We start from the raw sequence: 124802 nt of genomic DNA, 5'->3' as shown, positions 1-124802 counted from the left end.
AGCCATCAAGCACTAAGGTTATTTTCAATATTAGCTAACTTTCCAATTAATTTATCCAATTCTGTATTTATGTGTATAAAATGACAGTAATGAAGTACAAGTAGGGAAAATTCCAAGGATAAAAGGTGTTTTTCTCCACCAACACTCTAAAGGCCAAAGAACAGAACAAGAATTGTGTAATTATTCTTTAAAAATGACAAGATTATAAAAATAGTTGCCAATTAATCAATCAATGCATGCCAAATTAAAGCAACTACAGTCGATCAAAGTTTACAGAAAGTCTTTCCTGAAACTGGTGGGTTGGCTTTGAACCGGTCTGGTGGTCTGAATGCTTTTCTCTTACAGCATCCCCACATCTCAGCAATTAACTTGATGTGTCCAATCACATTACTGACAAAATGGCCTGAACAAAATTACTCTGAAAACATTTTAAGAAAAGAATCTTCAATGCTCGATTTTAACAACAGATCAAATGTATCCAGAATTTTTTTCTGGTTTTCCAAATCGACCTCTCTGGTTGCAGTCACACTGATCTAATAACAACCTAAGCTTACATACACCAGTAGATGTTACTCACCTCATGTTGAATCTGGAACTCAGCTGTGATGGAAGTCACTTCAGAGCTCACCCTCCTCTGCTGCTCCAGGCCCAGCTCCTTAACAGTGAAACACAGGTTGGTTATTATTTTTTTGCACAATTCAAGTCATTGCCAGCTTGACTGTCCCTACTCTTGTAGTTTCTGATTGGCCCTCTAGGATTGAAGTTTAACACCCTTAAGCCATTTCATGTATTCACTCCTCAATAAATTCATTATCAGAGGAATAGTTTTTAAATTGTTTTTTGGCATAAATCAGTAGGTTATTGATCTCAGATTCTACTCACATTTTTCTAGAGCCTGCCACAAAAATCCTGTGGTCTGCCTTGCTTAATTTCAAACATTTATATTTGGGCCAACTGAATAAATCTACACAAGATATGAAAATTAATAGAAGATTTATAAACAATGTCATGAAACTCATAAGTAATCAGGTTAGTAGCACTGCACTGGGTCACTTTTCCTTTAGTCAATCAACTACCTTCACTGGCCTCCAGACAACCAGGCTTACAACCAAACTGCAGTGTTTCCATGGTGACTGAGTCCCTGTACAGTATGACCCATGAGCCTCTATGTGATGTTAAAAGAACATTTACATAATAGAGAAACACAACAGCAGCCATTTATTGGCTGAAGGTGCACTGCAATCTGAATAAAACAAATCTCTTCCCACATGATGCAGATATTGTTCTAAAACAACCAAAACACAATCTGTTCCCTTACTAGACTCATTTCTCAGCCCTTTGAGCATATTTCCAAACGTCTGAGTCAGGCAGACTCAGTAGGGCCCAGACCCTGGGCCAGGTATTAAGCTTTCTGCACATCATCTGTGCATAAAGAAAGACATTTTATTTACTCAGCTCACTCTATGCTTGTGCATCAGACACTAACTCACAGGTGCAGCACAAGTTCAGAGGTACACAAGTCTATGAATGAAATATTAAAGAACTTTAAACTTCAAATGAAGGCTCACATATGAACATTTAATCAGTCATTAGCAAACATGAGCCAACTGAATAGAACTGTTTATGCAATAAAAACAAAGCTTAGCACTGAGGGGTTTCATTAAACAAACATGAACGAGCTGGCATGCTTTGGGAGCCAGAGCCCCTCTGGCTGTTCTCACCACATGGCACGCCTGGATTTGACTGACAACTTCCAGACAGAAAACAGACCTAACTCTGTTTGTTGTTACACTTTTAAAAAGGACCTACAGGCAAATGGCAAAGACAAGTGCAGCTCAGGTCAACAGAGGCTGCTAAAGTGCATTTACAGTACATCAAATCATTTAGGACACATTTAGTACTCATTTTACATACATTAGTTTAATATGAGCTAAAATGGGAATTTGTAGTCTTTGGATAAGGTTAATGGATTGCAAAATATATTTAGCCTTAGGCTAAGCCTTGTGGTGAAGCAGCGTTGCCAGATCTCGCGAGAGAAACAAGCAACCAGGCCTATGAAACAAGCCCACAATAAAGGTCATTTGTCAAAAAAATTAAAACTTCACACAGTGACCACAAGACGGAGTGCTAGACTTAACTCAACTGTTAATCAAATTATACTGTTGTCCGAAGTACATACACAGTAAACCACTGAAAAAAAATTATACTGAATCCACATATTTATTACTTTTAACTGATCTTTGAACAAATCATTTCCTTTTCATTTCCCCACGTATTTTAATTTAAATGTTTGTCTGCTTCGCTTTAGCCAAATAAGATTAAAACAGACCGACTTTCTCTGCGTCTGATTGGCTGGGGCGGGAGTGTGAGAGGACAAACTACTCTTCTGGGAGCTGGGAAAAAACATATGAAGCTAAAAGCCTGTCAGGCCCAAATTAGCAACTACACTTTAGAAACAAGCCCAAAAAACACAAACACGTAACTCGCGAGTACCGAAATTTGAAGCAACTTTCCAAAAAAAACGCCCAAAGTTGCTTATAATAAGCGGACTTGGCAACTCTGTTGCTATGGCCAGTTCAACAAACTCGCTGCTAATGGTTCAATGGTCGCCATGGGAACGTTCTCAAGACACTGCCGAAAATGGCGACTGAATTGGCTTCATTCAACCCGGTGCGTAGCGCTATGGGTGACGTCACACAGTCGACCCCCTCTACACCGTCAATAAAAGCCGCTAAAGCTACAACCGCTACAATCTGATCAAGACTAAATATCAATATCTGTTAGGCATAATTCATTCTACCTATAAAATGGCGGCGTCGGCGATTTCTGTTTGGGTAAAGCCACCTGTCAATCAAACGTGTCAACCATCTCCACGTGAAGGTGGAACAAGGTGACGTGGATTGAAGGCAGCACCTGATTGGTCAGTTATTTATCTTAATATGTTGTGTTACGGAGCAAATACTGACATAAAAAATTAGAAGTATTAAGAGCGTGTTCAAACAAAGACGACAAAGCCACAATGATTACTGTGGCAACAATCGTGACTTTGTTATTGGCACTGATTTTTCAATGGAAGTCAATGGGAGCCAAAGCTTATTAGAGCCAACAGCTACTCCCTATATGTGTTCAAACCCAGACATACTATGTCCAAACCTTCCACAGACTTGTACTATGTTGGGTATGTTAAGGTAAGCTACGCCTTACAGCACCCAAGGACTTAAGGGTAAAATACTGTTCAGGATTGTGGTCCCTGTGCCTTAGTCAAAAGGTAACTAAAGGTTTTATTTAATACTGTTTGATAAAAAATACTATCAAAGCCCAACTCTACATTAAGGTGCATGCTGGGTTAGAAATACAGTATCAATAAATACACTCTGCTCTATTTATACTGTCTAAAGACAGTTATTGCCCACAATAACCCAATTACTGCAAAATTTACACCACAGGTAGTTTCTTTTACACGTCGCCACACTACAGGACTAGTCAGCCCTATAAAAACTGAAAAACTGTGAAATACATGTGGATGTAAGGATCAGCACCAACAGCATGGTCGAGTGTACTGACATTTATAATGAGCCTTTAAAAAGCTGAACAGGCACTTGTCATGAGTGATAAACCACTGACTGAAAATGCTCCCAATCTGTTCACAGGTTGAATCTGCAGCTGATAAATGTGATCTCTGGGCTCTTTGCTGAGACTGAAGACTAAAGACTGGGGCTGCAGCTGAAGACTTGCTGCCAATCTGGAATTTGGTGCAATCTGCTGAAAACTGACAAAAACATTTCATTGCTTAAGAAAAATAAAGAAGACGTAGTCTCTGGGGCCTGTACTGTTACTCAGACTGTTTGAAGGTGTCACTTTGGGCTCAGGGCAATTTTAATGGATTTTAATTTTAATTTTCATTATTTAGGCCTGTTGGTATATTCTATATACAGTCAGCAAATCCCATGAAAAGATCAAAACCAATCACCAAAACCAGTCAATCCTACTGAATTTACCTCCACAGATGAATACAGTTTATCTCATCTTATTACTAACATGTATTGTCTGTGCATCCAAAGCCTCAATCAAATTCTAAAATAATTATTTGCAGTCATATCCCTCTCTGAGCACTGCCTCTGAACACAAGCCCACACTCAGACGTGCCTCACACCTCTCTCCCCTGAGAACATCCACATACATATGTGATTGTATAGTGTGCACGTGTGTCGGTGTGTGTTTGGTTGGCTACCCGAAAACCCGAACGCACGATTGCACAATGAGTAGCCACCAGCTTTAGAACTAGCAAACAATGAAAAATGAATGAGAGGAAAGAAGGAGAGTGAAGAAAAGGAGCAGAGAGGGACTGAAAACAAAATGGAAGTCTGAGACAGCAGACAGAAGGCCGGAGGCGAGCTTAGCTCTTTTGAAACTGAACCTTTTTACGTCTCCTGGGAGTCGATGTGCAACCAGGAAACTACAAGGGATAATTGTCAGCCTCACATTAGCATACACCCCTGAACAGATACTGATGCTACATCAGGCCTCTGAACTTTACATTATAAACTACTTTAGGCAGGAGTGAGCTGCAATATGAACATCCAAAATAAATTCTTATTTATCTCTTACCATGTTTTTTTGTGCTTACTTTTAAATCAAAACAATTAGAGACAAGATTATCAGCTCAAACATTTCTGAGCAACAATTAACCTGTGAGTGCAGCAGCAGAATCAGTTTTTTTACTCCTGAAACACTAGGCAGACAATATTCAGGGGCTCAAAGCACAAAGCCTCGGCTCCTTTTAACTCCAGGTCATGCCACAGTGTATTAGCTTATAGTATGACAGAGACTGCAGAAAGGAAACCCTGGCCCAGCTCCAACCAAGAGGGGAAGGTGGTGTCAGCGGTGTAGAGACACTCAGACAGCCAGATAGCTGTAATTACTTCAGCAGCAGACAGAGATTAATTAAGCAGGAGAGAGCAGAATTAATGAGGTTAGCTCACACCTCAACCACACTTTAAACTTCACACCATTCCCATGAAGACTGAAGAGTGCGTAAACGCACATGGTGATGAAAATCCACTCACAAAAAAAAAAAAAAAAGAGGAAACAAGTTGTGGAATATAATATATACTGTAGATATGTTCTTTAAAAAAAGCCACATGAACGATGCTGCAGAATTATGCAGGAGGAATAATAAGGGCATTTAATACACACACTAGATGAATCTGCTGTTTCAAACTAATCCCCCCCTTCAGGAGTTGAAACTATCAGATATGTTTAATTTACACTGGAAGCAAAAGGAATCACAGCTGATTATCTGAACTTGGCAGAGTCATCTACACAGGTGGAAAAGATTAGTTTAAAACACCCAGCCTTCCCTCATATAGGCTCAAGGCTAACTGCATGCTAAAATCAAACATAAGCTCTCTTTGCACATATGCAAATGTGTTTAATTGTAGCTGGAGCATGACTAAAAACTCCTCAATCATTTGTGTTTCATGCAGGAGACATTAATCTACCGCCTCTGAAAAACAACACCATAAATTTTACCCAGTCTTTTCTTTCCTGGGTTTCAACACCTGGAAATACAGAGTTCAGACCTCACTGAGAATATACAACCCAATAAAGCTGCTTTCACAGCAGAAAATCTGGACAACTTTACATCACCCGCTAGATGACAGTATATAAATAGAAAGAACTGAAGTTGACAGACAACTGGCAAAGCTGCATTAATAGGTCATTCGAACACCATGTCCAAATCTGACTGTAAGCCCTGACGCTCTGCAGGCCCAGAATATCTAATGAATTTAGCTAGAATAAGTCGGTAATGTCGCCCAGATAAGGTCTATAGGGCTCTATTCCCGTCTGCAGCAGCTCAGGTGTGTAGGGCTGTGAACAGTACCACTACTGATGTAACATCAATAAATCTGAGCTAAACTGATGGGGTTTTTTTTGACACAACACTGCATGATTCTTAATTTTCAGAAAACTACTATATTTTATTATCTGAAACTATTAATGCAGGATAAAAATATATGTAACTGTGATTGTGCCTGGAACAATCAAATCAGGTGATAGAAAGAGTCGCAACTCAAATGACACTAATACACATAATATTGGTCAGCAAAACTGCCCAACCTCCTACAGTAAACACTGCATTCTCACTGACACTGCTGCAACAGGCTACAACACTACATTAATTACACAACCACAATTTCTGCCTCCAGGATCATGAGGTAACTACAGATGGTCACGATCACACCTCTTGCCATCCCTCCACACCTGTCTGTCACACAGAAATCAAACTAGGCCCCGATGAATCACACTGCTGCCTCAGTAATCTCTACAGTAACACACAGCTCAGAACTGGATGGCAGCCTACACCGAGTGATGCAGGGCTACTCCAAGTGAACTGTCATCCAGACTGCAGTCTAGACTGTGGTCCAGCCTCAGTGGAGTGATGTCAGCATGTAGGATGTAGGATGAATATACAGGGTGTTCATAAAGTCTCTTTACAATTTAAAGAAATATATTACAAAGGCAATTGATGAGATCTCTTAATCAGATTTGTTCTATGTAGTCAGTGGTTATCAAAGGGGGTTTCTATGGGGTTATGTTAAACATATCGTGTATCGAACAAAGATTCGGGACATCACTGATCTAAAGCCACTGATGCCATTGCCACCATTGATGGAGCTATGCTACAGCAAACATGGCAAGAAATCGAGTACTGTGTTGATGTGCTTCGTGGAACTAATGGTGCCCACATAGAGGTGTATTAAATGAGGCAAAAAAAACTTCAGTATCTACTCCTCATTTTCTAATAATTTCCACATATTTGTCTGTTCATTTGCTTTTGTAATATATTTTTCTAAATTGTTGAGACTTTATGAACACCCTGTATATGTGGACTATGGGCTGCACATGATGGGTCCACCTTCAAGAGGGAGCTTAAACTTGGACAGTCATTCCAAGTGGCTAATACTTCAGGCCCAAAACTAAACACACTGCACCACAGCAACATCTCCCACTCATTCAGGCGCCAATATGCAAAAACAAACTGTATAAAGTCTAATACAAACTGCAGTTTTGAGTCTACGAGTAGCCAGATATATAAACTATTCACTAACTTCACTGCAGAAACGCAAACCTCTGAGAAATGACGTGGTTCCAAAAACCAGAAAAATGAAAATATAAACAAGCACAGAAACACATCTCTGCAATGCGTCTATCGTGGATATAAGACTTTTAACAACCTCAGTAACAACCAGCCCAACACAGCAGCACCAGCAGCCTTCAAGTGCAAACACACATCGGGCTAACATCACCAAGCTGCTTCAAACCTGAACACCAGCGTGTTTAAATACAAGATTTAACTAGTAAAATAAAAATTAGCTGCACACAAACTTCAAAGCTGAACAACAACTTGCTCTACACGTCCTTCATTGTCGACCTGTATGAGTTACCTGTTAGCTAGCAGCAAATATTTGGTGAAAGAAAAGCGAGCTGTCTTACCTGAAACCAGCAGTTGGTTGGTTTGTTGGTTGTTTGTTTGTTTGTTTGTCTGTCTGTACTTCGTAACATTAGAGTCCAGCCACAGCTCAGAATTGGTCGTTTTTACTGGAAAACCCAACTAACCGTGATGTTAGTTTGTTTCTCAGGCCACGTGTCCGGAAATGCGCACAGGTGAGCTGATTGCTCACTCACAGGAAGGACAGGTTTTCCTCTGAGACCCTACTGCCATAAAGTTCTGGAGGAAAACACATTTCATTTTACTATTGGCCTTAATAACCAAAATGTAATACGCAGACTGTAAAAAATACCGAAAGAATCATATAAAATATCCAGCAACATAAATACAAATCCCCAGAGTGAACTATTTAAAACTGTCCTGAATATATTTTTACAAAAAAAAAAAACTTAATAGACAAGTCTGTCATTGGTCCGAGCCACATGAATGACTTTCAGTGTGTTCCTTCTTTCATTTTCTCAGTGTGACATTTGGAGCAGAAGCTGAAGGTGATGGAGGACAAAAAGGGTGACACAGACTCAGGCAGACTGGGATTCCACAGTCGTTACAAAAAGGAAACTGAAGCAGACACCAACATCATGAAGTTTGTAATCTATTATAAATTACACTCACATTACAGTATCAATACATCCTGAGGAGACCTCAGTGTTTTAACAGGAAGGACATGTGCTGGTTGCATTAATGCTGAAGCCTGATAAAAGACTGTACCTCCTGCTTCAACATGCTCAGAACAGCAAAAAGCTCAGTAGTCAGACAATGTGCAGATTAAAAACGTGTGTAAAAAGTTGTATGTAGAGTTAAAAGAAGCACAACAAAATAAAAAAGGCAATTAAAGCTTAAAAAGTGACTTAACTTTAACAAGTGAAAATCAGATTATTATTATAAATTATACATCCTAATGCACATACTGCAGCTTTGATCTACGTTCAGAAGTACAAATAGTTTGGATATACAAATAGAATAATGTCTTTTAAAAAATGGATTCAATTCTAAATGTTTAATCATTACAACTTAATTATTTCATCAATGTTTTGTGCTTATGAAAGAGCACCAGAAGTTCTGTCTGTGCTGGTGGATTGGAACAGTCTCACAAAAACACACACATCCTCTAGTACCTACAGCGTTCTCACTCAGACTAAGGCTGCAGTGTCAATAAAAGGCTCAAAACTCTTTATACAAAGATAAATTTTAGATTTACCATCAGACACAAACATAAAAGATTAAAGTAAAAAAAAAAAGCACCATAGATGAGCTGAATGCACTTCATGACGTCTACAGATCCACAGACATGCACAGTAGCTTCTACCTATTACAGACAGAGTAGTGGAAAACCTCTCAGACCTTATGCAGTAAAGTTCAGATAGAATATGGATTAACATTTATTCACATTTGATGTGATCCAACTATCACACATATTCAGCCTGGTGATATTCACCTCTTTATTTATTGATGATTTGAAATATCTACTTAAGACTTCATCATCAGATCACTGGCTTGTGTCTGTGTTTGGTAAATGCATTAAATCTTTCATGCATCTAGACTCCCAACAGTTGCATGCTGGACCAATTTTCACTTAAAGCTGGTGTAAGTCAAGTTAGCAGAGTCCTGTACTAAAAGTATATGTAGGTGATGCTCTATTGTAATGCTGTGGCCCAATGTAAGCCTGAATGTAGGAAGATTGCACTGGAGATGTAAACTAAATCTTTGAAGTGTGTACGTGTGTGTGCGGAAGAGCTGTTGATTACAGCTTAGGCGTCCTAATGCAGTCATGTTAAATATAGTGTCTGTATCACTATTGTTTTTTTAAAGAAACATAAGTGTTTGGTCGGAGCGCTGTATTGTTTTTGTTTGTTTGTTTTAATCTTTTGGAGCAGTGATGGCAGGGCTTTCGTCACACCACCCTGTGGAGGATGTAGAGAATGCCAATGTTGTCAATGGTGACGAAGGTGGAGAAGTCGGATGACACGTGGATCCTTTTCAGTCCGCTTCCTTTTGGATAGAAGGTCTGCAGGGCCTCTCCTTTCTCCACATCCCACCACTGGATAGGACACACAGATAAGAGATGGTGTGAATGCTTTTAACTGGGAAGAAACCTCCCACCGTAGTAAATCAAACCAACTTGAGATATGTATAAAGTCAGTGATGTCAGCAGAAAGACAGACACACTGAACAATCATATGACATGTTCACAGATTTTAAAGTATTTTGACCTCTACAAACAGACTTATACTGTCTTTAGAACATAGTTAGACGAGAAGAACCTGCAGTCAGTTAGCCCCAACCGGTCAAGGCAGTGGATGCCCAAACTGAGCCTGGTTCTGCTGGAGGTTTCTTCCGTTAAAGGGAGTTTTTCCTCACACACTCACACACTCACACACTCACACACTCACACACTCACACACTCACACACTCACACACTCACACACTCACACACTCACACACTCAGCTTTCTTGAGCGATTTCTTTTAATCTCAGTTTCCAGTTGATGTTTTTCATTGATGCACCGCAGAACTGGAATGAATCATTAAAGGCACACTGAGTCAGTCATTTATAGCTTTGCATATGTGTGTTTGTTTGCACTTCCATTTTACAATAACTAACAATAACCAATAATAATAACTTCAAATTGAAATAAGAAACTGTTCCTATTACATCTGAATAAATACTGACATGAATCAGGTGAATAAAGTTCTGTGACTGTATGTGTGTGTGTGTGTGTGTGTGTGTGTGTGTGTGTGTGTGTGTTTGGGAAAGAAAGCAGGCAGACTGTCTCAGCAGACAGACAGAAAGGCAGACTGCAACTGAAAAGGTGGCGGGAACAGATGTCTAGCCTGTAGAACAAACACACACACGCACACACACACACACGCACAGACACACACGCACTTGCCACAAAATGCAGGTGGATAACTGGGAATGGAAAGGCTTTACAGTGACTTTGCATTTTATAACAAATAAGCACTCCTGAGGTTTTAAAAAAAAAGACCATTCTTCCTGAGAGTGTATTTGGCAGAAGGATCATAGAAACCAAAGGATCTCTACACACATTAAACAGTAATTCAGTAAAGGTCACCTTACATAGTAGCTTTTTATGTGTGTCTATACAGTGACATGACAAACCTACGTGATGTTTACAAAAATGTCAGATATTCACATACTATGTAATTTGTTGCAGCCCTCAGGCCTTTTGACATTTAGTCATACTTCTGAGTCCTAGGCCTAAACAGGTTAAATCAATTTGGTCAATAATAAAGAGGATTACTGAGGAATACTGCACTTTATGAGGCATTGGATGTACACATGACAGAAAACCAATGCCAACAGCTGCATAGTGAAATCCATGTTAACACCAGCTCAGGATCTCATATTCGCCTCTACAAGCTGCAGCAGCATACACTGTACAAAAGTACATTTACCATCAGGGTTTCTATGATCAGACCACCCTGATAGGAGAAATTATGCAGGAAGTAAGTAGAGACTAGTTTAGTAATGGAATTCAAAATACAGTTTCTAAAATGCTTTATTTGGGTTTGTCATGACTTTAAACTGTGATACATTATAGATCTGATGTGTAATTAGGAAATATTCACTGAACTGATGTTTTTGCTATGTGTTGGTTATTGTTTTCAGATGTATTAAAAAGTTAATTAAGCTTTGCATTTCAAACTGATTCCCAAAAAGTAACAGACACTCCATGCTTTGAAACTTCACTCAGCACTTGCAAACTAATTTCCACAAACCTGACATGTTATACAAATTGCTCAGTGCTTTTCCTGCCTACAGCAATGGAAACTCCAGTGAATACTGATGTCTGGCTATGAACGATTTTACAGTTTATCTAGTATATCATTTTTCTGTTTCTTCATACTGGTGCTTAGTAACTGTTTCTCCTATAATTAGCACCAGGTTTCTTAAGAATATTCTTGTATTTAACTGCTAAACACCAGCTATTATTTAGGAAATTATGAAACTAATTTCCTAAATAAAAATAATAATAATTTTAGCTGAAAAATTAATGGGCAGTTTTTAATTTGATGCCTGAGCAAAAACATTTTCAAGGTCAGACTATGAGACCTACAGCAGCCCATTTCAAACAGTAAATCAAGAGAGCACCAAGGGCTGCAACATATATTCTTTTTTTCACAGATCATTCATTATGAAGGGGATCTAGACAGTTTTATCCAGAGATGAAGGTAGAAAGTGAGAAGTATGGTTGGATGAAGAAAGACAGACCAGGTGGGATCAATACAGAAGTGAAGGGATAAAACACATAAACACAGAGCAGACCTCAAAGTAGGTAATGAGAGATTGGTTAAAGAGTACTTGCATCTAAATGGAAATAAAGATGGCTGTCAGGCACCAAAGCACTGCCAGCTCAAACAAAGAAATAATACTCAAATGCCTGCAAACCCACAGACACACATTTATGTTTAAATACAGAAATAAACAGCCAAACAGATGAAGGGGTGGAAGAACAGTGAGACTGAATCCCACGATAAACAAGGGCAACAGACGGATGATGAAACTTCGTGATGAAACAGAAAATAAAGGACACTACACAACTTCAACTAGTTATAAAAAATGATTAACACTGAGACGTGATGCATGGAGAAAGAGCTGGTGCAGAATAAATGTTTAAAAGAGTCCGCTGGCTCTGCAGTGCAGTGGAGGCAGACGTATGGACAGAAAGTGCTAAAATGGTGTATGTTTCAGAGTGAGACTAGATTTATTACAAAGGGGAAAAAAGGCCCGAAAATCACTATGTTGAATCATTCACACCAGAGGATGGTGATGAAACTAGACTGGATGGCATGCATATTTATGGATTTTGCATGAAATGGGGACAGCAATAAGAAGCAGAGAAATGGAGTAAAAATGTGATTTCTCAGAGTCAAGACAAAAAAAGAGAAAAAAAGATGAAAATGCAAATGCAAGGGATGTCAGACAACTCAGAGGTGCACTAAAAGAAACAAATGAAAATGCTTTATACAGAAAAACACAACAGCTACACAAGGTAAAGCTATTTCCATAAGGGTCTGTGGATTTTATGAGAACGCAGAGCCTTGTTTGTGTGTGTACACATCCTCAGAGCAGATGGCTGATGTGCTGAGATCAACACCATCACTGTCAGTCCATTGATTTATGGGAGAAACGGTGATGCATGTAGTAGCTAAGTGACTAAACAGTATATGCATACTTCTGCTGCTGATGGGAGAACAATAGCCCTGGGCATGTTTACTGAGTGACCGTTTTATTTTTTGTGGTTGAAAATATTTCTGAACATCCAACACTGCAACTGTTCTTGCTTCTGTGCTGAGGTTGCTGAAATAATCCCAAAGAATGGCTGGAACATGGGCTTGTTACAAGGTTGGCTGACAAATCAAAGTCCTTAATTGCATTGATGGCAACACTGTTGACGTAAATCCTATATTGCAGTAACACTGTGCTGCCTTATTTCCTACAAGCCAGAGAACGTAAAGAAATAAGAACTAAAAAATTATAACATTGGCACATTTATATTGGTTTAAAATTTTCAGGGTAATTTTGCTTATATTTGTCATGATTATCAGATGAATAAATATTGATTTCAATAGTATCGCCCACCCTGTGAGGGGAAGTAACCATTCATTGAATTATAAGAATGGTGATGATGTGACTAGTAAAAATAGACTGGAAATAGGAGGTGAAGAGGACACGCACAAGACATCGGAAACTTGATGATAAAAAACAAGGGCCACTGAACCCTTATCTATAAAGCCACACCATTCTGCATGTTCAGATAAGCTCCCTCAGTGTCACGCTCACGTACACATGGTTCAAAATCACATCTGGGGAAGCTGGAGTTACCACCATGTGAGTGAGCAACCCTCATTCATTGCAGCTAACAGCAGAGAAAAAACACAAATCTGCTCTGAAGGGCCCATATTGTCAGCCCTGGTGAGGCTAAATAGGTCTCCTTATTCAGGCTACCTGAGGGAAAGTCAGCAGCGCTTACATAACAGAAATACCTGTCCATGTGCACAGAGGTGCGTCTTTCAGAAGGGGTGGAGGGAAGTCATTCATGTTCCTCTAACATAAATAGCTCCAATACTGAGTCCAGGGGGAATAGGTACAGTTTCTACGCTTTATAAGAAATCATAAAGACTACAGAGCCCACAGGATGCACGCAATAAATGTAGGCAGGGCAGGTGGCAGATTAAAGAAAGAGGGGACACCAGCTGGAGTAGATTCAGGAGATTTTGCAAGGCTGCCTCCATTTTTCAGAAAGAAAAAGCCAGGGATTTAGAGTGTGTGTGTGTGTGCGTGCGTGTGTGTGCGTGCGTGCGTGCGTGTGTGCGTGTGTGTGCGCGTGCGTGCGTGCGTGTGTGTGCGTGTGTGTGTGGCCAAAAGGCCTGCAGAGAGGGAAACAGTGTGACACTGAGTTTGAATAATTTATCCAAGGTTCCATCGACTGAAATATTAATGCTCAGACAATCCTCCACACATCTCTCCCTCACACACTTTCCTTCTTTCCTTTCTCTCACCCACATTCCTTTATGACCACAGGCGACTCTTTGTTCATCACAGACGTGACCAGGAAAATAGCAGGGACAGTGAAATGAAAATGGATTTTGTGGAGCAAAAAGAGTGAGCCGAGGATTAGCCTAGCATAATAAAAAGAATCAGGTGTGTTTGTGTTCAAACATAAAAGATTTTGCCTACCAACTCATTTACTAACTCAGATCACAACATTTAATATGTACAAAAACGAAGCAAAGAGTTTATTACAAAAGTGTATGAAAAGACAGAAGGAAAGAGGAGACAAAAAAGTGCTAGAGAAAGTCCAACATGTATCTGTGCACTTTACAAAGCATACACCATCACCATCTCCCTCCACCTCATCGCTGATCTCCCATCTCCACTGTGCCTCACTTCGTCTCATTGTGATTCACACACACAAAGGCCCTTCTTCTCCAGACAGAGACAATTAACCCTGGCTTAATGAGCAACACAGGGGAAACAACTGCCTCCCAGAGACAAATAAATATTTCACCAGCTTGTGTTTATACCCTGAGCCTGACAACAAGATCACCAAAACCAGGCCACGTGCGCTCCGAGCTCAAGTCTTTCAAAGTTCTTCACTCTTGCTTTGTCACATGTGGGAAGGAGGATGGTAATACCAAGGAGTAACTCAAGGACTTAAGGAAAATATATGTAGTCTGAATGTATTTTGACCACATGAGTAATGAGTGCAAGCTAAAATGAGAATTTTTTATAGTCTCTGGAGGAATAAGAAAAGAGAAAATAATGAAAAAAGCAGAACAATAGATTCTAAGAAAAAGGATAGATGCAGGGGATGTTTTGCATCTTCGGAGTGTTTGCAGATATTTTTAGACGCAGGTCTGCTGCTACCGTGGAGCAGCACTGCAGGGTGCTCACTTCTGAAACAGCATGAAGACTAAAGCACTCGATGAAATTAAAACTGTGAACGATGCTTGAACCAGCACGATGGCCTGTTACACTGGCTCATTTACATACATGTCCTCTCTGAAAACAGCAGTTATCAAATGTTATTTCGACTTCGACACCAGTTCTGAAGGAGATGGGGGTGTGAGAATCAAAGTAAAGCCGACAGCTCATAAAAACATATAATAACATGCTACACAAATCTTCAGTCTACTGGAAAAAAAACTACAAGTGTAAATAATGCATGGCTTCATCAAAGCAGCTCTGCAACAATAAAATGTCAGAAAAAGAAAACCAAAATGCTAATTGGTTGCCACAGAAGCTCCAGCTATTAATAAGCTGTGGTTCAGTATATTAATGGACTGTTAATAAAGCGTCCTGAGTTCATGTCTCACAAAGAAAAACAAAAAGAGAGCTGGAGACTGCAGAACAGCACCAGACGTGTGTCACAGCACTGCCACAGGCCTGCCCTTTACAGCACATGAACATTAAGACCCGAGGGTATCAAACAATATATGATAAATGGCAGGCCCTCAAAGTCAGCTATACTGGAAGACAGCAAAGAATGAACTCTGGCACAGTCCGAAAATGTGACAGTTTATAGTAGAGCTGTCGTGTTTCTCAAGTCTGCATGTGAGCATGTGTCGGTATGAACCTTCTACGACCCAGCAGAGCCTCAAAGGTTCACATGGATGAGTGTTTGAGTTGTTCCAAAGTGAAGGACAAAACCTTCTGGGGAGGCGGATTGCAGTTTTTATAGTGAGCCAATGGATCAGACTGCCTGAGGACCTGAGAGCAGCTGAAAGTGTCGGCATTTTCAAAACACAAATTTAAAACCTACCTCCTTAATGTGGCTTTTGAATAAAATATTTATTGTGTTTATTCATTAATATTATTGTATTCATGTTTTTAAATGGTTTATTCCCTATTTGTTGTTCTCTTTTCTCTTCAGTTTCACTTAAGGGTTTTTATTGTTTGAGACTTATTCCTTTTATCTGTTCACATTTTCTGTCTTATTATCAAATAATCTGTAAAGCATTTAGAAATGGATTAACCTGCACAGTTTGATTGACTGAATAAAGTCATGTCTGTGTTTATATATACTTTGAATAGTAAAGACCAAGTGTATGAATCTGGGCTTTAAATTCTGCAACCCATAGGAAGAATGGATGGACAGTATTGTAGAAATATTTTAATTTATTTTGCGACATTGTCTCGCCCATTATTGCTTTGTTTCTAATTTTAGCCTTTTTCTCATATATTCTGCTTGATTATTAACAACAAAAAGTTAAACAAGTTACAAGTTAAATCTGACTTCTGAAGCCAAACACAGACCTCAGACAGACGGCACCTAGAGACAACACAACTCTCGTCTCAAAAAGAAGCATGGATTGACTGATGTTTGGCCTTAAGAGAAAACAGTAGGACCTGCTTTGCCAGTTGAGACACATTTACTTATGGTTTAGTTAATCTCATTATATAAGAATCTTGACTGATAAGCTCACTACCGCTCAGAAAAGTGACTATATTTACTCGCTCCTCAGTCCGATTCCTTAGGCTCCTGACTGCTGATTGCTAAAAAACAGTTTCCTGATCTTTGGCAGATTCTCCGTCCCTTGAGGGAAAGTCACCGCAACCTTCACGCCTTTATTTTATCTCATTGCCCTCCTTCCCCACTCGCTTAAAGTGATGATTGGCTGTAAGAGTTCACTTGCTGCCAAGGCCTCATTACAATACACTTAACATTGATGGCTCAGGATGAGAAAGCAAGAGAGGGGCGAAGACCTGATGGATGAAGGTAATCTCTGACACACAAAGTGGACAAGAAAATGGCAGAAAAAGACAAAACAAATGGTGTGAAACAGAGCGATAGCACTGGAGGAGGACACAGGAAGACTAGGTCTTATGGGAACTCAGAGAAAAAATAAAATGAAAGTGAGAGAGTGTAAAAATGTGAGATACGGTGAAATTGTGTTTGTCTCCTTCTCCTCCATCATAGGCGCCGCTGATAAGTGATGTCTGACAACAGAGGTGGCAGGGGAGAACTGTCATCTAAAACACTCCCATCCATCTGGGATGTATTGTTTGGAAGTGTGTGTGAATTACAAATGTTAGTAGAAAAAAAGCAGCTAGAGGACATGCTGCCACTGTCCTGTTATATTTAAGAAATGACATATCATCAGGAAGAATGTGATATTATTATTAACCTGTACAACAAACTACAATTAATTTGGCAACCAATTTGCCTGTTTAAAAATATAAACACCTAAGAAGTGGAGGGTCAGTGTCTTGGTCAAGGTTAACAAACCTAATCAGCAGAATCAGTGTAATCTGATTTTTAATTTAATTTGCCACATGGTAAAATGATTAATCACTTCAATTATGGTAACTTACTGATAATTAACTATTTTTTCAGTAGTACCCACCAAAACAGAGCTACCACCACTGCTGATGAAATGATCAAACCGAGAGATTCGGATTAGGGCCAAATAAGAACAAGCATTTCATGTCACTGTTCAGTCAATAAAGACACTTTTGAATCTGGGCAACTGTTCATTGCGTAAAAATAGGTACAGTTAGAAAGATCTGTGTCAATATTTATAGAGATTTTTTTCTAGTGCTTTTGTTTTCCTTCTGACAGCTTTGTGTGAATTATTTTGGGCCGCTGGGTGTGTGTGTGTACATTTGTGCAGCTAGGATGAGCCTTTTCACACCTGCCGCCTCCCTCTTGGATCATGGCACTGTGACAGATTGTCTCTTCGGCATTTGGAGAGTGTGTGTGCGTGTTCCTATGTGTATGTCGAGGCCAGGTGTGAGACAGGTACAGCATTCGATGATAGGAGCCAGGGTAGGATGTAACAAAGGGCTGGTTCGCGCCACTTCATCACACCCTGACATACACACACACACACACACACACAACACACACACGTGGCATCAGGAATGTATACTTAAGATTTTACAACCAAATGCGCCAATACAAGCAGTTATTCTTTTCATTATGTAAAGTGAAACCTTGGTGATAAGAACAAATGTTTAACAGTCAACAGGGGATTGGACGAGCAGATAGACACACCACACAAATGCCTGCTGCTTTTAATTACACCCATGCTATTCACCTGAGCACACAAACAAGGAGGGACTGATAAAACAGAAAGAAAGAACACGAGAGGCAGAGACAAAAGAAAAAGGAGCGTCTAGAGAGATGATTAAGGCAGAAGCACTGACAGAGATGAGTAAAATATATAAAAAAATATTTAAAAAAAAACACTGGGATAAACAAGAAAACGTCATTTCACACAGGGAGCCAAGGAGACAAATAGAAAGAGGCAAACAATAAGGACTCCTCATGCTACAAGCCTCACATTGCATCATATCAACCCATCAACTGAGAGAGAACCACGGGAGACATCACCCGCTGTCACATCTCCTGCTCTTATCCATCCAATAACAACATCATCCCGTTTAGCAGCAACACACTGAGTCAGTGTGTGGAAAGGCTTCTGATGTTCAGAGCTGTGATCAGAGAGGATCTGACAGCTGAAAACTCGCCACTGAATCACATCGGGATAAGAAAAACATGCCGTCTGCTGCTCTGCTTATTTTTGTTTATCTCTCCTGCAATTCTCTTCCAGGAATGCTGTCAAAGTAATGATGGGTAAAGTATACTAAACATGCACTATAGTTTTTGTTGTATTTGTGTAGAAAGCTGTAAAATGTGTCCTGAATAGTGTGTAAATCATATAGGGCCAAAATTTCAATGAATCGAGACCATAAACAGTGAAACAACCATTGCATCAAGCTGACACCTTATGAAGCTGATGTGAATAACAAAGTTGATTAAACATTAAAAGCAACATTTTTCACATTAGTGCCACTGTAAGCATTTTGGTGGCTCTCCACTGAAGAAATGACAAGTAGTTTTTCATAGCAATGTTACTCAATATTACTCAACCATGAGATGCTGTAAAGTGGGAGAGCTATAAATCTAATCTCATGTAATATACATCTCAGAAGCTGAAACCCATCATTTTGAGGATATTTGGTCCTTTCATGCTTTTGTTCAGTGATTATCTTGTATAGAACAATATGAAAATGAAAATCCTAAGTTGACAAAGATGCTATGTGAAAATGGATTTATAGCCTTTATTTTTTACTATCTAACTACAAAAAAAGGCTGCACTACTCAGCTAAGCCACTGTTTAATGATAATCAAACGTAAGTATCAATCGGTCTCTGACCTACCAAATACACATCTTCATAATCTCACTGACCCTTCATCATGAAACCTGTCCCTTTCACCAGCTGAGAATACAAACCAGATACCCTTACAGTACGACATGCAGATAACTGCCAAACCTTTTTCCAGGACTTAAAATAATTACAACGATCCATCAACTGTTAGTAGGTCTCACTGGTATCCTTATCATTGTCATAACTACAACTCAAACATGGAAGAGACAAGGTGTGCAGCATCAACTTATTACTATCAAGTCTGTTTAAAGTACTGTGCATCTGATAAATTTTATGTTCAGGACCTTTGGTGATTGTAAAACAAGGGAACAGGGAGACACACACTGGCAATAATCATTAAAACAGAAAGACAGATCGATTATTATCACAGTTCCTCACTCTGCAGGCTGTATTATCTGTCATAAGAGGTACACACTCTGTCATGTTAATTACCATGACAGACAGGATGGCCTCTCATAGTCCTCTGGTCGAAACAGCTTAAGATTAATCAATCAAAGCTCCCAGAGGAATTCAACCTTTGAGACAGGCTTAATAATCCATCACTGCTCTTCACGTCCGTGTAATGATCAATCAACTCAAGAGGAAAAAAAAACCCCCCCCAAAAAAAAAAAACGTGTGGAGTGGAGTAATGGAGTGAGCTGCAAGAGAATTCCTACAATAATTATGACTGCCATGATGATGTAGCAGAAGACAAAGCTGATGAGAACTATAATAATGCTTAATAGCAGAGCAGGCCTGTCAGTAAAAATCACTAATAAACACACAGAAGCTATAAGTGGACTTCAGTGGCTGTAACACACTGGTTTCTAGTTTGGTCACAGTTTAAAATAATACATGAATTACATTATTGATTACAAATCCAAACTAATGTTGTGATAAAAATGCAACAAAACACCAATGGTAATGATATGGTATTAAGTAAAGTTAGTTATTTACCCTTATTAGTCTCACAATGGGGAAATTGCATTACCACCCAAAGTGAACACACACATACCGTGAACACACACCCAGAGCAGTGGGCAGCCATTGCTGCGGCGGCCAGGGAGCAGTTAGAGGTTCGGTGCCTTGCTCAAGGGTCTCACCACAGTTGTGGTATTGAAGGTGGAGAGGGCGCTGGCTGTTCACTCCGCTCTACCGACAATTCCTGCCAGTCCTGAGACTCGAACCCGCAATTTTCGGGTTGAAATGATAAATGGTAAATGGTATTAAGTAAAAGAAGTGTGTTTGGGACTCTCACGTTTGCACTCATTTCCAGGCTCGTGTACGATACTGACAGTAGAAATCTGCTGTGGACAACAGTATGTTGTGTTTTTCCCCCATCGGTCTCTAAAAAGCCTCAACAATATCATCCACTGCCCTCAACAGCCACATCTCTATCGACCCACACAGGTAGGTATAAACAAACTCGCACATGCACATATTCATGTACACCACACAACCCCACACACAGTATCAGGAGTAACCTGAGATAAAAAAGCATCATCGATCAGAATTGCTCTCCCATGAGGATTACATCATTGCCTAGCTAACAGCGAATCGGATCTCAGCTTTGGCTGCATGCCCTGTGACCCCATCTTCTGTAAAATTAAAGGCATTAAGAGAGATACAAGCGCACACAAGCACACAGACACACACAGACACACACTGTCATGTCACAAGAAAGCACTGATATCATCCAATAGGGTTCAGTGTTTTTATGTAAGCCTGCACCACTGTATCGGTCATGTAACAATGGTGCATGTTGGAGGCATCTCTCTATTGTTTCCACTGTGACACATCAGCCCTCTTTAACAATTCACCCTCTCACACAAACAAGAATCCAGTGATGAAAACATAAAAAAAGTTAAAGAATTATGCTGCATAATTTTGTGAAAGTACCTTTAAGTGTATATACACACTTGAGTTCATGTGTGGGCAGGGAAGCGGCACAGAGTTATTTCTGGTGCCAACTGCCAGTCTGCACTGTATCTACCGCAGAGTATTAAAACAAGGCGTTATAAAACATATTGAGAGGTCATAAAAACTGCACTTAAAATTCCCCCTCAACCTACGATGGCAGTAAATACTGTAAATCACCACTGCATTGTTTAATATTTCTGTGCCAGTCTTGCAATTTAACAGAAAACCATAAAACAATACAGGTCTTGTAGAGCTATAATAATTAGTCACTTAATTAAAAAATAAACTGCAGCGTAATGCCCCAAATGATATAAAAAGAGTTTATCTTGGAACAATGTCTTCATTTCCACCTACCAAACTGTGTCTCCGCACACACTGTGGCACTGGGTAACCATGTAATCTGTGTTTGCCATCATACCTTGATGTAGCCACCAGTTGAGACCAGAAGAGAGTTGTCTGGGGAGAAGTGAAGGTCGGTCACCCAGCCTCCGTGGAGTGAGTCCATGCCATCTTTACTGTCCCGGGAACAAATCTTCAGCAAACAACCATCTTTGACACCCCAGATCTGTGAAGGACAGTTGTACCACAGCCATGATAAACAACAGATGCTGGCTGTGTTTGCACATTTGAATGCCTTGGTAAACCAATGTCCAACAAATAAAGGTGCTGATAGTACAATCACATACATTGCACATTTGTATGGAGATAGTTTACTAAAGTTGTTATCAAATGACTTATGTAATAACAAGTGGTCCTATATCATGGGAGATCAAGGATGGTCTCTGGCATCGGGTTAAACCATGCTGAGGTCACATGATAACAACTGAGCCATCTCCATGGCAACTGAGCAAATACATTGGTTAATGAAATTCGTGAGCTGTGGCTGAAAGTAAGTGGATCTAAAGCGATGAGTGTTTTGTCAGTGTTCAAAGGTCAAGAACGAACCTTGAAGCTCAATAAAATGAGAAAATGAAGAGAATTTGTAAAGACTTTCAATGCAAACCTAAATGGGAAAATACACCTAATGCACTTTCATCACTGGTGCAGCACATCATGTTTATTGCAGCTGTTTATGCAACTGTTCACATGCTACATTCATTAGACAATGACATATCACGTGCACTGCTATATTTAACACTTTACATGCTATTGCACTGAATGACTCACATTTGTTTCCATAGAAACAGGGGTGAGATTTTGTGACTGGAACTGATTATTCAACCGTTTCTGGATAATGGACCAGTTCAGCTCAGAGGCTACCAGAGGGCATTAACCCTTTGTGGACTGATACTGCGATACTTTGCTTCTATTTGCTGCTGCAGACTGAAGAGGACTGAACCATTTATTTTGTGTGTGCTTGTGTATTTGTGTATGAGTGAGGCTGATTCCAAGGCCTCAGGGATCTAATTTGACAGCCTGTGCCCTCTTCTCCACCTCCCACTGTCAGACATCTCCTCCTCTTCCGGCTCTCTTCATCACAACCTGTACCTCCTCCTACTCCCGCACCCCCTCTGGAGAAAGAGCCCTGCCTCCTTCCTTTTATCTCACACCTCCTGCGTGTGCTGCAGCAATCATGATGCATTAGTAAGCACTTTATCTAAATGCATGATGAGCTGTAATTATGGGGTGATCTCTGTAATAAATATTCAGTGCTGTAACTGCATTTTTGTATGTTGCATGCTAAATTAGATGGTTTAAGGCGCTGCCAATACTTCTATTAGTAACATAATGTCATTTTGGTGTAGGAACACTAATGTGAATATCTTGGGGTAGGCTCAGTAAAAACTCTCTTCTCGCCTATACTCATGTCTATATACTTTCTTCCAAATTACCTCCACCTCTTCACTTCGCCACCTTATTTTCCCCCTAAATCCATAAAATCTTCTTACTTCCAACCTTCTCCAATTCCACAATTTGCAATTAGGTACTGTGCAAAGCTTGTTTTTCCAGCAGCAGAACACATTTAATGAGTCTGAATTCTTAAATCAGTAACCAAAATAAGAATTGCAAAGGCTAAGGAAAGGCTGAACATGCTGGATACACACCCGGATTTCTCCATTGTCATCTCCAGTTGCAAGGCGTCGGCTGTCCCAGGAAAACTGGCAGCTTCGGACACAGTACTGGTGACCGCTCAGTGTGTGGAGACACTGCCAGGAGTCACAGTGCCACAACTGTGAGCAGAAAGCAATATATCAATGTAGTACCTCATTTTCACAATGCAGCAGTTGTGTATAGAGTAACCCATTTAAAACAAGACTAAGCTACCTGTAATGGTAATGGTATCAGCCTTACAGTGATACTACTGTTAATGAGTACTCTCTTACTCTGTGGTTGTCTCTCTCATTTTTGGAATTTTCCTTTCTTATCTCTATATCTCATCCATTATTCTTTTTATACTCATTCCTCCTTTCTCTTCCCTTCCCAATCTTTCACTCTGTGTTTCCTCCTTACCCCAGTTGCATCCTGTGCTACGCAGAAAATAACACAGTTCATAATTAGACACTTCATTTGGCAGCTGGCTAACTGTCTGCACACAAAGTTCTATTCAGTTGAAGGTCAGGAGAAAAAAAAAGGAAGAGACTAAAAAAGGGGACAGAGAGAGAGCTAAAGGAAAAGAAATGAGCAGACCAGAATACTCATTTTTGTGGTGCTAAACAAAGACTCATGGCTGAACCTTTTGGTTTGACCTCTAAATAGACGGAGACCAGGGGACTTTAGTGTTAGTGTGTGTTTTGAGGTACCAGAGCCCCTGGTCTGGAGAGCAACGACAATGTGACTGGCTGCTAACCAGCCCCACAACACACACACCTCAATTATCATCTTTGCCAAATCCATAAAACACACATTCTCTCTCACTACCTCCCATTGACCAAAGCCAGGCTGGCTGGCAACCCAGTTCTCTACAGTAAGCATCAACCAAATCCAAATTCCCGTGTGAAACTCTGTGGTGTTGGCCCTAGATCAACTGCCTACGAGAGAGACTTTGTATTGTTTCTAATGCTGGACGCTCAGGAACAACAGCTGTCATACATGGTTGAACATTGGATAGAGACGTATAAATCTAACAAAAACCCAAAAATCGTTTATGATCTAAGAAAATGAATGACACTGAAAAAGAAGCCAGCGTCAAAGATCATACAGTCTCATTACTGTGGGCGATGAGTAGGAATAGCAATGATTTAAGAGTGGCTTGTGGAAAACCGCATCTCTAGCTCATTGAGTCAGTCAAAGTCAGGCCAAAGTCAAGCGCAGCAGTTAGTAAATGGCAACCTGGCAAAAAATGACATCCAGATAGGGAGGTGGGTTGGTTGCAGGCAAGCTTGCCTGCCAGGCTGATAGGTCAGCCAGTATGGGCTGCAGTCAAATTAAATCACTGGATGTGGGTGTACAAGATTGACTGACCTGCGGCTAACTCACCAGGCTCAGGGCCATCTGCTGCACACTAATCTCCAAGGCCTTTTCCTTCCTGTAGAAACCTTTAGCCTCAACTATCACCCACAGCAGTGCCTCTTTGTGTCTGTGCTGTAAGTAATCAGCTCAGAAGGAGGTTTGAGGGAATACACTGGTGTGTAATAGGTCACATTCTTACTGGCAGCACAAACAGATATGTCTCATCCCATGAGTATGAGAATGTGTAAGCGTTGAACCTTAGCAGTCTTGTCAGCAGAAGTGGTGGCAAAGAAGCATCCGCCTGGCGAGACATGACAGGATAGAATGGCTTCACGATGAGCCTCGATGTCCTGCAGCTTCTCTCCATTTTCTATGTCCCACACCTTACAGGCAGCAAGAAAAACTGCTTGTTTAAATGTTTGATTTCAAAGTGCTGTTACCTTTGCTGTGAGTTTGTCTAAATCTTACCTTGACAGTGCCGTCGAAGGACCAGGACAGCAGGTGCGTGTTGGCGGGAGAGGTGGAGAACAGAGAGAAGCATCTGACCTGCTCTTTATGACCCTGAAGCACCATACAGTCCCCTGACTGCCACCTCCACACCTTCAGGGCCAACACAGAAACAAACAGGGACAAGGAATCTTTGAGTCACTGATCCACAGTTGAACTACAGATGTCATGCATGCACTGCGATTATGTATATGGCTTGCCACTGTAACCGCTCAGCTATGGGGCATCACAGACTGCTTTCTTTATGTGTGTAGGAAGGTAAATAAACAGAGACAGGAGTTCAGGTGGGGGCAGGACATACAGAATCTTTCAGATCATCTTATTATGTCCTTGTTTTTCCCGTCTGAATAGACTGTCATTGGTCTAAAGGTTAGAATCCATCATCAGCTAACATCGGTGCCATTAGATCTCTTTACATTCATTCTGCGTCTGCATTAACATCTAAATACACACTTCCACTTCCTGTCAAACAGCATGAATTTGAACAGCTTCTGAATAATCGGCGGACGGTCTGAGAATAGTGATGATGTAGGCAGCAGCCGCTTGAATACGGAATGAGATGCTGCGCTGTCAGAGAGGAGAGAAGTGCTGCAGTGGACAGGTCTGTCGGCAAAAAGAAATGATAAAGGAGGAGGAGGAGATGAGAGGGGAGGAGAGAAAAGAGGAAATGAGCAACCGAGCATGAACGGTGGGAGTTGACAGAGCGTAACGGCCTGAAATACACACAAATACTCACACACAAACACAGATAGCTGCACACAGTCAACACAAGAGGGGGAGGCAAATAAAGAGCTATCGAGAGCCGCACAGCCAAGAGGCAAAGCAAGGGAATGTGAAGAAGAGGAGTCAAAAAACAGGGATGAAGAATGAAGAGGTGAAGAGGCTGACAGCAAAGCTGGCAGAGTTTAACAGGTAGGGGAAGGTGAAAACACCACAGAGACCCAAACGACTGTAAAGATGAGCGATTCAGCAGAGCAGGCAGTTTTACTCAAGGTGAGAAATGGGGATGGGGGAGAAGAGTAATGAATAGCAGTGAAGAAATAGGGAACAGGCTGGTGAGGAGGCAAAAGAACATGCCACACATGTGGCAAGAAAAGGCGATGAGGACGAATGAGAGAAACAGAAAGAAACAACATACACAAAAAGAGGAAGGAAGCAAATGCAGAGTTGCATACTCTTAAGGTGGTGTCCTCGGAAGATGTGATAAGCGTTTGGCCATTCTGAGTGAACTGGCAGTGCAGCACTGTTTTGGTATGTCCCAGCAGATTGGCCAGAAGTTTTCCAGAGGGCACCTCCAAAACCTGGAACAAAGAAGACAAAATTTCAACTCAAGCCTTTAAATAAAAGTGACAACTATGGCTATGAGCCAAAATAAAGAGCTCTACTGTTACCAGAAGTCACACAAAGTTCAGCCTTAGTGTCTGGAATATCTGTGCAAGCTTCAAATGATTGTTCAGGCCAGATATGCTCAGGAGGAAAAACTGTCCCTGAAACTTTCCTTAAAAAATCAAATACTTGAGAAGTGATGAGGTGAGGTGCTACTGGCTTGATGTTGATAAGCACATCAAAAAGAAAGTGGAGCTGAGAGAAAAAGTGTGAGCTTTTAGTGTGACCGTTCAGTCCGGTCAAGACTACAGAGGACTGCTGGGTGTGACAGCCCTGCAGACATGAATTATTATTTTAGTTAGCATGAAGGCAGAAAAAAAAGTGATCATGTCTTTTCTCTTGGGAATGCTACTTTAGAGATTATTTAAAGCTGATTTTGAGAGAGATTTTCTGACATCTGCATAGCTGCTAACACTACATCTCAGGGACTTTCAGAAGTCCTTCAGAGGGTTTGCATCAGAAAAAACATCATGATATTCCTTGGCACCCTCATATTAAAAATAATCCATGGTTTATTGTATCACAAATATTAACTTACTCTACTTATCAAAGATTAATACAAGGAGGCTAATTAGTGTATTACGAAGTGAAACATGGGTATAGATGTTGGCACTAAGTTTCATTTTCCTAATTAACCTTCTGATAGACCTATCTAGTGACAATTAACTTTGCTTAGGTTCGGTCTGCAAATCTGCATGTTTCAGGAAAGTCATGCAAAATCACTGGAGAGCACAAATAAACTTCAGGAACAGGAAACAAAAATCAATACATCCCAACTTTTATTTTCAGACCAGTACAGCTCCTGTAGTTTGGAAAGTCTGAAAGAACCTTGGTAACATGGGAGTTTACCAAGCACTGAAATATTTACATCTCTGAAGAGAGGGCTGAAATGTCAGAGCAGAACAAGCCTCAGGGCACACAAACCATGTTTGTCAAGCTCCATGCACTGAAACGCAAGTCTGGAAGCCTGGGAGAGACACTTTGGCAAGCTCATCTGGCTCAAGGATTTCTGGGATGGTGCGGTAAAGAAAATTCCTCAGGGTGTTTAGTAGGGGGTCAGTGGTTTTTAATAACCACTAAGGTAGCCACTGAAACAGATTTTAGTGAAAAGTCTCAAGCACACACACATGCACATGGATATTACACTTTCCCTACCATACCTGCACGCTGCCGGTGCTTAGCCCTACAGCCAGCAACAACCTCCTGTTAGAGGTCAACAGTCGCCGGATCATACTGCCAACCGTCCTCAGTACCTGACTAGCTGTCAGCCCTGCTGCCTGGCACAGAACACACACATGTACACAAACACACACTCACAATAGCATACTTTCACAATCATGAAGTAAAGTAACATTCTGTCCACTGCTGCACATATGAAGTCATTAACAGAGCGGAGCTGGTATGTTAGACTGACTGGCACCGGGCAACATGAGTGAGTCATCCATTAGTCATATTTCCTTCAGTAAACTTAAGAAGTCCAGGTAAGGTAAACGGAAATAAAGATCTTTCACTGCAGCAGCCAGTGGCACCAAGAAAAGGCTCCAGCTAACACCAGGGCTCCCTCTACTGTTAGCTGGAGGAAGTACAAAAGATTTGAGGACTGAGGATCACAGGCCCTTACCGTGCAACCAAATCTGTTCTTGGGGTAACTGTAAACGTATGAAACACCAAATGTAATGTCCAGTGTGCTTTCTTTCTTAGTAAACCAAGTGGATATCTCAAAAAAAAGGCTTCAAGGACAACTAGTCTTTACTTTACATGGTCAAAGTCCAAACACTTGAGCTTGGCAGTGAATCAAAAACACAGATCGAAAAAGACAACTTCTGTGGCAACTAACAGGAAAAGGTTTAGTACACTGAAAATCCTTACATATCTAGATAGATTTGTGTATTTTCTTTTCATTAGTTAGTGGCACAAAAATGTGCTGTGTCATTCTTAAAAACTCAGATCACTAATAATCTGTGGATGTTTAAGCCCTCATTCTCATGTCTCTGGGGTCAGGAGACAAGACGAGTAGCATATGAAGAGTCAAAGAGAAATATAACTAAAATGATTAACCCCTGTAGTCATTCAGACCGCAGGGCCTTTTAATTCATTAGGGTTAGTCTGTGGTGTAGGGAGCTGGTCTGGACTTACCACTGATGTCTGAGAAAGTGTTTGTTTGAATATAGGACAAAAAACCTTCAGGGTTGTCCTTTACTGCTGCCACACGCATATAACATGCAATACGCAAATACACTTAGAGTCACAAATACACACATCTGCCACAAAGCAGACTAGTGCCTCTTTCTCTTCTTGCAAGCAACAATTCATCATGAAGACAAAGCACAGTGGAGCAGTAAGAGCAGAAGGACAGACACAACAAAAGAAAACAAAGTGAAAGGGGGAATAAACAAAAGAGGCGTGACACAGACAAGTGAAATATAAAAACAGAGAACAGGGGTAAAGAGTGTTGAGAATACAAATCACAGGCAAGAAGACAGGCAAAAAAGAGAAGGGTGCAGAGAGAGAGAGAGATGAAAGAGGTGTTGGGAGCTGACCTGATGTAAAGCTGACAGGACAGATAAAAAGGGTGACAGTGCTAATGTCAGATCTCATGACTCAACATGATGAAAAACACCTCTACAGCAGTGTGGAGATTCAGACACATACTGACCTGCTGTCATACACACACACAAATCCACAAAAACACTCATCACACATGCGCACACACACAAAATTGAACTTTTTTTTGTTTGCTCTAAAAATGTCAGACAATGCCCAAGGTGACAGCTTGTTTTTCCCAATCAAGAGTCTAAAACGCAGATATTTAACATGAAATACATGTGTTGCAAAAACACATGATGATTCTTTCTGTGACTCTCAATTTCAGCACCAGAATTGTCTAAACTGATCTTACTGTCCTGTCTTGCAAACACTCAAACACATGCAGTGTGTATTGTAGATCTAAATGTGATTTCTACCTGTACAGTGCCATCCTCCTGGCCCAGAGCCACCGCAGGGGGCTGTCTGCACATACAGGTACACCGGATCCTGGATGACTTCTCCTCTGACTGAAACAGCATACACCCTGTTCTTCCATCACGCACCTGACAAACACACACACACACACACACACACACACACACACACACACACACACACACACACACACACACACACACACACACACACATAGTTTCATATGTGATGATTTAGGCTTACAGTAGTATAGTCTTGACTATAGTCTTAACTTGACTGCACTCAATATCACGAAAAAAAAAAACAAACAAACTTTTCAGCTTTGTATGCAGCCAGCATGAACTAGCTGACTGCCTTTTAATTCTCAGTTCAACCCTCTGCACCATTTCCCCCCAGCTCACCGTCAGTCTGTTGCAATTATCTGCAGCTGAGACAATGATTTCTTCACCCCTGAAGAGAACGTCAGAGTCTCTCTTCAGAGAGATGGCTGAGGATGTGTGAACCTTATTAGTCTCCCATAACTGCAAACAAGAAGCACAAGGGATGTAAAGCCTGGCAGAAACTAGGATGTAATGTATACTTCCAGTTAAAGCGCAAAAGCCAACATAAGATTTCTCCTGTTCTCTTGTTGTTTATAATATACTGTTGCCTGTAATAGATGGCCTACAATGTGTTTTCATTCATACAAAATCAAGTTCAGTTAAAATTGTATATAAATTGTAAATAAGAAAGTGGGGGAACCAAATATTTATATGTAATTTCACAAGCTTTGATTTTACTGTCACAATAGGTGCAAGAAAATACACTAATGTAAATACATGACACACACACACACACACACACACACACACTGAGTCAGTCTTACCCTGACAGTCTGGTCGTCAGAGCAGGAGAGGAGCTGTGAGCCGTCGGGAGAGAACTGGACACGCTGGACCCAACTTAGGTGACCACTGCAGTCAGCCATCTTCTTATTGGCCTCTAGGTCCCACAGCTGGAAGACACACACAGTACACTATGTTAGTACTTTAACAGGGTACTAAGGCAGCACATTTTTTTCGAGCGAGTTTTAGAGTTAAAAAAGACCCTGAATAAAAAGTGGGACTGTGTGTGAGTATGTGCTGCACCTCTACAGCATAGTTGGAGAATGCAATGGCCAGCAGGTTACTGGTAGGACAGGCGTGGCAGTATTGCACCGTGCTCAGACGGTTGGTCTTGATCTCCAGCAACATGTCTGATGTCTCCACATCAAACACCTGAGAAACAGACAGACATTGGTTTGCTCACTTTTTTAGACAACTAGTTCCATAAAATTAAATATAAAAATCTTCACTAGTAATTGAAATCTAACAGACCATGTCTTTAAGAAGTGACATATGATCACAGAAATATGCATCTAATACCAAAAGTTATAGCATGAGGTGTTTCATTTGATGCTCCCACCATCCTTATAGCACAAAGCATCTGGGAATAGTTACATTCCCAAACCTTTGTGCAAAACTAATAAAGAAAATGGCTGCCATACGGCTCTTATAGAATGAGGTCTAGCAGCATTTACTCAATTACTTTTATAACCAGGACACACACTCTTAAAATTCACTCGATGACAAACTCTCAGTCTTATCTCTGAGATACATGCAGATACATGCAGAGACAGATTCATGTCCAAACTGTTTTTACCCTCTTCATCACACATATGGTACTTCCCACACAACAACACTACAGCAAAATAACACCACGTCTTTCTACTTGTTAAAACATGAATTTACTCTTTCAAACAAACACTCACCAAAACAGCATTCCTGGCAGCACTAATGACGCGTTTGCTGTCTGCAGTCCAGGTGCTGCACTTGACAATCACCTCTTCGTCAGTCTCTGCAAATATGCTCCTCACATTGATTGTCTTCCACTCATTGGCAGATGACACCTGAAACAGCTGCATATGTACAGCAACACACAAAATAAATAGCACTTAGTTTCTTACTTTTGACTCAATCCATACAACTTTTCTAAATAAGCATCCAGTTCTCTCTCAGGCACTTTGAATTTTAATGGAATTCACCTTAACAGTGCCGTCATTGGAGGAAGTAGACAGGTATTTGTCATCGGGGGAGAAACAGCAGTGGTTGACAGGCTCAAAGTGTCCAAACATGGTGTTCTGGGATGATGGCTTGTTTAGGTTCCACACCTACAGAAAGAGTGTCACAATAATCCTTATTTAGACAGAAATCTGAGCACAAAAATGTAACTAACGTGAATAACACGTATAAGAAATACAAAGTGAGTGGCAGGCATATAAACCTTGACACACACCTTGACATTTAAGAACTTGTCGTTGGAGCAGGTGGCCAGCAGGAGTCGTCGTGTCGTATTGGTAAACTGACAGTAGTTGACCTGCTCTTCGTGCTCCTCCTCAAAAACTCTCAGCAGCATGGCTCGCTCCACATTCCACACCTAAAGGACAGATACAAAAATATCAGGGTAAAATGAAATTATGCTTTTCAAGTATGTGTCATTTTGAGTGTATTTCACTTGCCTTGTTGTTGGTGATAATCGGAGCATGGACAGTAATTTGCTCACCTTTACTTTCCTGTCACTAGAGCAGGTTGCTAGGAGACGGTCGTCAGGGGAGAAGGCACAGCACAGTACCTCGTCGTCATGGGCCAGGATCTCTGTGAGCTTCTCCCCTGAGGTGCTTTTAAAGACCTGAGCACATAGGTACAACAATGGCGGTTACATAACAATCCACATGTACAGTAAAAGTTCTTCATCAGGGAAAGTTCTTTGTAAAAGCATAATTGAGGAATGAATGACCGCTCAGTAATTATACATTTTTCTGATTACTCTGTACAAAGAATTTAAATCTCCTTAATTTGCAAAGAGCATCCTGACAACTATGTTGCATTTGTATTGTTTTTAAATAAACAGGCTTCTAGCCTGAAAAGTGATATTTTCCAGTATTTTTTGTCTCCATGGAAACTATTTGCCCTTCACAATTTTACACCCACACATACACAAATACAATCAAAAGAAACACATCCACTTTGATACCTTGAGAGTCTTACTCGCTCCACAGGAGGCAATCTTGGCTCCATCGTGAGAGAAGCAGGCAGAGTAGATGGAGCCCTGGTGAGGATGGATCACAAGACGGGACAGACTTTCTACACTGCTCTTATTCCTGGACAAAAAAATTAGAAGATCACTCCAAATAGGATGAGCTGATTTTTTAATAGTTTACATATATCTCACTGATTTACACACATTAGCCATAAATAGGAGCTTTCATGTATATGTATCAAAAACATTCATTTGTAGCAAACAATGCTAATTTTAAAGGCATTTTAGCTACAGGTGCAAAAGATGGTCAATACATTAGCTGTTTTTAACATCATAATTTGATCATCCACATCAGGAGACCATGGTAAAGTGCTTGCTTACGTACAGCCAGTCAAAGTAGAGTGTTCCTGTGCTAGCCCGCTCCTGTGCCTGCTGCAGAGCCTGTCTGTAGACCTCAGAGGCGTATGGCTGAGACAGAGCAAGCTGCACCACATCAGGAAAGGGACGCTGTTCCAGCTGGTGGCCGTTCAGAGACAGAAACTCCTGGAACTGGCTGCGCACTTCACTGTTCTGAGAGGACAAAAAAAAAAATAATCAAGCAGAGATTACTCCACTGCAGGCAGTCAGGCATGTTAACTGAAATTACCCAAAATGTGATCCTTGATCACAGGGACTCCAATAAAGAAGTCTAATCTTGATCTCTACACACAGTTCTGTGTAATCAGTACAGTTATACTCATATTACCCTAAAGGTAAGGCCCTAAACCTCTTCTTTTCTTGAATAGCCATGTGAGTGTTATGTAAAACGTTGTCTTGAGATAATACTGATGAAATAAAATCATAAATCACTGTTACCTCAGAAATTTCAAAGCAGGGCCTCCTTAAAATGCATATCCCAGCAAAACAGATGTGGGGTTACGCATCATAACTTTCCTGATAAACCATTTGCTAATTATCAAACCTGCTCACTTGCAATGGTGAAAATTGGGAAGGGACCAAGGGACAGCCAAAATGTGCATGGGCAATAAACTTATCTTTGTAAATGAGATAATCAAAAACAACTTAAGGGGAAAATAGAGAGACACATTTTATTTAATCCACAAAGTTTTATGGAGAGGGCAAGAAGGCCTTGCATTTTCCCTAAGGACGGTCTTATTTATGAGCATGCAGAGCACAATCTATCATTTTTATCTTTCTCACGACAATTAAAAATCAGCAATTAACACACACGGTAGCCCAACTGATTTTGTTGAATACACAGTGAAGTTTTGTCTGCTTACCTCTTCGTCCAAAATGGGCCCATACTCCACATAGTCATTGATGAGGGGGGCTGGACCCATTATCTGGGCCTTGATACTGACCCAATCCAGAGAGAACATCAGGGAGTAGAGTTCCTGAGCCGAGAAAGCAAGACAATGTGAAAAACAATAACAGAGACATTGTAGACATAGCTGCTCATACCTGAATACAGTCTTAGTGTAGGGTTGAGTCACACACATTACATTAAATTACTACATTAATAAGAATAATTTCCAATTTGTGTATCATAATATGGAAAATATGAGAAAAGTAATCTGTAAAAAAACAAAAACAAATGAATGCTCAGTAAAATGAAGTGTTACACTGCATTTTATTACCAACTTCTAAAAGCTACAAATGATTTAGAAATATTGACTTTGCCTATCTCTAAACATGCGTGTGTGTGTGTGTGTGTGTGTGTGTGTGTGTGTGTGTGTGCGTTACTTTGGAGAGATTGGCTTTGGCCATATGGTAGGTCAGGAATCTGATCCAATAGAAACATTCCTCATCGCCTGATGTGGGAGGACCATCCCTGTAGAAATGCTGGTACTGATGCACCACCTTAGCGTGGAGGCTCTGAAACACATGCACAAACAATTACATGTAGTTAATTTTCCCTACATGGAAAACATGATCCTGCAAAATCACAGTGGCGAAACAACTAAGTCTGCCCACAAAACACTAAGTCAGAAGTCTTCTAATGCTACATCCAGACATACCTCGAGCTGAGTACGGTTCTGTTCCACCAGGAAGTCCAGCTGGAGGTCATGGAGGTAGTAAAGGTATGGTTTACTGTGACTGTCCACAAAAAGTAGAGATTTGTTAGCAAATTCCTCGAGAATATCCTCAACGTCCTCCAACTCTAGGTCCCACAGGATAGACAACACCTGAAAGAAAGAATAATGGTTATTCTGTTGAAAAGTACTGTAATATTGTTCAAATAGGAGAAGTTTAGTACAAGTAGCTAGAATGAAATGAAGAGCTCTGTTTTTGTAGCCAAACCTTAGCAGGGATTTTGACATCCTTTTCTAATACAGTAAGGTCCTTATAGAGCTCTTGATGTTCTTCAGGCAGGACCTCAATACTAGCAGCCATGGCTTGGTCCAGGGCATCATAATCATAAGACGATGACTTTCTAATCCGCTTAAACTGCTTCTGCTGCAGCTGGATGAGGTAATAACGCCAACGGTTGGGTTTCTCTTTGAGCAGAGCCCCAATCAAGGACACCACCAGAGGGGAACCTGAAATGGTGGCACAGAGAAGGAACACTATGTAAGCAAAAGCAAAGCCTCCTAAAATATGTTCAAATCAGAAAGAGGGCAACACAACACCTAAGCAGTGAAAAAAAACAATAGATTTCACTTAGAGCCTCAGTTTACAGACCTTTACATTCTCTAACGATACTGCGAGCTTCCTCTGGAAGTCCCTGTGGTTTAGTATTAGTGTACAGAGCGAGGATCTCCAGTCCTTTTTTGTCATCCAGACCACTCTCAACTTCCACCTCATGTTTAGCACCTACAATATAAAAAAAAAAACCAGATGATTTAATGCACGTCTGCATATGTATAGCTGACCACAGTAGAAGAAAAGAACTTAAAACACCTAAACCAGAAAATGTTACTAATAAATACAGGGATTGATTTCTCTAATATTCAGATAATCAGTGCATAACAATCATAGTATAAAACAACAACAATGTAATAAAAAAACTGCACATACCACTAACTGAATCAGTAAGGCTTCTATTTCTGGTGGTCAAAAGTATCCGACACTGAATATCAAACACCTTCAGCACTGTACTGTCCCAGATGTCGTCTAGAATCAGCAGGGATCTAAAAGGCAGGACATGAACCGACAACTTATCAGATTATTTTAAAGGTATACCAATACAGCTGAACAAAAAAAAAAAAAAAAAAAAGTAAATTTATTAACTGGTCATCTTGCAGCACCTAAGGAATATCATGTTTATCTGAAAATAGTAACCTGGGATATCTGCGCAGCATGAGGAAGCGCAGGCGCTCCTTGGCTTCATCTAGAGAGTTTGGGGTCCGGTGAAAGGACTGGGAATCTAGGCTCTGCTCTAGACGGAAACACAATGACTGGATTTTGACCAGGAGGTCCGGTTTCTCCAGCTGGCCAATTGACAGCCAGTGGATGCCTCCAGGAAAACATTCTACAGACAGACACGGAGAGGAAGAAAAGATGGGAAACAAGTGGTGAGAATGCTTTTGCTTTCTGTATTCTTCAACTGTTTTAAAGTAAAGATGCTAATGGATATTGTTAGGCAGTATTGGTCAAAGACTACTCACCTTCAATGAGTCCATGGTTTCTGACAGCCTCTGCAGCCAGAACAGATTTGCCTGAGCCAGCCATCCCGAAGATGGTGACCCAGCCACTCTCTTTCTGCAGATGGTAGAGTTTCTCCCTGATTTGGTTCACCAGCTCTGGCCGGCTGACAAACACCACAGGCCTCTGTGGAACACCCCCTTCACTTAACACTGCCTGGACTATTAATCAAGAACAGCAGAAAGCTTGTAAGAATTTTCAGCAGGCATGAAATGACACTTATGAGTCCAAAAATAAAAAATGAAATTCATGACCAAACATGTATAACCAAAACAACACAGTCAAATATTCAGCAGTGACCAACCATTAATTTTTCCTACAACCACTCATGGACTCACACACACAGACCTCACAACCTTTCAACCTCCACGCTACACAGGTACTGACTTCTCACCATAAGATGTGGAGCCATCAGAGGAGCTCTTATGTGCATCAGATAATACTTGTGGTAGATCAGCATGGAGCAGATTGGCCAAATCATCATACGCCTCCCTGATCAGAGCGTTGTAGAAGGAGATATAAGCACAGTTGCCCTTCCCCAACAGCAGCTCCAGCAGAGCCGCAGCCTGATCCTTTCTGGTGGGCTGGAGAAAACGTTATTAGGACTGCAATGCAGATACTAACAGATGCATATTAAAGGCTAGGCCTAAAGCCCACCTCATAATGTAAAATGAAAAGCAGCAAGATATAAAAAAGCAATTATGCGTTCCAAATTATAAATGACTTTCCCACAGATCTCTAACGTTGAGCAGAGACTCACCTGAGTCCTGATCCTCTCCTCCTCATCCCCAGTCATCACACCATCACTGATCATGTGATCCATCAGGTAGGAAGGCTTGATGTCTTGCTCCAGCCTCTGGCGAAAGCGCAGCAGACAAGCCCGGGCACCTTCCTCTAGAGTCATCTCTACACAAAAAGCCAACCATGCGCAATGCTGTTACACTGCAATTGAACAGAAGAGGTGTATGGAAGTTAATGAAAAACATGTGGATCAAATTATTGCGGTTCAAAAAGCAAATATGGTGCTGTCTTTTTTTCTCTTTTACATGGAAGATTGACAAAAACTAAAAACAATCTGAAACTACTTTGATAATCAATTAATTTTTTAAGATCTTTTCAGAAAACTTTTCTTTGGGCTCTCTTATATTATAACAGGAACAATCACGTGAGAAAGTAACTGTCAGATTAACTGATAGTAAAAAGAATTAGTTGCCACACAGCATGAAATAAAGCCAACAAAAAATGAAAGTATGTGGACAAAGTCAAAGTAGTGTACTTATAATTATGTGCCACAAATAGAAAACTGAAAAAAAAAAAAAAAACAGAGATCCTGTAAGTTAAATGCAAGAGCTTATCAGCTGTTCAAAATCTACAAAACAGAAGTCACAGTTAATAGTCTCCATAACATTTGGCGTCAAAATAACACAGACAACAGTTTAGAGCAGTTTAATATAAATATTTAGAAAGTTATGAACACAATGCTGTGAACACAGGTACTTTCTGACAGCTCCCCAGTATCACTGAATGTGAAAGTAACAACACTCAGCTTACTGTAAGTGTTTTATCGTGACCTTTCATTTTATCACTAACTTCACTGACACAAAAACCTTTCAATACTAGTCTCGACAATTTCACTCACTCTGAAATGCAAAAACGAAACAAAGGCATAAACCACTGGTGGATACTCACGACTATCTTCTTCACTTTAACGTGGAAGGTGTTTGTAGAACTACATGTAAGGCAAAGTCACAAGTCACAGAAAATAAAAGCCAGTTTATTTCTGTTAACATTATTCTACACGCCCAATTCTCAAACAGAGCTTCCTGATTCACAAAGAAAACAACTACCCCGGTGCGAGGCAGCCAATCGCGTGACGTTACTTAGTCCACGTGACCGGTGAGGTCATGTTATATTTGTAACCAGGCAAACTGCTGCTCACTTCACTTGCTACTGCAGTGCTCGGAAATGTTCCTTTCCACTCATTTAAAGGCATCTGTTCTTGTAATAAAAATAAACAGGAGCTTCCTAAAATAATAGTTATGAAAAAATAAACGTATTTTCTTAAGGGCCGTTGTTTTATTAGCTTAGAAAAACAGCAAATAAACAGAGAAATTGGATATTTTAAAAATATTTTAAGATGCAACTAAAATCATATTTTCAATTTTGTAATTTTTAAATGTAAACGTAAACGATCTACTGAATATTGCCTTTCTGTAAAGTGTGGTGTTACAAAAAATAAATAATTAAAATAACATAAAATAAAGTATAAAAACAATTTGTGGTTGCAACTCGTAATTGTAAGATATCCGGACTGCATTTAAAACTAACACACCCGCTTGGAGACAGCAATGTATAATGATGCAATAATATAACACAAATATGTGTCGAAATTACAAGAATAACTGCATAATGCTGCAAACACATTACCAATATTTATTTTGAATAATAAAAATTCAACTTACTTATCTGTTATTATTATTATTATTATTATTATATCTATTATGGGGGTCAGTTAAACAAAAACTATAATGCAACCCTGTATCTCCCATTACAGAATGTTTTAGCTTCCTAAAATTAAACTGGCCCATATTTCATGTTAAGTCATTTTAAAATTTATTTCCAGGTTCCTTCCCTCCTCACTTCAATAGTATTACAAATTGAGAGATCTAAATGGCCAAAAGCATGATTTCTAAAATTCTAAATGTCTGATTTATTAAATAATATGTCTTCATTAATACTATGTTATGTGGTTGGCTATATTAGCAAACTATATACACCTGACTTTTGAGTGTATTTGGTTTTATACAATTGTCTTACAACTCATAAAGGACAGTCATTGAGACAGAAGTTTATCAATTATGATGGTTATTTATATTAACATTACTATGATTCTATAGTGTGACTTAAAAGATATTAGGTAGGCTATATGGCTCTATATAAAAAATAGTGTTAGTACTCAATATATATAAGATGTGATATATAAGACATGGCCCAATTTGTATCTCTTTTGTGTTTTTTTTATTTTATTAACTGAAGTAGAAGAAGAAAATAACAGCTTCCCACATTTTGTGTACATATCATTAAGAACATAACTGCTTATTAGGTCCACTGGAAATTTTGGACACAAAATCACTTTCAGTCAGCACCTTTCATTTCCCAGTGGGCTTAAATAGCAAACATAGCAATACTGTAACAACTACAGTACTTCAAAATGTAACAAACATAACTATTAAATCAACATAGCAACTTATTCACTGGCAGAATATAAGTATTGACCATACAACATGTGACAAATACTTCAACAAATTACCCAGATAAAAACTAAAATGACAAAAACCCAACACAAATATACTCATGCAGACAAAACAACTTATTACTCCTACTTCTATTTTTTTATTGAATAAAATCAGTGGATTAAAAGGTACAGAGAAAGTCTAGTTCTCTGACTGATAAAAAAAGCAGAAGGGAGAACAATCAAAACGATAATTCAATGGGGGAAAGGATACCTCATTGTTTGCATTAATATGTTCAAAGGTGGTCATAGTTAACTATACTTATAGTATGTAGTGAACCACTCACAACTTAAAAAGCGTATTTGGTAAAAATTTAATTATTATAAATGCTACTCTGCTAACTTTCTTAATATATGGACTTGAATTTTAGTCGTCTTTGCCTCAGAAGTGCTTGAACTACATTACGCATTATAAGATTTTTCCCTTTTCCCTATTTACACTACAAAGTAACAGACAGATTTTCAATGGTGGCTCACTATGTTCAAAAGTGGATCACTGTAATACTGGTTTTCTGGCTTGAAGGTGTAAATGTTCATAAGAAAGAATATCTTATCACAAGGGATTTATCACAAAGGTGCAGGTCACATTAAAAGTTAACAGCGTGGTGCTAACACTGCACTGCTTTCGCTGCTAAATGTAGAGACTAAAAAATGTATAATGCATTACACGTAGATCCAACTATTGGAGTACACTGGCTGAGCAAAAAAGTAATATTGGATGGCTATTATAGTACCTCTGTAGCTTCCATTATATTTAGTAGCAAAAATAATCCTTACACTGCATGAGCCAAAATTTAGTTTTTATTTGAAGTAACGGAGTCCTGAGCAATGTCTTGAGGATGGTTTGCTGCTGGTGGGTTGCTGCTGAACATCAGCTTCCTTATGATATCTGCATAGAAAGGTCCATAGATAGTCTTATTGTAGTTGACCAGGGAGACGAACTTTGCTCCCATCAATGCCAGTTCAGGCTTGATAACAGTCAGGCCCGCTGGTACCTGTTCAAGTTTGGTCTGTGGTTTAGGATCACAGACGAGCACCATGAAATACTGTTGCACACGGTCCTCTGCACAGAAGTGAACAGAATGACAAAAGGTTAGAAAATTTACATCTGAATAGGTTTCTGGTTATAGCACTAAGTTACATCACCTCCAGTAAGTAAACGATGTAAAACTCTCTTCCAATTACATAAATGTATTGTTATGGTACAGGCTCTTCAAAGCACAGTCACTCCTGCTCACTTACCAACCAGACTGCGAATAGGATTGTCCTTCTGGGTGATGCTGCAGATCTGGCCTTTAAGGCTAACCTGCAGCGCTGGGGTGAGTGCAGGATAGTTCCTCTCTGTTAAAGACTTGTTGAGCTCACAGCAGATATGTGCACTGACGCCCTCTAGTGCCTCTTCTAGTTTAAAGTCACTGGAAATGGAGAGAAAAGTTTTGATTTTAGGTCAAATATCATGTTGCAGCAGATGACCTGTGATAATTATGGGTATGTGGATGGGTAGAAAAGAGAACTGACGGGTTGTGCATTCCATCCAGCAGCACACTGGTCATCTGTTTCAGGCGGTCAGACAGGGTTGGCATACCCTGGATGGGCCCTCCAATGGAGCTGTAGACAATGAGCAGCACCTCGTTCACTGTCTGAAACTGTTGGAGTTTCCACTGAAGCTCTCGCAGACGTATTTCATCTGTCATCCACGTCTAAAGAACAACCAAAAAAATGACTTAGATGAATAGTGTGACATTTTAGGAAATGCACTCTTCATGCTGAGAGTTAGATGAGAAGATGGATACCACAGTGAGAATATGGAGCTACCTCTGAAAGGTGATCTTGGATAAAATCATACACCTTCACAAAATATGCAAGGAATACCTTCAAATAACTGTTAAACTGTGTGTATTATCATTTTCTTGAAATGAAGAATAAGAGTTCAGTGAATGTTGTGGTTTGCTGAGAGAAAGCAGACTTTCCAAAGACCTTTCCATAAAAAACTATTTCAATGCGTATAATTAAATAGGCATGAAGACACTTACCTCAGGCAGTGGGCTCTTATCATAGTCCCATGTGAGGATGCGGAGGAAGGCGGCATTGAGGACCTGGAATGGTCCTGGCACAGCTTGTTGACCTTTCCGCTGACTTTTATTCTGATCTGTGGGGATGGTGGCCGACAGCAGCTCCTCCAGTACTGACTTGATCCACGAGGTGGTGTGCTCTAGAGCGTCTGAAAAAGGTTAGCAAAGTAAAGTAAAGCAGTAGGATTTAATGTTTTACACTTTTATTTTGAAAGTTTAACTACTCTCTCTCCATATATATTTATTTGGCAAATAAAATGGTAAAGCACAGCTATAATGTAGTGTGTTTCATTGTTCACTTACTGGGTGTTTTTTCAACGACGCTCTGGAACTTCGCTCTTTCGTATTCAACACTCTGTCTCTGCAGCACAGGTCTGAGATTATCAATTGTAAAGTTGACCATATCTGCCTTCATCAAGTCCAGCACACGGAAGATCTCCCTAGTGTGTAAAAAAAAAAAAATCAAGCCGCTATGACTGAATTCTTATAACATGACTACATAAGAAAACTCACAAAATTCATGTAGTCTTTCAGAAAGAATTTTTTATATCCTTTAGACTGAGCTTACCTGAACAGTGTCACTATGTTATCTTGGCTTTCCCGCAGCTTCTTGATTTCTTCATCCCTCACTGGCGCACACATCTTGCCCATAGTGGTGATGATGTAAGAGGCAAGCCCCTGGATGTCTACAGCATTGTTGTCAGCCTGCTGACGAATTAGGTCCATGTCAAGCACCTCCATGATCTGGGTCCTCATTCGATTGGCACCCGGATTGAGGAATGACAGTAAGATCTGTCACACGAGAAAAACTATCGTTACCTTTGGGAGGCATTATTAAGAACTGGGAAAAAAAGTCAATTCAATAGATCAGGTTGTGTGTGCTGACCTCTCTGATCTCCTCCAATAGTCTGATGGCCTGCCCATACTCAGGTGGGTTGTCATTCAGCTCTGACTCCAGCATGTCCCAGAAGGCTTTGTGGACATTGTCTCTAACAACTTTCCATAAACTAAAGAAGAAATGGAGGGTTATATTTAGCGTACATTATCTGTCAGAAGCAATGGCTAGTTAGTGCTGTTTTTATGATAGTGATAGAATATTAACTTCTAAATAACTGTGACGTGATACATTAACAATAAAAACATGCACGAACAATTAGTTTGACTGCTGCCAGTAATATTGCACAGTCAACAGCAATTCTAAATATTGTAGAATATATTGTGGAGAAATGGAAACACAAGACCTTATGCAAATAGTATACCTGTCCTGAGGTAGACAGTCTGGCTCTAGGTGGAAGTTGCGGTTCACAATGATCTCATGGGCAAAGCTAAGATTGGACAGGTCTCTGGCAGACTCCATAACCTCATCCAGGCTTAAGGTTTTGGGTGGGCTTGCTGTGGGAACCAAATATTCAACAAATTTATAAAAAGACAAATAAGAATAATAAATAAATTAAGTGGGAAGTTGTTTAAGTTGCATCATGACAGTGTTGAGCATACTACTACAAACACAAACAGAATAGCATTCTAAATGTCATTTTTCAAGTGAAGTCTGAGTCAATCCAAACTACCTAGCTGGTGTTATCTGAGAAAGTTCAAGAATCATGCATATAAAAATTGAAAAGAGAAAGTCCAAGGTTGTACGGTGAGCTTATACAGAGGGGGAACAAACTCACAGGACGGTGTGCAATGCTTGCTGGAGCAGTCGCTAGTGAAGCTTTCACGGGAGCAGTCCAAGTCGCTGTTGGACGTCATGCTGTCACAGCGCTCTGACGACGACTCCACATCACTGCCTTGGTCCTCACCACTGGATGTGGAAGTGGGTCGTTCACCATATAGAGGCATCTTGTTTTACAGCTGCACATGAAAAGTTGGTGATAATCCTTAGTTTGTTAACTCTAACTTCAAAAGAAAACAACTTGTTTTCTCAACACTATTATTAATTTGAGAGGCACAAGCCACATGGTACCTTGTTACTTTCACAGATACTTAGAAAGAAATTATAATTTAACAGGAAGGTTTATTATTTCTCCTGTTGTTTGGACCATTAAAAAAAGTAAATCATCTCCCTACCCTGCCCTGCCGATGTAACAGGGTGCAGTTAGAAGAAAAAAAGCAAATATCTGCTGCTCGTAGAAAGAGAAATGGCGTGTGCCTGCATTATTGAGAGTGTATCAACTTACCAGCAGCAGGTACTATTGTCAAGGTAGTGAACAGAAACACCAGTTATACTCAATAAAACTGCTGGTAACCATGGAAACAGAAACAAGAAGACGTGTCCTGTGCTATATGTTTCAGTATTAAAAGCTTGAGGGTATGATTGGTATTTTGAGAAAAACACATAATTCTGTGTTTTGTTTATTGCCACAGGAAAAACAGCACTAACCATGTTAAGGAAACAAACAGGACCTGTTTCCAGAACTAGGTTTACACAAAAGCCTGTATTCCTTGAGGATAAAGGGACACTGCACAGGCCTATCTGAGAGCAATTGTGTCTCCAGGGCAACATGGGACAACTGAGGGCTTCTCAACCGTCAAAATGATCCTGTTACACCGGTCCCTGGGTTGTCTGTCATCCATATACATGAAACACATTAACATAAAAAAGACAGGTATTGTTGGTCAGCAAAAGAAATAAAAGTATGAGCTTAAACCCAAAATGAGTAAATGCAGAATTTCAAACTTTAAGCATGGTGGGAGTTTTGTACATGTTCTAAAAACAAGCACAAAAACAAATGACCAAACACAAAAATATATCCCAATGACTGTAACATTTACAATTAAACAAGCCTCTGCCTTTCTAATATTATCTAAGACATACAGTGCAGGCAATATGACCCTTGGGTGTTCCTGTGCCTGGTCTCAGTTATCTGCTACCAAAAATGAATGCACACTCCCTCCCTGCTCTTTTGGTTTAAAGATAGCTGAAGGGGTGAGGAGAATGGACTCGGGTGTTGTGTGACTTCCATGTACCCCTCCTGCTGTTTGAAGCTCATTCATTACATCATCTGCTAGACTTCACATCTAGGTCAAAGCAATGCAGCAGGCCAATTTTTAAAGATTATCTAGACTGATGGAAGCAATGCACTCTGGAAAACTGATTACAGATTAGTCTGCTCTGTCTTCCACTGCATAATCAGAAAGCCTCCTTTAATAAGTCTGAAGTTAAACCTTTGACATGTAAGGGCATATTTAGAAAATTAATTTAAGAAGATATTTAGAATGATAGTGATGTATTTATTTTAATGATAATGTACACAGTGGACCATAAGATACAGCACTGGAACGTGGTGTGCTGTTAACAACATATCTGATTAAATATAACTTTCCAAGGTGAAAATAATGCCTAAGATGAATTTCCCCTTGTGGTTTAATCGAGTACTCTATCTTATCTATTTATGTGCTTGTTACAATAAATCCTAGAGAAACAAAGAATCTTCTGTAACACAGATTTGACTGCTGCATAATGTAAACACAGCAGTGGATCAAGAAGGCTGGGCCTAACGACAGGGGAGACTCTTGCCATTGGCTGCATCTCCCTGTCTCTCATCCCTACATGGAAAATCTTTGGTTACATAGCTGTGCACATGGATAAAAAAAAAAACACACACGCGTAAGAAGTGGGTACACGTGATCCAAGCTACAGACCAAAACAAGAGCTCCATCGATGGACGTTTTAGATATTAGATAATTAGATTAGTGCATAGTTTTATTATTTCTGTGTTCTTGTCAGAACCCAAATTAAAGTGCATGAAGCCTAAATGCATTCTGCTCTGCAAAACACATTTATTGCAACTGTCAGTCAGCGCTGCTTACATTAATACAGCGTCTTCGTTGCATAACCAAGTCCTCAGACTAGAGCCGAAAATAATACCAAGTTGTTGAATTTTACATAAACGCTATACTTTGACGTTAGTGTTGACAAGCTGGAACCTGCGACGACTGAAGCCAAGTTTCCGCTTCACAACAAAGCGACAAATGAGCATAAAGGTTACCAACAGACCCCAGCCGAGTGTTTCACGATTGTAAATGGAGCAAAATGTGCAGCACAAAAACAACTTTTACCTCATTCGAGTCTCCGTACAGGGAGACTGGGACCAAAAATAGCCCAGTTCTGAAGAGGAGCTTCACAGTTGTTTAAAGGTCCTTGGCTCCTCCAGCTGGCTCTGAGGACGGGCGAAACTATTTCACTCGCAGGGGTGTTCAACGTCAAGCCACTGCAAACATTATATTTATGACCTAGAACTCAACTATTTTAAAAATTATATATGCTCTAAATTGGGAAACACAAATATAAATACATACATTTTGTTCGGATACAGCAATATAAACATTATTCTACACGGTGTCCCCCTTGGTTGTATTAGTACGGTCTGTTCTGTTTGACGAAGGACGTCTTTGTTTACGGATGTGACCTGTGTGTTCAGAGTCCCTGCTTGAAATAACGACATAACAATCTGCACATTAAATGCTACACAGAATTCTTCATATAAAAGTTAAATAAATGGTAGACCTACAATAAAATGAAGAAAAATACAATTGTGATATATCTAAGATAAAATATAAAATAATCTGTTGGTATAAAACACTTTAGGACAAAAATGTCTTAAGATTATGTTTTAAAGTGCAAAGAAAGTGTGTGTAGTTAGGCCTACAGGTCTTTTTCACAACAAACGTTTTGATGTGTCACCTTAATTAAAAAATCAGTGCAGACACACTCCAGTCTGGATGAAACAGATAACCTGACTAAAAAGTTATTTCTAACCCAGAAAGAGAGCGGCTACACCCCACAAACGCCAGTTCCTGGGATGTACAGGAACTACAATAAAAAGAGATCCACCTGAACAGGTGCGGTGCATGTTGCTGCCTGTAGAGGGCAGAGGTTCGTTCTCTGCCGGTAAAGTTTAGATGAAGAAGAAGGTGTTGATGAGTTCATGATGGCGGTTGATTTGACTCCTCGGTTCCGAAGGCTGAATAGCCAAACCAGAAGTTTTCGTGAAAATATACAGCAAAGTAAGTTGTTAATATTAACACGTAAATAAGTGTGAAGTTAAGAGGTCTCCTTTATTTTAATATAACCAAACAAACAAAATATAGTGATGTAAATTAGTATTAGCATGCTGAAGGGTACATGACTACGTTAGCTTTTACCGCCCTGTTATTAGCTGTTTCAGAGAAGGAAACTTAAAGAGGTTAAAGAGGAATAACACAAGTAAAAGTTCTGCACTAAAATCGTGATCTTTTGCCTGTAAAACGCTAATATTAGTGAGTAATTTAATGCATGAGCTTTTATAAGCTCATCGTATGTTTTTGATGTAGTGTTAGTTCTCAGATAAGTATTGTAAACTAAAAGGTGCAAGCTGTAATGCAGTGGACTATAAAATATCTGTCTTAGTAATTCTATTTTTCAGGGTCTGTAAATTGGTTGAAGTCCATCAACTGACCTGTATCACCCCTTTTCCCCTGACCCCGTGTCTCCCAATAGGTTTCTCAGGCCCCTTTGGTGCCACCCAGCTGTGGAACAACATTATTCAGGCCCTGCAAACTCAGGTGGAGGTGCGTCGCTGTAGAAGGAATTTACGTGTTCATACTGAATGTTTCACAGGATCAGATGCTGTGGACACAGTGCTGAGTTATTTGATGCAGAATGTGGTGTTTTGCACAAGTGAATTGTCTCGCCTCAAAGCTGCACGACTCTGCCAGGCTCTGATGGAGGCAAAAGTGTTTGAACCGGTGGGCACGAAGCTGTTTCGCAGAGACAAAGAAGTGACCTTTGAGGACAGCAGCTATAGCCTTTACCGTTTTCTGGAGTACACAGGGTTACCTGGCTCTTTGGGGAAGGTGTGCAGTACTGACACAGAAAACCTGCCACCAGAGAGGATGGAGATGAAGAGGAAGAAGAGCTCCAGGTTGGTTTTACTGTCGACATGCTATAGTGGAGCTTCTGGTTCAGAAAAATACATGGATTTACAAATGAAATAATACTGATATTGTTAGGTGGGATTAGATGACACCTGGAACAAAATCTTCAGTGTGTCTCCATTAGGTCTTAAAGGCACCATTGCAATAACACATACATTTCACATTCTTATTAATATTTGCATCAAAATTAGGTTCGGCTAAAATTAAGGAAAAATTCTGTCTGCAGGCTGAATGAACTGAGAACAATCCCCAATCCTCTTGCTGTTGGACCATCAGATAGGAGGGTTGAAAGACTGCTGAGGACGATCAACCTGCGACCATCCCTTTCCCCGGCTTTAAGCGTAGCCACGACTTCTTCTGCCTTTCTATCCAAGGCTGGTAAGACTAATCTAATCTGTCACTATACGCCAGTATGACAGATGCTCTATATAAGGGATCAACCTGTACAACATTTAAAAAAATTGTATAGATATGTTATGTATGGACTCTGTTCCTTCTTCGTCAGTTGTGGATGAGGTTTGGAAGCAGCAGACGTTGCTGCAGCTGTTACAGATAGTGGAGTTGCCCATGCTGGACTGCATCCTGACCTCTCCTGCCAGGATTCAGTCACAGGCCTGTAGAGCTCCGTTGGACACCCAGGACCTGGTTATCTCTAACACATGCCTGGAGAGAGAGCTGCCAGACACCCTCAACCTGCCCCAGTCAGTCCTCTCATTAATGCTTAAGAATGTTTTGCTATAGAGAAACTGAAGTGATTATACACCTTCTCTCGAATGAAAGAAAGTGAAATTCTGTTCTAATTCACTGTTCTAAATCACCGTCTTTTCTCAGCTTGGATGTGTGGTTGTCAGCAGCCGCAGACTGCTTGGAGCTGTTCCCTGACCAGCTGATCGTCATTGCAGGGGAACAGCTCAGACAACAAGGCAACAATGCCTCTGTAGAGACTGATAATGCAGAGCAGATACCAAGCCAAAAGAGACTTCTCTTTGAAATTATTGCCAAGTACTACAGTGGAAAGGAAAAAGCACCACTTCTTTCCGGACGCTTCCTGGACATACATGCTGCAATTCTGAAATTACTGGGTAAGATTTGGGTTCTTGTAAAAGCATCATGCATTTATTCTAGTCATGAAGGCCAGCACTTTTTCCTCCTTGTGTTGGGGATCTTACCTCTTTCCACCTCTTCTTGTCCATATCTTTTTTTTCTTCCAGATGAAGGAAAGGTGCAGGATGCCATCACTGCATCTCAGTTGTGTTTACGGCTACTGGATACCAGTGTGAGAGATGAACTGCGGAGACTACTGGCCTTCATGGCCACAGCAGCTCACGAAGATGCCTGCCGTCTACAGAAGCAGGTAGCCCAGTTCTCACTCCTTCTACACTCTACAACACATCAGCTCCAGCTTTTTGCGCACATTTAGAAAATAATAATACAACTTATTGGAAATACTTGAAAAAGCATAAATGTTTATAGATTATGTATGTTTTTTGACTAATTTGTTATATTTAAATGTAGCTTTTATTTGTAGTAGTTTAGCCAAGGTTGAATTAGCATTGAATATCATGCATTGATCTCTCATTAACACTGTGGTCTTTTTTTCTTCTAGATTGATAACAGGGCCTTGGTGTGCCGCACGTTTCAGAGGGCAGTTGTTCACCATCATGAGCTGACTCGATCTCAGAGTGAAACCCTGGTACTGTTTCTCATGGACAATCACACTGAGCTCTTCAAGGTACACTTGTGTTCTAGCAGAACTGTTTTGGACTATAGGTCTCACAATCTATAAGGTCTGCATTATTACAGGTTTTTTAAATTGAACCTTAACTCTGTTCCTTTTTTTTAAGTTGTTTGTTAGTGTAACACAAAATATTCGCATGACTTCTTAAATTTCTACATATAGCAGAGTTTTCCATGTTCTGTGCACAATGTGGAACTGCAGATACCTGTTAGTAGGTCAATTTTAATTTCTTAGTTTGTAGTCTTATAGGTTTATTCTTATAGTTTCTTTTTATGTATTTTTGCAATTATTAGACTCCTACATCCCTTATTGAAGCTGTTACGAGAACGTTGAAGACTATGCAGCAAGGCAAAGATCCAGACTCTATTGCCAGTAAGTCACCAGATCTGCAACAAAATACACCTGTTCTAATTTGTCTGAAATTTTGGACTTTGGAAGTTACTATTTTGTCCACATGGAGGCACTGTTGCACCAGATCTACACCAAAAGACAAATCTCTCACTTTTTTTTTTTTTTTTTTTTTACAAATATTTTCTTTGACCTTCAATCAAAATAAAGTCTGCTTCCCCACTGTCTGTTGCAGCGTTCACCTTTTGCCAGCAGGTCACACCACAGGAATACGAGGACCAGCGTGAGGCTACCACGCTGGAGAGCCTCAAGCAGCTTCTTTATGACATTTCCTCAAGCAAGAGCATGCCTGTCAAGGAGAGGAGGAGGCTGCTCAAAGAGTTTGAAAAACATCACCCTGTGGTCTTCCTCCAGCATTTCTCCAGCACCTTCTGAAATGTAGAAAGCAAACTTGTGGTACTGCACTTACACTGAAGGATGAAAATAATTGAATGCACATTATGATTATGCTGGGCTAGGTGTTATGTGGCATAAAGCAGCATACATTCATACCTCTTATGTTTAGTATGTAAAGATGGATTGACACTGTCGGTGCTGATATTACTTGTGCGTGGCTGTGGTCTCCCCATGTTCCAGCTGGAGAGGTTTTATTAATACACTGTTGAGTCCTTGTGTTTTTAAATAGTTTATTATTATGGCAGCCATTTAGTTTTCAGTTTGGTTGTACTACAATAATGGGAAACACTAATGTTGTGAAATTAAGCTTAACACTATGTAACTTGTTTTTGTTTGGGCATAGATGTGTTTTTTTTTTTCTGTGATGATTTTTAACATGAAATTTAATATGAAATGAAAACAGATAGGGTACAATACTGTAGTGTGTTAGGCTAACCATAACTCAGGTTAATATACTGTATTTTATTTTTATTGAAGATTAAATGCTTTTAGCGCCATACTTGGATTGTAACTTTGTACGATATTACTTGAATAGATATAACTTTTGATGGAAGGGGTTAATAATTTGGTTAAGCACTGTGCATCAGTTAGATTTAATATTGTCAAATGAAGCCATGGTCATACACCACTAATTTACAGTCAGATCTCATTTTAATCAGCATCGTTTGTTCTTTTTAAAACTGAAATCATGTTAGAATGCACTTTATGATGCTGAAACATGCTTCACTTTCTATTGAAATAACACATCAAATAAAAGTCTAACTGATCTAAAGCAGAATGCTTCTGTTCATATGCTTTGTCTCTATGTGGCCCTGTGATGGACTAGTGACCTGTCCAGGGTGTACCCCTGCCTTTCACCTGAAGAGTGCTGGGATCGGCTCCAGCAGATCCCTGTGACCCTAAATAGGAATAAGCAGGTATAGATAATGGATGAAGTCCACAGAGTTTGATTTCATTATAAGATCCACAAATATTTTTTTATACTGAAGGTTATTTTAATGAGTGACTAATAATCACAGTGATTCTTTTTCTGCAGTCACAAATAACATATTACCTATTCTTCTTCATTCATATGTTACCTGATTAATAATTTTAGCTGCAAATTATTTCACTATACTAAAAGATATTTTTTAAGGCTGTGACTGAAACGTCACATTTAACCTGAGAATATATCTCTTGATTAATTTAAAATAATTCCAGGATCTATACTGTGAAAAATTAATAATTCACATTACGTTGATTCACGTGACTCACTTGGAAATCCGGAAACAGGGTTGTTCGCTGACTAGCGCGCTAAGCTAACTCATTACGTATGCTGCTGAAAGACATGGGGGCTGTGTTTCACAGCCACTACTGACAGCGGTGCTGCTGAGAGACCACTTACAATAACAAAACAACACGGACACATCTTTTCATATTAAGGTGAGTGTCCGCAAAGTATTGGAGTGACAGCTTTATAGTGAAAAAAACGGTCTTTGACTGTAATAACAGTGGCGTCGCTGTGTACTTGGCGCATTGTTGACTGGTTAGCTTGGGGAGCAGTCAGGTCAACACTGAGACCTGTTTATCAGGAAAAAAACGCTTATTGACAGATTTTAGCGATGATGTCAGCCTAGTGAACTACACTGGGAGTTAAGGGGTTAAAAGAAGCTTTGAGAAGAGAGCTGCTACCTGCTAACGCTGAGCTAGTTGTGACGGGTAACTTAGCTGACATTAAGGCATTTCTCAATCACACATAACAGCCACGCTAAGCGACAAATATCCCATTTAAACAACATAATCCAACACTAAAATACTGTTCAGTCTTGTCACTGATGTAACCGATTTAACCGTAACCCATCAGGTGATAATAAACAAGGTATTAATGAACTGCCTGGGTAACATGCTAACGCCTGTGCTAGGCTAGGTGGCTCTTAGGTGGACTGTGCAGGTGGTTTTGCTGAGATCAGGGTCTGAAAGCTTCCTCACTGCTTGTCTGCTGACTAGTTGGCATCTGATATTGACAGATAAGTTGCTGTATTGTTATTGTCATCGTCAGATAAGGTTCTGAAGTGTCTCTTTACCATATACTCCAGTCAGACCTTTTCACCCACCTCATGGCAGGAGAAGCCTGTTATTAAAATGTTACTGTTGATGAATGTGAGTGACGCTGTAAAGGTGAAACGTCACAGTAAAACATAATGTTACTACAATGCTGACAGTTCAACACAGCGAACAGGTTTCCCAGAGAGTTGGAGTCCAGAAGTCCTGCAGTATTTCACATCTTGCAGTGTTTTAGATTAGAAATTTTAAAAGACAAGAAAAAAAGATCCAGTCTGGGAGAGATGGATCATTTTGGCCCTAAACACCTCACACTAAAACTAATAGCATCAGATTAATCTGAATTTACTGTTTAACATAGTTGGCTTTGGCTGAGCATATATAAATGACTGAGGTACTGTGTAATACTGCATTACAGCATTATCTATGTACAGTACATGTGTGGATTCACATTAAAAGAATTGATTAAAGTGGGTACTGGCAACGATATATTGATTGTGTTTGAATCTCTTTTATATTGAGGCTTAACATTTCTTATGCAGGGATCTGTAAGGCATTAATTATGCACACAGTACAGTGTATTTGATATTGGTATGTATTATAAAGCCTATTCAGCCTTTTTTCAGTGCATTGAAATTAAAATTCAAAATTCTGGAAACCCACTCAAGGCAGATGAAACCACAAAGAAACTGTTCATGTAGACATCATCTGACTTTGTTACCCTCGGCCATGTTCTTTGGTCTGTCTTCTTGTTCCTTAACATTCTTTCAAGTCACTCTGAAGTATTTCGAAAGAGAGCCTTAATGTGGCGTGGCTGAGTTTGCTCTGAGTCAGTCTTTATTTCTGGGGACAGATTGGCTGTTACAGTGCTTATTCTCTTCAGCCAGCATAGGCAGGATGCTGGTGGGCACTTTGATGTGCAAATTTTCTAGCAGGTGCATTATAGTACATGTCTAATGGATTATTGAAGTCTTTTTTTTTAGCTCTTCCCCGCAGAGACGTGTTGTTTTGACATTTATCTGACAGGTTTATTGCTTTTAGTTAAAGACTAAAAGTCTTTTTAATTTAACTGCTTACCTGTCCTTCGTGATCTGTCATCCACCTATTTCATCTCAGCTACCGGGTCAAGCTTGAACATGGAGTCCATGCTGAACAAGCTAAAAAGCACTGTCACCAAGGTGACGGCCGATGTCACCAGCGCCGTCATGGGGAACCCGGTGACACGGGAGTTTGAAGTTGGACGACATATTGCCAGTGGGGGTCCTGGCATGTCCTGGAGAATCTACAACGGCACTAAGAAGTCCACCAAACAGGTGTGTGTTAACCCTCCCTCTGATCAGACCTGCTTCAGTTCATACAAGTTCAGACTGAAAGGGCTAAATAATTCATCATGCTTTTGCTGTTGAAGAGATCAGATGAGGACTTCCTTTGTCGGGCGTATGTCTTGGACCTAATAAAGCTGATCGAAGCACCTTCCTCTTTGTCTTTAATACAGGAAGTGGCAGTATTTGTGTTTGATAAGAAGATGATTGACAAGTATCAGAAATTTGAAAAGGATCAAATTGTTGATTCGCTGAAAAGGGGAGTGCAACAGCTGACCAGACTGCGACACCCCCGTCTCCTGACTGTGCAGCATCCTCTGGAAGAGTCACGGTGATTAACACACGTGCATTCACAAACGCATACTGATGGGGTTTATCACCGATAAAATGAATCCATCTTAGCTTAAACAGGGGCTTGACTCTTGATTAGGGGGTGGAAGGGATGGTTGAATACCTGACCTGTTGTCTGCCACCATGTGTGTTTGTGAGCAGAAGCTTGTCATGATCAAAAGGCTCTGTAGACTTGTCCTTGAATAATGTATGTCCCCCTGAGGGCAAAAGAAATACAAGGCTGTCTTGTACTAACTTCTTTTTTAGCACTGTCTTTATTTAACTCTCAGCCAGAACAGCTCTAAATATTTTTAACCTTGTGTTGTTAATTATCTCAGCCTGTTCAGTTAGACCTCAGCTGCCAAAAATCAGTGTTATTTCTCTGTTTGGTCCTCAGAGACTGCTTGGCATTCTGTACAGAGCCAGTGTTTGCCAGTTTGTCCAATGTGCTGGGTCAGTGGGACAACTTGCCCAGCCCCGTCCCAAACGACATCAAGGAGTACAAACTATATGATGTGGAGACAAAGTACGGCTTGCTTCAGGTGAGAGGGCAGTCAGATGCCATTGCTTGATGTAGGGCTGAAACCAAGGATTCATTTCTAATATTGATAAATCTGCCAGTTGTTTTCTTTGTTAATTCGGAAATTGAGATATACCAGATCCAAACTAGTACTTCATCACTTGACCCATTCACACTGAGAGCAAATACAGGTTTGTTCCCAACCCTTGCTTTGGTATGAAATATATAGTTTGCCTGAGGTTCAGGGCTCTGTTCTTGATTGAGGGATTTCACTGACAAACAGTTTGCACTTCAATGCAAACAATGTCTTTGTGTCTGTTTTGCCTTAATTTTTCCTGACATTTTTATTTATTTGTGTCCTTAGATCTCGGAGGGCTTGTCATTTCTCCACAGTGGGGTAAAAATGGTCCATGGTAACCTGTGTCCAGAGAACATCATCCTCAACAAGAGCGGAGCTTGGAAGATCATGGGCTTTGACTTCAGCATCTCCTCTACGAACCCCTCAGATGCTGAGGTATGTTTTTGTTCCCTCAGGTCGGCCTGTCAGGCAGGGATTCTCAGCAAAATAATGTCAGTCAGCAGTATCATCACATCTTTATACTCTGTTCTCCTCCAGCCTAAATATACATGTAAAGAGTGGGAACCCAACCTACCTCCCCTCTGCCTCCCCAACCCTGAATACCTGGCCCCTGAATACATCCTGTCCGTCAGCTGTGACTCTGCGTCTGACATGTACTCTCTGGGTGTGGTCATGCACGCCGTCTTCAATGAGGGCAAGCCTGTTTTCCAAGTCAATAAGCATGACATTTTTAAGAGCTTCAGCAGGCAGCTGGACCAGGTGAGTGGGTTTGTGCCAAATGTGGGAGCATGACTGACTGGATTGACTTAGAGGACTATAAATCCCCTGATAACACCATAATTGCATTTTGTAACCAGTTCAAAAATGTAACTTAAACTTAGAATTTTGATCATGAGAAAAACCTGCTACACTGCAGTCAAGGAACAGCGTTTTCTTATGTTGCCAGATAGTCAGCTATCTGGCAACAGCAGATTTGAGTCTCAAATTTGAGACTCATAGCGCAGGCAGAAGTCAATATTTGATTTGAGTGATAAAGTGGAAACATGTTTCCATGATTCAGCACATCACAGCTTCAGTAGAACTAAAACTTGAGTGCTGTGTCAGTAATACCAGTCAAATACTGATTTTATCCTCCTTTGTTCTGTTCTGTTCTTCCTGTGGTTTTCAATTGTAGCTGAGCAGCATGAATCCAGCACTGCTGAACAAGATCCCTGACGAGGTGAGGGACCATGTGAAAATGTTGCTCAGCGTCACACCCAATGTCCGTCCTGATGCCGATCAGATGACTAAGGTTTGCATTGCTGTTACATGCATGAAGATCAAAAAAATATATCAACTTCCATAACATGTTTATGTAGTATGTACTTTTTTGATATTGTATGATGACTTTCCTTTGAGCATGATTTTTGTTTTTTGTGTGTGAAATCAGATCCCATTTTTTGATGACGTGGGTGCTGTTACTCTGCAGTACTTTGACTCCCTCTTCCAGAGGGACAACCTGCAGAAGTCTCAGTTTTATAAAGGCCTCCCTAAAGTCCTGCCCAAACTACCAAAGGTAAGTGTTGGTAGATTTTGAATAGGATGTATACAGATGTTATACAGGATGTTACAGAAGGCGAGTAAAGTCATCTCAGTCAAATCTCAGTACATTCTACATTAATGCCTTCTGATGTCCTTTTTCACAGAGAGTGGTGGTGTATCGAATCTTGCCTGCACTGACTTCTGAGTTTGTCAACCCGGACATGGTTCCCTTTGTGCTGCCCAACGTGCTGCTGATTGCTGAGGAGTGCACCAAGGAGGAGTATGTTCGTCTCATCTTACCTGACCTCACACCTGTTTTCAAGCAGCAAGAACCTGTTCAGGTAGACACACACACACACAAAACCACTCTGCACGTACAGAGGGCTCTACTGCACAGGGCTGTGTAGAAGGGACTACTGTAATCTGAGCATGGTTTGCTAAGATAACAATGCACTGATATATTCTCACATCTTTTTTTAAGTAGTTTTTTTCCTCTTAAAACCTCTGCATGGTATTTTCTCCCATTTGGCAGATGTGTATGTGAGATTTGAGATTGATCAGTGAACTATAAACTGACTAAAGAGCATGATCTGTTTGGACTATCTGTCACTTTATCAAGACTTGTCTTTCTTTGTATTTTTCTTTCCATGCGTCTTCAGGCTAGTAATATGGTGAGTGCTTTCTGCTGTGAAAGTCAGCAGGTGTATGTGATGTGTTGTTACATTGTTGTAGTACTAAAACCTGTACTAAAGCCCCTGAAATCACTGCTCACTTCCACTTGTCATAGTGCACACCAGTAGAAGACATGATGGTATTTTCTTGCTTTGACTGTTTTGCTAATCGACCCTCTGTGCTGTGCAGATCCTGCTGATCTTCCTACAAAAGATGGACTTGTTGCTGACCAAAACACCAGCAGAGGACATTAAGAACAGTGTGTTGCCTATGGTCTACAGAGCTCTGGAAGCCCCTTCTGTTCAGATCCAGGTACAGAGAGAATATTGGGCCTAGTATTTAAGGTGCTGTTGAGATGAATTTAAACACTGTTCATTGTAAACATTGGAAATGAGAAGAATAACCACCACATCAAGAACAGATGTTGGTGAAGTTATCTACTGATTGTTGTCAGGCTAAGATTGAAGGAGCTACTGTATAATGGATTTTTTGAAAATAGGACTGAAATTTCTTTTTTGTTGCTTTAGACACCACCTCTGAGAAGTACAAACACTGAGAATTGTTGACATTTTAACTTGGTTGGTGTATTGGTGTGTATTTTTAGCATCCCAACCTTTGAAGGTTTTTTTCATAATTATCTTGAGGGCACAGTAAAAACGGATGCTGTACTTGGCATCATAACAATGTCATATTTCATTACATCTTATCTGTGGCTGAACAGGAGCTGTGTCTGAACATCATCCCGACATTTGCCAACCTGATTGATTACCCGTCCATGAAGAACTCCCTCATCCCTCGTATCAAATCAGCCTGCCTCCAGACCTCTTCACTAGCTGTGAGCCTTTATCAGTTATTTTCTGCCCCCAGAGGCTACCTGCCTCCAAAAAATGATATTTTTCTGTAATTTTGTCTTTAAACCATCGTTACTTTTGCTGTTACACTCACCTTGAAAAAAGGTGATTACAACAAACACAACTATTCCTTACTGATACTGCATTTTGACTTTGTGCCTGTATGGATTATCTAGGTCAGAGTGAACTCCCTGGTGTGTCTGGGAAAAATTCTGGAATATCTTGACAAGTGGTTTGTCATTGATGAGATCCTGCCCTTCCTACAACAGATCCCCTCTAGAGAACCAGCAGTACTCATGGGCATTTTAGGTAAACAAACTCATATGATTAAAACAGTTGACCATCTTCCTGTTTTGCTTGATGATGCATTTTTTGACATCCTGTCTCTTCTCTTTAGGTATATACAAGTGCACGTTCAACCACAAGAAGCTGGGCATCCCCAAAGAGCACCTTGCCTCTAAGAGCCTGCCCCATCTTGTCTCTCTTAGCATTGACAACAACCTCAACCTGAACCAGGTACTACACAGCCAAACACATGTACTGTACATATTGTAGCTTTTTAAAATTTTCATTTATCTGCAAAAATCAATCAGTACTGTTTGTTTTTTCAATTAACATCTGCACCATTGCATTTTATGTTAGTTTAATTTTTCTTCAGCTCCCACTTGTCTTAACTAATATATGTGATGTTTCAGTTTAACTCGTTCATGGTGGTTATCCGTGACATGCTGAGTCGCATGGAGAACGAACACAAGACCAAGCTGGAGCAGCTGCATGTCATGCAGGAGCAGCAGAGGTATCTGTGTTAATTCACCCTGTACATTAGAGTCAAACTTTTCACTCTGATCATTGATCATAAATATTAATGGGAATTGTTACTACATATTAGCTAGGACACCTGGGCTAATCAGGCTTGTATATATGCCTCCTTTCTGATTCTGTCCATTGTTGTCTTTTCTCCTTATAGGAGCTTAAACATCTCAAATCCAGGGAGCCAATCAGAGGAGACCAAGAGCCCACCTAGCTCTGGCAACCAGGTGAGAGGTCAATTCCATGTCAGTGCAGTAACTTAAGTATATTTAACTGTGCAGTAAATATTATCTGTTGTCTGTAAAGATCCTGAGTTTTACTGCTGTGATGCAGTGATTCCAGTTTATCTTTTTTTGCTTTCAGATTGATGAACTCTTTGGAAGCACAGGGGTTAATGGGAAGGAAAACGGATCTGCAACAACAGCTCCACAGCCTAATAGAGTATGGAAACAATTTCACAGCTCATTTACGCAAAGTTTTACCTTTGCTAATTTAGCGGGTGGTCCAGTTTGTTCATGGTCTCTCTTTCCTTGAATCCCTAAAGATGTCTCTGACTCTAGAGGAGAAACAGCGATTGGCAAAGGAACAGGAGCAAGCGGCCAAACTGAGGAACCAGCAGCCGTTAGCGCCACAGACTGCCAAACCAGCCACCACCACCAACTCGCAGGTAAAACTCACATAATTCTCTGAACAAAAACATGGAGTCATTGTCAAACACTAACGGCTTGTGATGATAAACCTCTAATTTATGTTGTAGACTAAGGACCTGACCAGCAGCCTTCTTAACAACATGACATCACTGAACAGCCTGTCCTTGGCCAACACAGCACGACCAGCCCCAGTGCAAGGCACCACCATCTCTGCCTTCCCCTCCATGGGCACCGCAGTCTCTAACGGCTTCAATCCAGCCATGGGCTTCCAGGCAGGAGGCATGGGGATGGGCATGCGGCCCACAGGTCCCAGCCTTTATGGGGGCATGGCTGCAACGACCAGCACCCCAAACTTTGGAGCAATCACGCAAAATCAAGGACACATTGGGCAGACAAATAAGGCTCCCGACATGTCAGCCTTGGACAGTCTTTTTACACCCAGCAAGCCCAAAGTCACCCTCAACCAAATGAGTCCCATGGTTACATCTGGAGCCAACACTCCTTGGGTCAGTCAGTTTGGTTCAGCCCAGACCGCTCAGACTCAGATGCAGGGTGCGTCCGTAGGTATGGGAGGGGTGCCGAGCTTTGGGGTGCAAGCAAACCCTTTTTTCAGCCCGCAGAACTTTTCTCAACCTGCTGCTGCCCCTAGTATGAACCAAAGTGGAATTAAACATAGTGCATCTGCCAACAATGATCTGAAAGACTTATTTGGCTAATGTGAAAAGGTGCCAGGTTAAGTACATTCTTTTAATTACTGTACTACGAACAGAAGAGCCTTGAATTCTTATAGAATAAGACACTGAGTGAATGTGAAGATTTAAAATGGTTTAAAGGGTACATTTTTTAATCTGACCCAGTTTAAATTCAGACTTTTGCTCACATTCAGCTGAGGAATGAACCTGCACCTCTATTCCATCTCTACTTGACCAGAAGGACTAAAGGCTGGGGGGGGGGGGGCACTACTATGTCTATGCCGTGTTCTTTAAATGCTGGGGGTTTCCTACTTTTTTGTACTTCACATTCTTTAGGGTCCAAATGTTATGGTTATTGAAATAAATCACAATTTAGATTATTCAGGAAGGTTTTGTGTTCATGAACGATTGAATGGATTGAATGTATGTCACTTCCTGAACAAGAATTAGAATCAAATCTTAAAATTGGAAGAAAAGATAGAAAAAGTGTTCAGGCGTCTGTACTATTTTATTGCTTCCTCAGACTATTTTAGGACCTGCTGCATGTCCAAAATAATCAGAGGGTTGGCTTAAAAACCGATTCTGCTTATGCCAAAATGTCTGAGCCTAAGGGGACGTAGCTTGAAGTGTAGCACTGACAAGTCTGTTTGCATCAAGGAGGCTCCTCGGTGCAGACTAAAACTGAAAGCGGTGTAGAAAATCGACAGCCCAGCAGTTGCTGTTTAAATGGGGTAAACAGAGTAACCCCTCTGCAGTCCATCTCCATGGCAACACTTTCTCTGCAGTCACCGTTTTGAAAACACATTTTCCCCTTTTCTCATTTTATTATAATGATGTTCTGATGCTGCAATTTTTTTCATAACTTAATTTGACATTTTCCCACATTTGACTATGTGGGAAAAGGTTAAAATGAGTTATTTTTGTCTGGTCAGAGATTGTTAATGACCATTTCACCTCCTTTGGTAACAAAAAGCATTATATCAATTTTTATAAATGCAGTATGAATGATTGTCTGATAGTGGGTTAGGTTGTGTAGAGTAGCTCTTACAGCAGTGTCCTTTTAGTGAGAGCTTAATGCTGAACATGGAAACGAGGACCATGTGCACTGCTTAGGCTGTTGTGCCTTACATGGGTACATGTGGAAAACTCAGCAGACAGTGCTCATCTCATCAGATATTCATTTTCCTTTCATGCAGCTGCCTGGAATTTTCTTCTCAAATTACTTGCTGTGTCGCATGTTACTGAACTTGACCACAAAAGATTGAAAGCTCAAGTTTTAGTATCTTTTCTTATAAAAATTCCAAATTAGTACGGTGACCAATGTTTATTTCACACATCGAGCTAGATTTGCACAGATGGAATTTTGAATGAGCTCAGAATCCTCCACTGCACCATTTCTGTTTCTATACAAGTAAGAAGATTCTCGCTACCTATTTAGATTTCAGCACTTTTCAGCTGTCAGAGGTGTAAATATATAGTTATTTAATGATGGATTGCTATGTGAGGGCCCTTTCTTATGTTCTTGTGGTAATGGCCTTAGATGAGTCATGTGCAACAATCCTTACTGGTTGTTGGAGATGCACATTGGCTCGAGCTGCCATCATATTTCTTTACCTTTATCTCCACTGGCATACAATAACTTCATAGGTCTGTCAGATTTTCTAATCTGCTAAATGTTAATCTGCACTCACTCTGAATCTTACATATTTGAGGAGAATTACACCACTTTAGGGTTTTTAAGTGCACCTTGGCCACACCATGTTTCTGCTAACACTGATTGTTGTTAACATGCTGAAGTGTCACTTTTGTTTTTGTGTAATAATGCGACCCATACAAGGTGGGTTTTCTCTCCAGCCACGTAGCAGTGTTTGTTTGTGAATTTGGCTCTTCAGATTCGGTTAATTTCCACATTTTAATTCATACATGACTATATATGTATCTGTAATTGGATTTTTTCATCTGTATATCAACGTATAGTGTGTGGCAGTTTGGCTTTACCACAAAATGGGTATGATGTTTGGAGAGTGCATTCACATTTATTCTTGCAGGACCCCAAAGCAGAAAACTAAAGCTTATTCTTCTACGAGATTGTTTGTGTGCTCCTGCTGTCATATATGTGTAGTGTGGACCTTGTTTTATGTGTTAAGGTGCTGGTCTCTGAGGTGATTCAATGAAAATCTGTACATATAAAGGATAATACATGATTTACTGTTCTCAAAGGGTCATTATTATTTGTCTGACAGTTTCCAAACAATACTAGAAATATTGGTGTGAAAGTAAATTTAATTTAGAAAAGACAAATGCACCATTAATGAACATTTTTAAATGTACATGTGCAATTTATTATGTAACATTACCTGAAAATATTATAAGGCAGGGTCATATGAAACACTGGTAAACAACCTTTTGGTTTTATGTTTAAAAACACAAACAACATTAAAGTGCTTTCTTAAAATCTTACAATCTTAAAATCTTAAGTCTTCCATTGTACCTTCTATTAAATATCCCACATTTAAGCTTGTGAAAAGCAGCACCCAATCATTTCAACATGACAGGCAGTCTGATTTAACTGACAGAACCAATGTGAAGTTTACCCTTGACCACCAAATCTGCTGTTTCCCCACAGTCGCTGGTTAAATTCGACGCACTGATCTGGCAGTGTTTGTGGACAGGTTTCTCTGTGTCATGGCTGCAACAACAGTAAACAAGTAAACAATCAGGCTGAGCTTCAGCTGGCAAGTATTCTCTTATTGTCATAATGCCACCTGGTTTGATATCCAAGCCGATTGTTATTTTGGATAAAAACACAGATCTCCATGTTTTCAGCTCACCTGAGAAGTTCAGCTCATATTTGAATCTCTTGGTGCTAAAATTCATAGTGCCTGATGGGTTCTGTTGGTACTGGAGCTCAATGTCCTGACTGGAAATGCTGCACTGGCTCTGACACCAGAAAACAACACACATCAGAGGAATTTCACTTAAGCAACATAGGCTCTTGTTACAACCTAGTTAGGACCCTAATCGCAGGATTTAGTTCTTAACATTACTGATATTTTTACACATAAAAACAATCGTGTCTTACAGTGGAATAGTCTTTCCATATTCCATCGATATCTTGGAACTGCCATCGTGGCAGAGTGCTCGAACTGAAGAAGAGAACAAAGTTGAAAGGCTTTGTGAATTAAGTCATAATAGACAAACAACAGCTCTATTTTCAGGGCTAAACTGAGGAGTTGTCATACATTTTAAGGGGTTCTCAAACCTGCTGCTCTGTTGACTCCCATTGTTAATGTTCCTTCTCACTGTTCTTTTAGTCCCAATATTGTTATTGACTTGACACCATCCTGTGATCAACCAGTGGAGAGAATGTTCTGTTGTCAACACAAGCAATGATTGTTCTGTTTAACAGAAGAGCAGCTGTGGACGTTGTGTGCATATGCGTTACTTGAGAAATCCAGGGTGTATGAGAACCTCTTGATCTGGAAGTGCAGCTGTCCCTGTGGGTTCAGCTGGAACTCTCTCTCGATAGCAGCACTGTCAAATGAACATATCTACACAGAAAAGTTGAAAGTTTCTAACTGAAAGTGAAATGAAAACCATTACTGTACATATTTTATTAGACATTTTTATAAGATTAATGTCCAGCTACCTGAAATTGCATGATGTCCTACTTACATGTGCTTGGTATTCTGTCCACTGCCCCTCGTCTCCCATGAACTCCCACTTGTAGGAGGAGGAAGCTGTGGAGTAAAGGCTGCAGAAACATAAAGAGACTATCACAGACCTACATACAGAAGCATTTCAATAAAAAGCACTGCAGTGCGGCTCCATCCATCACATCCCTTATTTTAGTCAAAGATCTCTGCATCTACATTCTGTACTGGCTTAGGATATTTTGGGTCGTATTTAGTGACCAAAATGAGGTTGTTGGTTTGCTGAAAAATCTTACCTCCCTGTGTTTGAAGTTGATTTTGGACGCCTGCGTACGTTCCTGCGTAAACCTGTGATGCTGTTTGTTTGGGTCATGGCTGCAGAGTAAATTAAGGTCAGTTGCATTGAACTGTATAAAGAAACATTTAATAAAATCCCCACAGTCACACAGGTGGGTAGACGTACCGGAGAAGTCGAGTGTGTAGGCTGTAGAGCCCACTGTGAAGCTGAACAATCCCTGAGGGCTGAGAGCAAATTGATGCTCAACATCTCTGCTGCTGACTGAAGAGATCAATGAACCAAAGCCCTGAGGGAGAGGATGAGAGGGGACTAAAGAAAACCTTCTGTGTGAAGTCAGTCCAGATAGCGGAAAAAAACCCTGAACATGAAACAAACCAGAGCCTCCATATTAAAAGACCACTGCACCTGAGATCCATATTCCCGCCACAGGAGGTCGTCTCTGAAGTACCAGCCTACTTCCTCCGTCTCACCCTCAGGTAAGAAGCTGAGTCTCTGAACCTTTAGGCCTGTGTGATTCGTTTGCAACGTATCGAAGTCTATGAACACCTGCCTGTGAACACACCAGTTAGTTTAAGTTATTACATTTTGGCTGTTTGACCTGTACAACTTCAGTCCAGTTTAGATAGATCAACATAAAACACATCCACCTGTCCATTTATGGCATATAGCACTATGCAACTCCTCTACAATGCTCTTTTTATAAGAAATGTATATCACTATTCTGAGTTTCTTTGAGCTTTAATGGTGGATGTTGTTTCAGAGGCTTCACACCTTCAACAAATGCTCACGTTCAAAAATACTAATAATGGCATGAAAAATACATTTTTGGCAGGTTTGGCATCGCCTTCTCAAAGCTTATCTGCAACGTTCCATTCAAATATGTGCAGATTAGAAATAAGTGGTGAGCTTTAAAGCATCTGTTAGAGAAATGGCAGCTACACAGCCAGTTTCTTTGAGAACGAAAGCAAAAAAAAAAAAAAAAGGCTGGAGACGGGACCATTTAAATGGCACCACTGACCCATGACTGGTGTTGATGGTGATTCCTCTAGCTCCAGGTTGGCAGTAGTGGGCCTCGATCACATGGTCATTACTAATTGTCAGCCACTGATGTCCATCATACAGCTGCCACTCATAATGTTTCCCACTGACTGAAAAATACAAGAACATCAGATGTTTTATTATTCTCTAAATAAGACATTACAGGTAACAGTATGGAAACCTTTCAACGCTGAAACCTGACCAGTCTAAACCAGGTTTATCTCAGTTTTCATGTGTTTCCTGGGACACTTTGTGTTGGTTCCTTTTAGTTTAATAAAACTGTGAATTAACTTGCCCTGTGTATTGCCTATGTGACGCTGCACTTGAGCCCAGCCCTAATACAGCATGTGACAGGAAGTGCTGTCCCCATATAACACATACAGGACCTGGTGTGGCAGTTAACCTCTTTGTTGTAGGCCCCTTTTTTGTGCACAGGCCTGAAAAATGCATAGCCAAATTAAAATAGCTGTTATACCTACATTGGAAAGGAAACACTTTCTAGTTTATTGTGAAAATGTCATACTGTATTAAACTCATAAAAGTGTATTTATTGTAAAAAAGGTGCAAAACAAATAAAAACAGCCAGTACAGCCGTAGTGCTGCTGGTAGAAGCAGACAGAAAAAAACAGCTACACAGACTGTGAACGCATGTAAATAAACTTATATACTTGTAGGTATAAAGTTGTCTAACAGTCTTGAGGTCTTAGCAAAGTATACACGGCGTCACATCCTTGGAAACGTTATTTCATTGGCTACACCATGTGTCAATCATCATTGACAAATAATGCCATTGGCTGATTTCACTGTCATTAGAGGTTGTCCCACTCTCTAGGTGGGTTTTACCTGTGAGTGGTAGCTGCCATTGGTTTTCGTACTGATTGACTTTCTAAAACCTGACAACAGTTTGCTTGTGACATTATTTCATTCACAGGAGTTTGCAGATTGTAAATCTACCCTCTGTTTGTCTATTTGTAGTAAATAAACGCGAAAACAAGCGGAGAACAAACGGAATCAAAACGTTTTAAGGAGGACTGAAAGGTGAAGGACCCTGGTGTCTTTTTTCTCAAACATGGTGCTTGAGAAAAACTTGGAGACATTGTGTTTCCCGGACTGTTAGGAAAAACCCGCTAGTCAACACTTGTCGTTCCAGTCCATGTGTAGATCTGTTCACATCAGCAAAGGTAAGAATCACCGTTTTGCTGTTTATACTCCTGTTACACATCAAGGAACTGTTGTCACTGTGGTAATTCAATCCTGAATCGGTTTATACCATTTGAACCATGAGGGTTTCTGCTTTTAATTCACATATAGTTTATCGGACTTTATTCTAATTAGACCGAGGATCTTTGGAGATACATTCATAAAGAGAGTTTGGGGCCCAGAGGCAGAATGAAGGTTTTCATGTACAGTCTCAGCTCTTTCCTTGAAACGTGATTTTTCACAGCAGCAAGTGGCTGTAGCCTGTAGCTGCAATGATATTTGAAGTCAGTCCAGATCACACAGAAATACATGCAAGCGTCTGTAAAAAGACTGAACTCAACCAAAGGTCCAACCTGTAGCGCCCTGCGGATCGTCCATCTGGTCTTTGTTACCCTGTGAACATTAAAACAGGTGCAGATTAGAAAACCAGCCTTGAAGCTGCGTGACGGTGACAAACAGCTGGAGCTCAGACTGTGACTCACCGGGATCTGAAGTGAACGCGCCGCCCAAATAACCAAAAACGTCGATGAAACACAGATAAAAAGCAGCGAACGTCAGTATGTTTATTATTAAAGAGCCAATGTATTAAATCTCTGAGACGTAGCCTACCCAGGATGTCCACAAGCTGCGTCTTTCACTTTCAGTTTGAGGACGAAGCCAACAGGAGCAAAGCCTGTCACAGTTTTACTTTCATTTACTCAGCTAGATTGTAAATCAGGTTTGGTTCGTTCACAGCACTTCGAATTATCGATGCGCACAGAATCCAGGCAGGTCATTTGTGTATTTCTGAGGCTGCGCGTGTTTAGAAGGCGAAACCCTCGTTTCTCAGCAGGGACAATAGTTACATGGATAAACAATCACAAGGTCCAAGTTCAGATTTATAAAAGTAGTAATGTCAAGTTTTATTGGCTCGGCAAAACAACACAACAGACAGCAGATGTATTTTCCACGTTCTCTATTTTTATTTCCATAACACAATATTCAACAGGATCTGTGCAGATCACCTTGGTGCAGAATAGATTTTTAAACTGTAAGGTCAGTGACTGGACTCATGTAAACTGCAGTGGAAACATCAGCTTTGCAATAATGAGTCTTATGGCACAAGCATCAATCTGAGTTTTGTAAAAGAAACAGAAATACTTTTCAGTTTGCATCAGATTCCATGTTTATCAATACAGGAAAAGGCAGATATGATCAAATACTATGTTATATGTAACTTCCATAGTGTTCACCCTATAGCTGATTTAATTCTTCAGGTTCAGCACCATAAATATTTGCTTCTCTTTGGTATGGCAGTACAGAGTTAACTAATACAAATGATGAGTAAATAAAAACAAGATCTCCCGACAGCATTCAGGAACATTTGTATCATTGATTATCATGATTTCATTACTAATGTAAACCCATTAATAAGCATCTCATTTCAAGGGCAATATCAAGACACATCTACTGAAAGGCAACAGTAAAATCTTGCAAACACCCGAAATAAACGAATCTCAGATCAGAGCACTAAGACAGTATTGCACAATTGGTGGCATCTTCTGGAGGTGAAAGTCCTTCGTGATGCTCACACACGTCTGACCTGGCGTTTATGCTGGGTTGTGAGGTTGGTTTGGCTCATCGCTGTGGAAAATAAACCAGGATAAATGCTCCTTATTGAATTGAAGTCCTATTCAATGAAGTTCCTTTGTATTGTATTCTTGTGTATGGTATTTTCTTGCAGTATTTTAAGTTACAGGTCTATAATGGAATAGGTCATAAAATGCACTTCTAAATGTCATTAATTTATGTTTATCTAATTTGATTAGATTCTAAAAAAAACGGTGTAAAAATGACAAGTTTTGTTTTGTATATCGTGACTGTGACGATTATGTTTCCCTCTTTGCAGTCTTTATGTTAAAGTAAGCTGAGTGTCTGCTGTTTGTAAGTTCATATTTAATGTGTAGATGTGAATACATTCTTCTAATTCTCAGCAAGAACACAAAATACACACTACCAGGTTATTCAGTCAGTACACAACAGCTCATATGAACATGCAACAATATAAAATGAAAAATAAAGTTTACTTTACTGACGGAATAATAATAAATGCCTGTTTACTTGGCTTAACTTCAGCCAAAAAGCAGATTCATGTTACAGTTCATACCAAAATAGTTATTTCAAGAAACAATCAGGAGATTGAGATAAAATAAAGTGTTACTATTATTACACTATTGAAAATATAACTCACCTCCTAAGTCCAGCTTGTAGGGGTTTCTATTCACTGTGAAGTTCAAGCTTCCAGAGGGGTTTTGCTGGTACTGCCTCTCAATGTCATCGCTGGTTATTGAGCATTCAGTGGAAGTGCCTTGCTGTTGAAACAAGGCCATTTAAATCATCACGTTTTACCTGAACACTATGATTTAAAGACACAGTCTTTATTTGATAATAATGAGATAACTGTGCCCTCGACTCGGCAGACGACTTACCCTGTGTTTGAACACGTGCCATCTGCCGCTCTGTCCCTTAAACTCCCACTGTGGTTTGGTCCCCAGAGACATGTTCTGGATACCTGAGGTTACTTGAGAAACTCTGTGAACATGTCATAGCATTACATTCATATACTGCCAGCAGCTTCACATTATCATAAGACTGTGATTGTGGTATCAACCTTCTCACCAAACTGTGTGGAAAAGCAAAGGACTAATAATATTGTTACAATTCAGTAACCCTGCAGGGAAATTCTCTTTCAACTTCCTCGAGTTTGAGTGTTTTCTAAGTGGTCTAGAAAGTCCCATTATTATTTTTTGACAGAAGTTTTAGCAGTTCATTTATTCAAACTCACCTTACTCCTGCTTTCTGTCTGTACAGAGGTCGGCGAGTGACTTTCCTCATCCTCTGTTTACTCACCTGTCGCATTTCTAACAAATACAAAAAGGAGGGAATGAGTTTGGTATCTGACAAGAAACCATCCATGTTCTACAGATTTCATTTAGATGGACAAGTGCTGTAAGTCTTAGTATTTTGTGACGGTTGTGTGAGTGTGGTGCACCTCTGAATTTAATTTCAAACGTATCAGCCCCAACATTGAAGGTGAAAGAACTTGAGGGATTACTCTGGAACTTCTTCTCTATTTCAGAGCTCTGCACAGGACTGGCATGGCCCTTTGAATCCTGCCCAGAAAAGATGAAATGTTAAAATTAAGCTGACCAAGAAGCCAAATGAATATAAATGTTACAACTTTTAGTTCAAAACTTACAAATCACATTTTGGGGTATTTATACATCTCTACCTTGTCTCCATACTTGATCCACTTATGACGCAAGATGCAATACCAGGTCCACACAGTGTTACGGTCATCCAAACGTCTCACTCTCAGCCTCTTTCCATACACTCTCATCCTGTTAAAATCTATGCTCACTGCCCTACACAGAAAAGGACACACAAATCAGAGGTGGGCTCTGTTTTTTAACCATGATGTACTGTGTGATGCTGTATAAATAATTTACTCTCTGGACAATAATGTGTCACTTCTTACCCATATGGTGTGTTGTAGATTTTAATGCTTTTGGTGTGTGGCAGGCAGTACTGGGCCTCGATTATGTGATCATTTTCAACATCCTGCCAGCACCTCCCATTATGCAGCTGCCACTGGTAGTATCTGCCATCTGTAAGCTTTGGGTCTGGGTAAAATAAAAGACATAATATTGATTTTCAGACTAAAACTAAGCAGGTAAACAACAGTTACAATTATTATTATCTTATTGTAAAGATACTTGGGTAAACTTTAAACTCTAAAATCAGGGAGCTTCTTAATGTAAAATGCAGCATGTACAGCTGTACAATATGTGCTGTGTGTAAAGAGCAGACAACAAACAGTAGTAGAATATGACCAAAACTGATTGATAAGATGCAATATTAACTCAATAATATGTCTACTAAATGAAATTATTTGAGTGGAAGCATAAACCATCTCCCTCCTCCTCACTTGTTGATGCTGATGGGTCTGGCACCTGTTCACTTCTGGAGTGCTTCAACTTACATCTGGACCCATAGCGGCAGTTTCCTTTTAGGAAATACTTGCAGACGTGCAAATTTGGGCACCTGTCACCATCCCGACAGCTTCCGCTGTTGTAAAACTTACAGGGCTTCACTTGAGTCTTAAATATGAAAATACAAAAGGTGTTTCAGCTCTAGAGAGATAAATATGGTCATATGCTATATCAGTTTGAAAAAACATAGTAAAAATGATAGCAAGTGCCCTTCAGCATATGGAAATGTGTACAGATAGGGTTAATCATCACTTCTCAAGGCTTTACGAGTAATTATAAGATAGACACAGATTCCAACATCATCTTCCAACATTCAAGAAACAGACCTGGCAATCGGTCTCTTCATCAGACTGTGACTCTCCGTCAGTATCCGACTCATCATTGAAGTCAGATTCACTTGCAGTTTCATCATCAGACCCTGGAACAGATTGAAAAACATGTATCACATGTTTACATGTTTGACAAGTAAATGATTTAATATGATCTTTAACCAAGATGCTTGCATACCTTCCAACAGTGTCTAATACAGTAACATTATCATACATTATATGACAAAACAGAGACTAAACTGTAGACACTATGTTGACACTATGTTTTGGGCCGTGACTGTTACTGGGAATCCAGACATACATCAGTTCAGTACAATAGAATTTCAGATGATAGTGTGTCCTCTAGTGGAGGAAGCTTCATGGAAAACAAAAGTGAAACTGTACATAATCACTACCTATAATAGTATCTATACTTTCAGATTCAGATAAATTTCAGTCCTTTCAATCCTTCCATTCATATTAGAATATGGCATTAAGTCGTAATCTTACTGGGTTTGGTTTTACTTTGAATCAACATGTAGGCTCTCGTATGAATATACAACCCTCACATAAAGTTCTGTTTACGAGGCCATGTGTCATTTAAAGGAAAAGAAAGATACACATAAAGTCAGTAAACACATACAAGTCAAATCAACAATAAATACAGAATTAACACAGATCATGCTAACAAAGGTGCAACTTGTGAAGGGGTCACTTACTGTCAGCTGTGGCCATTGCGCTGTTTGCACTTTACTTTCACTTTTACTATTCTATTTTTGACACTATCCAGCCACACCTACACACGTTGTTTGCCAAATGGCTGGTCCTGCTTAAAGTGCCCTAAAGCAAGACTGTAATAGAGAATCAAAGTAGACTGCTAAATTGAACCTATATAGTAATTCAGTAAAAAATCAGCAATATATTTTATCTATAAGTTATCAATGAAAACGTTAAGCCACTCCTAATTCAGAGGTCTTCAAAACATCTTTATTCACTTGTGGTTATTCCATTATTCCATACAGAGCACAGAGTAGCAAGCTATTAGCATTATTCTTAACCCCAACCACAATTATAATAAACAACCCCCCCCCCAAAATCAAGCAATAGTCTGTAGTTGATTGACTCTAGACATTAGAGTCTTTATTATAGGCTATTGTGTACGATTAAAACATCATGTTTTGAAATGGAATGTACCAAATATTGCAGTTCATGTAAAAAAAAAAAACTTCTTTTAGGATATATATTTTTATATTACAGTACAGACTGTACAACAATGATTGTGTTTAAATGCGTCTTTTATTGCATCAGATACTCAATTTACCCTTCATTAATCTCCAGCTTCAATAAATTTATGCTAGTATACATTTTTCAAAGGTGTTAGTCATTAATATAATTTTTAATTTTTTACAAAACAAACATTATTAAAGAGTTTTACTGGTTGTTCTTCTGCCAATAGAAACTAAACAGAAACATACATGTCATATGAGGTTTTTATTAAACTGATTTCTGTCACCTATTGTTCATTCTTAATCAAGTAGCAGAAGAGTTTGGCTTTTGAGAAGGTTCATATATATGTGTATGTATTTGTATGTGTGTGCATAGACTATGGTAGAAAGTGACAGTTTTAGTGCGTTGTGTTAATATAGTTAATATAGAAAACTGAACATCAGGAGGAAGAGTTGCAGTAGAGTATTGCATATGTACTTGGTCACCACATTGACTCATGTTTTGTGTTTGTGTGTTTTAATGAGACTTGACTGTCCAGAGTTTCACTGATCTGCAGTATATGTCAGCAGCATGTTTGACAGTTTTTAAATATGCTGTATGTTGTAATTGATCGTCTGAGGAGTGAATATGCGGTCCAGTGTGTGTAGTCTTGCACGTCAGTATGTACATAGATTTGTGTGCATGAGGTTGTGTTTGCGGGAGTCAGTGTGGTTAAATGAGAGCCCCGATGGGTATGCGGGGCAGGCAGACGTAAGCCTGCGGGGTCCTGCTGAGGTTGATGGGGTTGCCGTCCAGACGGATGTCCTCCAGTGCATTCCTGATGTAATTGAAATCTTTCAGGTTACAGAACGTGTCCTCGTGCATCATCTGAATATTGTTACGCTGAAAGAAGAGATAAAGACATCAAACACAACCATGCATTTTAGATTTGCTTTGATAACGTTTTAATTATCAGTGGAGATTTTTGATCGTTATAGGGCAAGGGTGGGCAACCCATGTTCCACTGCCCACACCTGTTACAGAGAGTACTGGCCATGCACTCTCCAAATCTACCACTGTCCAGATTTAAGCATAAATACATGTGGTTTTATGAGGTGGTCAGTGACAATAGCTTGTAGATTCTGCCTAAAAGGATTTTCTCATTTGAGTCAGTTAATTTGATTTTTTTTTTTTTTTTTTGACTATTTGTCAGGGCCGTGTGTGTGTCTGTGTGTGTGTGTGTGTGCTTGACTGATGATTTGTTGCACCTCTTTGTGTGACAGAAGTTGCACCTTTGTCAGAGATTTGGGAAGTTTGCCGTTATGACCATAGATCTACTCAACTTTAACACGATCATTGGTTTAATCAATGAATAACCTGTATCAGTGCATGTGGATCATTCCACATGATCTTTTTAGTTAAAGATGTTTTCTATTTACCTTATTAAAATTATAAAGGGTTTTAACCCCAATGCACAGAACCTGTATTACATTACATTTCACTTTTAAGGTTGGCCAGTAGTGGAGAGTGATGAGACATGACACCAAAGCTGATATACCTGTAGGTGCAGAGCTCGCAGGCTGTCGGGTAGAGGCACTGGTATGTAATCTAGGTGGTTGTCTGTCAGGTACAGGTACAGCAGGCCAATCATATCCTGGACAGAGTGACAAAATAAATAAATCACTGTTGGCAGATATTTTTGGATGTTAATTTTCTTACAGAAACTCCAATTAATTCCCAAAACATTTTCAAGAGGAAAATTGGGGAGTATTGGATTATTATGGTTATGGCTTTTTTACATAAATTAAATGAAGCATTTCTGGTAGACGTCACTCAAAGTTTGAACTAAAATATGCACCGCAAGACATAAAAATAGAGTTGACAAACTATGTAATAGCAGTTTTCAAATTACCTGAAAAATATTTCGTAGCACAATATCTTATCTCTTGATGACAAATATATAGACCCTTGTTATCTAAAGCTTTAGTGTGGCAGTAATTTTAAATAAGGAAGATGTACATACTTTGAATGCCTCTTTGTGAATACCCTTAGTGCCAATGTTGTTGTGGCTGGCATCAATCAGGGTCATGGTGTTTGGGAGGGCAGGCAGCTGTGAGAGGTGATTTTCCCTGATCACCAGCTCCTCCAGCCCAGGTAGACCCAAAAATGCTCTGTCCTCGATGGTCCTTATCTCATTGGCAGTTAGGTCAATCCTCTTCAGCTTGTCTGGAAGGAGAGCAGAAACCTCTGAGACACTGGTATCACTTGATGGCTCATTCCAACATCAGTGAAAGCAAAAGGTGAAATTGAATGCTTGACATTCACCTTTATATTTAGTTCTGAACATCCCTAGTGTAATATTCGTACATTTTCATTCAAACGGGAAACATACTCATGGAGGCGAAGTCTGACTTGTTGATCTTGGTAATTTTGTTGTAGCGGGCATAGAAGTGAGTGGTGTCTTTGGGGAGAGGAGGGACACTGTCCAGCTTCAAGTCATCACAGTAGACCGAACCACCAAGGCATATGCACAGCAAGCAAGTGGGCATACCTGGAGCACATGGATAAGAGAAGTAGAACAAGAGGCAGTGTGGGAGGAAAATATGATAAAATAGGAGACAGAATGGATGGAAGTTCATGGTATAAGCTTCAAAGTCCCCGTGCCCCGAGAGGTTGTAATCCACAGGACAAAGTCAATCAATTCAGGATCCAGGATGTCAGGATTTCCAAAGGGAACTGAGATTTTATATCATGCTTCTCTGAAATCAGTGTCTGTGTTGTTCACTACTGACCTTTACTGCCAGTTTCAGGCTCATCTGGCTCGTCAGGTTCACCAGGCTCAGGCAATTCTGAGCTCACTGACCCTTCTACACTGCCAGTACCCTCCTGAGGGGTTTCTGGTGTAGTCAGAAGCAGCTCCTCCTCTTGTTAGAGACAAGATTAGGTGTTAAAGAAACAGGTTAGATGGATTTAGAACAGAAAGTCTGGCAATCAGTAGCCCACTTTTTGCCGCAGTGATAAGTTACACACAGTATATTAGCAATGTTAACCAAGTGTTTTTGACATTTAGCTGATTAATTGAAGTTAAAGGAAAATGGCTTTTTGCTGTTAATGACATGAACTGTGATCTGCTTAGGGGTGACATACTGTACAATTGTTAGAGCAAAAACAGTTCAGTTACCTCCATTGTGGGTTTTTAGACTAGATATCCACAGTTGACACATTTAAGTCAAAATAGTTTTTGCAGTAAATAATGCAAATCATTGCTCAAATAAAGCTACTGTTCCATGTCGGATCAGAGGATGCCAATGGTGGAGCCAATTCTTGGATTAAATATCAAACCTTTTTAAGCACTTCCATTTCCAAACAACTCTTGGCCACTATTCTTTTCTACAGAGACAGGATACTTTTTGGTGTGTGAGGTATGCACTCTTTCTTTAACATTTCTCACACAGGTCTTAGAGTAAATACTGACCTTCATCAATGTCAGGGACCAGAGTTACCTCAGTGACCTCTGTATCGCCAGATCCAGAGACACCAGAAGCCCCAGAGGCTCCGGAGACACTTAAGTCTCCAGAGACTCCAGTGTCCCCTGAGGTCCCTGAGATTCCTGAAGCTCCTGAGAACTCCCCAGAAGCACCCGATGCCTCATGGGGTACAGGTTCATGAATGAGGGGCAGCTCCTCCTCTTGTTAGAGCCAAGGGTTGGTGTTAGGTTAGGAGACACAAAGTTAGGAGGATGACGGGTAAGACGGAAAATACATTAACCAGTCAATCAATCACACTCATGTTTTAGATGCAGCAGGATATTAGAGAGACAATTATTATAAGTAACGCAAATACAGAACAACATTCTACTATTTTAAAAAGGAATCAATAAATCAACATAAATGACAGAGAGTCAGACAGGTTAGGGCTACACAGATCAATAGCTAGTACTATCATAAGTCTTCATAATAAACATCTGCTCTGTAAAGGTACTAACCTCCAGATAAAAATATTATCCCTGAGTCCCCGGACTCACCAGAGTCCCCAGAAACCCCAGAGCTTCCAGAGGCCCCTGAGATCAAGAGATCACCAGAGAACCCAGAACCAGACTGGTCCCCAGAACCTTCAGAGCCAATGGGGAGTTCAGAGGAAATCCCAGACCCTCCAGAGCCAAAGGGGAACTCAAATGAAATCCCAGAGCCTGCAGAACCTAGATCCCCTGAGGCTCCAGAAGATGTGGGTTCTAAGGTATCCCCAGATCCCGAAGGATCTCCCGATCCAGAGAGATCCCCAGATGCCCAGAGATCTCCAGATATTAAGATATCCCCAGATCCCAAGAATTCCCCAGATCCTCCAGAGCTGATGAGCTCCTCAGAGGCTCCAGAGATAAAGACAATCTCACCAAATTCCCCAGAGGCCCCAGAGACCAGTAGGTCTCTTGAACCTCCAGACCCAGAAGCCCCAGAAGCTGCTGAGGCCTCAGACCCTATGGAGCCCTCAAAATCCCTGGAAACATGATGGATGTCAATGGGCGTCAGATGCAGCTCCACCTCTTGTTAGAGACAAGATTAGGTATTAATAAACAGACAGAGATGAGACTGAAATGATTCATTAATCAGTTGACGATGATGATAAGGTTAAGTAGTAGTTGACACAATGATGGAACACAACACATTTAACCTTTAATAACTAGTGAAATGGAGGACATGCGCAGGGAAAAGATGATTGCTGAAGATGCAGACAGTAAGTTTAGAGGACAGATTAGTGTTTCTTTGTTTCAGATGTTTTTGTGCATTATGGGTAATGCTGCTTTCACAACTCCATAGGCCCAAAGAAGAGCAAGGCTCTCTCACTTAGTGAAGCTGGTGTATCAGGTGACTTAATGTTTGTGTGTGCAGACCTAAATGGATGAGCTTTCTCAGACCTTTCTGTGTGTCTGGGCCCATTAGAACCCCAGATCCCCCTGACCCCTGAGGGATGAGCTGGGGTTTTAAGGGCAGCTCTTCCACCTCCTCCTTTTCCTCTTCTTCATGTTCCTCCAATGAGCCCTCAGGTACAGGGTAGGGGTAGTCAGGTGGGGCAAGTGTTCCAATCTCTATCTGAGGGAAAGATGGCAGCAGTGATTAAAAAATATGACAATCTGATTTATGGTTTAAAAGGTCAGAAAAATAATATTGACTCTATGTTTTTTAGTCTATAATGTAATGTAAGACTAATGGGGTCCATCCCAAGACCATAACTCAGTATTTCTACCACTAGATGGCAGCAAAATGTCTAGATTGCAGTATGTAGAGCAGTGACTACTCAGAGGACCAGCAGATGACCACAGCAAGTCACATGATTAACGTTGGCATTTAACACTGACCAGAAGCACTTTCTGCATTACTTCATCTATATTTGAAACGCTTATGCCACAGCAGCAAATATGTCACCAAGCATATGTGCCACAGGGAAACATATCTTTGATTAAAACGTGAGCAATTAGTTTTAGACGTTTTTGACTGATTAGTAATGGAAGGCTTCACTTTCATGGCAACTTTGTTTATCAAATATGTTAGCAGTTACATTTAATGTTGGGTAATAAACAACAGGACTATTCAGCCAAATCAAATATGCATATGAATCACTGCTTTTGGTTAATTTATCACAAGTTTAATTTATATCATCTGGTGTTCTAATTAGATCTACAGCCATTGGAGTTGCTTTTTGATATTTTAGTTTTTTTTTAATGAAACCTGCAGTTCTGTCATTCTCCAGTTGAGGGCAATGAACTCCCACACACTGTCGCAGGTAATACCTGACACTCTCTCACGCCCAACTAGGCTGACTCAATTCTCTAAAAAGGGAATGGTCCTTGTGGAACCAAGACACACATGGAGGCTGCAAGAATTCATTTTTCAGTCTTTTCAACTACTTTCAACCAAAATAATTAGATGTCACTAAGTCAAGAGGGAACCAGAAATGTAACTGAATATAAGACATTAAATGCAGCACAGCAAGAGATATCCAGCACTGACTGTCACAATTTAAAGCGTGGCACACTCACTGTTTGGGATACAACAAAGTAGGCCTTTGAAAAGTCTTACATAGAGTTAGTGCACTGGCAGCTCTTCTTTTCATTTCCCACTTTCCCCAAAGCAAACATGTGCACCCAAGGGGAAAGAAGAGGCGAAAGGCAGGCAACCAAAAATGCAGAAAAAAACTTCTAGAAACAGCATGAGAATATAGAATATACAGGTATATATATATATATATATATACACTGAATGTGAGCATCTAGCCAAAGCCAAATGTTCTGTTGCTGCTGTATATGATGTGTATAGTATGGGAGTCTGTACCAGTCAGCTACACAAAGCAAAAATTCTTCATGAGGTTTTTTTTAGCTGAGTGAATCCAGTGTGAATTACACTGGTTCAGCAGCTGCATCCTTTATATCAAAGCACTGATCACCCTAAAGAAATGAGCATCATCAGGACGTCAGTCATCTCATGGTTCATGCCAATAAATTCTGACATGTACATGCTCAAGTTATGTAAATTTCAATGAAAATTCATTTGGCAAAAACGTGGGCTCAAAATTTGAGACACATTCATGGAGATTTCTCACCCAGGGCGAAAGCCAAAAGACTGGTTGCATTTTGGGTCAGGATTAGTGGTTAGAAATAATCAGACATATAATAGTTTTAACACTTAATTTAATCCATATACAGTATGAAAGTGTTCCGCTCATCTGATTCTCATCAAAACAAAGATTCTAATTATGAGAAACAGGGTTTTGGTTTTGGTATTATTTTGGTGGCACAACTGAAGACCTACACTTAGCAGCTAAATAACTACTCACAATAAACAGTAATGTCATCCAGTACTACAACTCACAGCTGAATACCTCCTTGACCCAGTCTGTGCAATGCAACATATTCTGTACAGGTGTAGATGCCATTTTTTACCATCTGCAATTAACTGAAGTCACTTGCTCTGAAGATGTGATTTGACTCAGGAGAAAGTGATGGAAAACACGTTGAATGCTCAGAAGATGTCTAAATGAACTTAAAGTTGGTGATTAAAACATTTGCACAGATTTTTGAATGCCACAGCCTGAAGACTTTTTGCTTGGAAAACACGGTAGATGAGACTTTATGTCTCTCAAAAGAGACAAGCCCCGAGGAGAAAGAAAAGCTGGATGTGGAAAGTAAAGACTCAGCATTCCAGAGGCATGGAGCTCATTGTTGCTTCATTTCTCCCCCTGACATCTGATGTGTGTGTGAGGATCAAATCCGTTTAATCTTCACTCTATAGCAGCACATCTATCTGATCTGCCCTCTCCTCTTCAACAGTTGTGTTGATAAAACAAAGTGACAGATCTAGTATTTCTCAGCTCCATGATTATAGGTCAAAACTGTGTGTTTATTTAACATGAACAGCAGGACGACAGTGTTTCTAGTAACTCGAACTGTATTGTTTGTCCTCTTCCTCCTCTCACAGGCTCCCACAAAATCTCAGCTGTAAATCGTTTCACAACAGAATGTAACTATTTCAAATTTAGGCAAAATATTGACTTTATGCTTTTGCAAAGGTGATTGACAAAGAAATCACTGCTTTATTATGTTAGTTCTACTACATCTTGTCACATCTGCAAAATCTGCACTGCATGGGTCTCAGATAACAGCAGCATGACTGCTATCCACATCAGGTTTAACTTAAGTTGCTGGCTCAGAGGAAGCTTGTTGAAAATCGTGTGTGGATGATTTGCCTTGTGCCAGCCTGACATTGCTTTGGCCTAATTTCCTTGTTACAAAGAGGTAGAAAATCTGAAGCTTGCCATTCCACTGTACCCTTCAGGCTTGCCACATCACACAGGACTTGAGCTGATTTAGAGGAATAAATCCTTCTAGTTACTAACCCTTTCTACCACTGTTTTCCACTCGTCTGTTCCAAAGACACAGCAGTCCTAATGAAGTGAAAATATGTGTAAAAAATTATACATGCAAATAAGTATTTTTCATCTTCATGTGTCAGAAATGCCAAAAATATGTACTACTGTAAAGTCCAAATGCAGTCATAGAGGTTACCACTTTTTATTTACACTCCAAGAAAACATATAAATATTCACTTAGTCCTTTCTTTATTTTTCCAGGCAAGTAAAAAACATGTCTATGGCTGAGGCATAAATATTATTTGATTCCAAAGATCAAACTGCTCCAGATGCAGTCTGCGGAAGATTCTAGGGCATATAACTTAAATGGTGGTTGGCCGAAGTATAAAACTGAAATGTCTTGGCCATAATAGTGCATAAAGATGGAAAGTGGTTTGTCCATTTTCCAAATAGTCCCTGTTAGTATCAGCAGGATGCCTGTCGGCTCCATGAACCTGGCGACCTCAGATCAAACGCAGCCAGATCAACACCATTACACAATAGTAAGCAGGACTTGGGTGAAATTTGGCTGAATGTTTGAAATTGTCACTTGTATATCATGTTAATGTGATATCACCAGTTTCCATGAAATCTTCAGCTGTCACTGAACATCATATTTGGCATAGACTTTTGACTCCAGCTAGTGGGACATAAAGCTTCTAGATGTCTTGGTGAAGCACCAATTAAGCACCGTACAGCACAAAACATCCCAAATCGAACAAATAAGCTGATGAAGGAGAAAGTAAATGCATAAATCACAGCCATCAGGACAGCAGTAAGAATGCAGAAACATTTTTGGATACCTGGACACAGTGACTGCAGCATGGCTGCTATCCATCATCATCTTTTTTAGCTAATATGGTAAGCTTGTTAGCAAACAGTTGGCTTTTAACCAAATCTGAGAAACATTCAGTAATCTTTCTGACCACTTGGATAAATGTAAATCCACTGTTTATGCTTAAGCCATGAAAATCACTGATATGCACTAAAAACCAATCACAATGGTATTCCGTCTATGCAGTTTCTTACCTGAGGGTCATCAATTGTCAGCTCTTCGTTATAGTCATAAATATCTTGGTTCTCCGAATTTAAATTGTCCAGATCCACTTCATAGTTGTATGTGTCCAAGTCCACTTGTCGGGAAAATCTGGGGCTGGCCACCACCGCTTTGAGGGCAAAGAGTCCCAGCACAAGCCTCACAAGCATCGTCATCATCCAACTTAACACATACAGAGAGATGTCAAGTCAAAATGAGAATGTCCAGATTGACAATTGCTCATGCAGTGCTATACTCTATTAAACAGAGTTTGAACTTGTTTAATTAGTTGGTTTGTTTTCATTTGTCCCATGTAACGGGAAAAAAGGGATGAACATACAGAAATTGAGTGGTAAATTGTGAGGAACAGGTCTCTTTGTTATAATTAAAGATTTGCTGTGTTTTATAGAGGCACTTCAGAAAGGCATTATACTGGCTCTCTAACTGTTCTATAATATAAGCAAAAGAACCATTCAATAATACTGCAGACAAGGGCTTGACCTTGGGTTACATCACTAAGGTCAGTCAATTCATCAGAGACAGCTCAAGGGATCCAAATACTAGGGCCTCCAGAGGCTCACTGTTTCAGGGAACAGCCATCTTGTCTCAAGTCAGTACTTGCCTTGTGGTATGTCAAAGGTCAGAAGTCAGAGTTGATCTGATAAGCAGCTATGGGATTATATTCTTTAGTGTGCGGGGCTCTGAGCCATCATCTACTTCAGGTTTGTAGGAATTTTGGGTGAAGGTGGTAGATGATTTTGGTTTGCTTTGATTTGGCCAATAATGGTTAAAGTTTCAGTTGGATTCCTGTGTTTTTGGCTGTGACTTCAGTTATTCTCCCAATCACACCGCAAAAATTCTAAAAAAAAAAAAAGCAAATAAATCTAAAACTAGCTTTTTCTCTGATTACAGATCTACCATGCACTGCCCTGACCTACATAGATAGTGTTCATAATCAGCAGCACAGATCTACACTAGCACAGCTTAGTGAGGCGTCAATCCCAAGTGGGAAGTGCTAAAAAGATTAGTATATGTTAATTACAGCTGGAAGCAGAGACATTACGCCCATAAATTAATGTTACAGAGGGGAATTTCAGAGCACACAAATAGCAGATGTAGCAGCATCGCAGCAGAGCTGAGGTAGATCGGGTCAAGTTCAAGAAGCAGCAGAAGAGTTTTGAAGGGAGTCCTCTAGGCCGGGGCAGAGAAACGGAGAGCGAGGGGAGGGAGGGGAGAAGAGTGAGACGGAGAGAGACGTGGACAAGATGTTGGCCCTCAGGGTGAGATGGAGAAAGTGAGGAAAAGACTGAGTGGGAGAAAGCAGGAGAGAGAAAGAGTGAGACAAGTTCCTAAGCTAACTCGACCCCTCACCCTTTACAGAGGGCCTTTATGAGGCCTGGTCGCTGCCTGTCTCAGCACTCAAACTCTAAATTCCATCGAGGTTTGTGGACAGGATAGCAGTGAGTTACAGCTGGAAGGAAAAGCTTCATTCAGCAATGAGGGCATTCAAACACACACATACACATTCAAACACACACACTCAGAAAGACGCTGATGCATGCTGTCTTAACATACCTGTCTTTTCAGAGAGACAAAAACTGAGAAACATCTGTGGCTTTTTAGGCTTTGACAGATATGAAACAAAAAGCTAATACTTAAGTCATGAATCTAATACCTGCTGTTATGAGAAGGATAAGACTAATCATGCTCAGCACTCCCTTTCAAACACTCATCATCAACTTATTATTACACCCAGTTGAGAGAAAGTGAGCTGACTGGTCAGTCTCTGAAACAGACTTCATGTCATGAGGCTATGAGATCCAACATGATTACACTGAAAGAAGAACTCTGCTAAAGACAGAGGTGTGCTTTTATACAGGCCATCACAGTGTACAGTGTGTGGAAACTGAGCATGTGTGTAAGAGTGTAGTCTCTAGACTAACTGTGTTATGCTTGGCTCCATGTTGGACATTCCTGATATCCAGTGATTCTACCTTTTCCCCTCAAAAGCCACAATCACACTTGACATATGTCCCTGTGCTACTGGTTTCAGAATAACCTGGTCCATTCATACCAGGTTAGAGTTTCAAAGGACTTTAAAAATCCTCCACCATAGCAGGCGCCAAAGAAAGAAAAGAATAGTTGCATAGATTAATGCATATAATGATGTTTTGAGAGCAAAGGTATAAAAACTCTTCCTAACAAAAACTATGATAATTGTTGATTTTTTTTGTAAATTAGATGGAGGTGTTTTGGGCAAGAAATTGATGACAGAGTTCAAGCTTGATTTGAAGCTAGATTTGTAAATGCACAAAAAGGTCAAGCTTTACTGTAGCTGTCAAAACATGCAAAAGAAGTCTGTATCCTGTATTCAGGTTGTCATTACCCAAAACACACCTGTTGCACACATACACCTGAATCCCATTTTCTGAAGGCTTATAAAACTAGCAGCCAACATTTAACACTGCTAAAGGAGAATGAAGACATCCATCTTTTCTGACACCTGCAAAACGTCCAAAGCAAGTCCCTGAGTGAAAATAAAGCAGCTGCACCACCAACAGATTAACCAGCAGCCGCAATGCAAATCCTGAATAGCAGCATTTTTAGAGAGTCTAGTTAAGCCCCTTTGCCTGGCTAATTCCCCTGCACCAGTTAGCCACTGACCCAGTGTGAAGATAGCACCAAGAACGCTTACCTCTGCCTCCTGCTTTCCCAAATGGTCCCTTCAGCCGTGATGGAGATGCTGAGGACTCTGGCCTTGAAGAGGGAGGGTAGGTGTATGAAGTGTGTGAAAAGTGCAAATGTGTGTGTGAATGTGACAAGTGTGTTGGTATGTGTGTTTGTGGATGTGTGGGTCTGTGTGCTCTGGCAGACCTGAGTGCCCTGCCGCTTATGTATGAAGGTAGGCACTGAGACTGATTGGACCAGAGGAGATTGCTTTTGGTCACTCAGAGTGCACCCACCCCATACCGTACACCCACATGCTCGACCTTCTCAAACACACACACACACACACACATCAGGCACAGAGAGAATGAGAGCAAAGGCCCCCCCAATGGCAAAAAATGTTTTAATCCCTTAGTATCTTTTCTTTTTCTAAGAGTGTGGCTCAATCAGACTGAAATATTTATCTGCCTTTTCCTGAGGTGAAACTCTGGTTTGTGTTGCTTTCATGTTAGGGGGGGATCCACGGGGTCCCTGTACACAATGGGAGCTCTGTGAGGAGCCCCTGTTAGCATGGTGCTGAGAGGAAGTCCCCGCTTGGAGGAAGGCCTCAGCCCTCCCTTTTGGTTTGCTAAATGCTCTGCTATAACTACAGATCTGCATTCACTCATGAGATAACATAATTTTATGAGCTGATCTGGGGTCAGAGCAAGGTATGCACTTCTTCAGTTCTGCACACACCTGCCTTTGCATTCAAATAGATTCAGAGACAGCGACTGTAATTAATCACCATTGTTAAAACAAGAACTAAGACACAGGACACTATCTGGTTATAGCTTCATCCTGTCAGTTTTATTTGCCCCAACCTCTCCCTCTCCCAGGGTAACTCTAGACCTTTTGATGAGTGATGGGAAAAGGATGTAGTGGGAATGCTGGAAACTGTTCTGTTCCTGCAATATAAGCTGGAATTTATATTCAGAGCTTCTTCTTCCTCTACAACAATCTGAGATGGCAAAGTATTAAAAGAAATGTTGCCCAAAATATCATGACACAGTGAATTATGCCTGCAGTATTTTACAAACTGTGGAGTCCTGCAGAGTTGGTCAGCTCTTTAAAGCATTAATTGGCACTGAGATGGACATTTTATGCAGCCTGACACATTGGTGACATATCAAATTAATGCAATAATTTACCAGTTTATTATTTTCAGTTCAGACCCTTAACTAAAATGGATTATAATCATGCAGAGTTGTGTGGTTGTAAATAAGTACCATTAAACTGAGATATATGTTAATTTCAGTTTTATTCAAATTAAAGTCTCAACGTATTCAGAAAAGTAATGACCAGAATTAAAAAGTGTGTTGGCATTTTTTAAAAACATTTATCATTTTTGTATACAAAACATTAAGGAATATTGGCCATGAATTTTTCACAGAATGTTCAGATTTGTACTAATATTAAATAAAAATAAATTACCTTTAGTAAATATGCATATTTGTTGAATAATTTTCTAGTAATACTGCCACAACCCTAGAACAAAAGACCACCAATTTGGCTTCAAGTCTATAAATATAAAGCCGTCAAAGCTTTTCGTGAAACAACAGAAGAAATGATTTTGCATAGCCGTCCAGGAGCTTTCCTCTTGCACGAAGATGCATAATAACAATGAGCCATCAAAGATTGCCACATTGTATAGAGACATATTTCCACCTAAATTATTCTCATGCTACAATAGATTTTTGTACTGAATGCTACATGCAGATGTTTCCACAAACATAAGGCACAGGTAGGTCAGCAGATTGCAGCCTCGATTGAATCGTCTAACCAGACAGTTCCTTATTGACTTTCCCCACAACAGAAATTAAAATAAATTGATGCCAACTATTATTAAATATTTCACAAACATGCAAATATTACTCATGTCATTCTTCTTGATGTATGGCTTCATAGGTCCCATGTATTAGACCCACGTTGCCAAGTCTTTTGTTGTGGGAAATTAGAATTAGCCAACAATATGCTGATAATTTTCCTGTTCTTAGATGACAATAGACCTCAGGAGACGGAAGCACAGGATGATATCCCTTGGAATTGGTGGCTTAATCTCGTTTCCGTCCAGACGAAGGTAGCGCAGTCGAGGACTACTTTCGTTGATGGTGTCTTCGACGGCATCAACAGAAACTGGGCAGACATTGGAGCCACTTACACCTGTAAAAAAAAACAAACAAAAAGGATGTGTTATAAGACTAATGACCCCAATACACATAAATAACTCTGTCCAGTGCAGTAAGTTAACATGATTGCTATAATTAGAAAAAAAAGAAGAAGCAGGTGTTTTTGGAAACTGGCACAAACTTACTTTTTATCTTGTTGTGGTCAAGATGAAGGTGTTCAAGGCCTGAGGGGATGAGAGGAACCTCAGTGAGCTGGTTGTGGGACAACTGCAGGTCCAAAATACTGGAGATATTAAACACATCTTTGGGAACTCCACTGCTGCCAAGCTTGTTGTGGTTAAGCCTCAAAAATGCCACTTTAGGCAAACCTTTGAAGTAACCAACTGGAATCTTCTCAATGTTGTTGCCATCAAGGAAGAGCTGAGTGGTAGTGGGTGGTAAACCAAGAGGCATGTTTGTCAGCTGATTCTTGGCTAGGTTGATCTGTACCAAGTTGTTTAGACCCTTCAGGCTCACCTCTGTCACAGCATCGTCCATTAGCTTGTTCCCCTGGAGGTCCAGAAGGTTAAGCTTGTCCAGACCTATGAAGACACCAGCAGGGATCTTCGAGATGCGATTCCGAGAGAGCCGTAGATGCTCCAGGCTGGCTGGAAGAGGAGATGGCACAGAAGACAAGAGGTTTTCATCCATGTATAGATGCGCCAGGTGAGACATTGTGTTCAGGACGCCTTCATCCACTCCTTCACTTGTGATTTTGTTGTGGTTTAGGTTCAGCCAGCGCAGCTGTGTGGCATTACGCAGGGCATCTCCTGACAGCACTTCAATTAGGTTGTTCTGCAGGTAGAGATACCAGGTGTATGGAGGGATTTTGGGGATGCTCTTCAGGCCTTTATTGTCACAGTAGACAGCATGAGGAAAATTTGGGGGGCAGCGACATTCTTGAGGGCAGGCTTGGATCTGGGCCATATATTCTTCATACGGCATGTCCTGGTTGAGAACTGGATCAACCAGAAACAAAATGCAGACAAGGCTCAGGAGAAATGCCATTTCACTGTCCAACCTATGATGCAAAGGAGAAAAAACTTATTAGACACATAGCTGTGTAACTAGCTACACACCTTTTACACAGGTCTTAACTGCACATTTTTGTGTGGAAGGGACATTAACGTTCCCATTGACTTTTTTGTGCATCAACGGGTTAAGACAGAGTAAGGACCAAATAAGTTGATATAATTTCCAAAAGACTTGGATCTTTGAGGAATTAGGATCACACTGTAACTGCTGACCCATAAAACTTTCTGTTCTGTGATAGACGCTGTCTTGATAAAGCCTTTCACACTTAGGAAATTCAACATTCACTCACTAAAATACTAAAATTGATGTTGCTAGCTTTATACACATTTCAATCAGGTGAATACATGTTGACAAATGCAAACTGTGTCCCAAATTAGCCACAAGCAGCATATGTCACCTACTCTACCACCATGTTGTTACCATTAAATTCCAATGGTTGATGCCAACAGAGCAAAGGAGCCTTCTCTTTCTGGGTCACTATTTTGGCTGCTAATAAAAGCTAAAGCTCCAAAGACCGGATGCAAAGCCAGGCCAACATAAATTGCATTAGGACCACCTTGGACCGGAAGACTTTGTATGTCAGTCATATGATCTGGCTTTGATTGCAATGTGTATGGCTGAACCTGGCACACAACAAATCCACTTCTCTTGTGTTGTATGGATGATAAAACAATGCATGCAAAAACACATCTGTAAATGCGCAATTCAGCTAAACATTGGAGACAGATGAATGCCTGGTACTAACCACTGAAGGCAATGTATGAGATGCAAAATACTAAAAGAGGAAACAAAGAGGAACAAAATCAAGAGTCCATCTTCCAACCATACATCTCTTAAGCTTCTACTTGATTCTTCTCAGCTGTCATCTGTTACTTGTTTAAATTCTCAATACACTCCACATTTGTCTGGAACTCATTTTGTCTGGGCCATCCTTTTCCATGGATGGTTGCACTAAAAAGACAAAGCCGCCACACCTGTTTTGAGAGATGTGCCCCAGCTTTCTCTCTGTACAATGGTCCAAGCTTCTTGACTCAGCTTTGAAGTATAAGCTTTGTGTGATTTATGCTTCCTTTAAGATAAACCCACTAACCTACTATGGTTGCAAGAACAACATCTACCAGACTACCAATCCTATGATTCAGCTCTCTCCGTGACTTTGCCTTCAAGAAAACCATCTTACCTTAAAATCTGCAAGTTCCTTCTTGCCTATGTCCTTCTTCACCGGGCTGTCAAGTCTAGTCCCAAATGATCAGGGTGCACCTCTCACTTCCCTGTATTTGTACCACGAGCCTTTTCATTCAACTTGGGCCAACCTGTCAGTCATGATGACACCAAAGCTCTTTTCAACCAATCAGATACTGCAAGGATCATTGATCATAATCCCATGGTGGTGTATAGTGAGCTAAGCCCTTTCAGAACTTCAGAATTGACCCACTTCTACACAGGCTAACGTAAGCCTACCTGTTTGCTGACTTCCACATATGCAACTCTTCTGGCTTGGTGGCTAACTTGAGCTCGTCAAGTCCTTTGCTGACCTTTGTGCTAATTCTGTGCTGCTGCAGTACACAGTGTGATCAGGATTAATTAATCTGCTTGATGCAAATTAGTTTTACAGTGTTTGCAGTCAACAGAGAATGTAGAAAAGTACACACATAACGCTCAGTATATTCTAACTGTATAGTTGCGATGTACAGATGAACATCTGAAAATGCACATTGATACAAATCATTAAGTTGAAAAATTTGCAGGATGCTATGAAGTCAGCACAGTGTAGGAGAGGGTGTCCTCAAGGTAGTCCTCATGGGAATTCTTTGCCCAATACAGAAAGTGCAGTAAGTGAATCTGAATATTTAGTGTATTTGTGTTTTGTGGCCAGTTGTGAAGTTTATGATAATGAGCTGATCTTTTTGTTAAGAAGGCAGGCACGTTGTACAGGCTCTACAGCCACTGCTGACAAAGATGACGCACTCTGCTTAAGCAGAAAGCATTGTCTGCAGACCAGGTAATAGTGTTACAGGAGGGAGGTCAGGCTTAAGCTTGAGGGATTTTACAACATGCCAGCCAGGCCAGTTGTTTTTGCAGAACCTAGCTAGTGTTGGTAAGCTTTGAACATGCCAGCAGATTGGGCTAATTTCCAGTGATGACGGCAAAGACTTGATAATCCCAGTTGACTTGTGGGAGGATAGGAGCAACACTTATCCATGATTAGCAATGAAAGCCCATTGGAGTTCCTTATTTGTTTGCAAAGGTGGATTTGTGTATCATGGGCATTTCTCTCCACGTATTTTTAAGCTTTCATGATCAATTACAGATTCAGATTTTAGTCCCAAACACATTTATAGACGGTTGCACATCAAAGCAAAATGAATGTTTAAGCTTGGCTTGTTAGCCCAAAGTGGCTTCTCTCGTTTACATACCATTCTCCAAACCTTCATCTTTTAATGACAGTGTCTTTAGTTATTTATAGATATGTCTAATCTTTGTTGTTGAAGTAAAAGGCATATGATAGCTTTTGAGCTTACAGTAAAGGAAAAAAATGAACAGCACACCAGTTTGTAACCTGTGCACTGAAAATGTGCATCCACTCAGCGTCTCTTCTACAATGGCCAACCAGCAGACTTATAAAAGGTTTAGAGATTAAATAAAAAACAGTCATATTGTCCATCTGTTGAGGATTTAGTGCAGCAGTTATTATTCTCTATAACTGCACATCTGTCTTTTTACAGGCACCCAAATAGTAAGACCAACTGAACACTTATTTAAGGTGTCAGAAATGTGACAAAGGTTTAAAAATACAATTAATGATGTGTAAAGAACCATAAAATGGGTGTTTTTATATGACTTACTGGCTGCAATTTAATAGAAATTGTTTATATGCCCATACAACATTGGACACACTTTAGCTTAGCTGCTGATAATGGTGAGGCAGGTCCTACAAAATGGAATATATCTTAGTGAAAACAAATGCAGTCTACACTCTGTCTGATAGATCAAGGAGAACCACATGTAGAGGAATATGATAATGCTAACTTCCTGCCAGGACCTTTGTGACTGAGCCAGCTATATTAATTATACATACAATTGTATTTGCATGGGTTTTGCAGGATCGACTCCAGCTGATGGCTTTGCTGACTTTGAAATATTTGGAAGAGTTAGCATGGCTTACTGCAATCAGAGCAGAGAATGTGACTGTGTGTTTATGGGTAATTATTTTGGGGGGAAAACATGTCTGGCAGTAAAAGTGACTTTCCAAGATGTGTGTCATTTGGAAATGTCCAGTAATGACAGCTGCTTTTTCTTATATCAGTCATTACCAGACGTAAGCTTGATTATTACAATGGTTGCATGTTAATTTGATTACAAAGGTGTCTATGTCATTTTCCATCCTAATTCATGGAATTAACTGTGACTGAAGGCATTTACTTTTGGCTCCTGCAAAACCTTCTTTATTTGCAATTTGATCAATTTCCTGTACGTTTTGAAACTACAGGCTGAAAAGGTGCAGCACATTAAAGGTGACGATCAGTCCAGTCGGACGTAAACCATATGAAAACTTTTCCAAGCCTTTCACTCCTCCCCTCTCAATTATATATTATAAAAGAAAGACAGTCATCTTTACCTGTTTCTCCAGCCGGTGTGACTCAACTGCATGCAGCCAGGTGAGGTTTGGTTCTCCTGCTCCTCCAAAGATTAGCTCTGATGATTGTCCAGAGCCTCAGTCAAGCTGGCCTGGCTAGTCTTGTTGTTGGTTTGATTCCCCCAAGGCTGGACCTTAGACATGAAATGAGAGGAAGGAGCATGTGTTATTGGTGGGAGGATGATTGTGTGTGAGTTGGGATGTCCTTTGAGAATTTGTGTTGCCTACTTCTCTGCCAGCCCAACATTTTTTTTTTTTGCCCGCCTCCTTCATTTTGTCTCCTCTTTTGTGTAGAAACTGAAGGTTTGAATACTTGAAGGTTAAACTGTTGTCAGCCCACCTGACAAAACTGTTTAGTCAGCAATGGAGGATTTGCTCTTTAACCTTCACTCTGGGGGATGGATGCATGACCTGGTTATAGCTCATTTCAGCTTGTAGGCTTTGCTGTGTATTTACTGGGCTGCCAGGTGGAGTTAGAGGTGTTTGCATCTACACCCAAATGTTTGCAGGAACATTCTCAGGATTTATGGTGTATTTAAATGATATCTGCCAGGCTGTTCCTACTTTGTTGTTTCTGGTCATTGTCTTTAGACATGGTTAGCTGTGTTGCCATCCAGACCATGGCAGTATGGTCTGTCTGTCATTAGGTTGGTCTACTACTTTGGACCAGACTGGATGAAACTATGGGGTGGATTGCTATGTAGCTTTTGGTACATGTATCCATGGTTCCCAAATGATGAATCCTGCTAAATTGATGATCCCTTGGCTGATTTTTTTTTCCCCCAGCAGCACTATGAGGTTGCTCAGGTGCAGCTGACACAGCCACAGGTCATGATGTTTCAGTCTTTTGAGGTACATGTTTCATTTGCACACCTGCCACAATGGAGATTTGCAGATCTAAGCACAAATATTGCAGCTGGTTTTGTAGTAACATGGGTGGGTGAGCAGTAAGGGTCAACATGCTGTTTCTTTATATTTAAATCTTTATATTTGTTACATGCCTGTACTGTAAGTGCCCCTGGACCCCAAAACCTTGCCTTCCTCCTCCAGGCACCCAATAGATAGGGTGTGATTCCTCACTGACATCCCACCCATGGACATTAGTTATATTGTTCAATCACACCCTTATATATGTGGTGTAATGTATGTATGTTGGTAAATATGGGCAGTTAAGTGGGATATTACTGCAGCTAGAGCATGAAGATGTTTTGTAGTACAGTGGATTACTCTGCTTAAAATTCTTGTTCAAAGCTTTAGGGACATGGGTGTTGAAAACCAGAAATTTACAAGACTGAGAGTGACAGAAGGGAGGATTTCCTGAAATAAACAGAGCAATTAAGAGAGAACTCAGAAGTGTGAGTTATGTGAAACCAGATGACACTGATGAATGATGGACACAGAATTTTGGTAAAAAACAGACCAGAACAGCTGGAGACAGTCTGGACAGAAGGATGATCTTTGGAGTTGACCTGTCTGGATACAGCAGCTGATTAAACTTTCACTTACCATCCCAAGTTGGAGGATGCTAGGCTTAAAGGTTTATAAGGGACTTTATAAGGACTTTATTGTCTAGACACGGGCAGCAGGAGCTCTGCTCTGGATTTAAATACAAGCGTCTACAGGGAGGAAGAATAGGAAATTGTCCTAGATTGTGAATTGGCAAAAATTACTTTATAAAAACGTGAAATGTAAAAAAGCTCTTAAAACAAACAGGGACCTGGTGTAATGGTGTAGCAGTGAACCGACTGCTACTATTTTTATCTCCTGAGTTGTATCAAGTTTGCTTGACCAAAATGAGGAAGGACTTGCAGCACTTATTGACAGACAACTGTAGACTTTCTTTTACAGTAGATCAGATTTTCTGTTTAACCAACACACCACAGCTGCTTCTAATTACAAACACCTAACATTAATCAAATGGAAAATGTGGAAACCATTTACAAGACATCTGTAAATGCCACGTGTCTAATCACCTAACCTGCTGTCTTTAAATTGAGTCTGCTCCAATCAGGAACTATTGACTAATACTCCTAGATGAAACTGGTGGTTCCAACACATTTGGTACATATCAGCCAGGATTAGTAATATTGTTGCAGTCAGTGTACAGGTCTGCAAAGGCGTTACTGATATAAAGAAGTGATCTAATTATTATCATTATTTCAAATCTTATGAAGCCAAAAAAAGCACAGATGGTGCATTTTAAGAATTGTCTGCAATGGCTGAAAGACTTTCCTGCACCCTGACACTCTTTGGAAAACATAAAGCGATAATGAAAAGCAGACCTTTTAAGCTCTGACAGTATCCAGAGTCTTTTTCTGTTGATGCGAGGACAGTGTGGTCCACTGTATTGGCCATTATGAGTAAATAATAATATATATATGTGTCCTAATTTTGCATAATATTTTGAGCTGCATTTTAACCTGAGAATGAGTCCACAGGGATGAACTCTATATGGTATTCTAAATAATAAATGGTCAAGTTATGTCCAACATGTCATATCAGTTACTTAAGGAGTTCCTAAATGGATTGTATACTTTTAAAAAAATGGTGTAGAAGCCAAAAGGAATGTGCTGTTTCTGTGGTTTTCTTTCCCTCCAGCACAACATTAAACACACATTTCTCAGACTCCACCAGTCACCACAAGACCATCTCATCCTCAAGAAGGGGCCAAAAAAACCCTTGAATCCCTTGAATTCTTATTCATTTTGATTGTTTTCAAGTTACCTGCTGAGGTGCAAAACCACAGAGAAAATAGCCACAGAACCTTTTAATGAACATGCAAGAATTGTTTCTGAAATAGTTAAAAATTTGCTGTAAAAGAGCTTTAAATGGCATTTATCATATTTTTGTGACAAAGCAAAGCAAGGATTGTCTGATGATGCGACTTAACATGATGGGAAACAAGACAGTCTTGAGGGAACTGTTTGTGTTGAACCTCATCTGTCATGGAAAACTTGTGGTTTCTATGTGCATTTTCTGTCTCAGTTGGAAGGTGGAGTTTTACACAGAAAATGTTTCAGATCTGCAACTATCAGTAAAACCCTGCATCCCCTGCATCCCTCCAGGACCAGCATTTGTTTGATTTTAGCTACACAATGAAATGTGGGACCAAACAAAAGATTATAGCAGTTTGTCACAAATACACTAACAGGCTTTGGGATTAATAAAAGGCTCTTCCATGTTTTAAAAAGCTGTTTTTTCCTTTTTTCCATGTGTAAATCACAGTAAACATGACATCATCACAAAGATTTAGGCCAGAAAAAACTGCCAGAAAAGCCAGTAATGGAACCAATCATGCCCTGTCATGCTCAGGTGAAGTCTGCTTGATATTCTCTGTATTATCTCTATGGACAAGACTAACTGTGAATTATATGTTGTTTTACTGGTTAACTTTATAAATACTTTACACTGTGACACTAATACTTTTATTATACTAGACAAATGTATTTTTTTTACAATCTGGGAACCCCCAAAGTTCCTCTCTATTAGCGGCTAATTAAATATATATATATATATATATATATATATATATATATATATATATATATATATATATATGATTTACTACCAATAAACTAATTATAAGACTTCTTGTCCAAGAGAGGTGCAGAAATGTAATTTTAAAGTTTGTTTTTCTTACTAGAAATGAATTACATCAGGCTTAAAAAGTGATAGCATTCAAATATGTTGGAAACATAGTTTATTCAGCTGTATTTGGTTTCCTCACAGTAAATTCAAGAGCAGTTACTGAGTCAAAGGCCACAAATGAGACCACGATAAAATGTCAAAATAAACCTAAACAAAATGTGAAATTCAAATAACATAACTTCAGTAAACACGACACTACTGCCAAGTCGACTTTGTATTGATAAAAAGCATCTATCAGTCATGGTAAACAACAACGTAACAATCAGCGCACCTTAACTGCAAAAGCTGTAGTTTATTATCAAAGAATGGTACCATTGAACGCATGCAAGTAATGCAAATGTACAGTATACAAATCAGCAATGTGCATGACAACAGACAGCTAGGAATCAAGTAACGCAAATAAACAATTTGAGTTGTGAGTTTCTGAACAAGAGAAATTCAGTATGAGAATGATTTACTTTCAGTGTCTTCTATGTAATTTATTCCAATTTTTAATGCAAAAGTCTGACGAAACATGAAGTCCTGCTTACACTGGGCTTCCTGTAATAAACTGGGAATTTATTTCCCTAAAGACAACAGATATTATTTCGCAAATGTCAGTGGGACATCAGGCTATTTTCAACAAGGCATCTCTTCTGTGAATTCAAAGTAGTAAATGATGAGTAAATAAGGTTCAACCAAGATACTGAAAGTCTGATTGCACTGTAACTGCTATTTTACAATTTGATCATCATTGCTCACATAGACATTACACACCAAGTATGCAGTCTCCTTTGCACAGCAATGGATTCACTATTATACCCACATTATATAATACATGCTAAACAGTGGAACATACAAGACAGACAACAAAATGACTATAACTGAAGCGATACAATGAAGAACCTTAGTCATTGTTTACTCCATTGCATCTACATTCAATATAATCAAAGTTTGGAATGTGTAATGTGTGTTTTTAATCAAAGCATTTCATTTTTATTCATAGAATTTTTAGTTATTTATGCTTTTCTTATTTTTTTTAATCTATTTTTGCCTATATCTTTATTTCATAAATTTGAAGATTATTTCATTTCTGTAAATATAAAGAAACAAATATTTTGACACAATCTGAAAAAATCGTATTGCATAGCCCAGCTTTAGATTTGTTCAGGATAAATTTTTAATTGAAGATGCCATTATAATACCCCAGATTTGCATTATAGTCAGAAGTGCAGGTACACATCAGCACTTTAAAAGGAGGGATATTATGACATTTAAATCCACAAGAGGTTGAGCTGAGCTGTATCATGATAGTGGGAGGGGGGTCATGGAAAGGCCACAGATTTGCAGGAGGTCCTTATTCAAACATGATATCCGAAGCTTGGCGCAGGCAGTTGGAGGAGTCAGGGGGCATGCTGCTGTGTGTGACGTTGTTGGCGTCAAGGCGCAGATGCTTCAGACGGGAATAGTTGAGGGGTCCAGTCAACTTGCAGAAACTTGCCAGGTCAATCTCTACAGAGAATCAAAAATGGACAGAAAGTTACGGAAGTTGGTAGAAAAATACTAATTTATTTAGATCTTCCAGCCACTTTAGGCTGGGGGTTAAAGGTACCATTTGGAGTTTTGGACCACTAGTTTCTCTACACAACAATGTTTGTAGCTCCCAGTCATGTTTTTACACGCACATGCACAACGACAGGTGGTGGTGGTGATAAGGCACAAAGGGAGTAAAAGAAGACTCCAAGCAAGTTACCATGGAAGTCCTGTAGATAATGCACAATTTAAAATATGCAAAAGTCAACTTTGCAAATGTTTCTTTGAGGAAAGAAATGCATTCAACATATTTGGACGACCTCAGGTATTCACACATGTTTTATTTATTACTTCATTTTTTTTAAAAAAAAGGTTAGGGTTAAAATGTTAGTAAAGGCTGGTGTTTGTCACTCACTGTTGATCTCGTTGGCCTGAAGGTAGAGTTGCTCCAGGTGCTCGTTGATCTCAGGGATGGACTGCAGCTTGTTGAAAGACAGGTCCAGCTCAACCAGCGACGACACGTTGAACACTCCAGCAGGGATCCCAGAGTCCACCAACTTGTTATGGGAGATCCTTAGATACTGCAGTGAGGGAAGCTTGTTCAAGAATCCTGATCCAACACTGTCAATGTCGTTGTAGTCAGCATAGAGGATTTCCAGTGAAATGGGGAGTCCGGTTGGCAGCTTCTTCAGCTTGTTGTGGCTCACGTCCAGGGACAGCAGCTTCTTTGGCCCTTTGAATGCCCCTGAAATGCCATCAGATGTTAGCTGATTGTGCTGAAGGTTGATGGAGGTTAAATTTTCTTTGTCAGTCAAGAGTCCAGAGGGGAACTTGGATAACTTGTTGCTCATTATCCTCAGCTCCTCAAGGGCCTTTGAGGGAGGGATGACTGGCTCTGTGAGGTTGTTGTGGCTGAAGTACAGCTTCTCCAGGCCTGTGAGTTTGTCGATTGTGCCCTTTGCTATCTTAGCGTTGGTGATCTGATTGTTGTCAAGTATGAGCCAGCGAAGTTCAGCAGTAACATTATCGAACACTCCTGCCTTGATCTCGTCAATCTGGTTGTTCTGGAGGTACAGGTACTTGATCCCTGTTGGGACTATAGGAACAAACTTGAGATTGCGGCTGTCACAATACATGGCGCTGGGGAAGTTGATTGGGCACTCGCATTCTTGATTACAGTTGGGCCCTGAAGGTCCTAGCATGGGAACAGGCTGGTAGTCGTAGTCATAATACTGGCACAGGGCCATGCTGACCAGTATGGCCAATAAGGGTACACGGAGAGGAGACATGACTTCTGGAGCGGGTCCAGGCAACAGGGAAGAGGAGGCAGGAAACAATCGAAAGGTTAGAATGACCAACAGTAACAACAACTGTAAACTCATAACAGAATGACAATGCACTTTGTTTCATTGAATCAAGTTTCGAAAAAGAGGGTATTTTGATAATATGAGTTCATCTTCACATCATTTACAATTCCAACACATATTCAATAGAAAGAAGTAAATGAATACATTTGAATATGAACAAACTTCTAAACTGTGATGCTTAAAAGACATCAGTCCCACCCCTGACACACACTGTAGCTCTACCACCACACCCACTCGCCACAATATTATACAATCGGTCAAGAGTTCATGTCAGCCGATTGGAGACTACTGAGTCCTAGAGTCTCCGATTTAATTATCTGTTGAGCTGCATCATTACAGCTGCAGCTTGAACCAAGGCAATCTGCTTCCAGCACCACTTCATTTAGCAGCTTGATGGAGTCCTACATAAACCAGATCTAGGGGCAATAATGCAATGCAGATGTTCCAATAATATACATGAAGAAATATTACACACCAAAAAGTGATAGTGATTTTTGTTAGATTTGCAAACAACGATGCATAAAATAAGAAACTAAAAGCACATTTAAAACTAGGTTAGGACCATTACTGTAAAGAATCAGTCCTGCAGACAATGCAAAACCAGAATGACTAATTCCAGACCCATGAAAAATGCAGAAACACACAAGATCCAAATGCAACAGATGATTTTCCAAGGTCTAAAGTCACCAAAATCTATGAAACAGTTCTGAAAATCACCTTAGAGCCTTATAAACATGTAAGAGCTAGGCTGATGCACTACTGTTTCTTGTCTTATTCCAAGAAGCACATTATAAAACTTCTACCCTTTTTCTATTCTTCTATGCACGTCTTTGCAGTAGCCCATACCCAGAAGCCTAGCAGTGACAGCTGATAATCCCATCCGGAAAACAGGGATAAAGAGGAATAATCAAACAGGAAATCACAAATCCATGCCTCCATATGCAAGCTTACCTGTGCTTCTCTCTCTGTGTGTGCGTGGGGTGGAGGGCCAGTGGGTAAGAACAGTGTGGTGTTCAAAAACTGGACGTCTCTGGAGGAAAACACAGAAGGGAAGAAGGAGAGAGGGGAGGAGAGAGAGAGGGGGGGGCAGATGGAGAGAGGGGAAAAAAGGAGGAGGAGGAGGCTTCCTCAGCAGAGTCAGGTCGTCTCATGAAATAAAGATGTCATCAGTATACATGTCTTTAAGAGTTTCATCCAAAAACTACAGTTAACTAACCAACAGCAGGTGCACAAACTATTAAATCATAACAAAAGAATAGTGGTGTTTTATTAGCCTCCTCATTCGCCCTCATTTATCATTTTTTCAAACCAACCACTTCTTTTTCATCCTGGTAGTTGTCCTCCAGACAACCAACCCAAAGTGTCTGCAAGTCAAACTAAACTTGGAGTTAGGTAGACTGTGCATGGAAAAATCTGAAGAGTAGGAGAAGCTATGTGTGGAAAAAATGTGAAAATGATCTCTGGCAGCCATTTAACCCAGACTTTGGTTATGAAGAAGAACAAATTCAGCTGTACTTATTGAGCTGTGAATAAAGCTTTGGAAAATCTGACAAAAAGGTTATGAGATGGCCAGAAAAGACTTGCATAATCGTTTTTTCTCCTGTGTTTTGGACCAAAGGCATGGCATTGTAAGGAGAGGAAGGTAGGTTAAAGCACCTCAAATTGATTCCACATGTTTTTGCTGGTTCTACTTTGCTTCTTGCACCCCCCATATTTTTCTGCTTCTGGGCATGTTTCTTCCATGTCCTTTACAGTCGTACAATCATCCCTCTCTACAGTTTACAAGTCGTGAGACAAATGGATAAAATGAACCAGGGTGTTGTTTTAGTGAGGGAAGGGGGTGGGGGTGAGGGATAAAATGTCCAAATGTTTCTCCCATTTGTTGGTGGGCGCCCATCATGCTGTCAGAGCATGCTGGGAACTGACGCCTGGATTTAATTGGTCGCAGTGCAGTCTGTTACTCTATTCACATACCATCCTTAGACACCATCTTGGACACATTTCTCCTGTGTGGAAAAGTTTCATTCCTCACATTCTAACTCAGGATATCTGATTTCTCAGGATACATAAGATAAATGCCTGTGCTCGTTTTTCCATTTTTTCCCCCTCCTACACCAGATAACTGATTTTGCAGACTTTTGAGGAATTCCACTGCTCTTTGAAAATGGTTTTGTCCTTGCTTGGTTCTGCAGGTTCATAAAACCCTCTAAATCATGCATTTCAATGAAATTACAGCCCACTCCCATAGAGCTAAAAAACCTAGACCTGCCTTATTATGACATAATTATGTTTCTCAGAAATGTTGTATTTTTGCAGAATTCATGCTGTTACATCAGTTATTGTATAGAATCAAAATCCTTCTGTGTTGCAGGACTGTGAGTTCTTTCATTGTTATGGCCTCTCACATTAATATAAACCTACATACACTAATAGAGTTGAGGCAGAGTGGAGTTTGAACGGAAAGAACAAACAGCAAAGTCTGTTATTTAGAACCGTGGATAAAGTCTAGAACCAGAGTTTCTGCATATCTGCTATTTTGACACAAACACCTGATATGAAATAGTGATGTGATATTCTCTCATTTTAAAAGGCCATGAGCATTGCTTGCACTCTCCATTGAATAACTGACTTGTGCACAGTGAACTGTGGGACACTGAGAGCTGCCATAATGTGTTTGTGCTGAATTGATGTCCTCTACATTTAGGAAAAACAAGGCTGTGCTTTTGAATATCAAAGCCTTTATGCAGTAAAAAGCTACCTGCTGAATGCAAAATGGCAGAGGGCTAGTGTTTCATTGCATTTAATGAGCCGGACCTGCTGCTGGTCAGGGCTAGTTAATCTTCCTTTTTAGCCTGATTCCCTCACCCCTCTGTAAGGCTGGCTGCTTCATAACACATAGGACCTGTGTGGTATCTACCTTACACAGCACGTACTGCTAGAAGTTAGTTCTGCTGCAGTGACTTCTGTTGTTAATATGAAGGCATCTAATGCTAATCTGGGCATGCGAATGATTAAGTCAAAGGAAGGAATGACTGGTTTGTGTGTGGAAATGATCAAAAACGTTTTAGGACAAGAATGGACAAAACTCCTTACAAAGTGCTTTCTGTTCGCTTTTGTGGCTTTTAGCAACAATCTGCACAAAATGTTTCTTTCTTTGAGGCCGAAGTGTTTTGCCTGTGTTACTGGCAGTGGGTTTTTTTTTTTGTGTGAACCCAGACTTAAGCTGTTCCAGACTGTTTGTAGAGTGGAGGCTGGAAAACAGACATTTTGTCAATTTGCTTAGTCACTGTGCTTTGTCTCCTCGAATGTGTTGATGTGTGCCTTATGCTCTCATATCCTTTCCACTGGACCAGATGGCAGACATTGACTGTCTGCACTGTTTTCCTAATATGTTGTACTTAACTAAAAGTTACGTAATTCCCCTGTAGTAATGACAGGTGATGAATTATACTTGATTAAAAAATCATGAATTGTACAGAAATTGTTTGGATTTCTTTAGTGGTGTTTGCTTTCATAGTATATGTGGGATAGAAACCATGTGGTGTATAGAATAACAAGACTCTTGCTGTGGTTATCTCCTCTAAACAGTTGCGTGTGTAAGTCTGCACTTTCTGAAAGAATAAGGGAGGTTATTTTCTCTAATTTTATTTTTTAACAAGTCCCATTTAGAGAACTAAATGTGCAGATGACTCTTGCTTACTTCAGATGGTGTAAAAACATGTGGCTGTTCAGAACATTTTAATTTCAGACTAATTGCATGCTGCAGTTTTCTGTTCTTCAGTGCCTGACTCTAGATCCTCAGGATCTGCATGTCAGATCCTTTGCAAGTACCACACTGATTTTCTCTACTTCTCTGCAGCTCTATGCTCCCGTTATTAAACAGGTTGTCTCTCGCTTAAATTATTGTAATCCCCTCTACTAAATCAGTTGGTCATCTCCAACTTGTCCAAAAGGCTGATGAATTTCAGTAGAGTAAACTGTATAAAGTCCATAATAAAGTCCTGCCATGCTACAAAAGGAGGTTGTGTGCTTAGTACTCTAGACCAAGATTTGTGAAAGTTCCTATCCAGGTGATCCATGAGTCAGCTTTCTGATATTCTGATTCTGGCCAAACCAGAAGCAGAACCACCTGGCAGTGTAATCATACTACATCTTCCAAAATACTATTGAGTTAGTTTCTTTCTAAAATGATTTGCACTTCCTCTGGTTCTGTGCAACACAAAAAAAACACACTTCCATCTACACCAGTGTTAAATTGGGCTGGACCTCCTGACATTCAAACAGCACCCTGCTGGACCCCAGCTCACTTTCTTTCAACATTGCAGAGTTGGAAAGTCTCACACTTTTGGCTTAAAAAATCCACTTTCAGACACTGTCTCACACTGACCAAGTATGAGACAGTGACCAAGTGTATTTTTTCCTGCTTGAATGTTTTATTGCAGGGAGTTTCCAGTTTTCAATTTGAAGTATGAGTGTCTGAAATTTCACCAATATAATGGAAGTTAACTGAGTTTAGTTGCAGAGACAATCCACATCCAGTCCCTGTGAAAACTGTTGATAGTGTGGGCTGTGACACATTAAACTGTAATACAAACTTTCCCTGACTGCGTTTTTCTTATTGATGTCACACACAGACCCATTCATAGATACAAAAATATGAGTACATGAGTGATAAAAGAAACCTTACAACTCAAATGCATCCACCGATGAACACAGATGAAGATCCAAGCAAGTGTATTAGCAAACTGGGATATTCTTGGACTTTTGGCATGGATACACAGAAGCTTCTAATAAAATCTCAGACAGTACCTAGACACCACCTTCTGTTCCTACCATGTGGCCGTGCGGTAAGCACTGCGCTTAAAGCAAGGAGACTCATCTCCAGGCAGGCCAAGTGATTCTCTCACCTTAACTCTCGTGGGCTTACATGTGCTGCAAGACTGAACCAGCACTAAAATCAGACAAGATCTGCTTAACACAACACACGTCTGTTCCTTTAGGTCTAAATCTGTCTCCTACTTGCATAGCACAAACACCTGAGAATTTTAATATAATCCATAATTAAGGGATATAGTGTAAATTACACCAATTATAATTTAAAAATGTCTCATGCACAGTAATAACGGGGCTTAAAACATCACCGGTGTTGATAGGATTTGATTTTAGGAGCTTAGCTTTATATTGAAGGTAGTCAGGATGGTATAATGCCATGTGTTTGTGTGTGGATGCCATATGATTAACGTGAGGATTTACAGATCAAAATAATCATCTGTATAAACCTGTTTACAGCAGGATCTCCCTACTCTTTGCTAAGACACGTATATGTAGGCTCTGATTTTAAGTGGTGGAAATGTGTTTTTTTTTTTCTGAAAGTTTCCTGCATCTTCTGAAGCACAACCCTACAAGACACATATACACACATCTCAACTTGCATGCACCAACACATGCAAATATTGGCAACAGGCCTAAAGCAATAACTCTAAGTGCCTATAGTCTAGAAGATAGATGTCTGCTAAGGAGATCAAGTTGCAGTGTGCTTGTGTGTGTGTGTGTGTGTGTGTGTTTCAGGCAGAAACAGACAGAAAACATAAAGTGCTGTACTCATAATCACCACAGGGGGGCAACAGTTTGAAGTACATTAATGTTGCCGTGCTGAATCCAGTCTGAGGTGTCCAGATGAACACTAGTGTTTTTTGAAAGAAAAAGAAGACCTAAGTCCCATCAGAGACAGTCAAAGCTCCTAAAAGTTCTTGTTTCTACTGTTTTTCTGTAGTCAATTTTCATATTTGCTACTTAATTATTTATAAGTGAATGAAACAGTGACAACTTTTATTACTAGGCCATCTGACATATAAAAAGAATACACTAACTTGGGATTACATAATAGATGTGCTGCCTAGCACACTTTATATCTTTATCAGATAGCATGTTATTGACATTTGTCACTCCTGTGTGAAATTAATGTATAAAAAGACAAAGTTGGAAAGTCTAAGTTTTATAAATATTGATCATCAGATGCTGACTAACCTGCCTCTGAGGCTGGAGTATCAGCAACTACAGGAAGCTCCATGTCTTTTTTCTTTAACCTAAATATTCCCATTCCATAAATATTCTCATTTAATAGCCTTTTAAATGACTGCGGGACTGTAAATCACTGGCCAGAAATGGTCCTTGAGCAAATATTTGTCTTCCTCTGGCCACAAAACCCATCAATATGAATTGGAGACTGCAGCGCCAGCTAAAGGCAAATTAATCCACCTCTGTTCTCACCATGGGACCTGAATGTGGTTGTATGAAAGCTCGGTGACTCACATTGTTGCAACAAGGTGTGTTAGCAAACCTGCTGGCCTGTGTGAAGTCTGCATGTTCTCCGTGTCTCAGTGATTTCTTCAGGGAGCTCTGGTTTCTTCCCACAAACCACAGACACAGTGGATTGGAGACTCTAAACTGAATGTGTTGTCTGTTTGTATATATAGATATATAGATACATATATGTCCTGTGATGGACTGATGACCTGTCAAGATTGTGCACACACTCTTGGCCAGTGTATGCTGGGAATAACTCCAACCTCTAGACCCTGCACAGGATCAGTGAATATAGAAAATAGATGCGAAACTGCACTTGTACTTTACATACTGTACGTCATCCACTGATGATATTTTTTTATTTTTTAACACAGGTTGTAAAACTTTATATTAGGACACTGTGACTGATTTAATTTAGAATGCTGTTTTAATTAAAGCCAAAAAAGTAGTGAAGAGCCACCTATTCCAGCAAGACTAATACTTATTTCTTGGACAAAGAAGAAGAATTTGACCCACATTTACTCTCTGACAGTACAGTTTTGGTGATATGTTGCAGTATCTAGAATATGATTTAGTGTTACCAGGTGACATGCAAGCAGTGCTTTATTCAGAGAGTGTTTGATACAGATTGATGACATGTGCCCATGAAGCTGAAATATAGTCAAATCTAGACTTGTTTTAAGTGTTTTATTTCAAAATGCAGCTGTAATGACCTGGTAAGATGAGACACTTTTCACGTGATGTGTGTGTTTCTTGTGTGTGCGTGTCTGTAAAGGTTTTTCACCTGTTTCTCAGTACATTTTACCTGTGAATCCACTTGACCTTATTCACCAGGAAGCCCTTTTTGCATTTCTGCTGTAGTGTTTGACTGGGAGCACAAATATCCATTCATATCACTGATAATAATGCAAATTCTGGTCATTTCATCATCAAAAACTGCTACTTTTTCCATTAGTATTTTTATTTTGTTCAGGACACCTTAGCTGGAGCCCCTGCTCCGGAAAAAAAGAGGAACACCTTTGTTGCTGATATATTAAGTCTGAGCTATGGCAAATGCTTGTGTTTTTAAATGGTGCAAGGTTTTTATACAGAATTTATATACAGCGTCTATACATACAACACACCAACATGGCAGCTGTGGGTGTATCTGCCCACTTACACCCTCTAATTTGTCTCGTGCTTGAAAAAAGAAAGAAATAAAGGACAGGGAAACATGGAGAGAAATACAAACACGCGTTAAAAAGACATTGCAGAAAGCACCACATTTAGGCTGGAAGGAAAAAATAAGAGCATGCATATAAATCTTTGGGAATGGCTTCTGTTTTAAACATGTTGTTTATTCTATGTTTTTTAGGAGCTATTTTCACCTGTTTCTTTATGGAACAACATACACTAGCAGAGGAACGGGGGATGGACTGTAATGAAGGTAAACACACCACAGCTAAATCGGCATTGAAGTAAGCACAAGAAAGCACAATGCAATAGAAGTCTCGCTTGCTTTTATCTCTACTTGGATTGAGTACAATACAAATAGAAACTCAGGGTTTTTTCATAGAGAGCAGTGTGCTAATGTTACACTCTGAATGCTATTCCTACTACACAGGTAATATCTAGTACATTCTGGTATACCAGTTGTTAAAGGTATTGTAAAACACAAGTTCACCTCTTGCTGCCTGCTCTACAGCCAGCTTTCTAATAATTCATACATTGGCTAACTGGAGGAAAACTGGGATTTATAACAGTGAGATTTTAACTCTTTTTGGTTAGGGTTCACTTCTGAATTTCAATTTGTCCACACACTGAATTGCACAATATATAAACAATATTATGTTACAGCATGAATGTAAGAACATATTTGTAATGTTAATGCTTGCTTAACTGGTCCTATTAATGATGTGAGAGCGCATCACCGTCGTATGCTGGTGTTTTCTGTAAGCTGTGTGTACTACTGTTGCACCACCCTTGAAGCTAAATAATGAGATTGATGTGTTTGAGGTCCATGTTCACTAAGGTTTTGAAATGAGTGTGTGGATTAATGACAACTTCATCTGTGGGGATGCAGCGTTGGTAGGGGGTCAGTGGGGGAGGGGATCACACGCACGCTTACAAAACTTTCGCACACTCATTTACAAACACACACTTCCTCGCAGAGTCGTGCAAGATGCTCTACTTCTTCCTGTAGTTGCCGAGCTGGATGGCGGAGCGGTCAAAGACGCAGCGGAAGGTGATGGGTTGAACTTCCCAATAAGGCACAGGGTTGCTGAAGAGGCTGATGCCAGAGTACATGGCCTTCTTGGTGTTGAAGCCAGGAGGACAGAAGTCTTCTGTTCCCACAGCAGCAATCTTGTTGGCATGGAGGTAGACCACCTACAGAAAGGATTTAAATAATGACAACCTGTGGTCACCGACTAGGACATAGATGGCAATAATTTCGTTTTTCCAAAATAAAGTGGATAAAGAAGATAATAACAAGTCATTAAATGACTAATAACAGCTCACGAAATCCAAGTACATTTTTTCCCTGCAGAATGTTCTCTGCACGAACAAACAAAGTCAACAAATAACAAAGAGTTTATGCTGTTTGATGCATAAAATAGAAGCAGATAAAAAGAGCAGCAATATCATGCAAAAAGAGGAAAAGTGCCACAAAGCTATAGGGACTGACAATAAAGCTAATTACAGATTCCAGAGCCACCTGACTCCAAAAACACAAAACTACACCTAAAGAAAAAAGAGTCAAGGCAAAGGATGAAACTTGTGAAAAAGATCATGGAAACGTGACACAGCAAACACCTCACTTGGTGCCTTTTGTCTTTTGCTGTAACCCATTTACAGTGATTGGACTGATCCACCACTTTCTGGTGCAGAGAAGATGAATGAAATAAACTAAAGCCAAAGGAAATTTAAAGGCTCTGGAGTCAGGTCTGTTTACACTCATCCTGCTGCCAAAATCTGCACCATTACAGTATGACAGACTACCAACACTCAGTTCAAGAAACAAACTAACTGAATCCATATGACTTTTGTTATGGAATCCTTGGTTGACTTGTAATTGAGCAGTGTGAACCTAAACAAAGTAAATGCAAAAAGCTAACAAAGTAAACTTTTACAGTTCGGGTTAGATCAGAGAGAAGAAGCTGTGTATGAACACACCAGGAGGAAATTAGGAACATAGCTGTGCTACTTAGGCAGAGTTCACTGGCTGGAACTAAATGTTTGCAATAACAAGGTTCCTTGTGTTTTCACGGCTGGATTAAAATCACAGTGATGGCTTTGTAATTAATGTTAATGAAAGCAGTATGTACCTGGATGTACTTATGGTCGGACAGGCCAGGAGGAACGCTGGTGAGAGCGTTGTTGTCGAGGTGGAGCTCTCGCAGGTGGGGAGCGTTAGCCAGTGTGCCATTTTCCACAGAGCTGATCTCGTTGTAGCTCAGACCCAGTCTGCCGACAGAAACAACAAGGGGATGTGTAGAAGAGCAAGGAGGACAAGAGCAGAAATGCATGAGTGGGGAAACCATGAGAGTGATGTCAGTTGTTTGTCTCCTGCTGCCAAAATGATCATTAGCCAATGGAATTAAAAAAAAGACAAGAGGGCTGAGGACATAAAAATACAGAAAAATGTACACAGTCATTAAGAAAATTACTTTCCCAGCACAATTACTTGATTATGAGAAAACAGAAAAATAAAAATAATTCCCAATTATCATATTTTACTCATCAAAGTCTTCTTTGTCTCGTTCTTTGATATGCTGTATTTCATCCAATCTGAGCAGCGATCTTAAAACACAGCACATCCAATTTTGGGAGCAAACCAGTAATTTTGATGATCCTAAAACTACTGGTTCAATCTTAGGATTTGATATTCAGTAGAGCACATGAACTGTACCATGAAAGCTACATGTAGCCCTCCAGATAGAGCTAGTACATGTTAAAGCAAAGAATAAAAGCACAAGAATGCAGACTGTGAGTTTAACAGTTCCATTATGTAGTTTAGTTTTAAGTTGTAGCTAATCATACGTGTAATATGGAGCAGTGTCGAAAAGAGAGAACTGTGTTTACTTAGCCAGGGTCTTCAGGCCCTTGAGGGTGTCAGCGGTCACCTTGGTGATCTTGTTTCCATCCAGGTGAAGCTCAGAGAGAGAGCTGGGCAGACCTGGCAACACACAAGAGAAGCCCTACTGTCAAGAACTAAGTGGTGACTTAGTGTAAAACCAAAATGAAGCCAAATCCACTAATTTATGAATTATTTGTAGGAATAAATATCAGCATTGGACCTTTGGGGATCTCTGTGATGTTAGTGTCTGCAATGCGAATGTAAGAAACCCTCTTCAGGTCAGAGAAAGCACCGGCCTCAACTCCTGCGCTCTTCAGAGGGTTGGAGCCGAGCTCTGAAAAAAAATGAATGAAAAACAACAGACCACAGAAAGTAAGAAGACGAGACAGAACATTTATGAAGCTGATTCCTGCCCTGGTGTGTCACAGGAACATAGAACTGTGTCATGAGTAAACAAAGTCAAGAGAATAGCTTGTGTTTGCAGAGCAGCCATTTTCCACACCAGATTCTAAACCTTTTGCATTTTAAGTGACTGGATCCACATTTGGCAGTGACAGACCGAGATGTTCAATTTGCAGAACAGGAAGTTTCAGAAGTGAAACTGTACAATGTAAACTTTCATACCTCTTCAAACGGCTTGTACTATCCAAATAAATATTTTTGATTTCATACCCATGACAATGACATTGGCCATGCCCTGGAAGGAGGCCTTTTTGATCTTAGTGATCTCGTTCTCGTGGATGCGTAGCTCCTGCAGACTCTTGGGCATGTTTGCAGGCATGTCCTTTAGGAAGTTCTTAGACAGGTAGAGGCGCTGGAGCTTGGTCAGAGGGCTAAGGGCCTTGGGATGGATGATGGTGATTTTGTTGTTCACTAGGATCAGAGCCTACAATGAAGAATACCATAGGAGAGGAGAAATGAGTGGAAAATATCAATTGTTTTCTTTCTGCATGGTATAGTGGACCTTTCATCACTATGTCCACAACATTTTGGTTTAGTGAAACCACAGCAAAAAAAACACGAATTGAAGGAATTCATCCTGGCATAAAAAGCACAGCAGTGAATTGGAGACATAAACTAGTGGTATTAGTTTACATGTGTTTTCAAATCCAATCTGTTCTGGTTTAAATTCACATCACTGTTTGGATCCCTAGTGTTCTAGAATTTAAATTTTATACCTCAGTGGCCTTCACTGTTTCACCTTCCACTCAGAAAGATTCACAGGACAGTGAAAAATCTCCACTTCCCAAATGAGTTTCTACAAAAGCAAGACATTTTGAGCTCAGCAGTAGTTGCTGTAGTGTCAGAATGCAGGACCGAGTTCTAATCCAACACATTTTCAGAGGAACCTTATTCCTGCCCTTCCACTCTTGTGTAAGCAGACACAGGTCAATGTGAAGTATGTGGGCCATTACCCTCGAGAGGCCGGTTACGTTACAGTGGAAACAGCTCTGGCCAGCAGACAGAGGTATTTATTACAAGTTGAAAGCTACAGGAGTTTGACGGTGAGAGGCTGTAAGGCATGTGTGTGAATAGTTTCCGTGCAGCTGGTGACCAGGGGAGTACTGTTATTGCTTTGTGGATGGTAAAGGTGCGAGGGGAAGAGTGTCATGGATGGAGCAGGAAGGCGGAAGAGAGATTCTGTGTGGAAGGTGATGAATTTTATGGTGAATAACTGGATTTTACGCTTTGAGCTGTGACTTGTTTTGGGTTTTTGGCAAAATAAAGATGGTTCTCATCATCATCGTGTACATGTACACAGACAAATAAATAGTTAGGACTTCTTCCTGGTCAGCATTCTGACACTTTTCTGCTTGATGCATCAGCACAAATAAAATCTGGTTGAATCCAAGATGTTTCCTATGGGGATCATCACAGTTTCATATTGAAGACAGATTCCAGTCAGTGTTACATAACAAAACAGATTACATAACATTATAATACTGCACAGACATGAAGCTCTGCAGATTGAAGTCAAAGGTCTCTTACATGCAGTCCTTTGAGGTTCTTAAAGTCATTCTCCTTGATCTCGGTGATCTTGTTGTTCTGCAGGTCCAGCAGAGTGGTGTCATCTGGAATGTCCCCAGGAACTGTCTTCAGACCTAATGACAAATCATCAGACTCTGTTAATTACATGCACTGTATGTGGATGAGCAACGTAAATACATAAAAGTGATGCATGATGGAAAATGAGTTTTGGAGTATGTTTTTTCCTAAACTTAAACTTTGAGTTTTGCAGAAGTATGTCAAGCTATTCGAAGCTGTTATGGAGTGCACACACTCATGAAGACAGAGGATCAAACGTGGAAAAGCAAAAGACATTAATGGGCTTCACAGCAGCAACAATAAATAACAAGGTCTGCTTTGTCAACAGAGCACGCTGCACAAACTCTCAGTGATAGAGACTCATGCAGACTGGGTTTTATGGTGACTTTCCAAAGGGACATAACTATTTCATGTGCTTCAAGGCACACGTGGTGGAAATGGACCTTAAAACAAATTTCCTTTGGAGTAAGTAAGCAGCTGCATACCTGGACATTAAGCTCACGCTAAACTCTTTTCCTTGGACTTTAGCACGGCACGTGATGACTGAGGAGTGAAATGTGTAGTGAAGACCTGTTTGGACTGTTTTTTTTTTTAAAACAATGGAGCAAAGACAGCTGGGTGTTACGGTGTACGATTTAAAGCGACTGTAGTAACACAAAAAACACACTGAGATTCATAATGTGCAGTTTACATTTCAGAAGAAGAGACGTAGAATAAACTGTTTAACAAAGAAGCTTACACTCTGTGTCTCCACTCCACCAAGTTTTTTGACTAAAAGCTTGTGACGACTTCGGTTCAGTTCACCCAAACATTACTTCCAGCTAGACTTGCTTTTCTGTCAGCTTTTCCAAGTCAGCAGTGGATGACCCAAAAACCACCACAGCTGTTTGCAGTCACCACCATCATTACAGCAGCACCACACGGTATACCTCTGTTGTACACATTTGTTTTTTCGTTTTTTCTTTAACAGTCAGACTTTCTCAGCTTTTTCGCTGCTTCAAAATTAAATATTATTTAAAAAATCGGAGTTTGGGTTTTATGTTCTCTGTATTATTACTGCTGCAAAATGACACACTTCACAACAATTTATATAAACTGGGATCTCTCGTTACAAACACAGAGGAGAAATCCTCTAGGACAATTAGGAGGAAATGAATGAAAACAAAGAGCTGCTGATTAAACACCGAACAAAAACTTGAAACAGTTAAACTGGTTCATTGTTTCGACTATTTCAAAATTAATTTTCATCAGATTTTTTATGTTTTTTTTTTTTTAAATCAAAGTGAACACAGATAACTCCTTTGTTTTAAAAAACTTCTCTTATACTTGTACCACAATGAGAAAGTGGAACAAGTTGTCGAATGTTCTGCACCACTAACAAACTTCAACAATTTAATCAGTGTGACGATGACAAAGACATGAACTGACTAGTGGGTATAAATAGTTTGAATGTCATGTTTCGGTCAGTGTCTCACATTTCAGCTGATAGACACTTGGCAGGAAATCAACAAGAGAAATGGGACTTGCCCCCCCCCGCTGTTCTAGTCACGATTAGTTACAGCATTTTGAAGTTAAGTTACGGGGATAATTGCTTTGGACCTATTTTCAGCATATCCAAGCATTAATGGCAGTGTTGATGTCATTTCCAGTCCTTGTCTATGTTCGCCTCATGGATGTGGGTGATTTGGGAGAGTGGATAGAGGTGAGTATACAGTAAACCTTACACACTCACTGCACAGAGTGTGTAGATACTGATGGTAACATTAGGTGGTATGGGTAAAACTCTAACATTACACTGCAAACCAAGAACAAAACACTGTTGTTTTAATTAGCAAATCCTCCTTCTAACAAATGGAATCACAACTCATTTAAACCGTGTATTAAATTCTCTCACCTGAATATTTTAGTTATCACCCTGCCAGGTGAAAATCTTATCTACAAAAGCTGAAGGGTAGTTTGGATGGTGAGCAGGTAATTTGTGTCTGTCCAGGTCATTGTGCACGTGTGTCCAAATATGTACATACGTTTATTCCTGCATGTGTCTGAGTTTGTGTTTGCTCAGATGCCAGCAGGTCTGGGGAACAGATGGAGGCTCTGGGCCAACAGTGCTGATGCAGGAGTTGGGAATCCAGTCATGGAGCGATGTCTCTGGGGAAAATTCTGGTGCTGACGGGGGCCCTGGCTGGAGGATTGATGTAATGGAACCAGTCTTTTACTTTTCTCTCCAATTGTCTGTGCCTGTGGCATTCTCTGTTTATTCTTCACGCTTTCTGAAATTGTGGTCTGGAATCTGCAACATTACTTTTAATTGACTTCTCACTTGTAGCCCTCTTAGGCTTGATAAACAAAAGTGTCTATGAGCTGATTGTGTCTTTCTGCCTCTCTTTAATTTGATCCTCCTTTGTCCATCTGGATCACTCCCCCTCTCCTTCATCTGTTTCCCTGAACCGTGAGCTCCTCCCTTTCCAAACAAAAACGGGGCCAAAAAGCGAGCAATCCCAACTACTTATGTAATATACAAGAACAAATGAGTTCAGGGACTTTCTCAGTGACTCAAGCTGCTGTATATGCCATACATCAAAATGGACAAACTGAGTTTTTAAGCTCCAAACACCAAACATGACAACTGAGTAAACTGTTGTGACTGTGCTGAATGTAGTCTGGGTGAGTAAGTCTATTTACATTCAGTCTCATCTGTAATCTCCACTGTTTTTTAGAAAAACTATTTGTCCAAAAAGAGCAAGCAGTGTCATTTTCCAGGAAGTGAATAAGACTCAACATCTGTGAGTGTTTAAAGTAGCAACACTGGTGTCATGTTCTCTGGGGGACTTGACAGTAACATAACACACAGTTCACCCCTCAAATGACCCAGTGAGTTTGGGTGGATGGTGGAGACGGCCGAAGTCGTAAACTTTGTGACATTTTCTGCCCTTAAAAATCACCAATGTCACTCAGCACAATACAAGTAAAAGTAAACACCCACCTCACCTCAGCATCTGAACCACTACAGTGAGCTCATTTGTCTGGAATCCAGGTCACGATACCAAATGGAAGAGCGAACGAAGAAAATGAATGTGAACAAGGAGTTTGTTAAACTTAGTCCGAACATTATAATTTAAATCAAGTCACACTGGTTCATTTTAGGGGATATATGTAATATGTAGCATCAGTACAAATGTTTTTGATGACTGGGGTATTTCTCAGGAATAATCAGCCTTTCCACTTTCTTAACAATCCTGATTTGTTGCTTTAATCTGTTTTATATCACTGTGAAATTAAATACCTTCAGGGTTTGGGCAAAACAGGCAATTTCACTTTGACTTTTGGTTCCAGGATAGTTTTCATTTTAAAATAAGCAAAATTCTTAATAAAGATGTCTTTTATTCAACAGCATAAAAATACACTTATTGGGCACACTTACTGTGACCTGCCTATCAACCAATGCATGCTGGGGTAGGATCTATCCCAGCTACAACACTGAAGAGAACACCCTGATATAGAAAATGGATGTTTATACACAACCATGTGAACCACCAGTGGCAGATGGCTTGTCTTACCAAGATCAGAGCACTGGATCACACGCAGATGGCACTGGCATCTGAAGGGGCACTTAGGTCCATCAGGCATGATCGGGAAGCCTTCATCTGGAGGTGCTTCAGTCACACCCGACCCCGGCTCATCCTCCATTGGGATGTCTAGGAAATCGGACTGGTAGAAGGGCAGAGCCCAACAGGCAGTGACCAAGAGCAGAGAGAGACAGGCCGATCTCATGATGCAGCTTTCAGGGAGCCTGGAGGACAGAAGAACACAGTTCAAAGGTTTGGGTGGGTACATTTGAAAACAGTCTGTCTATGATTAGTGTTTAAATTACTCTACATATCTCATCTTGGTTAAATCTTATAATCATAAGGAAAGCAGACAAAGAAAGGGAAGACTATAGATTTTAAGCGTGGCAGTGATTGAAAGGCAGAGAGAAGGGCACTGTATGAGAGAGAAAGAACAATATAAAGTTCACAAAAGAAGAAAAGATTAGTCTAAAGAGGCAAAGGGCAAGAGTGAGAGGAGCAGGGCCGGGGCTAGAAACTTAAACCGACCTGGTTGAATACACTAATTTTCTATATATAACTAGTTTTGAGCAGAAGGTGAAAGGTGATAGGACTGGTCAGTTCAAAGCCAAATGACTCAATATTGAAATAGCATGCAAACAATAAGTAGTGATATTTAGAGCTTTATGTTCTAAATGAGTTTATTTTAACTTTACATTTTTTTACTTTTGATGATAGTGATATGGCTACAATATCTTTTTCATACACTAGAAAGCTTAATGTTTAATGTCTTACTACTGCACAACAGAAGCTAAATGTTTAAAACTTTCATTTCAATCTGACAGGTAGCTTTCACATACTTTCTATGCTGATGTACTTTTGATTTAAACCCACATAGATTTTATCCTTCAAAATCATCCAGACCCCATAATGAAATGTCACTATGTAATTTACTTTTACAACAGTAAAGCAATGGCTGCCAAATAAGTAACATCTGCAATAACTTTACAGTAATACACAGGGGATCCATCAAGAGACATTTCATGGCTGCCACTGTATACCACTGTACTACATTTTCTGTTCAAAATTAATTAATCACAGCTATCAGGGGTTTGCCAAGTACTTTTAAATACAGCAGAGCAGAAAGTACCCAGAGTCACTGGGAGAACCCAGCTTCCCTATGCAGTCGTCTATTTCTAAACACAACCACAACCCAGTGGACAAATACACACCACACTCAAACACAAACACACTGTAGACATCCATATACCCTCCCTGACCTTTTACACAGACACACACACACACACACACACACACACACACATCTCGAAGACCCAGCAATCAGTTCGTCATGTACAGAGCCAAAAGTTACTTCTACCCTCTTGGTGCCACAGAAATTGGAGGGCAGATTTGAGCCGCAGCTGCTAACAACTGATTTGGGAGCAGCTGGTCTGCAGCAGACCTTGACCTGAGCATCATGACCATCATAACGAAAATGACCCCAAACCATCAGATGGTCAGAATGAAAGTGACTCCAGGCTATATGGTGTATAGTGATGCTTGTGTGCTGTATCTTTGTTAACTTCTGTTCTTTGCATGTGAATTTGCATGTTTTGAGGTGTGACTTGAGCAATACGTTTATGATTGAAGCAGATGCATATGTTATATGTTATATGTGTGCCTTTATGCTGTATAGATACATCCTGTATATGTGAGAAAAAACCAATAGTTGCACAGTTTAAATCTTTTTTTTAATCCCCAGGTTCTTTAGTGCTTTGCATCTGTGAGAATGAGAACAAAAGCAAATGAAAGAAACATGCTGATGTAGTGACTGTAGATTCATTTTAGGGTTACGTCAGGTCATGGAGATGAAAGCCGAGAGTGACTCTCAACACAAGCAGCAATTATATTTCTTTTCCACAAGACAGCCAGTGCTTTGACACTGTACGGCTTCAGTCCAGTGGTTACAGTGCTTGCATACAGTATGGCCAAGCTTAAAATCACTTCTACTCAGGAGGGACTAGTGTTGGATGGGATATTGCTTCTGCTTAATGTTTCTTTTTTACACTTGCTCTGTTGCTATGAACCAGAAAAACCTGAAAAACTCTCAGAATCATGATTTCATAAGTCGGCACTTAGAGCCTTGAATTGTATCACACGATGCAGAACTTTGGCCATTTAGTCTTAGTTGAAAACAGTTGGAGTATATCCTGTAGTGGGAGGTGCTGAAATAGTGAGCTCTGGTCTGAACATACAATAGATCCAGAGGACACGTTGTTCCAGTCTTCGACACACTGAGTAATGGTCGTGTCAGGCTCTCTTATCTAAGTGGAACTGGAAGCTCAATCCAATGAAAATCTTGTCTGCAGACTTGGCAGGAGAATCATGCTGCCTTTTTATGATTTAGTGATGTAAAGCACTACTGGTTCAAATAGTGTTTGTACATGCCTTTGACGGGTCATTTTATCCTGTTTAGGCAGGGTGGGCTAGATTTGCCTTGTTTTACTGTATAATACATTCACTCAGCACTGGAAAGTTTTTGTAAGCAACTTTATCAAACTGTGGTACTGATGTCATGAGCTACTCATATCTGGCACCTTTTGCAGGCTGAAAGTCTGTACCAGCTCTGTTTAAAAAAAAATCAGAAATGTACACAAAAAATAACAGTGTCACTGCTGATTAGTGAACCTTATCTCCCTGTTTTCACCCATGGCCCCAAGCACACAGACATTAAGCTGCACATGTGCACTGATGCAGGATTTCAGACAGTCGTCCATGTATCCGGCCATCAATCTATCACATTTTGTCCATAAACCATTTTGCCAGTTTTTAATGTGCGTCCAACAAGCTATAAGAAGAAGAAGAAGAGAGAGGGATTTCAAAATTAGCTCTGTGATCGTTTTTTAATGCAGTAGTATAAGTGCAGGGACTGGAATTACTGCTACACTGTGAGTCATAATCAGGCCCAGCAGTGGTAAAATGATAGCTTCATCAGCCGAGGTCTGTCTGTGAGCAGAGTCACTCTGAATTCAAAAGAAGAACGAATTATGGGCCAAATGGAGTCATTTTTAAAAACGTGCATTTCAAGGCTTTTCCCATCTTTCCCAGCTTGGATGAACCTCTGAAGATGATGCATGAGACAACCTGCTGTGCCTGAGGCATCGGCTCTTTTATTGTCAGTCTGCTGAGATTGTCCACAGACCGTGCAGGATGTGACCTGCACTGAGAGAAGGTACCCCCAGCTGCATTCAGAGATGATCCTATGGGTCATATGAGCGACCTGTACGGTTGCTTGAGACATACATACCAAAGAAACTAGCAAATGCACAACACAGATGCCTCAAACAAGACACTTCTGCGTGTGCATGCTAATCCCAGAGGGCTGTCAACAAGCATGCAGGAACATGACTAGACCTTCCCAACTCTACATATCAGCACTTCAAATCCTTTCAAAGAAGATACAACTTTCTGTTAGGAGATAAAAGCCATTCACCTATCATTTTCATGTTCACAGAGGAATCCTAGTGATCATATCAAACCTTGATGTTATGCAGGTTTTGTGCCCTGCAGCTTAGAAAATGTGATCAGACACTGATGTCTTGATGAGATGAACATTTTATAGATTTTCACAGTGATGTAATGAGAGTTTTTCCATAACTGATACAATGATTTTGGTATTTTAATGTGGATACTATTTGTACCGTTTGCTGATGCTAAAATGTACAAATCATTTGCATGAATGCACATACATCCACAAAACGTAATTGCATTAAACTATTCTCCCCAAAGTTCGTTCCATAATGTAACAGGTCAGTGTGGCTTCATTTGAGGAACATGGGCAGTATCACGCTGTAACACGGCTCTAAGCCAGTTTACAAGGGGAAAATTGGACAGACTTTATTCACAAGAAGTGGACTGACACTAATTAATGCAAATGTGGCAAAAATTGGTTTCCTACAATGGGCTTTTCAGAGCTGTGCAAGAACAACTGTCACTGTAAAAACCCTCGTCCATGCTAGGCTAGGGTAAGAGGAAGGTGAACTTCACACCTTTAGACCTTCAGCCTCCAGGGTCTTACGTTCTAGACCAACAGCAGGAGGATGCATTTATTAATATTTCTTAAACTAAATCTAAAAAAGTAATGTTGAGCGTTTGGATGGTTGTTGAAGTATTTTACATGAAAGTATAGCTGTGAGAAATTTTAGTCTGTGTTTTTAGATTTACAATCTACCATATCCCAGTAAAGGACATGTGGTATGTTGCACACCAACCATCTCCATCTTTTCTGATTTCTCTGAAACCTGAGATTCATCATCTCGTGTCTGACCAAGAAATACGGGACAGAGGATGATATTTCCTGTGGCAGCGGCATCCTTGTCAGTTTTCCTGTCTCCCTCTTTTGTTTCATCTCTCTCTGCCCTCCCTCCACTTTCCCCAACCCTGGCCCCAGCATTGCTAATGATTCCCAGACAGGAAGCGGAGCTCGCATAAGGGAGTAAAGTAATTTTCCCTCCTTTGCTTTGTCACTTTCTCCTCTTTGTCGCTGTCTTCCATTGAAACTTTCAAGCTGAGATAATCAACCAGTTTTCAGGGGAATGGCCATATCAACCAAACCTCCATTCAAATTCAGCATTAAGCACCATCGAGTCTTGATTTTAGAAAATCAAAACATGTAATGAAGGAAACTATAAACTACTATCCCATCCTCCATCCCTGCCCATTAGCTCCCGTCTCCCCACAGGCCTGTGTCTGCCTCTGCTGGGTCTGTCCGCAATGAATCACTGGAAGGTATTTACAAGGTCACAAGACATTTAAAACACGTGTGACCCTTTTAACTTCACAGTAAATGAATGTGAGCTTGCCTCCCACATGGATGCTTAAACAGATATGCTTAGACACACATGGATGATCGATAACAATGTTAAATTGTAAAACATTTGTGATCGTTTGAACTCTTCCTTTGGCAGTGGTCTGAGGAGTCATTGGTCATTATTTTCAGCAAATGTCTGCTATATCAGGGGATTTTGGGAGTGAGAACATACGTCTTAAAATATGCAAAGGCACAGCCAACAAACAATTGCAAGGCCAAAACATTCTTGTAAATGGAGTTAAGCCAAATCAGGCTTGTCTGGAAAACAGCCATCCATGCAGGTTTTTGGCTCCAAGAATGCCCAGGACTCTCCTTTTGACTGCTACAATCAACATAATTTCTGTGTGCAGAAAACTAAGAAGGTGTCAGATCCATAACTATTACTGAAAGAGCATTTTGGAGTCTCTTAAGCATGCTTATTGAGAGCCATAGCATGAGAAAGCCAACGAGTGGTTTGACCACATTTCGGCTGTTCCATGAGAAGAGCTCTTGGCCTGCCATCAACCTCAGTCCCATTATCAACAGTCTGTGCTGCACAGACGTGGACGAACTGCCCAACCTTCTCTCCCTTTCTTCTCTTTCCATCTCCTCCTCCCATTTTAAGCTTTTCCCTTCCTTTCTCCGGCGTCTCTCCTATAGCTTATGGCATTTTCTTTCTCTGTCTGACCCTTAAAACACTGGCCAGAAAGACTGACGTGGAACTTTCTGGTATTCCAGTGAGTAAGGAGGGGGAAATGCCTTCACAGCTGAGCTTCATTCAGTTCTATTGTTCTTCTGCTCTTTGTGACCCAGAGTTGGAGTCCAGATGGGAAAAATGCAGCCCCCGAGTGCAAATCTAGAGGCACTGTCTCCTGCAAACCTTCCTTTCACTCATCTCTGGTTTAAATGTTAAACGTCTGCTCACCTTTTACTGAATATATTTACTACAGGTCTTATGCCTCTTATAACACTTATTGTGTTCTGAATCCTACTTTTCATTCTGTTTTGTTTTTCCCTTGTTCAGTTTCACTCCAGTCCATTCCAGTGCGACTCAGTGCAGCTGAGCCTTATTAGTTTTTTTTTTCTCCCCTCCTGGCAAAAAGGATGTAATGAGTTAGCTGAGAGCTCTGTGGTGGCTTGCCGGGAAGCCTTCAGACCTCTCTTTGATAGAGGAAGCTGTACCATTACAGGATTAATGGCACTGTGTGTTGTCAGGTACAACCCTTTTTTCATCTCCTCTTCAAAGCCTATCACTTTAAGTTGGCCATAGCAATTTGGGCCCTGTTCAACTTCTGTGAAATCAGTGCCACCGTGAAAAGAAAAGGTTCCCACTGAGAAGAAACAGGTCTTCAGAGCAGACAGATAAGAGATTGGGGTTAAACCCATCTGGTTGCAGTTACAAATGAACTGCTGGAACAGAAAGAAACAGCTTTTCCAATCAAACCCTTGACTTTCAGTAACACAAAGAAATCCTCATTGTTGTTTTTCCCCCTCATTAGCCTGTAGACTCCCATTATAGAAGGAAAGGAAGAGAGAGAAAAGGAAATGAGAAAAGGCTCAACAAAGAAAGAAAAGAAACAAATGAATGTAACAAATCATAATCTTTTCCACTGACGTTAGCAAATTACAACAAAAAGACGAAAACAGCTTAAAGTAGAAGCTAAATCAACTTGGCTGCCTTCTCCTCACTCAACCCAAAGCCTTTATGGAAGCATAACAAAAGTGTTTTTCTTGTCTTTTCTAAAACTAACACACTCAGGGATGAAACCTGAGGAATGCAGTTCCATATGGGTTACATCCAAACAATCAATATGTCAACAATCAAAAAGTCCAAATTGCATGTAGAAAGTATAAACTGCTGAGGACATCACATGGCACTCAGTGGTGGATACGTTGGAGATTAACCAAAAGAAAACTTTTTTCTTTTTTTTTTGGCAGAGGAGAGAAGTACCAGCATCAACAGCACCACCACACCCCCTTCCCCAGCCACTGCTGTTTTCACTGAACTGTATGCAGATTGGACTGGAAATGATTAAGGTCTTTCAGCACAAAACCAGGAGTGCTGTGGGAACAAGACCTGCCAACCAATCTGGAATATACACAACACACACACGCACACACACACACACACACAAAGGCTATAGAGAGGTAAAATCAAACATACCCAAACCCATTAGACCAAAACGACATATACGCACAAATATAACTCCAAAAAAGACATGCAGCCATTTCATGAAATAAAATAAAATAGCATCATTTGTAGAAGATGTGAAAATGAAAGCTTGAATAATACTTTGTCATTCATGCATTTACACAATCCAGCAAAAACTGAACCATCCTCTCAAGACTTTATCACTTAAAAAAATTAAACCACAGTGAAATATAACTCCTTGTTCCTAACCACATGTCACCCATTAATACGCATGCCTCTAGGAAAGTTAAACGATTAACCTACCTGGTCACTGTAGAAGCGAGGAAAAGCTTGTAGGAGTGGGCGAGATGAGCTTGACTCCCAAAATCCAGTCGAGTGGGGGGATGAGACTGTGAAGTGGCTGCGAGGGCCTATGGGGTAATTGGACTCGGAGCGCGTGCAGCCAAGATCAAGCAGGTGTGCTCTTTCACAACAAGGGGAGGAGAGAGAGCGAGAGGCAGAGAGAGGAAGAGACACTGATGAGAGAGAGGGGAGAGAGACAGAAGGAGGGAGGGGTCCGACCGCCAAGCTCCTCTCAGGACCGAAACAATTGGTGGAGAACTTCCCCCTTTCTTGCTGCTTGCTCCAAAAACAGCTGGAAATCGAGAAGGGAGGAAGAAAAAAAAGTGGGAGAGAGAGTGCAGGAAAGGGGCGACAGGGAGAGGGAGCAAAGAGAGAAAAGAAGAAAGAAGGAAAAAGAAGAAGAGAAAGAAGCAGAGTTGGAGTTTAAGGCATTAAGCAGTGACTCGGTTGGCAGCCACCCTCACTGTGACATCTGGTAATGATAGGTCCTGTGTGGAGTGGAGCTGAGAACTCCACACAGGACCTATCACACCAACTCTTTCTCCCCCTTTCACACTTTCTCTCTCATTCATCGTCTTTCAGGCTCTATACTGACGACTCCCAGGAAAACACACACACACACACGTTTCCCAGTGAAACTCCTCTGTTTATCCCCATTCCCAAATCTTGATCTATTCTGTCAATACTGGACACTTGTGGCAAAACCCCAGAATATGCTCAACATTTTTTGATTTATATATATTTCCACAATATCTGTGAATGACAATGAGCAAACTCTTAAGGATTAGTGATAAGACACAACTCTATGAGTAAAATGCTAATTTCAGCTTACTCACAATAGCAGGTATAACATTCCCTACCTTGATTTAGCATGTTGCAGACAAACATTGTTAATTTGCAAAAAACACAAACCTCGGGATTTAGTTTTGCAGGTTAAAAACCAAAGTCTTGGACAAATGGTCCTGCTCATGGCACAAGTCTCCAAAATCTTTAGGGTACATCATCTGGTAACCATTATACCAGTTTGTGCTGATCCATCCATTAGAGGTCAAAGTATTTCGCTGGATCAGTGAAAACTCTATTGGTGCTTATTTAGAACATCCCTTAAAACTGAACTTTGTGCTAGCTGGGCTGTGCCTGTCATAGTTGGATCTAATCATGGCCAGTGTGGGGGTGGGTTGGCTGATTTTTAATTCCAAGTGAACCAGACCTCATCTTATCATCATGACTGAAAGGCGTCAGGGTGGCTATGTGTTTAACAATGCTGTCACTAGTTTAATCTCTGCATTAACCAGTGTCTCCATCAACAAGTCTCTCTGCTTCCTGATTTTTAAATGACTCTGACCTTAAAAGCAGATGGTGAACATGTACAAATGGTGACACATGTATAGAGCCTTTATATAAGGAAGCATTCTTGTGTAAATCTGGATTTAGTTCCTTTTTTAAATGACCTAATAATGCATGTCAGCACTTTATAGCAGTCATAAATGAAGTGACTGAAGGGGATGCCCTACATTGAGACGATGCATTTAAGTGACATCTTTCTAAATCATGTTTAATTCAACAAAACCTTCTTGAAACACAACAAGATGCAACATTACACCTGTGGTTAAATTACAGCAGGAATCTGTTTGCTTGTACTTTTTAAGTGAGTGCAGTCAGCACAGGGAGGTTAATCAATCATCTGTAGTAAATGAAGCTGTTGGATCCTTACAGCTTGCTTACTATCAGACCTTTGTCTCACCATTTGTATTCTTGTGTCTGTTGAATTCCTCATTTTCATGACTGCATGGATCAAAACAGTAATCAGATGACTTTTAGCATGGAGGGATTAGCTGAAGGCAAAGGACAGACTACACAGTGAAGTTGTGTCCAAATGGTCCATCTTGATCTCATGAAGAGCATTTTTTTGGATGGCGAGGTTCATTAGTGGCGGACTTAGAGAAGCTCAGATTGAATACACAGACTGAAGAAAAGAGAAGAGGAAAATGGCAGGTCAGAGGCCAGGAGGATTACAGCATGATGTAAAGTATTGGATAAACCCAGGTGTTCAACAAACGCTGAGATCATACCTGGCACATTTTTCAATAATGGAATTGAAAGAGGAGAAAAACGCATCTGCATCCTTTAGTCTTTTGCAAATGACAGAAAGTAGGCCTCTTTTTGCTATTACACGTGGCTGTTGTGGAGACGTGGATGTGCTGTGAAGGTCTAACGCCCACAGAAGTGCTGGGGGTAACACTGAATCTTGTACATGGTGCTGATGTCTGACCACGCTCAGACGAACACTTCGCCTATGTGAGATCAACGGAGTGTCCTATTACAAACATTTTAATTAAAGCTCCCCTACTACCTTTGTTGCCAGGTGTTTCTATTGCACAGCAGGGACAAAAGAAATCAAAAGACAGAGGTTTCAAAGGACAGTGAAGGGTGTGATGGGATAAAGATGTGAAAAGAAACTTAGGGACGCCAGAACACAAGAAATGAATCAGAAAGAGTCATGAGACCGTGGGGTCAAAAAAATCTATTGTTTCAAAAGTGGGATATTAGGTAGCCTATTGTTTTATTTGTGTCCAGAAGAGAGAGTGAAAAACTGAGCAGAGGTTTTCAGGTGTTATTACCTGTACTCAGAGCTCTCAAAGACAGGTCAAATGTTGTTGTGCCCCAGTATCATTTCATTTCACTGTAAATCACAGAGGATTTACTCAAAGCTAAAGATCAATTCAAGATCTGGGTATTTCAGTTCAGATTGCTGTTGTGGCAGCAGTAGATACCTTCTGAATCTAAGAAGGTACTAAGGTTTTACATGATTTCACTCTAGCAAAATATGTTTTAAGTAATATAGCAGAAGTGAAAAAGTGACAAACAGACGTATTGGCACATCTTTACTGCATAGGGTGATTTTCCTTTTTACTCAAATCTCACACTCTCCAGGCTGAACCCACTCAAGAAAATTCAAAACACCCACTATCATTCTCAAACACACTCACTGTCTCTGCTGTGTAATACAAATTACTGGGCAGAAACAAAATCATTTAGACCCATTAATGTCAGTCAATGATGCCCTAAAGTGAAATGAGGTGTAAGAAGGTAAATGACAAAACATTTATATTGATTTAAAAAGGCTATAATTGTTCCATCTTTAGGTCTGGGCAGGTTTGGTAGATGGAAGCTAGACAATGGGAGTGGTTCAAATAATAGACACAGCCCTAGGGGATGTCTAGATGAACAACTTGTTTAAACACTTTATTCTTGCAGGGTTTTGCTTGTATGAATGTTTTTTTAAAAAAAAAACAACAGATATTTGAGAGGACTTCATATGTTTAAAACAAGTGTAACTATTTCAGTTTGAAATATCCATTTGAGAAATGACGCCTGCTGCACAACAGCTCGGAAACAATAGTGCTAGTGCTCAAAGGTACAGTTTAATGGCAGCTACTGGTTAAATGAAGGCTACGCTTGTAGGTGTGTTCTTCCAGGATTGTGTCAGCTGCTTGTGGACTTAAACTGGTGGGATAGAAAAGCTTTTTGTACAGTATTCTGTAACTATAAAAAACTGTGCAAGTCACCAACCCTGGGAAAAAAAAAATCATGTCATCTTCTCATATACCAAGAATGACCTGGCATGTTGTTCGTGGTCAGCTAGACAGCTAACTCTACTTCACCATAAAGAGCTAAAATGATGTTTCATTTAGACAGGCGGTGCAAGAGCAGCCTTGATGTGGTTTGATTTAATGGTGGAAGGGGATGTTATGGGCTGCAAACTGCTGCATGTGTGAAACTGTAACACCAGATGGCACATAATGGAGCCTCCAGTTTCAGAGTTTGGTTTAATTTTCAGAAAATTGCCACATTAGCACTTAGCATGCTGGTAATTCTTCACAGTTGTATTTCACATAAATTTAACATACCTGCAGTGCATGTTTCCTGCGTTATATTTTTATAGTAAATCTAAACTTTGGTAACTCTTAACGAGTTGAATTTATCATGTGCTGGTTACTGTCTCTCACATCTGAAGCCTTTGTCATACTGAATCCAGGACTAGACCCAGAAATCCCATCCCAGAAGCTCTAAGTAATTTACCAGCAGTGAGGTGGAGGAGCTCTGTCATTCCCATCTGTGACTGGAGTATCTCAGCCGTGATAGACAAAACAGACCCTGTACACATATGCATTCTCACACGCAAGCAGACAAACGCACAAATGTGGAGTGGAGGCACCAGTGATGGCAGTGACAGGCTGACAATTGGGTCCTGGGCCAGCAGTACTGTGGGAAATGACCTTATTTGGACCAATCAAAGTGAGGCTGTGTGTTCATACTTATTCATATGATAATTGCCCTGGAGGATTTCTGTCAGATTGGTCCACTGTTTACAACCATTCCTTAAGGTTACAACACACACACACACACACACACACAAAGAGAGCTCAGCCAGTAAAATGGCAGCTTTAATGGGTATTTTTCATGTTTGAGGTGAGATGAGTAACATGCTGCCAATGTGATAGACCATTACTGCAAAATAAAAAACCAGTAACTCTGCAATTAGTGGCCTCGTGATTTTTCTTACTGAAGAGTCAAAGTACTAAAGGCCATGTTGCTCCAATTTGCAGCCATTTACTAAACAATATTTATAAAAGAGACACTAACATGGAGGCTGAATTGAAAACTGGATAAATATGTGGCAGGGCAAAAGTAATACTTTGGAGCCCAAGCTGCTTTTATAATGATCCAGGTCTGTTTTATACTTCTATGAATTTGTCCCATTGAACGTGGGAGAGGGTGAATGACAACATTACTGAATAGTATGTCGGTACAGCTAAAGTAATACTCAATACCTATTGCTGTCATGATAATGCACACCCACACAAAGCCCTTTTCAGTGAGACGACACCAGCATTCACTATTCCTCCACGACCCCAAATTGTTCTACAAAAAAAAAAAAAAAAAGGCACACAGGCGACAGAAACACTGCCTCAAGTAGTGTTTTGGTATAAACGTGGCCATTCAGGGCCGGCAGGACTTTTTGTCTCCATGGTGACAGACTCCTGCTCGGCAGAAAGAGAAGTAAAAGAGGGAACAGTTCACAACCGGCCAAGTTTACATCGTACCCTGTAATAAAGAGGAGGGATATGGTGAAATAGGCAAACACAGCTGCCTGGCTGGTGAGGAGCGTAGCATTAAAACACTGATTAATTATGATCTGGGGAGGATTTGGAGTTTAATACATCAAGCATTTACAAAAGCAGTCTATAGAATAAAGGAGAAAATATAAACAAATAATGTGCAGTGCTGTCTGCCCAGTGCAGCCTTCACATAATAAAATCATTCAAGTAATCTTTTTCTAAATACCTAGTCAAACACAGCTGCCTGGCAGCTGTATATTATGGCATTAAAGC

The 124802-nt window shown here is 40.2% G+C and overlaps 10 protein-coding genes across 15 annotated transcripts; 2 read left to right on the top strand and 8 right to left on the bottom strand.

Annotated features, from left to right (window-relative positions):
• Nucleotides 1-8092: 8092 nt before the first annotated feature.
• On the bottom strand, nucleotides 8093-37890 carry apaf1 (apoptotic peptidase activating factor 1). Of its 3 annotated transcripts, XM_026327131.2 has the most exons (28): nucleotides 37745-37890; nucleotides 36816-36997; nucleotides 36450-36639; nucleotides 36019-36216; nucleotides 35693-35882; nucleotides 35429-35541; nucleotides 35093-35224; nucleotides 34712-34950; nucleotides 34429-34596; nucleotides 34154-34285; nucleotides 33691-33804; nucleotides 32796-32980; nucleotides 32405-32531; nucleotides 31934-32059; nucleotides 31667-31807; nucleotides 31416-31541; nucleotides 31143-31289; nucleotides 30481-30609; nucleotides 30222-30347; nucleotides 29758-29877; nucleotides 29359-29484; nucleotides 27556-27672; nucleotides 26185-26310; nucleotides 24971-25102; nucleotides 24760-24885; nucleotides 23158-23283; nucleotides 21531-21677; nucleotides 8093-9551 (listed from the first exon to the last, which is right to left on the bottom strand). In XM_026327131.2, the coding sequence occupies exons 2-28, from the start codon at nucleotides 36957-36959 to the stop codon at nucleotides 9405-9407; spliced, it is 3894 nt and encodes a 1297-aa protein (XP_026182916.1). In that variant the 5' UTR covers nucleotides 36960-36997; nucleotides 37745-37890; the 3' UTR covers nucleotides 8093-9404. The 3 variants fall into 3 exon arrangements, 2 of the variants coding, with proteins under 2 accessions (XP_026182916.1, XP_026182914.1); XM_026327129.2 differs by lacking the exon at nucleotides 27556-27672; XR_003296925.1 differs by lacking the exons at nucleotides 8093-9551; nucleotides 21531-21677; nucleotides 23158-23283; ... (11 more) ...; nucleotides 31934-32059; nucleotides 32405-32531 and having other exon boundaries at nucleotides 32946-32980; nucleotides 33691-34118; nucleotides 34151-34285.
• Nucleotides 37891-39056: 1166 nt separating this feature from the next.
• On the bottom strand, nucleotides 39057-45621 carry tcp11l2 (t-complex 11, testis-specific-like 2). Of its 2 annotated transcripts, XM_026327241.1 has the most exons (11): nucleotides 45482-45568; nucleotides 43803-43985; nucleotides 43093-43273; nucleotides 42679-42811; nucleotides 42306-42426; nucleotides 41988-42211; nucleotides 41723-41859; nucleotides 41381-41568; nucleotides 40866-41047; nucleotides 40590-40762; nucleotides 39057-40410 (listed from the first exon to the last, which is right to left on the bottom strand). In XM_026327241.1, exons 3-11 carry the CDS (start codon nucleotides 43259-43261, stop codon nucleotides 40142-40144), a joined length of 1596 nt encoding a protein of 531 aa, XP_026183026.1. In that variant the 5' UTR covers nucleotides 43262-43273; nucleotides 43803-43985; nucleotides 45482-45568; the 3' UTR covers nucleotides 39057-40141. The 2 variants fall into 2 exon arrangements, with proteins under 2 accessions (XP_026183026.1, XP_026183025.1); XM_026327240.1 differs by lacking the exon at nucleotides 43803-43985 and having other exon boundaries at nucleotides 45482-45621.
• A 718-nt stretch (nucleotides 45622-46339) lies between these two features.
• depdc4 (DEP domain containing 4) lies at nucleotides 46340-50203 on the top strand. Its single transcript, XM_026326946.1, has 9 exons — nucleotides 46340-46429; nucleotides 46902-47325; nucleotides 47565-47716; nucleotides 47844-48039; nucleotides 48170-48420; nucleotides 48550-48692; nucleotides 48945-49070; nucleotides 49370-49448; nucleotides 49660-50203. Exons 1-9 carry the CDS (start codon nucleotides 46351-46353, stop codon nucleotides 49857-49859), a joined length of 1650 nt encoding a protein of 549 aa, XP_026182731.1. The 5' UTR covers nucleotides 46340-46350; the 3' UTR covers nucleotides 49860-50203.
• Nucleotides 50204-51165: 962 nt separating this feature from the next.
• On the top strand, nucleotides 51166-61586 carry scyl2 (SCY1 like pseudokinase 2). The gene is made up of 18 exons (XM_026326786.2): nucleotides 51166-51302; nucleotides 53037-53233; nucleotides 53416-53573; nucleotides 53970-54114; nucleotides 54457-54606; nucleotides 54709-54930; nucleotides 55346-55462; nucleotides 55601-55726; nucleotides 55857-56033; nucleotides 56554-56676; nucleotides 57086-57199; nucleotides 57392-57524; nucleotides 57613-57731; nucleotides 57911-58011; nucleotides 58183-58252; nucleotides 58389-58466; nucleotides 58570-58692; nucleotides 58783-61586. Exons 2-18 carry the CDS (start codon nucleotides 53057-53059, stop codon nucleotides 59389-59391), a joined length of 2742 nt encoding a protein of 913 aa, XP_026182571.1. The 5' UTR covers nucleotides 51166-51302; nucleotides 53037-53056; the 3' UTR covers nucleotides 59392-61586.
• A 46-nt stretch (nucleotides 61587-61632) lies between these two features.
• On the bottom strand, nucleotides 61633-66221 carry LOC113142040 (uncharacterized). Its single transcript, XM_026326787.1, has 13 exons — nucleotides 66166-66221; nucleotides 66039-66062; nucleotides 65910-65949; nucleotides 64337-64466; nucleotides 63724-63868; nucleotides 63484-63604; nucleotides 63317-63395; nucleotides 63043-63121; nucleotides 62813-62918; nucleotides 62630-62711; nucleotides 62450-62513; nucleotides 62199-62307; nucleotides 61633-62056 (listed from the first exon to the last, which is right to left on the bottom strand). Exons 3-13 carry the CDS (start codon nucleotides 65932-65934, stop codon nucleotides 62001-62003), a joined length of 996 nt encoding a protein of 331 aa, XP_026182572.1. The 5' UTR covers nucleotides 65935-65949; nucleotides 66039-66062; nucleotides 66166-66221; the 3' UTR covers nucleotides 61633-62000.
• Nucleotides 66222-66494: 273 nt separating this feature from the next.
• LOC113141760 (protein mono-ADP-ribosyltransferase PARP12) lies at nucleotides 66495-70673 on the bottom strand. Its single transcript, XM_026326283.1, has 10 exons — nucleotides 70615-70673; nucleotides 69914-70005; nucleotides 69524-69695; nucleotides 69074-69218; nucleotides 68828-68960; nucleotides 68588-68708; nucleotides 68381-68456; nucleotides 68025-68127; nucleotides 67787-67907; nucleotides 66495-67179 (listed from the first exon to the last, which is right to left on the bottom strand). Exons 1-10 carry the CDS (start codon nucleotides 70628-70630, stop codon nucleotides 67124-67126), a joined length of 1035 nt encoding a protein of 344 aa, XP_026182068.1. The 5' UTR covers nucleotides 70631-70673; the 3' UTR covers nucleotides 66495-67123.
• Nucleotides 70674-71805: 1132 nt separating this feature from the next.
• Nucleotides 71806-82927, bottom strand: epyc (epiphycan). Its single transcript, XM_026327089.1, has 11 exons — nucleotides 82732-82927; nucleotides 80030-80219; nucleotides 76014-76188; nucleotides 75087-75641; nucleotides 74729-74789; nucleotides 74577-74665; nucleotides 73936-74025; nucleotides 73494-73652; nucleotides 73125-73327; nucleotides 72660-72755; nucleotides 71806-72004 (listed from the first exon to the last, which is right to left on the bottom strand). The coding sequence occupies exons 2-11, from the start codon at nucleotides 80213-80215 to the stop codon at nucleotides 71834-71836; spliced, it is 1785 nt and encodes a 594-aa protein (XP_026182874.1). The 5' UTR covers nucleotides 80216-80219; nucleotides 82732-82927; the 3' UTR covers nucleotides 71806-71833.
• A 1808-nt stretch (nucleotides 82928-84735) lies between these two features.
• On the bottom strand, nucleotides 84736-89698 carry kera (keratocan). Its single transcript, XM_026327138.1, has 3 exons — nucleotides 89565-89698; nucleotides 85057-85931; nucleotides 84736-84905 (listed from the first exon to the last, which is right to left on the bottom strand). The coding sequence occupies exons 1-3, from the start codon at nucleotides 89594-89596 to the stop codon at nucleotides 84736-84738; spliced, it is 1077 nt and encodes a 358-aa protein (XP_026182923.1). The 5' UTR covers nucleotides 89597-89698.
• A 3804-nt stretch (nucleotides 89699-93502) lies between these two features.
• Nucleotides 93503-97208, bottom strand: lum (lumican). 2 transcript variants are annotated; one of them, XM_026327443.1, is made up of 3 exons: nucleotides 97061-97208; nucleotides 95158-96036; nucleotides 93503-94721 (listed from the first exon to the last, which is right to left on the bottom strand). In XM_026327443.1, the coding sequence occupies exons 2-3, from the start codon at nucleotides 96029-96031 to the stop codon at nucleotides 94567-94569; spliced, it is 1029 nt and encodes a 342-aa protein (XP_026183228.1). In that variant the 5' UTR covers nucleotides 96032-96036; nucleotides 97061-97208; the 3' UTR covers nucleotides 93503-94566. The 2 variants fall into 2 exon arrangements, with proteins under 2 accessions (XP_026183228.1, XP_026183230.1); XM_026327445.1 differs by having other exon boundaries at nucleotides 95158-96033; nucleotides 97061-97182.
• A 5880-nt stretch (nucleotides 97209-103088) lies between these two features.
• dcn (decorin) lies at nucleotides 103089-119775 on the bottom strand. 2 transcript variants are annotated; one of them, XM_026326865.2, is made up of 8 exons: nucleotides 119368-119775; nucleotides 112076-112308; nucleotides 108462-108574; nucleotides 107145-107358; nucleotides 106693-106806; nucleotides 106478-106571; nucleotides 105721-105859; nucleotides 104582-104782 (listed from the first exon to the last, which is right to left on the bottom strand). In XM_026326865.2, the coding sequence occupies exons 2-8, from the start codon at nucleotides 112287-112289 to the stop codon at nucleotides 104582-104584; spliced, it is 1089 nt and encodes a 362-aa protein (XP_026182650.1). In that variant the 5' UTR covers nucleotides 112290-112308; nucleotides 119368-119775. The 2 variants fall into 2 exon arrangements, with proteins under 2 accessions (XP_026182651.1, XP_026182650.1); XM_026326866.1 differs by lacking the exon at nucleotides 119368-119775 and having other exon boundaries at nucleotides 103089-104782; nucleotides 112076-112289.
• Nucleotides 119776-124802: the final 5027 nt, after the last annotated feature.

Source organism: Mastacembelus armatus, chromosome 23 (assembly GCF_900324485.2).
Source record: "Mastacembelus armatus chromosome 23, fMasArm1.2, whole genome shotgun sequence".
Classification (NCBI taxonomy): domain Eukaryota; kingdom Metazoa; phylum Chordata; class Actinopteri; order Synbranchiformes; family Mastacembelidae; genus Mastacembelus; species Mastacembelus armatus.
The sequence above is the reverse complement of the archived record's forward strand: the minus strand, read 5'-3'. Positions and strand labels throughout refer to the sequence as shown.

Excerpts from the sequence above, each read along its gene's own strand:
- dcn (XM_026326865.2), bottom strand. The coding sequence starts at position 112,289 with ATGAGATCGGCCTGTCTCTCTCTGCTCTTGGTCACTGCCTGTTGGGCT. Across the intron at positions 105,860-106,477 it reads GGCCTGAAGACCCTGGCTAA|ACTGGGTCTGAGCTACAACG; the intron begins GTAAACACAGTT and ends TTCTGTCGGCAG. Across the intron at positions 104,783-105,720 it reads CCGACCATAAGTACATCCAG|GTGGTCTACCTCCATGCCAA; the intron begins GTACATACTGCT and ends TCCTTTCTGTAG.
- epyc (XM_026327089.1), bottom strand. The coding sequence starts at position 80,215 with ATGATGACGATGCTTGTGAGGCTTGTGCTGGGACTCTTTGCCCTCAAA. Across the intron at positions 74,026-74,576 it reads GGTCCCTGACATTGATGAAG|AGGAGGAGCTGCTTCTGACT; the intron begins GTCAGTATTTAC and ends GTCTCTAACAAG. Across the intron at positions 72,005-72,659 it reads TGCGAGCTCTGCACCTACAG|CGTAACAATATTCAGATGAT; the intron begins GTATATCAGCTT and ends CTCTTCTTTCAG.
- depdc4 (XM_026326946.1), top strand. The coding sequence starts at position 46,351 with ATGATGGCGGTTGATTTGACTCCTCGGTTCCGAAGGCTGAATAGCCAA. Across the intron at positions 48,040-48,169 it reads GACACCCTCAACCTGCCCCA|CTTGGATGTGTGGTTGTCAG; the intron begins GTCAGTCCTCTC and ends GTCTTTTCTCAG. Across the intron at positions 49,449-49,659 it reads AGATCCAGACTCTATTGCCA|CGTTCACCTTTTGCCAGCAG; the intron begins GTAAGTCACCAG and ends TGTCTGTTGCAG.
- tcp11l2 (XM_026327240.1), bottom strand. The coding sequence starts at position 43,261 with ATGCCTCTATATGGTGAACGACCCACTTCCACATCCAGTGGTGAGGAC. Across the intron at positions 42,427-42,678 it reads GACTGTCTACCTCAGGACAG|TTTATGGAAAGTTGTTAGAG; the intron begins GTATACTATTTG and ends TTTCTTCTTTAG. Across the intron at positions 41,048-41,380 it reads ATAAGAGCCCACTGCCTGAG|ACGTGGATGACAGATGAAAT; the intron begins GTAAGTGTCTTC and ends GTTGTTCTTTAG.
- kera (XM_026327138.1), bottom strand. The coding sequence starts at position 89,596 with ATGCAGTTGAGTCACACCGGCTGGAGAAACAG. Across the intron at positions 85,932-89,564 it reads CACACCGGCTGGAGAAACAG|GTTGGACAGTGAAATGGCAT; the intron begins GTAAAGATGACT and ends TTTGCATCATAG. Across the intron at positions 84,906-85,056 it reads TGACCACAACAAGATAAAAA|GTGTAAGTGGCTCCAATGTC; the intron begins GTAAGTTTGTGC and ends TTTTTTTTACAG.
- LOC113142040 (XM_026326787.1), bottom strand. The coding sequence starts at position 65,934 with ATGGACGATCCGCAGGGCGCTACAG. Across the intron at positions 63,122-63,316 it reads TCAACTTCAAACACAGGGAG|CCTTTACTCCACAGCTTCCT; the intron begins GTAAGATTTTTC and ends ATGTTTCTGCAG. Across the intron at positions 62,712-62,812 it reads ATACACCCTGGATTTCTCAA|GATGGTGTCAAGTCAATAAC; the intron begins GTAACGCATATG and ends GGTTGATCACAG.
- scyl2 (XM_026326786.2), top strand. The coding sequence starts at position 53,057 with ATGGAGTCCATGCTGAACAAGCTAAAAAGCACTGTCACCAAGGTGACG. Across the intron at positions 56,034-56,553 it reads AGCAGCAAGAACCTGTTCAG|ATCCTGCTGATCTTCCTACA; the intron begins GTAGACACACAC and ends TGTGCTGTGCAG. Across the intron at positions 58,693-58,782 it reads CCACCACCACCAACTCGCAG|ACTAAGGACCTGACCAGCAG; the intron begins GTAAAACTCACA and ends TTTATGTTGTAG.
- lum (XM_026327443.1), bottom strand. The coding sequence starts at position 96,031 with ATGTCTCCTCTCCGTGTACCCTTATTGGCCATACTGGTCAGCATGGCC. Across the intron at positions 94,722-95,157 it reads TCAGGCCAACGAGATCAACA|AGATTGACCTGGCAAGTTTC; the intron begins GTGAGTGACAAA and ends GATTCTCTGTAG.
- LOC113141760 (XM_026326283.1), bottom strand. Across the intron at positions 68,709-68,827 it reads GGATCAAGTATGGAGACAAG|GATTCAAAGGGCCATGCCAG; the intron begins GTAGAGATGTAT and ends TTTTCTGGGCAG. Across the intron at positions 68,128-68,380 it reads AGACAGAAAGCAGGAGTAAG|AGTTTCTCAAGTAACCTCAG; the intron begins GTGAGTTTGAAT and ends ACATGTTCACAG.
- apaf1 (XM_026327131.2), bottom strand. The coding sequence starts at position 36,959 with ATGACTCTAGAGGAAGGTGCCCGGGCTTGTCTGCTGCGCTTTCGCCAG. Across the intron at positions 36,640-36,815 it reads AGGAGAGGATCAGGACTCAG|CCCACCAGAAAGGATCAGGC; the intron begins GTGAGTCTCTGC and ends CGTTTTCTCCAG. Across the intron at positions 29,878-30,221 it reads CTGACGACCAGACTGTCAGG|TTATGGGAGACTAATAAGGT; the intron begins GTAAGACTGACT and ends TCTTGTTTGCAG.